The sequence below is a fragment of the Homo sapiens genome, chromosome 5 (assembly GCF_000001405.40).
Source record: "Homo sapiens chromosome 5, GRCh38.p14 Primary Assembly".
In the NCBI taxonomy this organism is placed as follows: domain Eukaryota; kingdom Metazoa; phylum Chordata; class Mammalia; order Primates; family Hominidae; genus Homo; species Homo sapiens.
The window spans coordinates 58,037,802-58,181,980 of record NC_000005.10 but is presented as its reverse complement, the minus strand read 5'-3'; the positions used below and the strand labels follow the sequence as shown (position 1 = coordinate 58,181,980).

General features: G+C 38.1%; 2 long non-coding RNA genes, 1 other non-coding gene and 1 pseudogene across 3 annotated transcripts, besides 4 other annotated features; 2 read left to right on the top strand and 2 right to left on the bottom strand.

Annotated features, from left to right (window-relative positions):
- Positions 18,965-19,465: an enhancer, noted in NCBI's record as "H3K27ac hESC enhancer chr5:57458343-57458843 (GRCh37/hg19 assembly coordinates)". NCBI's record gives its function as "activates a minimal SCP1, AML or CMV promoter by ChIP-STARR-seq in primed H9 embryonic stem cells {active_cell/tissue: H9 hESC(primed)}" and the evidence as "EXISTENCE:reporter gene assay evidence [ECO:0000049][PMID:30033119]".
- Positions 19,466-19,966: an enhancer, noted in NCBI's record as "H3K27ac hESC enhancer chr5:57457842-57458342 (GRCh37/hg19 assembly coordinates)". NCBI's record gives its function as "activates a minimal SCP1, AML or CMV promoter by ChIP-STARR-seq in primed H9 embryonic stem cells {active_cell/tissue: H9 hESC(primed)}" and the evidence as "EXISTENCE:reporter gene assay evidence [ECO:0000049][PMID:30033119]".
- Positions 20,171-20,837, bottom strand: PGAM1P1 (phosphoglycerate mutase 1 pseudogene 1; annotated as a pseudogene).
- On the top strand, positions 59,640-74,349 carry LINC02101 (long intergenic non-protein coding RNA 2101). Its single transcript, NR_104669.1, has 5 exons — positions 59,640-59,662; positions 63,472-63,510; positions 65,330-65,519; positions 66,004-66,142; positions 73,566-74,349. It is a non-coding gene; the product is annotated as a long intergenic non-protein coding RNA 2101 (long non-coding RNA).
- Positions 74,350-111,689: 37,340 nt separating this feature from the next.
- Positions 111,690-111,793, bottom strand: LOC124901202 (small nucleolar RNA U13). Its single transcript, XR_007059166.1, has one exon. It is a non-coding gene; the product is annotated as a small nucleolar RNA U13 (small nucleolar RNA).
- Positions 112,973-114,172: an enhancer, noted in NCBI's record as "BRD4-independent group 4 enhancer chr5:57363636-57364835 (GRCh37/hg19 assembly coordinates)". NCBI's record gives its function as "activates an origin of replication core promoter dependent on BRD2, P300/CBP, MED14 and CDK7 cofactors, and independent of BRD4, by STARR-seq in HCT116 cells {active_cell/tissue: HCT116}" and the evidence as "EXISTENCE:reporter gene assay evidence [ECO:0000049][PMID:35650434]".
- On the top strand, positions 113,277-115,628 carry LOC124901183 (uncharacterized). The gene is made up of 2 exons (XR_007059134.1): positions 113,277-113,712; positions 114,087-115,628. It is a non-coding gene; the product is annotated as an uncharacterized LOC124901183 (long non-coding RNA).
- Positions 132,905-133,199: a silencer, noted in NCBI's record as "tiled region #13165; K562 Repressive DNase matched - State 9:DNaseU". NCBI's record gives its function as "represses a minimal TATA promoter and a strong SV40 promoter by Sharpr-MPRA in K562 cells {active_cell/tissue: K562}" and the evidence as "EXISTENCE:reporter gene assay evidence [ECO:0000049][PMID:27701403]".

Sequence of the window (144,179 nt, the reverse complement as noted above, 5' to 3'; positions counted from 1 at the left end):
GGGAGGAAACCTCTTTGGGTTGCTTATTAGTTTTCCTTTCTCTGTTGCATGTTTAGTGACAAGTTACATCTTTTAGACTATCCGTATTTGTGGAGCCAGAAGATATTCGTCCTTTAAAAAGAGGTTTTGGTTTTGTGAACTTTTCTGGTCAACTTGTGGGAAAGCCCTTTTCCTGGATGGGTCAGCCCCTCCTTAAAGGGGAGACAGCCAGTGCTTCCTTGCCCTGAGCTGTGATTCCACCTCCCCAGATACTGGCTCCCTGAGGAAAAGCAAGGTGAAAATGAACAATTTTCTAAAGTTAAAAAGGATAGAAAGGTCTTCTACGGTTTCAAGTACAAAGCAAAATAAAATTGCGACATGAGCTCCAGAGCCAGCTTGTTCTTTCACTGGACCCAGCAAAGTGGAAGAGGAGAGCCATGCCCTGAGACAAAGGACAAGGCATCCACCAATCAGTATTTGGAATATTTAAATCTCAATGCTGGAGGCCAAATAAACCTATGGCTCATAACAGGCACATATGTAAGAACACCAACCATATTTGTATTAATTGTTTGCAATAGTGTTGGCCAAACTCAGAACCTCTTGGGAAAGTTTTTTAAAGTACCTACTGCTGAATCAGAATCTCTGGGGCCAGGGAGCTGCAGTTTTCTTTTTTCTTTTTAACTTTTAAGTTCAAGGGTACATTTGCAGGTTTGTTACATAGGTAAATTTGTGTTATGGGGGTTTGTTGTACAGATTATTTCATCACCCAGTATTAAATTTAGTACCCATTAGTTATTTTTCCTAATCCTCTCCCTCCTCCCACCCTCCCTGTCCCCAATAAGCCCCAGTGTGTGTTGTTCCCCTCTATTTGTCCATGTGTTTTCATCATTTAGCTCCCACTTATAAGTGAAAGCATGTGGTATCTGGTTTCCTGTTCCTGTGTTAGTTTGCTAAGGATAATGTCCTCCAGGTCCAACCATGTTCCTGCAAAGGGCATGATTTTTTTATGGGTGAATACTATTCCACAGTGTATATGTACCACATTTTCTTTATCCAGTCCATTATTGATGGGCATTTGGGTTGATTCCATGTCTTTGCTAATGTGAGTAGTTGCTGCAGTGAACATACATGTGCATGTGTCTTTATCATAGAACAGTTTATATTCCTGTGGGTATATACCCAGTAATAGGATTGCATTTTTCATAACCACCCAAAAGAGTTTTATGAACTCTCTTCTTCCAAAACCCCAGTTTATATGTCATATAGTGTTACACTTTTAGTTATATGAAATAAGCTACTATATTTTCTCTCTGAAGCCATTGCAGGATTGGAGAGTGAAACACTGAGAGTACATGTTCTTAATTCCCCTCAAAATATCAGTTTATAGTCTTTGAGACATTCGGGCCATGTTGTCTTGAGACATTCTTTATTTTTGTTATACTTTATGAAAAAAAACAACTATAAAAAGAAGCTATTCGCTTGTTTAAGGAGAAACTGAAGACTCTGAATTGTTCGAAAGCTAACAACGTCAGACAACTTAAATACCAAATATACTGGGCCATCAACTGTGAGTCAAATCCTTAAGATGATCCCTGTATATAAATGAAGCTAATCAGTGACTATTCGACTATCGCCTTGATTCAATCAAACTTATATATTTGAGTTAATTGATTATATATGGACACTAAAATAGAATCATTGTAACAAAAGAAAAATCAAATATGAAATGATTAATTATGGAGCCCGTTTATATAAGAACTTTCTCTTTGACATTTACATTGATTTTTTTTCTGACCTTAAGAATGGAAGGTAAACAGAGAACTTCTAGTGAATCTCCGAAACTGAGTATCTTGTCCCAAATTCAGCTCAACTTGAAAGTCTTCATCTACCAAGTCACATATGGCTTAGCAACCACTGATTTCATTTTTTATAACTCAAGAAAATTAATTTGTGGGGACCCACATCTCCAAAAGTTTTATTGACTAATCTTAGTCACCAAACTTTGTGTAAGGAAGCTTCTGGTAAAGGCAGACTGCCTTCTGCCTTTGCTTAGTATTCTTTAAAAATGAACTGCTTGTTCTACACCACTTATGTTTTTTTTTATAGTGAACATTATAAACTAAGAGAAACAGCTGAATAAAGCCATATGACACGATTAGGAACAGTTAACAGAGACTCTAGTCTCTATAAATCCACTGCTTGTTCCAAAAGATACCAATTAGTTTTTGCTGTCTTCATTGGTTGGCATCACATAGACACAGCTGAAGTTCAAAACACTAGAACAATACCAATTAGACCTTACGAAGAAGGAGGAGATGATAGGAAGGGCCAGTTCTTGGATTTTAAGTTAATATAAAACATATATTGAAAAACTGTTCTGTAAAGCTATAAACTATACCATATTTAAGGACATAATATGTAATAGTGAATATATGTTTTTGGCATATTATATCTAGACTAAGAGAACTTTATTAAATATGCACCACCTATAGTTTATTTTTTATCAGCAGAAATCAAAGTTAATACAGTGCAAACAGTTATTATAAAATATTCATACAATTATCAAAACTTGATAAACAGGAGTACACTGGAACATGGTAACTCTGAGCTTATTATGGCTTTTAGTAAAAACATTCCTGGGGCAATTTAATATTGATATTAAAGTAATTTATTAAAATTAGGATAATCATGATGAAAAAGCAAGCAACTTGAATAGTTTCCTTCCTGAGTGAAATAATGCCTATTCTATTGCTGTTACTGACCTTTGAAGGTCTAACTGAATATTGATAGGCAAATAACAGTTATATTTCAATTATATAAAAGTTCAACATAAGAAATATATTCTATGAGCATTCTCTCCTCCTCCTTTTCTAACTGAGCCCATAGGAAAGGAGCTTTCTCTTTGGAGGAGGTCATGCAAGCTTTAATCCCTTCTCTCTCTACTTCTCCTGTGGGACAAATGGCCTATCTAACTAACAAGGTGGAAGAAGAAACCTAGCATATATGCCCTAGCCCAATCGGGGATCTTTTAAAAAGTGGCTCATGCCTAAAATGCACTTATTTGTCTCCTGTACATACATTGGACAGCTGTTTTGGAAAAAGAATTTGTAAACCCATTTAAACATGGATCCATACTTTGTGTGTACTTTTCAATGAACTCAATCCCTCATAAAAGTGATAGTTTTTATTTCTATCTGTGTGACCCTATCTCTTTCTTCTGTATTAGATCAGAATTAGGGAGAGAAAATTAGAGGTGGATTATGTTACTGCCAACCCCATCTACCCTCACGTCCAAATCTAACATAATTGGAGTTCTGGAAATCCCATATCTTTCTGTTCAGCTGCTCTAGTTTAGCCTGTTCCTCATCCTTTACCACCCATTACATCCTTGCCTTAGACCCTTGTATTACCTACTTCTAATCATTGTCTAGTGTCTCTTCAGAAGGCCATGTAGTTATACTCTTGTACTCTATTTCTCTTAAACTCTTGAACCAATGAATCCATCTAGGCGTCATCTTTACTACTTATTTCAATAACAAACTTCTTCTAGCCTACTGACCAAATCTTTTCCAGCCTCCTATCCTAGGTAGGGGTATGGGTTTTCTCTTGTCAATGGATCCTAGAACTATTTTGTCAGTCCTTGGTGATAAAACCTTAGCTCTTTTTGTCCCATTAACAAGAAATTTTAATAATCACTGCTACAACTTGTAGTTCCAACTACAGCTAGCAAAGTAATAATGATATAGTATTATTATTAAGAGAGTTCATCTGGCCGGGTGCAGTAGTTCATACCTGTAATCCCAGCACCTTGGGAGGCTGAGGTGGGTGGATTACTTGAGGTCAGGAGTTCGAGATCAGCCTGGCCAACATACTGAAACCCCGTTTCTACTAAAACTACAAAAATTAGCTGGGCATGGTGGCGTCCGCCCGTAGTCCCAGCTACTCGGGAGGCTGAGGCACAAGAATCGCTTGAACCCAGGAGGCGGAGGTTGCAGTCAGCTGAGATTGCACCACTGCACTCCAGCCTGGGCAACAGAGCAAGACTATCTAAAAAAAAAAAAGAGTTAATTTGCAAGTAATATGAGAAAAATTGATTTTCAAATTAGCTGTGTTTTGCACATACGACATATGAGCGTTACTTTATGGTAACTCTTTCCATCAATATGTATAAATGTAAGAGAGTTTTCTAAGCATATATATCAGAGACCTACTCATTGCAAAACTGGTCATAATATGGGCATTTTGGGTAGTGGTACAATTCAATTCCTGATTTCTCTGTTTTGACACATCATCTTTTCTGAGACGCTTGCTCTTTGAGAGGGTACCCGCTATCTCTGTTTCCCATACTTCCCCTTGAGAAGCCTGCACTGCTTGCTGATTTGAAGGGGAGGAAAATCATCGGGAGTTTTGGAGTGAATCTTATCCCAGTTGTCTCATATGTGCAAAAAGTAGCCATGTTTCAAGACATCTTCATTATTCCCATAAGTGCGTAATAGGAAAAGAAATATCTGCAACCAGAAACTCAAAAAGAAGCAGAAATCTTTATCTGCCAGGACACAAAGAATCTTATTTTACCATCCCTTACAAGATATTTAAATGTCACTTACCCTCTTAGCATGTTAGTTTTCCTCCATCATTGAAATGGGTGACAGTTTTCTGGCCAACTTCATTAATTAGCCAGCCCATCAAGTAAGTAGTTTTTGAGTAAAAATGTTTTAAGCACAATACTACACTATATGCTGGGGAAAGAAAAGTCTATCTAAACTATTACAGACCTATTTCTTGTTTCCCAGGACCATAAAATGAAGCCCATGTAAATTAAACAACTAGGGAAGGGGACTATACATTGTAAATTCTAATATAGGCCTAATAAAGTATCACATAGACAAACTGCATGGAGCAGATATAAAAATAATAAACACACAACATTGTGAAAATCCAAAAGGATTTAATAAATGCTAATTGCTTTTGAGTGATTCATGAAAAAAAGTATTTCAGGACACTATTTAAAGTCTACATTAGCTGGCTCTGGAGGCAGCATAGAAATTTAAAACACAGGCTTTACCCTTCAATGGTTTATAGTTTAATCAATGAAGATTAGATATGAGACCCAATATTAATTATATATATGTGTGTATATATATATATATATGTGTGTGTGTGTGTGTCTGTGTGTGTGTGTGTATATATATATATATTATATATTATATACATATATATATATTTTTTTTTTCAAGATGGAGTTTTACTCTTGTTGCCCAGGCTAGAGTGTAATGGCGCCACCTTGGCTCACTGTAACCTCTGCCTCCTGGGTTCAAATGATTCTCCTGCCTCAGCCTCCTGAGTAGCTTGGATTACAGGTGCCCGCCACCATGCCTGGCTAAGTTTTTGTATTTTTAGTAGAGATGGGGTTTCACCACACTGGCCAGGCTGGGCTCGAACTCCGAACCTAAGGTGATCCACCCGCCTCAGCCTCCAAAAGTGCTGGGATTACAGGCATGAGCCACTGCGCCTGGCCAGTAATATTATCTATAATAAAGAAACTTTCTGGCCTTTCCAGACTAGATTGCTACTTCTTGATATACAAGGCACTGCACTTTTTATAAATACATTAAGCTATTAATTTTATAATTATTTGTTTATTATCTCACTCCCCTATTAGAAAGAAAGCTTGCTTAGAATGGGGACCATGACTCTCCAGTTTGCCACTGTATCTTAGTGTAGATTTTTGGATACAGTGGGTACTCAATAAATACTTTTAAATTAATTAATAATAAATAAGCACACATTTTTGCTATTATATTACTTTATTATATTATATTTATTATGTATGTAATGGGCTGAATTGTGTCACCCTCGAAATTTGCATGCTGAAGTACTCAGAATGTGGCCTTATCTGGAGAAAGGGTTTTTACAGAGGTAATCAAATTAAAATGAGGTCATTAGGGTGGACTAACCCAGTATGACTAGTACCCTCAAAAAAGAAGAAAGCAAGAGATACACACAGGGAGAATGTCATATGAACATCAAGGCAGAGATCATGGTGATGCTTCTATAAGCCAAGGAATGCCGAAGATTACTAAAAAATCACCAAAATCTAGGGGAGAAGCCTGAAACCTATTCTTCCTCACGGCCCTCAGAAGGAGCTAACCCTGCTAATACCTTGATTTCTGACTTCCAGTCTCCAGAACTGAGAGACAGTAACTTTTTGTTGTTTAAGCCACTCAGTTTGTGATTTTGTCATGGCAGCCCTAGCAAACTAATACATATTCACTTTAAGCCTCTTAATTGAATGGTTGACAGAAAAAAGCTATTTTTTAATAACAGCTCATTTAGTGAAAGAATTTATAGTTTTATAACATTATTTAACTTTTGATAAATCATGGGGTCCTTGAGGCCCAAAAGACATAGAATTTCTCCTTTACCCTATATTTAACCATGAATTCATTGAAATCCTTTCCCTGAAAATTCTGTTTATCTTTAATGTGTTTTATAGAAAGAGAGAGAAAAAAAGATCACTTTTATATATAAATCATGTGCTTTCTATGTTCTATGCATGTTAAGCCGTTTATTTAACAGATACATATTTAGAATCCGGTATATGTTAGGTATTGTACTGAGCCCTTGAGAATAAAGTAGTGACAAGACAAATAGCATCTCTGTTTTCGTGGGACATATAGTTTAGTGACAGAGTCAAATCATAAATATGCAGATAAAAATAAATATGTTATCATAATTATGCTAAATATTAAGAAGAAAATATTTAGTGTGCTATGATAGAACAGGAAGCTAATTAAGACTTGGGAGTCAGGCAAGACCTTCTTGAGGCTGTGACATTTAACTCGAGAAGGTTCAGTAGGAGTCAGCCAAGTGAAGGGTTTTATTCCAGAAAATGCAAAGTCTTTATAAGGTTTAAAGCAATAAAAGGATATGATAAAATTTTTATCTTTAAGAGATTACTCTGTGGTGGGCATGGTGGCTCACACCTGTAGTCCCAGCCCTTTGGAATGCCAAGATGGGTGAATTGCTTGAGCCCAGGAGTTTGAGACCAGCCTGGGCAACATGGCAAAATCCTGTCGCTACAAAAAATACAAAAAAATTAGCTGGTTAGATGGCACTTGCCTGTAGTCCCAGTTACTTGGAAAGCTGAGGTGGAAGAATCACTTGAGCCCCAGAGGTGGAGGTTTCAGTGAGCTGAGATCATGTCACTACACTCCAGCCTGAGTGACAGGGCGAGACCCTGACTCAAAGAGAGAGAGAGAGAGAGAGAGAGAGAGAGATTATTCTGGCTGGTGAAATAAGGAAAGATTGAAAAAGGACAAGAATGAGAGTAGAAACAGCAAGTTACAGTACTCTCAAGGTGTCCAGAGTCTTCAGGTGTCCAAAGATGATGTCCTAGACAAGGATAGTGGTAGAGATAACACAAAGAAATAGAAGGATTCCAGATATATTTTTGAGCTAGAATCAACATGATTTTTAATGTGAGGAGGGAGGAAAAAGAACATATAAAGTCTGATATCAAAATCCTGGTAGAAGAAGTAGAATGAGTGGAGGGCCCACTTACTGAGACAGGAAGCCCTGAAGGAGGGATAGACTTATTTAGGATAAAGGTTGTACTTTATCTTCTATTTTAAAATTTTAATCTTCATAGCAGCTCTGAACTTTAGAAATTATTATCACTTGGTTTACTGATGAAAAGGTAACTTTTTCAGTCTCTGTAAGTAATATATCCTGAGGTTTTGTATTCTTCCAGCTAAGCTCCATGACTTGTTAAAAACTAAATTGAAGCAACATTGAGTGGGCATTTATCTTGTGCCAGGTATTCTGTAAAACATAAGGATGAATGTTTTAGCTTCAGCCTTCTAATGAGGGAAACAAAACAGAAATTATAATTCCATGTAGAAAATACAATATTAGAGATATTTAAGGAATATTTTGGAAACCCAGAGGAAGACATTTACATTAGCTCAGAGTGTGAGTGAGAATGACACAAAACTTCCTAGCAAAGGTTACATCTGAGTTGAAGCTTAAAGGGTCTGCTTGGAAATTAGGATCGTGGATCAGGGCTGGGACTAGTGGAGGAGGAGACAAGAGGATTGAGTAACCAGTATAATTAATAAAATGCACAAAGTTTTGTAAACTGGAAATGAAGGTAAGTACTATTCCATAAGGTTTTTAAAGGAATATTAAAGAGCTTTGTTTTTATTATATAATGCATAGTAAGGGAACACAGTTGTATTCTCAATTCAGAAGTGACATTATCAGTTATCCAATATCTCATTCTGTTGGCTGCATTGAAGATGAACTTGAGGGTACTAAGTCTGGAGAGGGGAAACCAATTCAGATATGAGCAGAGTAGTCCAATAGAGAGATGATAAGAGTTCCAATTAGGTTGATGGCTGTTCATATGGAGAGAATTAAATGGACTGGAGAACTAATTAAAAAGTAAAATCAGTAAGAAATGATGATGCATAGATGTGTTAAATTTGAAGATCAAGAAAGAGTAAGGAGTCAGGGATACACCCAAGTTTCTAACTTGGGTTGGTAGGTAGCAGTTACAAGAAGAAAAGCCAGGTAGGGAGAAGAACATGAGTTTAGGTTCAGACTTTTTGAATATGAGGTTCTACATGAAATAGAACTGAAAATATATTCTCAGATCAGTGTTTTTCAAGAGTAGCCTTGAAAATAGCTGTTTGTCCATTATTAAGGTTCAATCAAGATTTGTCGTGAATAAGAAAGCAGAATTTCTTTATAATTTTTCATTTTCACATATTCAAATGGAAGCAGACAGTAATACAGTTCTGTAGTTGGTTACATTTTTGGCACTTCTGTACAAGATTGAAGGAGTTTATTGGATGTGACTCATTGGTAAATTTACAGAGTTGATCTATGACAGGAGCTGTCTTTATCTGTGAAAGAGAAGGAAGATTGTAGAGGAAAACAGTGTTGTGTCTTGGTGCCTATGTTCTTTCCTCTAGCAAGACTGTTTTTGGGTGTCCTACCACCTAATCTTGTCTGGAAACAGATACTTTTTCTCCTTTGGGAGGCAGAGGCGGGTGGATCACGAGGTCAAGAGATCAAGACCATCCTGGCCAACATGGTGAAGCCCTATCTCTACTAAAAATACAAAAAAAAAAAAAAAAAAGAAAGAAAGAAAATTAGCTGGGTGTGGTGGCATGCGCCTGTAGTCCCAGCTACTCCGGAGGCTGAGGCAGGAGAATCATTTGAACCTGGGGGCAGAGGTTGCAGTGAGCCCAGATCGTGCCACTCCACTCCAGCCTGGTGACAGAGTGAGACTACATCTCAAAAAAAAAAAAAAAAAAAAAAGATACTTTTCTCTACAGCAAATGAATTACATCCTGAGTTCACTCCTTGATATAGAAGAACTTTGTTTTCACAAGGAAATTCTAGATAAGCATACCACAATTCAAAGACAGACGGTCTATAGACCATACAAATTTATAGAATTCCATCTTTAGAGAAGAGAGAGACAGTTGGTGCAGATCTCATGACTAGCAAACACAAGAAAAAGCCAAAATAAAAAATGATATAAGTCCAAGCCCAATTCTTCCCGTGCAATTACTGTTCAACAAATCCAGAATGTTTTTAGAAAAACATAAAATACAACCTTAAATTAAATACAGAATATCTCTAGAAAAATATAGAATACAATTTCAAATGAAATGCCTTATGACTTTTATATACAAAGCATGTGTTTTTGTGGAACACGGTGCTTTGAAAGAAATCCACCCTATGTAAAATTGATTTACATATAAAATATTAAAATTGGGATGTGATTCTAGAACATAGAAATATTTTCTAAATACGGTAAGAATGTACTGTGTTTTAAATCTATACCTCATTAATTAAATAGGTTTAGGTAACATAAAACATGGCCTGGATTGCTCAAGAGGGAGGTGACTGAAACTATTTTTTTGTTCCACCAAGAACCAGTGAGGCAAATTTTCTTTCTAGTTCACGTTCACTATAAAACAGAACTTGTTAATGGGAAACTGCTTATTAAGAAGGAAGTCGGCCGGGCGCGGTGGCTCACGCCTGTAATCCCAGCACTTTAGGAAGCCGAGGCGGGCGGATCACGAGGTCAGGAGATCAAGACCATCTTGGCTAACATGGTGAAACCCCGTCTCTACTAAAAAATACAAAAAAAATTAGCCGGGCGTGGTGGAGGGCGCCATTAGTCCCAGCTACTCGGGAGGCTGAGGCAGGAGAATGGCGTGAACCCGGGAGGTGGAGCTTGCAGTAAGCCGAGATCGCGCCATTGCACTCCAGCCTGGGCGACAGAGCTGGACTCCGTCTCAAAAAATAAAAGGAAGTCCAGAGTCTATGTCTTTCCCAAGAGTGATATTCAGCCAAAAGACCTGAGTAATGGCATTGGACATCCTTACTTATGACTTTAGTGAACAAGCAACAGTATGCATATACTTCAATTTTTTGTAGAGGGATGCCAAAAAGAAACTTGCACTGCAGTGCACTGTTGTGTTGTTGTACACAAGCAATTTTATAGCGTTTCTCACTGTAGTTTCGGTACTAACTAAACTAATTGTCACATAATTTTGTTGCTGCTTTTTAAATTTGGTTGTTGCTTTTTAAATTTTGTTGTTGTTGTTATTGTTTGATTTTGTATATTTGTTTGCTTGTTATTTTTGGTAAGATTGGACGGTCTTTTCCCTGGAATAACAGAATTATCTGGAATAACACAACATACGGCCATTTCTTTTGGGGGAGGAGAATTTAGTAGTCATTTATGGCCTATCATTTTACATTTAACCTAGTTTATTTTATTTTATTTTATTTTTTGAGATGGAGTCTCGCTCTGTCGCCCAGGCTGGAGTGCAGTGGCACAATCTTGGCTCACTGCAAGCTCCGCCTTCAGGGTTCACGCCATTCTCCTGCCTCAGCCTCCCGAAACCTAGTTTATTTTTAAATGAACCAGTAGTCTTTTCCTGGTACCTTATGAATAATGACCAAGCCTCCTATTTTTGCTTCAACATTAAGACAAGATACTGAATTGTTGATTTTCCTAAGACAAACAATAGTAATTCTAGTCCACATAGGCAGCACTTTTCATCATATTCTTTCAAATGGTATTATGGTTGATGAATTTTGATATTAAAATTGTTTTATGTACCTAAACTTTATTCCTAGCATTTATTTTTCTCCCTTTATTTCTCAGTCGTCTTATAAAAAATAGTCTGTATACAAAGACCCATCCTATATCTTGGTCAGTCCAATGATACTATGGTTATATAGTATATATATATTACGAAATATACTGTTAAATGCTATAAATTTCTCTATTGTAAAATACTAATCACTTATATTTGGTGGTAATAAAAGACAGTTCACCATGGTTATGTGATGTTTATTCATTAAATCTAAGTAAATTGGAATAAAAAAATAAAAACTATAAGTCAGTTTATGGAATAGTTGGCACTGTTGGAAAACTTTCCTTTAAAACAAGAAATCATGGCACTTAGGACCAAAACCTAATCTTATAAAACCATTATTCTAATAAATAATATTTATGTATTTCACTAAGTAAGAGCCCATATAAAATTGTTATGGTTGACAATGTTGACTTGTTTGGGAAGAAAGTACCTGGAGTTATTTCTACCTGTTAATCTGAAATTTTTCTTGAAACTTGAATTTAAAAACCGAATAGTTTCTGTTCTCTTCCTTTCCTGGACAAATGTCTCTATTTTTCAGTTGTATGAAAAGGGCTAATGATACAAAGTCATATGTTTTGGGTAAAAACTAAAATTATTTTACAAGTCCAAATAATTAAATTAAAACAGAATTGAGAAAGAAAAATACGTTTAGCATAAATTTGAATAGATACTCCTCAGGGAAACAAACAGTAACCCCTTCACTCCCTCCAAATCTCAAACACTGCCCCCTACACACAAACACAGGCACATGCACACATGCATACATGCACAGGCACATGTTACACGCGTGTACATACACACAAGCACAGGCCCACACCATACCACCACAACTGCATGAGACCTTAGGGTTGAGATGGGAGAGGGAAAGTGCCAGGGAACATTTTTCAAACATTTACCTGTTGAACTTGAGCATTGAAAAGACAATTAGAAATTCACTATACTAATTAAAATATAATACAGTAAAGTACTGAGGAATTTGAACCAAAGGAAAAAGGTCTAAACAAACAGCATATTAAAATTTCATGTCTAGGAGTAGTGGTTGAGAGTACCCCAATGGTCTAATTTGCTCAAGCCATGAAAATCAGTGCTGTGATTATGTGAAAAATGAATTTGATTTAGATTCATTTGTATCTTACATTTGACTTTTTACCTAAAAAGGTAGAAAGGAGAAGATATTATCTCTGAATTAGAAAATGGGATTAAAAAAAGAAGCTGTGTTCTCAACAAAAGATCCATTTTCCTTGGAATGCCCAACTAAAATTTTATGTCACATGTTAATAAATATCTCTCAGCCAGAGACCCTAAAACTCCCTTTCCTCAGGCAAGTAACCCGAGGTTTAAACCTGAAAACAAGTACACCAATGCACCAGACTCCAAAGATGGTGGTAGCTGATCTCAGCAAGACAAATAAGTTCCTAGAAATGCTATTTTCTTTGGGTAGATCTCAAGCCAGTCAAAATGGTGATTATTAAAAAGTCAGGAAACGACAGATACTGGTGAGGCTGTGGAGAAACAGGAATGCTTTTACGCTATTGGTGAGAATGTAAATTAGTTCAACCATTGTGGAAGACAGAATGGGGATTCCTTAAGGATCTAGAACCAGAAATACCATTTGACCCAGCAATCCCATTACTGGATATATGCCCAAAGGAATATAAATCATTCTACTGTAAAGACACATGCACACATATGTTTATTGCAACACTATTTACAATAGCAAAGACATGGAACAAACCCAAATGCCCATCAATGATAGACTGGATAAAGAAAACATGGCACATATACACCATGGAATACTGTGCAGCCATAAAAAGGAATGAGATCGTGTCCTTTGCAGGGAAATGGATGAAACTGGAAGCCATCATCCTTAGCAAACAAACACAGGAACAGAAAACCAAATACTGCATGTTCTCACTCATAAGTGGGAGTTGAACAATGAGAACACATGGACACAGAGAGGGGAAAAACACACACCAGGGTCTGAGGGAGATGGGAACTGAGGGGAAGGAAATTAGAGGACAGGTCAATAGGTGCAGCAAACCACCATGGTACACGTATACCTATGGAACAAACCTTTACGTTCTGCACATGTATCCCATTTTTGTTTTTGTTTTTGTTTTAGAAGAAATAAAGAAAAAGAAAGAAATGCTATTTTCTGCACTTTTAACTGAGGAGATAGACCTAGAGTGGAATTCCAGCATCACCATTTGTCTTATAAATAAGATCAAAGTCATGTCGGAGTTTAAGCCACTTCCCAGTAGAAACTTAGGGGAATTCCAGGTTTGCCTAGGGACTTCCGAATTTAGCCCAAACAAAGCTTTTGTGACTTCGCAGCCTGATCCTTTCTACACATGCCTCATTCTGTCTTGGATTTGGTTCCCCACCTTTTAAGGTACAGTAATTTTTCCTATACATTATGAACTTAATGCACTACATAAGAGCACTCTACCAAGAGGTAAACAGAAAGAATGCTTGGAAGCCTTGAATTTTCTAGCCTATCCAAGGCGGGTCCTACTGAGCTTTGGAGCAGCAAGAAGTCAACTTTTGATGATGCATAGTAGTTTTCTGCCCTAAAGTAATTTTAAGAAGGCAAGTCTAGCTAACAACCTCTTTGTGTTAACCTGGTTTTCTGTAGTAAAGGGTAAGTTAAAAATTACCATAATTAGGCCAGGCGCGGTGGCTCATGCCTGTTAATTCCAGCACTTTGGGAGCATGAGGCGGGCGGATCACGAGGTCAGGAGATCAAGACCATCCTGGCTAACACAGTGAAACCCCGTCTCTACTAAAAATACAAAAAAATTAGCCGGGCGTGGTGGCGGGTGCCTGTGGTCCCAGCTACTCGGGAAGCTGAGGCAGGAGAATGGTGTGAACCCAAGAGGTTGAACTTGCAGTGAGCCGAGATCTTGCCACTGCACTCCAGCCTGTGAGACTGAGCGAGACTCCGTCTCAAAAAAAAAAAAAAAAAAAAAAAAAAAATTACCGTAATTAACAGTTCAACTATTTGATCACTTTTCTTTCTTCTGGGAAATATCAGGGGTTAGGAATAGGCTTATAGGAAGGTTCTCGTTTTAGGAATTCCTCTGTTGTTTCTGATAACGAAGAATGTACCAAGTAGCTTTTTCATGGGAAAGGGGTATCTTTCCCGTTTAATTCCAGCATAGAAATACACCCAGGAGAAGGCACAGGTTGTCACTATCTGTGAATTATTTCCTATTGTGGCACTAGCCAACCAGCCAAAGATTCCTTCAGTGATTTCCAAACTTTAATTACTTCAGAATCACCTGGAGAACTTTTAAAAGATGCAGATTCCTGGGCTATCCTTTCCCAAATAATCTAATTTTGTACTTGTGCTCTCAGACTCAGAAACCTGCATTTTAAACAATCATTCTTCGTGACTTTAATGAAGGCAGTAAGTGGACCACATTCTGACAGTTATCACATCAAATTACCTCCTGGACCTTCATGGTAACCCAAGGAAAATTCACTAAGGGCGTAATGAGGAAACAAAGACATTATGTGTAGAAGGGTGAGCAATGGAGAAGAAAACAAAAGCCCCATAATTTATCTTAGAATTTGTTATAATACATTTCCGCCCTTCAATTTCAATGGCTATATTAGTTTGCTGAGCTGCCATACAAAGTACCACAAACTGAGTGGCTTCAACAACAGAAATTGATTGTCTTGCGGTTCTGGAGGATGAAAGTCTGAGGTCAAGGTGTTGGCATCTTTGGTTCTTCGTGCAAGCTCTGAGGAAGAATCTGTTCCATGGATCTCTTCTAATTTCTGGTAGTCTCAGGTTTTCCTTGGCTTGTAGATGGCGTTCTCCCTGTGCTCTCACACTTTCTTCCCTCTGCATCAATCTCTCTGTATGTCCAAATTTATCCTTTATGTAAGTATACCAGCCATATTGGATTAGGACTATCCAGTGATCTCATTTTAACGTGATCATCTGCAAAGACATTATTTCCAAATAAAGTCACCTTCGCAGGTACTAGGAGTTAGGACTTCAATGTCTTTTGGGGAAACACAACTCAACACATGATAACAGTACAAAAATTATTTTACTTTATCCTGCTACAGGTGTTAAAGATATGAAAAGAATAGGATTCAAATAGAAAGAATACAAACTGAGTCATCCACCATCCAAATGTCCCATCCTGTGTTTCCAACTCCTAGGTAGTTAAAGAGCCTGGCCTTTTTATAAGATGCCCCGTGGAAAAACAAAAAATCAAGGATTTTTGGAAATCAAACCCATTTAAATTAGCAGTTACTGCTTTTTGACTCAAAAGAGAACATAATATCTATCCTAATTAATAAAGATACTTCAGTGTATTTTGCTTTGACCTGAGAAAGAGTACCAGATATTGAGAAAGAAAAGCATTAAGGAATTAATTTTATTTTTGTATATACAGATACAAAGATCGTAATTAAAGACTAAAAACTAAAGTTGAACCAGTTTCAGGGGCTTTATGATTCAGAGGCTTGCTGCCAGGCTATGTAATTTGCAAGACCCAGTGAAACATGAAAATGAGGGGACCTTTATTAGAAATCTATTAAGAATTTCAAGACCATGATAGTAGAACATTAAACCAGACATGAGGCCATAGCAAGCGTGAGGGCTTTGTGTGACCACATATGTTGTACATTTATGAAGCCAGCCACGCTTCCTGTTCTGGGGCATAGGCATATCTGGTAGGTATAGCCTAGGATGGCCTTAGCCTAGAATGGCAAAGAGGTTTCAAGGACTGGGCTAATCCTAATGGCCCACGGTGGCTGCCTGGAGCACTGTGTTTGCATGCCTGGAAAGCTGAAAGGTACATCATAATTGATGAGCAATGTCTACCATGCACATGGGATACGTTTTTCTGTCTCTAGAATTAAAATCTGACTTCAGAAGAATATTTTTAAAAATCTGCTTATTTATCAAGGCAGAATTTACATACACTATATCGCACATTTTAATGGTACAGGTAGGTGTCTTATATTTGACAAATGTACTTCTGTATAATCACTAGCCTATTCCAAATACAGAACATTGGCATTTTCCCAGAAAGCTCCCCACTGCCTCTGTGCATTCAATCTCTCTCCTCTCCTTCCCATCCACCTGCAAATGATCACTGACATGTTTTCATGACTATCGGTTAGTTTTGCCTGTTATAGAATTTCATCTAAATGCAATCACACCATCTTTACTGTGTGTATGGCTTCTTTTGCTCAGCATAATGACTGTGAGATTCATCCATGTCACAGCCTATATCAGTAGTTCATTTTACTTTATTGCTTAACAGAATTTATGGTAAGAACATACTAAAATGTGTTTATGCACTTGCCAGTTGGTGTACCTACTTTTGGACTGTTTCCAGTTTGGGGGTTCTGGTGTGAACACTGGTACACACATCTTTTTATTAACATATGTTTTCAATTCTCGTGGGTAAGTACTAAAGAGTGGAATTGCTGAGTATGCACATGTTTTAACTTTACAAGAAACAGTGGCTGTGTCATTTTACACTAGTAATGTGTGAAGGGTCTAGATGCTCCACATCCTTGCCAACACTGAGTATTGACGGTCTTTTTAATGTTGGCCATTTTAGAGGCTGCATGGTGGTATTTCATTGTATTTTGGGTTTGCATTTCCGAAGAGTTAATAAAGTTGAAGTTTTTTTCATGTTCTCATTGATCAGTCATTATAAAGAATATGTTCAAGTCTTTTATCAAATTTTTAAAGACAGGTACTTTATGTTTTGGAGGAGTTTTAGGCTCATGGCAAATTAAATATAAAGTACAAATTTCCCATATACCACTCACCTGCCCCCACCCCACAGACAGCCCCCGCTGCCAACAACATCTCACACTAGTGTGGTTTGTTTGTTACAACTGATGAACCAATCTTATTATATTATTGTCAGTCAAAATCTATAGTTTACATTAGGGTTCACTCTTGTTCTGTGGGTTTTGCCAAATGTATAACAACATGTATTTATCATTATAGTATTATATAGAATAGTCTCACTGCCATAAAATCTCTAATGCTCCACTTATTGATCTCCCATTCCCCTAAATTCCTGGAAATCATTGATCTTTTTATTGTCTCCATAGTTTTGCCTCTTCCACGATGTTATATAGTTGGAATTATATAGTATATAGCCATTACAGACTGGCTTATTTCACTTAGTAATAAGCATTTAAGTTTCCTCCATGTCTTTCATGGCTTGATAGCTCATTTCTTTTTAGTGCTGAACAACATGCCACTATCTGGATATACCACAGTGTATTTTTTTATTCACGATTGAAAAACACCTTATTTGGTTCCATCTTTTGGCAATTAAGAATAAAGTTGCTATAAACATCCATGTGGAGGTTTTTTTATGAACTGAAATTTTTAGCTCATTGGTTTTTATCCATTTTTGAATTCACGTTATTTGTCTTCTTTTTTTACTCAGTTTTGCCTAGAAAGAAATTTAACTTGAGTAGAAAGCTTTTCTTTCTGTTTAACTTTGGTGAGAGAACAGTGATTACTAAAAATAAATTTTAGTTAGTAAATTAAACTTTTAAGAAATTTTTCTAAAATATCATCAAATTATTTCTAATTACAATTAACAAATTAATTATGACAGCTAGGCATACAAGTATTAATAATAATATACTTTACTTACATACCTAGGATTGTTTCAGTACCAGGATCCTTTCAGACATCTGGTGAAATGTGACAAATCTTTCTATACTGTACAGCCTAAAGTGTAATTTCTACTTACCGGACTCACAAACTCAAACTCAATATAGAATTTTAAAAATGTAAAAGTTCGCACTCTCCACTGGGCACCATGGCTCACGGCTGTAAGCTGGCATTGGGAGGCCGAGGCAGGAGGATTGGTTGAGCCCAGGAGTTTCAGACCAGCTTGGAAAATATAGGAAGAACACATCTTTAGCAAAAAAAAAAAAACAAAATTAAAAAAAATTAAATTAGCCAGATGTGGTTGTGCATGCCTGTAATCCCAGCTACTTGGGAGGCTAAGGCAAGAGGATCCCTGGAGCCCAGGAGACTGAGGCTCCAGTGAGCTGTGTTTGTGCCACTGTACTCCTGCCTGGGTGAGAGTGAGACTCTGTCTCAAAAAAAAAAAAACATAAATAAATAAAAAGCTCATGCTCTCGTCCTAATACAATTATTGTTGCATCATGGGATCTACCAATCAAAATGGAGATTTAGCATGGGAGCAGGTTTCTGGAGGACCTCAGTTACGCCAGTTGATACCCTTTTAAATGCCGGATTGTTGGGATATTATTTATTTCTGTGTACATAATATTATAAAGTATGTGCAATATTACAAATGTATAATAAATATGTCTACATAAGAAACTATCCCTAAACCCAGAGGCTTAAAACAATAACCATCTAGTTAGCTCATAAATCTGAGAATCAGAAATTTATGCTAGGTTCAGCTGGTTCTCCTGATCTTAGCTGGGCTTACTCCTATATCTTTGGTCAGCTGCCAGTTCAGTCTGGTCTGAGGCAGCCTCAGTTGGGATGGTTCATCTCTGTTCCACTTGGTTTCTCATTCCCCAGCAGGGTATCATGGGCTTGTTCTTACGATTGTGGAGTGTGTTTTCTAGAGAGAGCACAAGGCTTGTTTAGGATTAGGCTTATTATTTGAATAACTAATTTTATATGCATTCTATTCACCAAGTTATGTCTCAAGGTCAGACCATATTCAGGGGCTGAACAAAGACACTCTGCCTCTTGATAGAAAAAAAAACACAAGTCATATTGCAAAGGGATGTGGAGATAGAGAAGGAAGTGATGTGATCATTTTTGCAAACTGTAATGGGGAGGTTGGTGAGGGGAGGATACAGAAGATATCTGGGCCAGCTAAGGTTCTGAGAGGGCATTAGGGGAACTGGAGGCAGCAACAGTGATCCAATCTCTGTGAAACTATTTCAATATTTTGACATGCAGCTATATGAGTAGGCACAGGCCAAACACAAGCCCTGGAAATAACATTACAATTTTATGTTTTAAAACACAGAAAAGGGGTGGCTGGCAAGATGGCTGAATAGGAACAGCTCTGGTCTGCAGCTCCCAGAGAGATCAACGCAGAAGGTGGGTGATTTCTGCATTTCCAACTGAGGTACCCAGCTCATCTCATTGGGACTGGTTAGACAGTGGGTGCAGCCCATGGAGGGCAAGCCAAGCAGGGTGGGGCATTGTCTCACCCAGGAAGCTTAAGGGGTTGGGGAACTCCCTCCTCTAGCCAAGGGAAGCCATGAGGGACTGCGCTGTGAGGAACGGTGCACTCCGGCCCAGATACTATGCTTTTCCCACGGTCTTCACAGCCCGCAGACCAGGAGATTCCCTTGGATGCCTACACCACCAGGGCCCTGGGTTTCAAGCACAAAACTAGGCAGCCATTTGGGCAGACATGGAACTAGATGCAGGAGTTTTTTTCATACCAAGGTGGCACCTGGAACACCAGCGAGACAGAACCATTCACTCCCCTGGAAAAGGGGCTGAAGCCAGGGAGCCAAGTGGTCTAGCTCAGCAGATCCCACCCCACGGAGCCCAGCAAGCTAAGATCCACTGGCTCGAAATTCTCTCTGCCAGCACAGCAGTCTGAAGTCGACCTGGGATGCTTCAGCTTGGTGCAGGGGGAGGGGTGTCCACCATTACTGAGGCTTGAGTAGGCGGTTTTCCCCTCACAGTGTAAACAAAGCCACCACTGGGTAGTTCAAACTGGGTGGAGCCCACCGCAGCCAGCAAAGCCACTGTAGTCAGACTGCCTCTCTAGATTCCTCCTCTCTGGGCATCTCTGAAAAAAAGGCAGCAGCCCCAGTCAGGGGCTTATAGATAAAACTCCCATCTCCCTGGGACGGAGCACCTAGGGGAAGGGGTGGCTGTGGGTGCAGCTTCAGTGGACTTAAACATTCCTGCTTGCCAGCTCTGAAGAGAGCAGAGGATCTCCCAGCACAGCACTTTAGCTTTGCTAAGGGACAGACTACCTCAAGTGGGTTCTGATCCCCATGACTTCTGACTGGGAGATACCTCCCCAAATGAAAGTTCCCCAGGGCTGCTGCCATGGGCTGCAGTCAGTACTTGTTTCCCCTCCTTGATCTGGGGAACTATTTCTTCATTCCAAAAGGGCAGAGCTCTGGCAGTAGTGTCCTTCAGACTCACAGGTGGGTAGCTGATCTTCAGTGGGATCTGCATACCTGCAGTCCTTACTGACACTGCTGTAGAAGGGATGGTCAGGCTCCTTCAGAGGTGGTAGGACAGCATAGGAGCACCTCCAGATCTTTACCTGAGCCTCAGCATGCTTGGCAGTAGTTTGTGTTTATTGGGTTGGTCAGACCACCATAGTGCAGCTCACTGAGGTGCCAAGTCCTCACTACAAGCAGCCACCTCTGGCCAATGGCATCTAGCACTGCCCAGAGGGTCCAGGTCACTTTCTTTTGCACTGAGGTGAAGAAGATATCGAACTCGTAGCCAACATCTCACAGCAGCTTCCCGCCATGCTATGCCTGCTCATGGCTTGCCGGGCTCAAGGTTGGCATGCTACCAGCCACAGAAGGTGGGTTCCAGACACTCTCATCCTGCCAGGTCAACACCAGCTTATACATGGCCTTGGCGGTGGGGTGGGGATGTGGCACTGACTAGGGCTCACAGAGATTCCAGAGCCCTGTGTTTCCTTTAAACAACACAAAACCATCTCCTCTCATATCAAAGAAGCTTCTTTCATCTTGTAGCAATGTTGGAGTTTTGCTTCCAAAATATAATTCTCCCAGTAACTAATTTAGTAACAGGATCCTTGCAGATTCCTGCTGAAATGTGACCAGTCTTCCTTTCACACTCTATAGCCTGAAGTATAATTTCTACTTACTGGCCTTTGTAGATGCAATACAGAATTTTTAAAATGTCAAAGCTTACATTCTCCTGCTACTGAAAGTATTTCTGAAGTAACTTCACCTCTGTAGCTCACCTGTTGTAGGGTTCTCTGTCAATCATAACACTACATCTTTGTACAGACTAAGGAAGGGCTGGGCTGGAATACGTCAATAATTATTTGCTAACAGGGGCCCATCAACATGTTTCCCCTTTAGTCACTGAACCATAATTATTCATGGGAATAAACCCTTGAAAGTGGAGAAATCATGACTTTTTAATCTTGAGTCTTAATTCCTCCTGGTCTTTCCTCAGCATTTCCCACTAAGTACAATGCTATGCATATGGTAGTAGCTAAACAATAATGGAAAGACTGTTCCTATACATTTTAATGACCAGTATAGAAACCCAGCTTACTTACACAATGAAACACAATTATTAGATTTACTTTTCTTCATCTGGTCCTTAAGTGAAAATCAACAGGTCAAGATAATCTTATGAGGCTAGCCGCTGGGGCTGAGAGCCAAAGACTGTTTGTGTGCTTTGAATCTTTTACCCTTTACATTCAACTGGTAGACCAATGGTGACTAGTAGCTCAGGGCCAGAGAAGCAGGATCTGAAATATATTTAAAAAAAAATTTTTTTTTGAGACAGTCTCACTCTGTCACCAGGCTGGAGTGCAGTGGCATGATCTCAGCTCACTGGAATCCCCACCTCCCAGGTTCAATCGATTCTCCTGCCTCAGCCTCCCAAGTAGCTGGGACTACAGGCGCATGCCACCATGCGCAGCTAATTTTTGTATTTTTAGTAGATACGGGGTTTCACCATGTTGGCCAGGAAGCTCTCAATCTCTTGACCTCGTAGTCTGCCCACCTCAGCCTCCCAAAATGCTGGAATTACAGGCATGAGCCACCAAATTTTTAAAATGGTTTAAAATCAATTAGGCTGCGGGCAACACACACACATACCTGCCCTCATGTAAACAGCAAAAGCAATGGAAAGTATAAAAAATATGGTCTACCACATGAGCATTGCATAAGAGTCTCACTGGACAGTGACATCTCCCATGGTAATTATAGGAATATGGGTGAAAATGTCACAGGGTTGATTGCAGTTTTTGACCTCTCAAGGCTGCAGTTCAGCCATGGTTGCAAAATGCTGCTAATAATTTTTCTCAAAGGAAAGGTACAGGGTCAGCGAGACTCTAGTGGAAAAGAATCAAAGGGGACAACTTGCACTGGTCCACTCCCATGGGTGGTCTTATCTGCCAAGATGTGGCCGGCTAGGGAGAGCCCTTGGAAGTCTGCAGCCCTGTGTTCAAGAGTCTGAGATTCTCATAAGTCAAGCAGTCTGGGTGACATTTCTAGTTTCTTAATTTTTCACCAGGTGGAAATAGCAACTAGGAAATTCTGCTCTCATTAAGAATTCTGAGGTCATTTTCTTGTTTTAGTCACAGGACTTTACAATAATAATAAAGGAACCTGGAGTAGAGGGAGTGGATGCAGGTTATCATATTATCACAAAAATTCTGGTGAAAATTAGCTTAGTTCCTATTGTTCAAATGGAAACACTCTTATTGAGTATCCATTATGTGTTCAAGATTATGCTAGTGCATTATCTTATGTAGTAGTTACTAGAGTCTGAGGAAGTTAGTACTATTGTCTCCATTTTTAAATAAGAGAAAACCAAGCTCAGATTGACTAAGTAACTTATTTTGACCACATAGCTGAGAAGTAGCAGGGTGGAGATATCACCAAGGTTTGCTTTTTCTATATCCACTCACTGTCCACCACCCTTCACTGTTTACTGCAGGACAGTCCAAGGGTAGGGGTGTATGGCTCTGAATTAATCCCACCCCACAAATGTATCTTCTTTATATTTTCCACTTCCCAAAACCCAGGCTCAAGAAATCATCAAAGCAACTGGAATTCTCACTCACTGCTGTTGGGAATGCAAAATGGTATAGCCACTTTGGAAGACAGTTTGATAGCTTCTTAAAAAACTGAACATACCATATGATCCAGCAGTTGCACTTTTTGGTATCTATCCAAATGAGTTGAAAACTTATGTCCACACAAAAACTTGCATATGGATGTTTATAGTAGCTTTATTCATAATTGCCAAAATAAGGAAGCAACCAAAATGTCCTCTAATAGGTGAATAGATAAACTGTAGTAATTCAGACAATGGAATATTATTCAGCAATAAAAAGAGATGAGTTGTCAAGCCACAAAGACATGGGAGAAGCTTAAATGAACATTGCTAAGTGAAAGAAGCCAACCTGAAAAGTCTACATACTATGTGATTCTAACCACATGACATTCTGGGAAAAACAAAACTATAGATACAGTAAAACTATAAGTAGTTGCCAGTGGTTTGGTGTATATGTGTGTGTGTTGGGGGACATAAACAGGTGGAGCTCTGGGGATCTGGAGCAATGAAACTATTCTGTATGATACTGTGATGGTGGATACATGATATTACATGTTTTCAAAACCCATAGAATGTACCCCAGCAAAGGTGAAAACAACATAAAATATGGACTTAATAATAATGCATCAATATAGGCTTATCAAATGCAACAAACATACCTCACTAATGCAAGATGTCAGTAATAGGGGAAGCTGGGAGGAGCGGACTGGTGAGTTGGGGTGGAGTATATGGGAACTCTGTACTTTCTGCTCAATTTTTCATAAATCAAAAACTGCTAAATAAAAAATTAAAAAGCATTCTCAAACTACCAATATTTCTTAAAGGCCTCCTGTATCAGAATCTGTTGTTGCTGCCAGACACTCCTGATTATGACACTGTGCCCAAGGACTTAGCATGTCATTGAGAAGATAATGTACACCGATCACACTGTTAAGTAACAACCCAAGGATTCACTTAGTTAAGGACACAAATGAATGGCAGAGAGGTAAAATGCTGTATTCTCTCAAAGAAGAAAAAATTCAGCATGGGGTAAAGGAGGTGAATTGTAATTCTCCACCTAACACTGACTTTGGAAAGATGGAGGCATTAAGGATACACCTGGTTGTAGATGATGATGAAGAGAAAAAGAAGGCTTGCTGTGAGTGATAGAAGAATACTCCGGCAGTGCGGATTCATAGAATCTGAGGCAGAGAGGATTTCAAGAGGATTGAAGCTCTAATTATAAAGTTTCCTGGAGGTCGTGGTATTTTGGGAATGAGTGTCTTCCCTTCTCTTTCTGAAGCTGCTCCTCTCATTGTAGCTTGTTTCCAGGTAATGTCAAAGCCTCCAGATTAAAAAAAAAAACCGAAATCTTAATAGTCATTGCTTACAGGAATATCAGCTAAGACAGATGTTGCATGTTGGAGTTAAGGGTGAGTGAGTTGAAGGAAGCATGTATTTGCATGCTGGTTGTGCCCCTCAAAATACTTCACTTGCATGAAAAGCCACAAAAGCTGTAGTTCAGAGAGAGAGAGAGAGACTGAGTACACACATGCGTGAGACTCCAAGGCAAACTGTTTATCTGCTCTCTCCAACAAAAAGCAATCAAAAACAGGTTCTTTTTAATACGTACTAGTCTAGACGAGGTTTTGCAATGTCACAGGTCCCTAATTGCAGTAATAACTGCCTGAGAACAATTAAGCAGACACCACCAAACATTTCTATAGGGTGAATCCATTGTCCTATTAATAAGCAGCCATGAGGTTACCTCTATCTGGAAAAACCTCTTTGGCTTGTTTTATCCTACATAAGGCTCAAGCCGGGTTTTTCCCACACATTCCGGGTGCGTGAAGCAGCTGTGTCTGCCTGAGCCAGAAATGGTCCCTCTTGTCTCTGAAAGCCCACAGAGGCAGGTTTTGCAGCTGGCGGCTGCTATGACTGTGTTCCTGTTACTAATTAAAGGCAGTAGCTGTGAATTCAGTGTGAGAGACAATAAGCACCCATCAATTCTAAACAGATGACCTGGATTTGCTTCTGGAAATCCTCTTTCCTCCAGCTTGGCTACTTGCAAATTGGCTCCTTAAATATCCTTTCTCAAGAGAAGCAATTTCTTTTTAATCTTCAGATCAAAGCCAAATCTGAGAGATGTCTTTTTTTTAAATCACTAATTTCATATCCCAAACTATCACTTCATCCATAACAACCTACTATAGCTCTCCAGCTACTGCCTGTCTTCCTTTTTTACTTCTCTTAGTTTGCCATGATGGATTTATTTTTTCAGGAGGGCTTCCTTTAAGCCACATCCTTAGGTCCTCTTGCACCTCTCTTTTTATATCCACACCATGGCACCTTAGGATGGTAAAGCTAGCTGTCAGTCAAAGCATTCCCTACTCCCAGCGTGGCTGAGTCAACTCAGCCCTGAGAGGAAGCTTGAAGGAGGCTGTTAAAATCTATTCATAGATGAAGCGATGTTCCAGCCACAGCGAGAGGTTGCCAATGACGCATGCATGCACCAGCAGTGACATAGGAATAAAATGAAGAGGAGGCTGATGAGGAGGAGGGAGAACAGAGGGGCGGCCAACATAGGATCTCAGAGCCACAGCTGATATCAGCTGCATCACTTTTTGCTATGGGCAGAATTACAAGGACTCATTTTGAACGCAGCACTAGCGCTAGCTGCACTGACACAGATTCCGTGTCCTCTGTCTGAATTATCATGTGGCATGCAGGGCCCTGTATATATGTACAAACACTGTGGGAGTCCTCAGCTTTGTGACATGTACAAGCTCTACAAGGAGCAAATGAGGGCCCCTGGAAGTGTGTGGAGAAGAAAGGAAAGGCAAGGATGTGGAAGATGGAGAGGGGAAGATGAAGGACAGTTCATTCATTCAATTTGGATATATTAAGTACCAGGTTCTGTTCTAGATCTGAAGAGACAAATAAAACAGCCTGGATCCCAAAAGAGATTATAGCATATTAAACTTTGGAGAGTTGTTGAAGGATTAAAAACAAAATCCCCCAATATGTTATAGCTGGAAAGTGCAAAAAAGATTACCATGGAAACTTTAGTTCAGTTTGCTAGTTCAGACAAACTTATCCTAATGAATATGCATGAAAATAGTTCATGGAGCTCACATAAATTTACATATTTTATCTATTGTCAGCCACTTATTGAGGACCTACTACTGCCAGGAATTATGTTAGCTACTGCTGGGCAATGGATACCAAGCATCTCTTGCTGCATTATCAGGCCCTCTAAGTGCGTTAGAAGCAGCTCCATAAGGATGTGGAGAACTACACGAGCTGAGTAGATGACTTTGCTATGCAGAAAAGTACTGTTTTCTCAAAAGTGAAAGATAATGAATGTCCTTTATTGAGACCTTATAAACCATGCCAGGAAAGTCTCAAGGATAATGGGAGGAAATGTAGCAGAAAGACCACTGACCTTAATTGGGTTGGGTTTTAGCTGTAGCTCTGTCTTGATTAAAATCCATTTAGGAACTAGTTCTTCTCATCTGGAAATTAGGTTTGATAACTTCTAATATCTCTTCCAAATTTGAAAGTTATAGTTTTCCAGTATGTTAGGGTTCTTAATTCCCAAATTAAAAAAAAAAAAAACCTTTAATTCACTAGTGCAGGTAATAGAATAGCCACGTGACACTTTAAATTTTTTTTAATTTTTCTATTTTTCCATAGGTTATTGGGGTGCAGGTGGTGTTTGGTTATATAAGTAAGCTCTTTAGCGGTGATTTGTGAGATTTTGGTACACTCATCACCTGAGCAGTATACACTGCACTATATTTGTAGTCTTTTATCCCTCGCCCTCCTCCCACACTTCCCCCCAAGTCCCCAAAGTCCATTGTATCATTTTTATGCCTTTGCACCCTCATATCTTAGCTCCTACGTATCAGTGAGAATATATATTGTTTGGTTTTCCATTCCTGAGTTACTTCACTTAGAATAATAGCCTCCAATCTCATCTAGGTCGCTGCAAATGCTATTAATTCATTCATTTTTATTGCTGAGTAGTATTCCATCATAAATATATATCTCACAGTTTCTTTATCCACTCATTGATTGATGGTGGATAATCTTTTTTGGTTCCATATGGGTATTTGGATTGGTTCCACAATTTTGCAATTACAAATTGTGCTGCTATAAACATGCGTGTGCAAGTATCCTTTTCATATGACTTCTTTTCCTCTGGGTAGATACCCAGTAGCGGGATTGCTGGATCAAATGGTAGTTCCACTTTTAGTTTTTCAAAGAATTTCTGCACCATTTTCCATAGTGGCTGTACTAGTTTACATTCCCACCAGCAGTATAGAAGTGTTCCCTGATCACCGCATCCATGCCAACATCTAGTTTTTTATTTTTTGATTATGGCCATTCTTGTAGGAGTAAGGTGGTACCACATTGTGGTTTTGATTTGCATTTCCCTGATCATTAGTGATATTGAGCATTTTTTCATATGTTTGTTGGCCATTTGTATATCTTCTTTTGAGAATTGTCTATTCATATTATTAGCCCACTTTTTGATGGGATTATTTGCCTTTTTCTTACTGACTTGTTTAAGTTCATTGTAGATTCTGAATATTAGTCCTCTGTCAGATGTATAGATTGTGAAGATTTTCTCCCACTCTGTGGGTTGTCTGTTTACTCTGCTGACAGTTCCTTTTGCCATGCAAAAGCTCTTTAGTTTAACTAAGTCCCAGCCATTTATGTGTTTTTTATTGCATTTGCTTTTGGGTTTTTGGTCATGAAATCCTTTCCTAAGCCAATGTCTAGAAGGGTTATCCTAATGTTATCTTCTAGATTTTTATAGTTTTAGGTCTTAGATTTAAGTGCTTAATCCATCTTGAGTTGATTTTTGTATAAGGTGAGAGGTGTGGATCCAGTTTTATTCTCCTACATGTGGCTAGCCAATTATCCCAGCACCATTTGTTGAAAAGGGTGTCCTTTTCCCACTTTATGTTTTTGTTTGCTTTGTCAAAGATCAGTTGGCTGTAAGTATTTGGGCTTATTTCTGGGTTTTCTATTCTGTTTCACTGGTCTATGTGCCTATCTTTATACAAGTACCATGCTGTTTTGGTGACTATGGCCTTATAGTATAGTTTGAAGTCAGGTAGTATGATGCCTCCAGATTTGTTCTTTTTGCTTAGTCTTGCTTTGGCTATGCAGGCTCTTTTTTGGTTCCATATAAATTTTAGAATTTTTTTTCTAATTCTGTGAAGAATGATGGTGGTATTTTGATGGGATTGCATTGAATTTGCAGACTGCTTTTGGCAGTATGGTCATTTTCACAATATTGATTCTACTCATCCATGAGCATGGGATGTGTTTCCATTTGTTTGTGTCTATGATTTCTTTCAGCAGTGTTTTGTAGTTTTCTTGTAGAGGTCTTTCGCCTCCTTGGGTAAGTATATTCCTTTTTTTTTTTTTTTTTGCAGCTAACGTAAAAGGGGCTGAGTTCTTGATTTGATTCATCGCTTAGTCACTGTTGACATATAAAAGAGCTACTGATTTGTGTACATTAATCTTGTATCCGGAAACTTTGCTGAATTCTCTTATCAGTTCTAGGAGCTTTCTGGAGGAGTCTTTAGGGTTTTCGAGGTAAACGTTCATATCATCAGCAAACAGTGACAGTTTCACTTCCTGTTTACCAATCTGGATGCTCTTTATTTCTTTCTCTTGTTCTATTGCTCTGGCTGGGACTTCCAGTACTACGTTGAAGAAGAGTGGTGAGAGTGGGCACCCTTGTCTTGTTCCAGTTCTCAGAGGGAATGCTTTCAACTTTTCGCCATTCAGTATTATGTTGACTCTGGGTTTGTCATAGATGGCTTTTATTACATCGAGGTATGTCCCTTGAATGCCAATTTTGCTGAGAGTTTTAATCATAAGGGGATGCTGGATTTTGTTGAATGCTTTTTCTTCATCTATTGAGATGATCAGGGTAATTTATTTATTTACTTTTATTTATTTATTTATTTGAGATGGAGTCTTGTTCTGTCGCCCAGGCTGGAGTGCAGTGGCACGATCTCGGCTCACTGCAAGCTCCGCCTCCCGGGTTCACGCCATTCTCCTGCCTCAGTCTCCCGAGTAGCTGGGACTACAGGTGCCTGCCGCCATGCCTGGCTAATTTTTTGTATTTTTAGTAGAGACGGGGTTTCACCGTGTTACCCAAGATGGTCTCGATCTCCTGACCTCGTGATCCGCCTGTATCGGCCTCCCAAAGTGCTGGGATTATAGGCGTGAGCCACCGCACCCGGCCGTAATTTTTGTTTTTAATTCTATTTATGTGGTGTATCACATTTATTGACTTGCGTATGTTAAACCATCCCTGCATCCCTGGTATAAAACCCACGTGATCATGGTGGATTATCTTTTTGATATGTTGTTGGATTCAGTTAGCTAGTATTCTGTTAAGGATTTTAGCATCTATGTTCATTAGGGATATCAGTCTGTAGTTTTCTTTTTTTTTTTTTATGTCCTTTCCTGGTTTTGGTGTTAGGATGATGCTGGCTTCATAGAATGAATTAGGGAGGATTCCCTCTTCCTCTATCTTGTGGAAATAGTGTTAAAAGGTTGGTACAAATTCTTCTTTGAATGTCTGGTAGAATTCTGCTGTGAATCCGTCTAGTCCTGGACTTTTTTTTTTTTTTTTGGTAATTTTAAAATTACCATTTCAATCTCACTGCTTGTTATTGGTCTATCCAGGTTATCTAATTCTTCCTGATTTAAGCGAGGAGGGTGGTATGCGGGCTGCCTATACTGTAACCTCCATCTCAGCCCGGACTCTCCTCTTACTCCCCACACCTCATTTCCTAATATGTCTAGGTTCCATAGAGGAAACATCTCTTTCTCTTAGCTCATATTCATGCTTGGAGAAGAAATACAGTGAGGAATAGTGGGGAAAATCCTAGAAGGACTCTACCCTTCTTACTTTCTCTGTGGTTTTGAAAAAGTCAGTTCACTTCCATGAACCTCAGTTTCTTCATCTGTATTAGGAGGGGATTTGACAAGATGAGGGCTCAGCAGACTAAAGGGTCAAAGTCAGCCTGGTGCCTGTTTTAGTATCCCTGCAAGGTAAGAATGACTTTCACATTTTAAATGGTTGAAAAAAATCAAAAAATTAATATTTCATGACATAGGAAAACTGTATAAAATTCAAATTTCAGTGTCCCTTAATAAAATGTTATGAAGACACAACCATACTTAATTATTTATATATCATCCATGGTTGTTTTTTGTTAATGACCAAAATACTTATAATCTGGACCTTTAGAGAAAAACTTTGCCAACCCCTGGACTAGATGGTCCAATTGGTTCGTTAAATAGTAAGTTTCTGATTGTATTTTAATTTTATTTTAAATAAATTGTATACATCTTAAATAAATTTTTAAATAAATTTAATATGTTTTATTAATAATATAAAATTATTCTTTTAAATAACTACCAACTAAAACACTACAAATGTTTTAATGTTTACATATCATTTCTGCAGGTGGGCATATTCAGCCTTGAGCAGTGGAAGATACCAAGTGATACAGTTTGAATGACCCAGAAAGGCACTCTCCATTTTGTATCCCCCCTTAGCCCTCCATTACTCCTCTTGATCAAGAAGTTGGCATTTGGAGTTATGGAATTGTCTCCAGGATCCCCTATCAGAACGAGATTCTCTTGCTGGGGAAAGTAAATGCCCTGCCAGTGGTGTTTCTGGAGGCATTGCGCACTGAATCTCCATCTGCTCCCACACATCTCAGCCCTGGCCCCTGAGCAGGGCCATGTGACCAGTTCTAGTCAATTAAAACTCCAACTACAAATCTCCAGTTCTTTCTCCCCTTGCCTTTGCCAGGTCTGCAGGCACTTGCTGGAGGAAAGTGTTGTAAGATGATGGAGCCCCAGGCCATCTGCATACTTTGAGTGATTCCCTCCACCCCTCATCCAGTACAGATACAGAATATTGTTGGAAACACATGCACCATGAGCAAGATATAAAACCTCCAGATTTGAATATTATTTGCTACAAATGCCTAGTCTATCTTGACAAATACAGTGTGCATAAACATTGCTTGGAGAGTTCGTTCAAATCCATTTCTCAGTTCCCACATTAGCTAAATCAGAATTTCAGGTGCAAGGGAAAAGTCATCATCACATTTAAAAAAAAAATCATTCAGTAAATTTGATACACACCAGTGATTAAAAACCACTGTGGATAGCCATTTGCATTCCTTGATGATATTGACAGCAATTACCAGGGTCTTTGAAATCTTTTCACTCATAGCACTCAGAAAATGATATTAGTTATATGACTTACTGGGCCCAATCGACCAAGCTGTGTGTGGCTAGAAGCTGAATGGGATGGGGATATAGGAAAGAATGGCTTTCATATTCTGGGCCCTGCCTGTCCCTAAAGCCGAGAGATGACCATTTCAGATCACCCTTCATGTTTGTAATGCTGTGCAGAGGCATGTGGGTTGGGAAGCTCTGATGTCAGCCTGGTGGTCTAGCTAGAGCAGGATGCAGAGGACATGGGACATGGGAAAACGCAACAAGTATCACCCAGGGAGGGCTCTGGGAGACAGCAGTCTGGAGGCCAAAGTGGTGGATTCTGCCACGTGAGAGAACTGCATCAAGTCCTAGAGAGTTGGATGAGGAGCTGGATGAGAACAAAGTAGTCGGGGCAAAGTCTAGGGTTTAATAAGAACTATTCCAAAGGTTTTGTGAAGTTTATAATCCTGCTTAATTCTGGCCCCAGCTAAGGCTCATTCTAAATGAGAATTCAATGCCAGTGAGCTGAAACGCATCTTTATCCAACCTGCAAACACCTATTCTGTGCCAGGAACCGTGTTTAGAAACAAAGCAGGATGTATATGCAGGGCCAGGAAATATTCCCAGGTGCCTCCCCTTGTTGTATGGGGTTTTCTGCAAGACTTATCTTGGCCCAAGGGCCTGCTTTTGGTCAAGGGCTACTTCCCTCTTCCCCATATCACATCACATTATCTGCTTTTCCAAGCCTTAGCTGGTCCGATTCACCTAAAGCAGTAGTACCTAGGGGACAGCCCCATGAGTCAGCTCCTCCTCTGCAGTTCACACAGATTCCAGGAGGTCTTTTTAATCTGTCCGCCAGAAACTGCTGAACACAAAGCACCTGAGTGTATGAAAAATATTATGTTTGGGTACATCCGTGCACTTCTGCGCAAGGCACAGATTTGGAATACTTTACACTAGGAGATGTTCTGGTCTAAGAAATGATATGCTACTGCATCAGTAATAAAATACATCATCTGTCTGCACTGAAGAGCTCTTATAAACCTTAATTATTATCATTAAACACAAGTGTAAGTGCTCTGGAATTTCATACCAGGGCGGGGCTCTGTGAAGTGGCACTTCAGTTTCCCCAAAGGGCTGGCTGAGAGCAGGGAGCAGGCCCACAGAGATTTGGACATAACCACGACCACTCCTTTGAGTGGAATTATTTGGAATTATTTTAGTGGCAACTGGTTGGGTGTTGAAACAATGTAAATGCTATGGTTGGAGGCATTGGTATTCTCCTGGCTACACTGTCTCAGCTAGATGACTCGCTGACCCAAGTTACCATAGTCATCTTTCCAAAACCAGTGAAGGGAATTCCCAAAATTTTCCTAACCTACTGGGCATCCTTACAGGCACAGAATAAAACTTTTTGAAACAGATTCCTCAACTTGCTGTGCAAATGCTTCACTCATACAATGAACCAAAGCTGGGGCAACTTACATTGCATATAGCACCCTTCTGCTTCAAGTTCACATTTGTGTCAAATTCAGTGCTATTATGGGGCTCCTGCAGTATACCTAAGTCTGTCCCAGGTGCTGTGGGAGTTTCAGAAAAATTATAAGGGAGTCCCATCGTGGAGGAGCTTATAATCTAAGAATAAAGCAGCTATCATCTGAAGCACTAAACTCATGTCAGACGAATTTGGGTTCAAATAATATGTATTTCTCCACTTTCTGGCTGTTTGAACTTGGGCCCCAGATTTTATCTTCTGAGTCTACATTTCATCTTCTGCAAGTTAAAGATAACGATAACTACCCTGAGAGGCATTTATGAGAATTAAGTCAGATAATCCTCATCAGACACTGAGTGCAGAAACTGACCCATCGTGAGGGCTCAGTAAATGAGAGCAATGATGATGACAATGATGATGAGACAATAGTAAGCAATAGAATGCAGTATCTAATTGGAAACAAAATTATAAAATATGTACCATACATCTGATAGGAGTTTGGAAAAGGGAGAACCTCTTGGGGTTAAAATACTAAAAAAGGTTTTATGATAAAAAGGGACCAGTGTTGAGCCTGGAAGGATACATAGAATTCCAATGGGGGAGGTTAAAAGAGTTGACATTCCAATTGGGCAAAATAACTACAGTTGGTGAAAACATTCAAAGTTGGCAGCAAGACCTGTTGTGATATTCCATTCAATGGATCTCATTTCAATGTCTTACTTCATTGTGTGATTAATGAAATCCAAGGAGCTCCACAGGAGAGGCATCCACTGAAGAGGCATCCAGGCTTAGTCTCCTAGTGACCACTCCTAATTGTTTGGATTCTATTATACTTCTAGAGGCAACACCCTCCAATATTGCCAGTAGTATGCTTTAAAATGGAAGATTATGGATGGAATTGAATTTGCTAATCCACTGACCTTAAAATAGAGGGATTATACTGGATTACTTAGGTGGGCCCAATAGCATCCCAAGTGTTCTTCAGTGTGGAAGAGGGAGACAGAATAGGGAGAACAAGAGCAATGACAACCTGAGAAGAGACTCTGGCTGACTTTGAAGGTGGAAGAAAGGGGTCATGAGCCATAGGATGGTCTCTAGAAGCTTGATAAGGCAAGGAAACTGATTCTCCCTCACAGCCTCCAGAAATGACTGACAACATCTTGATTTTAGCCCAGTGAGACCCCTGTTGGACAGCTGACCTTCGGAACTGTAAAATAATATGTCTGGGTTGTTTTAAGCCACCAAATTTTGGTAATTTGTTTTAGTGATGGAAAACTCATACAGCAGCAGAAGCTTTTTGACACAGATAGTCCAGATGTTTATTATATGTTTAAATCTCAGCTTTCATTTTTAAATTTCCAAGCGCTGTTTCTCATACAAAGAAGTTTCTTTGTTTCAAATCATACTAGTCTTGTTTAGTGTATAAAATAAGAGTCAGATGGAAATGGCATACTACTTTTAATTTGCTTTGAAGAAAGTAACTCTCATCTTAGGATTCAACATTGAGGGTGGAAAAAAGAGGGAAGGAAGAGGGAAAGAAGAAAAACAAAAGTAAAGACCAGTTGTTTGTATAAATGCCCCTCAATTTGGATCTTTATGATGTTTTACAATTAGTCCTAATTGTATCACATTACGAGGTGTACAATATCAGTTTGTTCCATTATTGGTGATGTTGGCTATGGTGGCATCCTTCAAATTTTAATATGATAAAGTTACTATCTTTAACTCTTTGTAATTGATAAGTAATTTATGAGACAGTAAAGATTTTCTTTTCTATTCATCCACTGATGATTCTTGCATGAATCAATTATTAATACGTTGATTGCAAAGTGGTGGTTTTTTAACTGTATCATTCTTTCTTCCTACGTTATTAGTTGGCATTTTATGTAATGCAGAGTTTTTCCCTCTCTCCCACTTATTTACTCACTTATTTATTTTTATTTTTGACTCATCTATTCTTCTTTTATACCGGTTACACCATATTGCTAGGATTATTTTTTGGCCAGTGGGATAGAAAATTTCTTGTAAATCTCTGCCAGTTTTACAATACCAGTTTTGGTATTGTGCATATCAAGCACTTAAAGGGAGAATGGCCTAATTTTTTTGTTGTTATAGGGAAAATATTAAAATATCAAAGTAGCCAAGCATTTTCTTCTAAACACCTTTTATTCTTTTCCCCCAAAATACAGTAACTTTCAAAAGCAATTGCACAAGCAAAATATGTGTCACAGTAGCCCCAGTCTCTGACCAGGTCTCAAATTTCTACGGTCCTTCTCCCTGTTACCTCCAGCTCTTATTCTTTAGAAAAGACGTTCTAATACAAAATCCTTTAAACCCCTGGGTGAACTTGGGCAGGAAAAAAGTACATATTCATTTTTATTGAACTCTAAGAACAAAATTCTCATTACCTCCAAATATGAAGGTAGGTACCATGTCACATGGTTACTAGCAGTACATGCAACTTTCTCACCAAGAGAAATCACATATTTTTTTCATATCTCATTACACTTATTGCAGATCTTGCAATACATTTTGCATTCACCCCTACTTCAAATGCAAACAGTTATTATACCTACCACAGATGTTGTTACTTAACACATTAATAGAGAAGGTCATATATTACTGTATTACATTAAAATAAACTCTTGATGACTACATTTCAATACAATTGGTTTCCTTGGGAATTCTATGTATATTATTTTATTCATTTAAAAACATCATTCTGAGAAGAGTTCCAAAGCTTCTTCAGACTACAGAGGGATTCATGGCACAAAAGATTATGGAACACTCACATTAAGGCCTCTCACTAGCCTCTTTTATCCGAGGCTGCTACATCAGAAATGGGAATGCTTTCTCCTTGCCTTATGTTTTAGTAATACATAGTAAAGGATTTGGTGGCTTAAATCCACATTCACAAAGACTGACTACCAAGAGAAATTAAAAACAAAAGTTTTCTATGATCAGGTTGGGGTGTCTACTATTAGTTCATTATTTATTTTACATTTTAAGTCAAAACATGCTCATATTCTGTACCCTAAGCACAATTAGTCTAATATGTGGTTCTTTTTTTGTCAAGTGGAAAAAAATTATAAACACATTGTGTCAGAAAAGTCACAGCACATAGTTTAAAAGCTAGTTTGTTTTCTCATTTAAGATTACATTCTTACATATAAAGTTTTAAGAAGCCCCTTTTACTCACTGTAAGTGATTTAGAATATGGGCTTTGGTTTTGACAGATGAAGATATGAATTCTGATCTTACTACCTGCTCATTATAGAGAGTTGGAAAATTATTTTTTAATCTCTATTAACTTTAAGCTTTCTCATTCTTAAAATAATGATGATATGTCACAATATTGTTGGGTAAATTAAAGGAGAACATACGTAAAACAACCAGCACACTACTTGACCCATATTTGATGACTATTTAGTGTATTCACGCATCTACGTGGACAAGCAACAAATCAGTCAAACATCTCTGGAAGGGGCCTAACACTGTAAAGAATAATGGCTAAGTAATATTGCGATGTTATCCTCCGAGTGTTCGCTTCTTTTTCTTAATTCCTCCTGTGGGATTCAAGCCCTACTCACGGACTGAAACGTGAACATTTTGCTTCTATTTCTGATGCGTTTCATCACTTTGAGTCATGAAGATTATTTATCCAGTCAATAGGAATAAAGTTGTCAATGCGTTTCTACTTTACTACCTCACCACTCTTGTCACTTTGATAGACTGCTGAAAACTTCTTCTGAAATGATTTACTTGGTTTTAGGCGGATGAATAGATGCTGGCAACACACTCATTTCAATTTCAAGTTCAGAGGAATTTGTGTCTCTACTTTGATCCTTTTTTGATTTCATAGATTCAGACAGCTTCTATGCCAGCCTTTTCACTGTACAGATGAAGGGAATAGGATCATGTTAAGCACAGCTTAATTAATTTTACATTTGTTGTCAGATAATATACTCAATTTAGTAAGACATAAAACCTGGTCGTGTGCTTAAAAAAAAAAGCCCCTTTTAGATCTACCTTCCATGAAATAAGTACAAAGGAGTAATTTAAAGAGGCATCCCCAAGTAGCTGATGCTCATTATTTTGATAGAAACAGTACCATCTGCCAGTAATGGGCATCAAAAGCCTTAATATTGGAGGAACCCAGAACAGGCTAGAACAGCTACAACTACCCCAATTAAAAATAATAATAAGGGTCCAGGGGCAGTGGCTCACACCTGTAATCCCAGAACTTTGGGAGACTGAGGTGGGTGGATTGCTTGAGTCTTTGCCTGGCCAACATGGCAAAGCCTCATCTCTAACTAAAAACACAAAAATTAGCTGGCCATAGTGGCGCATGCCTGTAATCCCAGCTACTTGGGAGGCTGAGGCAGGAGAATTGCTTGAACCTGGGAGGCGGAGGTTGCAGCGAGCTGAGATCACACCACTGCACTCCAGCCTGAGCAACAGAGTGAGACTCCATCTCAAAATAAATAAATAAACAAATAATAATAATAATAATGAACAGAATGTTCTGATCAATGCATGAAGAAAAAAACTACATAAAGAAGAAAATAACTAACTGAATAAACTAAATAAAGAAGAAAAGAAGAAAACAACTAAATAAAGAAGAAAAAACTAAATGTTCCTCCTACTTCACATTTTCTCCAAAGTAATTTTCCGATTGGTGTCAAGCCCTGCAGACAGTGTAGTATTAAATTTTTGCTCCAGGACAATAACAGATGCTATCATCTTCTGATAAGTCCACAGTAACAAAACCAAACAAACTGAGATTCTGGTTTTTTTATAGGTTGGAGTAGAAAGGAAATGCAGTGTTTACTGTTTAAAGTATATTTAGAATAGTGACTGACATTTCTTAATGAAAAGTGATAGTAATCCCTGTAATAAATACTGACATAGATAAATGAAAGAGGTCGTGGAATTATTTTAAGGGAGACAAATGCTTAAGACAAGGAGATGCGCAAATCGAGCCTTCAAGATCCTTTTTATTTTGAACATCTATGATTTAGTAAATAAATGCTAGAGAAAAAGTGTAGCAGTTGTTATCAGCATTTTACTTAGGCTTCCTCCTGTCATCTGATACACTTTGTAAAAGCCAGAAAAAATATTATCTTGTAGTTGTAGTAACAAGAATAAATAACTTTCTTGGGTGGTCATGTTATAGTCTTCATAAAGGTGTTGTACCACCACTGCACCATCTCTCAGCCATGTTTCCAAATTATTTCTATATGATTTATGGATGTCACGCATGCATGCAATCTGAAGCAATGTGAACTTTTTGCTATTGAAGGCTTTTCTTGGCAGGAGGGAGAAAGCCTCTGATAATGGCTTTCTAGACAGCTATTCAGCACCTGATTGAGCAGAAAAAAAAAATCAGGTTGAAGAGATGAGACCAATGACTTCAAGTGGGGAAATTGAAAGGAGTTCAGCAGGGGAGAAGGAGCTAAATCTAGGCCGCAATGAAAGTCTATAGGCTGCATTTGATTCTTAGTAGACATGACCAGTGATTTTGAAGACTATGGAAAGGTGATCCATTGCAAGTGACCCTAGTAAATCATTTCTCATTTATTTAATTCCCAATCTCTCCCAAAACTGAGTTCTGACTCTTAAAAACTAAGAAAATTCCTAATCATAGACAACAGAAAAGGAGATACATTGAAGATAAAATACAGCTTTATGGCAAGTGCTGATAACAATAAATAGAAAAAGGCAAATAGAGAATGTCATGCTTTATAGAGAAATTAGTTCCACACTAAGCTCCTTTACTGATGCTTTCTATCCTTCCTCACCATAATGACATCATGCTAATAATAGGAGTCTTCATTTTATTCCATGCTGTGGAGTCCATGCTTGGAGGCAGACCATTGGCTTCCATCCCAGCTCTTCCAGTGTGAACTTGAATAAGTTATTTAACTTCTCAAAGCTTCAGTTTTCTGACATGTGAAATGAGAAACCTAAGGTACTATCTATGTCACAAGCTAAGCCCCTTGAACATGCTTAGCAGTGTTGTGTCATTTTATAAACATGCTGTATATGTTTACTGTCGTTATAAGGGCTGTTTCAGTGGTGATTATGGCATGAAAATGAACAGTAAGAATCAATAACTGTCACTCATCTTTTAGCATCTGTTATGTTTCAGACAGTGAGCTAAGAATTTTACATGTATTATTGTTAGCCCTCCCCAGAACTAAAGGCAGGACGGAGAAAAAGCTGTGCTGAGGTTCCATGTTCTGGGGAAAGTGAATATTCAGCAATTGGTCAGTAAGATGGACACAATCAGTATCTAGTCAAACAAGGAAAATGTACCCATTTTGAGAAGGATGCAGCACCCTACAAAAGGAAAGCTACTGAGATGAGATGTGACTCTTCCCACCAGGAACCTAGAATGGAACAGGAATATCAAAAAAAGGCGCAGTTTTATTTGGAGTTTCAACAAACTACAGCACTTTTTCTCAATATAAAAGATCATGTTAAGGCATTTCAGATGAGAGGAAAACCAATTCAGCAAACTAGATTTTGTCAGCATACCTTGGATTTCTAAAGAATTGCTAGACCAAATGTTGAAACATTTGATCTATGAAAATTGATCAGTGATGATCAGTTTTCAAACATCTGGGTGGTCACAAAGGACCAAAAAGCAATGACATGGAACTCAATTTAATCTCACTTTTTCCCTGTGAAGTCATCACGGTAATATTTAAGCTCTCAGTCAAGTGCTTCCTGTATAGTTAGCATGCTTGGTTGTGGGCCTTTCAGAAGCCCGTTGGAACAGTGCTGACAATTTTTTTCTGTGGTTGTTATGACAAAAAGGGGGAAAAATAAGAAACATTGTTTGACAAGAGTTGGCCACACAGCCCATTAATTATAGATTGTACTGGGGGTAACACACGCCTTTTTTAATGCAAATGTCACTGGGTGATGCGACCATTTTCACATCTTATCAATATTTCAATTAGATAAGATTTTAATAAAATAGTAAGAACAGACAGAACTAGTAAAAAGGGAATGTTGACTGGAAAAGTTGAAATCTTCAGGTAAAGCAGAATTGGGTTGAAGTCATCTGTGGGTTGTGAGGAGTCACAATATTACAGGGGCAACGAAGATTCAGAAATTGTAAAGAAAGAACATTCTGGATGAAGAAAGTTTCCAAAAAAAAAAAAAAAAAAAAAGAGAGAAAGAGAAATAAAAAAAATAGAAGAAGCTGAAAAGAGCCAAAGATAAATTTACCAACTTTCAAATTCCATGTGACTGTAATGCCAGTAAACAAAAAATTTCCTCGCAAAACTATCTTGCTACTTAGGTCAAGCAAATTTCTGATGACTTTTCTGCATTATATGTGTAATAAAGTGATTCAAGGTTAAACTATAGCCTATGCAGCCTCTGACCACTTCTTCATCCACACCGGCCTTACCCAGGGAGCAGGGCTCATCCCATTGCTGCAGGGAATTTAGCTGGCTTAACACAATGATTGTCAATCAGGATTCTCAAGTGTGGTCCAGGTATTCATACAGACAAGTGTGAGGTGTTCCTAGTTGTGAGTTTTTGCTGGTTCTATATTTAATAAAAACATAGTTAATAAATAAACTTATTATGGTTGTAAAAGATTCAAATACTACAAAAATATGTATGTATGGAATATGCGTGTGTAATCTCCCACCCTAATCTTATTCCTTTTCCTTAACATAAGCATATGTTCACAGCTTCATGTTTTTCTTTTTGATATTTGTGATTTATGTCCCTATCCCCCAAAAACCAGTAATAAAGAAGAATTCTCGTGTTGTATTCTAATATTTTATAGTTTTATTTGTAAAAGTAGTTTTTGTTTCCTATGTAATATAAAACATTTATGTATGGCATGAAGTGAAATTTGTTTTTTATTTTTTATTTTTTTTTAAACAATAGAGCGCCCATTGCCCCAGCATGATTTATAGAATGGTTCTTTTCTCTATTGGGAAGAAATGCTTCTTTGATCATATAAGTCATAACCATACTTAGGCCTGTCATGGGAATCCATTCCATTGATCTTATTATCTATTTTTGTGTCATTATCACTCTCATAATTTCTACAAGTTTATCTATATTTTGTCCACTGTAGGGAAAGTTCTTTTCTGTGTTCCTTTGGGGGAAAAACAGTTAGCTATTCTTCCACCTATCTATCAGATAAACTCAAGAACAACCTTCTCAGGTTTCAGTTTTTTAAATCTTCATGGAATTTTTGTGAATTTTTAAGATTAATCTTGGAAAAACTAACATTTGTGTTATTGCTTATTCCCATGTAGTAATGTGGATTGTTTCCTAATGTATTCAAATCTGCTTTCTTGCTAAGTACTGTGGTTGTTGTTATATGTCCATCTACTTTTTGTAAAATCCTCTTTAAGATATTTGGAAATTGTGCAGCTATTGCAGTGAAAATACTTTTATTGAATTTTTTAATATAGGCATCAAGATCAAAGAATTATCTTACTAATAATTTACTAGTTTTCTATAATGTATGTTGTAAAACAAGAAGAGAAACAAAAACAAAGATCAAACTTCATAGAATAAAAAGCAACCATCTCCTGACTCACCTGCTGTCATTGACTACTTAGTTATCCTAGCTCTCATTACCACAAGTTTCAATAATATGCTTTTGGCTCTGGTTTTGCTTTATCAGTTTTGGATACTATCCATTATCTCCTGCTTTAAAGATGATACAATCCCATCAGCTATTTCATGTTGGTATCTAAGAAGCTCTGTTCGTCCATCAGTGAGGGCTAGCAGATTACAGACCTTGCCTCTGGTGATGGTAGGTGGCCTTGCTGATCTTGTTGGGATATTCTGAGGACCCATCTTCAGGCTATGGCAGCATCATTTCTTCCTGGGATCACTGGCTACCTATAGCACTGATCTATTTTCTGTGCTCATGGTCACCATTTCAATACAGGGAAACATTCTACTGCTTCTGCAAGGACTCACACAGATGCTAACCCTTTTCTAGTGCCCCTGAAAAACCCTCCTGCTCTTTATACTGGTTGATTTTCAATTCTGATCACCCCCCAAAGCAGCTTGCCAGTCATCTCCTGTATGCGTTTTGGGCGATGATGCCCTCTAGTCTTGTGTCTCTGTCATTCCAATTCTATTTGACTTCTATACTTCAGGAACTTCTTAAGGCTTCCAGTTTGCTAGGAAGATTCCTTTTTCAACAGTTCGTTTCCTTTTAAAAATATAGATAACTTTTCTCATTTCAAGGGCATCCGAGGAGGAGGGGGGTACACATACATGTACACCAAGATAGCCGTCTTAATCCAATCTTACAGTAACTAAGATTATTTTAATATTTATTTTCTTTAACACAGAACAACATGAGAGCCTTCAGTAACCTACTTAATAGGGTAAGATGGCAGGAGAGCTCTGGTGAGTATAACCATGACTCATCTGAACACCTTTTCTTCCATCTCCAATCATACAGCTCTAAATGCTCTTGCCTTATAGTCACCAATTGTTTAATTTAAACTTATAATTGACCATCGCTGAACGACAGGAAGCACCAGGAACATTGACCTTGGAATATGAATGTTAAGGACAAACATATAAACAATAACAATTCTACACATTTGCCTCAGTGATCTTTGCCTGATCTATAGGTTGTATTCCTTTAATAAAAAATATTTTGCATAATAATAAGATGGTTTTACAACTTCCGAAAAATAACGATTTTTAAAGGCAAAATACATTATTATATCTAATCTGGGTTTTCATTTATTGGCAATAAAGAGTAGATACATCAAAGTGGGATACTGGTAAAGAAATGTTTGCATTCACAGTTTAAAACCTTCTCTCTCACATAGCATTTTAGAAAATATAAGACATCAATATAAGCTTCTAAAATTAAAAAACATCAGAGTTTATATTGTTACAAAAGCAGTTTAGTATAATTTTGATTGCTAAAACATGTTAACGTTTAACATTTTTATATAAACTGTCACTAAACCAACATACATGGTCATTAAAAGTTTGTCTGAAATTTACCTTTTATGAAATAATTTCAAAAAAATTAAGTTATGTGCCTTTATAGGATCAATGTGGAAAGTTGCAATTTTTTTTATATAATATGAATGTTACTGAAAAGTACATTGAAGTAAAATTCAATTTTTACTTCAAATAATATTTTTTAATTCAAAAATTAAAATAATTTTTAGTTTTATACTTGAAGTAAAAGATTTTTATGAAACAATTTTTTATTCAGTATTCTGCAAAAATGATGAAAAGACTAAAAAGTGCTGAGTATTCAGAACATTGCATGTTACTATGAATGTGAGTCTTAAGTCAAAAGATGTTGCAAAATGATTGTTTAAAATAACTCTAAGGAATACCTTCCGCACCAGACAAGAGTAATGAAGCTATATTAGAGACTGTCGTTTGGAGAGAGCCCCCTTTGAAATACTTTTGCTTAGTTTTCTACCATTTACATAAATGTCACTAGTAAGTACCTTTGAAAATCAGATAAGTTCCTAAATATTTAGCTATGATTAATCTCAGTAATTATCAGTGATTCAACATCAACCTGGAGAAAATATAAAATTTTATGTTCATTAATTATTTTGACAAAAATGATATCTATTGCATTTGGAAACATAACAATAAAGGGTGGTGTCTGACCACCAGTTTTATGATTCTGAGTTTGTTAATTTAGTAAAAATAAATCTAATATGGTTATGTAGTAATGGTTGGGATAAGTGTCTCCTTTTTTGACTATTGCATCCTAGTAAAAATCAAGTAGATATAGCTGTGTTGGTGCAAATTCCATAATGATAGTACGGAAGAGGGAAATAATGTCCTGACTAACATACAAATCATTTAGAAAATAGAATTGCAGGTGAGGCAGCTTCTTTCAAAATGGGTCTATTGTGAGAGCGGTTAGAGTTTAATAGTTGGTCTTATGGAGAGCAGTTGCAAATATTTTTCCCAGCCCCACAGGACAGATGGCAATCACATGTGCTAAAAACATTTTACTAGGCCTAACCAGGGTGGTTTGTCCCAAGCACGTTAGCTATCTTTCTATTTTATGAATTTCAAGGAAACATATCAAAATTTAAATGAATGAGAGTCATGCATTTTATTATGGAGAGAATCTTAACCAATTCCTGTACATAAGACAAAAAAGTCTTAAAAGGTATATTCTTACTGTAACTATTAATAGTGAGAACAATGATGTATAATAAACCTCCCACACTGCTCTCACACACCAGTGTGTTGAGATGTCATAATTAAGAACCATCACCTTAGGATACCACAAGAGTATGCCTTAAAGATTTTTAATATGTTTGATACATTAGCTTGCTGGGTCTGTTGTAACAAAGTATCACAAACTGGGTGACTTAAAGAACAGAAATTAATTGTCTCACAGTTCTGGAGATGAGAAGTCCAAAATCAAGTTGCTGGTGGGATTGGTTACTTTCGAGGGCTCTGAGGGAAGAATCCGGTCCAGAACTCTCACTTTGACTTATAGACAGCCATCTTCTCTTTGTGTTTCTTCATTGTCCCTCTGCGTGTCTGTCTCTGTGTTCAAACATCCCCCTTTTATAAATACAGCAGTCATATTGGAGTACAGCCCATTCTAAAGACCTCATTTTAAATTGATTACCTCTGTAAAGACCATATCTGCAAATAAGGCTACATTCTGAGGTACTGAGATTTAGGATTCCAACATATCTATTTTTTCATTTTTGCCAGAGACAGGGTCTTGCTAGTCGCCCAGGATGGAGCACAGTGGCTATTCACAGATCCCATCATAGCACACTGCAGCCTTGAACTTCTGGGCTCAGCCTCCTGAGTAGCTGGAACTACAGCACGTGTCTAGCCCAACATATCTAATTTTTGAAGGGCAGGACACAATTCAACTCATCCCAATTGATTTGAAACTAAAAAATGCTTGGAATATCAAAATTAATCTCTGAGAAGATGAGTACACAGTTGCTTAAGTCCAGACTACCAGCAAAGGCCAAGTGAGTAAGGGAATGCAAACATTTCCATGATGAACAATTCTCATAGTGAGAAATTAAAACATGGAAGACCAAGAAATAAACATGGGAATTGGGAGCAAGAAAACTGGTTTGGGGACAGACGTTGAGGTAAAATGTTAGTTGATTTAGGTGATAAATGTAAGGAAATCTTTAAATTACTGATGCTCTTCTTACTTCAGACCAGGACCTGTGAATATTCCTGAGGGAATATTCAGATATTCCTCCTCCAGGTGCCCTAAGAGCTGAAAATTCTAGATGTATCCCTATTCACTTATTTCTATCTGCCATTCAGAATTACTGATAATAAAAAATAATTGGTTTTTCATTTACATATTTTTCTCATGTATTTTCATTTTACCCAGTAAAAATTAGATGAAGAGAAAATATTTTGATTAAGAATGATATGAAATACTTCCAAGAAGAATCAGGTACATTGAGAAGGTTATAATTTCTAAATATAAATATCCTTTTTAGAAATGATTCTAATACTGTTTTCGAAGATTGCAGAGCACACACACATACACATTCACACAGTTTTTGTTAAATGAGGCTATCGAGGCTGTAGCCTAGGGCTTAGCTTGATGTCCAGGACCAGCTGCATAATCTGCGGTGCCCAGTCCAAGTGAAAATGCAGGACACCTGGTTCATGAATTATTAAGAATGGAAAGACTGAGACAACAGAACATCAAACCAAGTGTGGGCCCTCCCAAGCATGGGGTCCTGTGTGGCTATGAGTCGTGAGACCATGAAGTTAACCCTTTAACGTCACATGGCCCCTGAGAGGTGTACAGCTCTTCTGTAAGCTCTTCCATCTCAGAGAATAATATTCACTCTGCTAGACTTTTCTCATTATATAATAAGAAGAATATCTTAAAATATAAGAGTTAGATTAACAAATCGTTTGAAGACTTAATAAAATTTGAAGCCTAAAGGAAAGGCAAGACGTGACCTCATTTTGCATGCATATAAAAATTTTTACTCTCTTATTATTTGCTTATTGTTGACTCTTTCCTCTTCTCCTTTGTGTCCTCATCTCCCCCTTCCGCACGTCTAACCACAATAAGGAGTGGAAGCATGACCTCATGTGCTTGTGTACTTAGGAAAGCATTGGTTATGTTTTCTGTTTTATTTTTAAAGTAGTTAAATCAAGAAAAATAATAAACTTTGTATAGCACTTTACAGAAATGGATTTGCATGCATTACTCATCTTTGCTTTAGTCACCATCAAGAATTTAGATGAAAACGATGCTTCGTGAATAACAATTGTGCCTTTAGAAAGGTTAAATGGGACCTTCTCCTGGGTTAGAGGTAGAAGGCCAAATGGTATGGGTGAGTTTTTGTTTAACTCTCTACTTCTCATTAAAGACATGGTGTTGTGTCAAATTAAGACATGATGATTTGACCTCTTGAATTCCTGAGAACATGTTCAGCTGGGGAGAAACCCCTTGGGTCTCAGTCAGCCCTTGAGTCACTGTGCATCTGTTTGCCCTGGGATCTCCCCTAAGTTGCTGCTCTTATTGGCAGCCATTCCTCTGGCTTTGGAAAAACTCTGTCCTTTCTGTGATGGTGCATCACTTTCCCAGGACTTGTGCCTATTCAGCAGACACAGGGAAGTCCCTGGAAGAACAGTTGAAGGGCCAGACTCACAAGTCTTCCTCAGCCCCCACCCAAGGGTCATGGGGAAAAAAAAAGATTGATGTGCTTATAGTCAGCAAATTTTAATGAGACCATTCAATAGGAGATATTTCTGTTTGTATAACATAAGATCAGTAGCATTCATGATATCAGAAAAGCAGGCTAATCTAATTTCTTATATTTCAGGTGGAATGATATGAAAGATAATTTCTCTCAAATGTTTACTCTGTAAGATTGCATTTCTAGAAAGATCGTGTCTTGGGGAGGAAAACAGAGGAGACTGTTCCCCTTATAAAAAGGATGTTGGATCCCTTTACTTTCTCCCTCAAACCTCTGATAATTGACAAGTGACAGACAGGCATTACTTTGAAGAGCAGGAATGTGTAACTTCTTTGACTTGTCACTTGCTGTAAGTAGCATCATTTTCTAGCAATGTTCTCTGGGCTTTATTGAATTTTGTCATTGAACAAATAAAATTAATATTATTTGTTCTACATGGATCAAATTATAGAATGTATATGAAAATAACAAACCCTAATCTCTATTATAAGATCATTGTATTTTGATGCATATATCTCAATATAATATTGTCAACAACATGTAATACGTATCTCAATGGAAAGAGAAATATTAAAATATTTTCTATTCTATGCTGACTTTGGCCCAGAACTTCCAGCACCCATTTCTCCACCAGGCTGCCTTTAACAGCTGAAGATTCTAGATGCATCACTGATCACACATTTGTAACAGCCATTCCTATTATCTTCAGAATGTGAAACAGAGTTACACCTGGCAAGACTCAAAGTCCTGGCTAAACAACTTCCAGCTCCCAAATTCACTCTAGAACACAATATTTTACCGTAAAAAAAAAAAATCTACTTTTAGACCAGGTGCAGTGTCTCAAGCCTGTAATTCCAGCCCTTTGAGAGGCTGAGGGGGCCAATGGCTTGAGCCCAGGAGTTCAAGATCAGCCCTGGCAACATGGCAAAACCTTTTCTCTACAACAAAACAAAACAAAAACAGAAATTAGCCAGGCATGGTGGCACGCACCTGTAGTCCCAGCTACTCCAGAGGTTGAGGTAGGAGAATTGCTAGAACCCAGAGGTCAAGGCTGCAGTGAGCCATGATAACACCACTGCGCTTCAGCCAGGGAAACAGAGTGAGACCTTGTCAAAAACAAATAATAATCTACTTTTAAGACTATTTTTCCTAAACTGCAAAACAATGTGGCCATGTTGCACAAATAGCAAAGGCTATTGTAAAAATAATCATTAATCCACAAGTCTAAAGTTATATAGAAAGTAGAGCTTAAACATGCTCCGGACACTGACTTAAAAGCATCTTCACAGAGATGGTTTAAATTTTACGAATTGCAAATGTAACATTGGCTTAGCTCCCAGGATTTAGATTTGTCACTCACGTCTGCAGAACACATGCTCTGAGAAATAAAAGAAGGTTGGGTAACTTGAGTTCAGTTAAATTAAACTTCCTTTGAAATTTTCAAAAGGGCAATTATCTGAAGTAACGATGTTGAAATATTTTCACCCTAGTGCTTTATGACAATTCCTACAGTATGTTTCTTTACAATGCAATTTAAAAGTCCTTTATTGTTAACACTGAGTCATGCAACTCTTTACATTTCCTCTAATTCAATCTGTCATATTTAGACATGTGGCAATGTTTAAGATATCCACTCCCTGGTAACAAGCTTATGAGCATTGTTGCAAAAAATAAAATCCACAAAAGCCTGAGAAAAGACACATACATGATGTATTCAGGCAATATAAAAAAGTAATTACCCTTTGAAAACTGGTGAGTGATTGAAAACATACTTGTGATGATACCAGATGCTAAGTAAAACACGGCTCATGCTTGGAGTTTTCTGAATCTTTGGAAGCAGATCAGGATTGTTTGAATATAAGGCAGCTGTCATCTGTCTGCCTGCCTTGGTCAGTGGCTTCTCTTAAGATCTCACAGCAAGGCATGAAGGACTTATTTTCAACCTCTCATTTCATGGATTCTTCTTTTACCAAAACAGGACCGGAAAACCAGAGGCTGATATATCTGTCGAGAATAGCTAACAGGTCACATATGTGCTTTTTAGGATGATCACTAGCTGCTAGCTGTGTCAACTTAAAATAAATGGTTAACGTGCATATGGGCATATGCAGTAAAAGTGGAAGGAACAACATGAACAGAATAGTCCTTGGTGGGTAAATTGCCTTGCTGGCTATTTTTAAAAACGGAAAAAAAAAATGGTAATCTTTGTCAGCTTTTTTACACACATGTTTTGAAGTTTAACACCATCGGAGGATGAGAGATCCTCTTTGTTGGCGGAACACCCATTGGATTTAGCTCCTTGAGAACTTCAGAATTCGAAGCCTGGTTTGCCACCAACATGGCTTGACAGTATCAGAAGCAGCCACAATATGTGGCACAGATAGCCAGTGGCTGTTTTCTCAAAATGTGACTCTGGTGAGCCTTGCTTTCTGTTGAAATATTCTCAACCCACTGATATGTGCCTTGAGTTTTTTGTAATTAAAATTATTTTTAAAAGCCTCTTTGTCTCTATTTTGGGGAATTGATGAGACATCCACCCCCAATTAATTTGACTGGAGTCATAGGTATATCATCACATGACTACAAATGAGTAATTAGACTAATTAGAAAATTTGGCTGGGTGTGGTGGCTCACACCTGTAATCCCAGCACTTTGGGAGGCTGAGTCGGGTGGATCACAAGGTCAGGAGTTCGAGACCAGTCTGACCAACATGGTGAAACCCCGTCTCTACTGAAAATACAAAAATTAGCTGGGCGTGGTGGTGTGTGCCTGTAATCCCAACTACTCAGGAGGTTGAAGCAGGAGAATCACTTGAACCCGGAGGCGGAGGTTGCAGTGAGCCGAGATTGCACCACTGTGCTCCAGGCTAGACAACAAAGTGAGACTTTGTCTCAAACAAAAAAAAAAAAAAGAAAGAAAGAAAGAAATTTTCTCCAAGATCCAGGCTAAAATAGAAATTTGGTTTAACATACAATGACTTAAACAATTGCATCACACCCTATTTAGGGAAAGACAGTAAACAGCTACCTAGTTTATTGAGTGTTTAGTCAGCATTGGGTTTACAAATATCATTGCTCTTACTTCTTCCAACATCCCTGATAGGAAATTATTATCAGACCTATTTGATAGATGAGAAATGGAGGATCTGAATGATTATGTAACTCTCCTAAGTTAATTTTTATAAGTGATAGACCCAAAATTTTGATCTGTGGCTGTCTGACATCAAAGAACAGGGGTCACCAAAAACGGGGTCTGTCTGTATGAGAATCCCCTAAACAAGAAGATTTCTGGGTTACTTCCATTCTAATTCCGTTGATCTTGGGTTAGAGAAGGGATGAGAGAGTAAGGAATTTGTGGTGGAAAAGAGAAGCTATGCCTATTCCGGCACACTATTTAGGTGAGTAATACCCTGTCAAGCCAGCAAGAGGACTACCCTTCCAATAGATGTGACCATTATGAAGATGGAAAATTATGAAACCCTGAGACGATTTAACATTCTTACTTTATAATGAATTTCTCTTCTGGTTCTAGTTCATCACACCTATGAAAACACGTCTGCCCAAGTAGCTCATCTACTGGGAAATAATATATTGACCTGCTAATCTAGACACTTCAGCCCTTTCATTAAGGTTTAATACAGTGCTCTCTGTGAGTGGTGGTTATTGTGAATCCCCAGCTTCCAGACAATGTGTGTGTGCCAACAATTCATGCTTCAAGTTTGAAGGCTGGACCGTGGACTTTAAGGCATCCAAACAAGCAAATGCCACCCTGAATGAATGTTTATCGGTAGCCTTCTCTGGGTGATGTACACACCCTGCTCTCAGAAGGCATGCAGCTGCTGGTGTTAGAATTTGGTCGGGAAAAGGATCATTCACCTAGTGCCAACAAATGAAAATGAAATAAAATTTTTACAGATTATAGATGATCAATAAACTGGGTAGTCTTCCCTCAAATATAGTAAATTACATTTTATTAAGTTTCTGCTTACTAAAATGCAATTTCATTTTAGCCTGAGATATTCCCATAGCATTCTGACAGAAGTCTTGAATGCAGAGACATAGGTTTAGAGACAAGTTCTTAGTTGTTTGTGACAGTTGGTCAATCATACAAACTGTATGTGCTTTGCTAGTTAAACTCTGAGATGATATTATTTTCTATATTGGGCAAGGATTTTCTCGCCCAAGACCTCATACATTTAAAAAAAAAAAAGGGGGGTTATGTTAATGATTTGAGAATATTTGCCCTAACACTAAGACAAAAGATTTTACCAAAGTTAAGTTTGCAGAAATTTTTGCAATATTAAATTATAGTTGAACAATAGACTAGGAAGATAATATTACAAACTGTACTTTCTAATAGCATTTATTTGGGTGATAATGTGAACTATGTTATCGCTTATCTTTGGTAAAATCACATAGGTATGTTTTGGTGTTGGCAACAATAAGATAATCTCAAAATCAGGTTAAACATTCTCAAGTGTAGAAATCTATTCAATCCTTAAAGCAAGGCAAATGTTTGAAGAGTAAAATAGAAACCATTCACATATTATTTTCAATTGATGGCTTCCACTGCAGGGAGTAGGGATGAGCAGTAGATTCACAGGAACCTATTTCCCTTCCTGAAGCACCTGCTCAGGAATTTACCTGGGACCAGAACATGTAGCAAGGCCAGGTGTTGGGCACAGTGCCCTCTTGCCTGTGATCCTTCCTTGCATTCTTCCTTTTTAGCAACACCTTTGATTTCAGAGCTGGTGGGGATGAAGGAGCAGGGTTGCAGGAGTGAGAAGCTGAGCCTTAATAACTTTCATCAGGAGCTGGACTGAATGTCAATCACCACGTCGCCTCCGATGTTCCTATTTGAATGAAGATGTTTTTGGATGGGAAGTATTTTTACTCTGTGCCTACCTTCTGCCCATTTTTAAAAAGTAAATCTATGTAGTTTATAGACTTTTGAAAACATAGTTCCAGGGCCAAGCACAGTGGCTCATGCCTGTAATCCCAGCACTTTGGGAAGCCGAGGCAGGCAGATCACTTGAGGTCAGGAGTTTGAGACCAGCCTGGCCAACATGGTGAGACCTCATCTCTACTAAAAATAAAGAATTAGCAGAGCATGGTGGCGCATGCCTGTAATCCCAGCTGCTCGGGAGGCTGAGGCAGGAGAATCACTTGAACCCCTGGAGGCGGATGTTGCAGTGAGTGGAGATCATGCCACTGAACTCTGCCCTGGGTGACAGAGCAAGACTCTGTCTCGAAAGGGAAGGGGAGGGGAGGGGAGGGGAGGGGAGAGAAGGGAAGGGAAAGGAAGGAAAGGGAAAAGTTGGAAGAGTAAAATAGAAACTAATTACATATTATTTTAAATTGATTTGCCTTTATTTAACAATAAAATACCATATCTAGACTCACATTGTATGGTTCATATCCCTCAGTACTAGAGGGTCTGCATATTATTAGACTAAGCTTTTTAAATTTAATTTTCTGATGAACTGTATTCTTTTAACATCACAAAATCCAAGAAGCAGAGTATTTTTAAAAATGGTTAGTAAACTATGGCTAAGGGAGCCAAATCCTTGCTGTGGCCTACTTTTATAATAAAGTTTTATTGGAACATAGCTACACCCATTTATGCAGTGTTGCTTCTGGTGACTTTTTTTTGCCCTCATGAAGCTTACATTGTATTTTTTATTTTTATTATTTATTTATTTTTGTTTCAATAGCTTTTGGAGTACAGTGGTTTTTTGTTGTTATCTGGATGAGTTATATAGCAGTGAATTTTGAGATTCTGGTGCACCCATCACCTGAGTAGTATACATTGTACCTAATGTGTAGTTTTTTATCCCTAGACCCCCTCCCACCTTCCCCCTCTAAGTCTCTAAAGTCCATTATATCACTCTGTGTGCCTCTACATACTCACAGCTTAGCTCCCACTTATAAGTGAGAATATACAACTGTTGGTTTTCCACTCCTGTGTTATTTCACTTAGAATAATGGCCCCCAACTGGATCCAAGTTGCTGCAAAAGACATTATTTCATTCGTTTCAGTGGCTGAGTAGTATTCCACGGTGTATATATAGGTTATCATGACTTTTATGCTACAATGGCAGAGTTGTGAGGATTTGACAGAGACTGTATGACCTACATTTGGTCATATGTATGGTCATATGGTATGACCTATTTGGCCCTTTTCAGAAAACATTTGCTGATGCCTAATATAAAGCAATGCTCCAGAAACTGAAGTATAAAAAGATTTCTTTTCCATTAAGTTTTCCACATTCTTTCTTATCCCCCTTCACCTAAGCTGAAAATAGTACAGCAGGAAATTATCGTGCGCTCTGAAACCCAGGGGGTTCAAACAAACAAACAAACAAAAACAACCAAACAGCATTTTATTTTTTTAATTTATTTTTATTTTTATCTTTTGAGACGGAGTCTCGCTCTGTTGCCCAGGCTGGAGTGCAGTGGCACGATCTCGGCTCACTGCAAGCTCCGCCTCCCGGGTTCAAGTGATTCATTCTCCTGCCTCAGCCTCCCGCGTAGCTGGGACTGCAGGTGACCGCCACCGTGCCCAGCTTTTTTGTTTTTTGTTTTTTTCTTTTTTTTGTATTTTTAGTGGAGACGGGGTTTCACCGTGTTAGGCAGGATGGTCTCAGTCTCCTGACCTTGTGATCTGCGGGTCTCGGCCCCCGCAAAGTGCTGGGATTACAGGTGTGAGCCGCCACGCCTGGCCACCAACCAAACACCATGTTAATGAAAGGAATAATGTTAAGAATGTAATGACCAGCATGGTTTCACAATTTATCTCTTTTATGATAATTTATAATACTGATGGATTTAAAAGTACTTCATACTAGCTTTAAAAAACACATTTTGAGCTCTCAGCTTTAAACATCTGGTGTCCATTATTTCTAAGAAAGTGTTAAGGAAATTCTAAAAAGAAAACATTTAGGGAATAAAGAAGAAACTGGTTAGAAATTACTCAACTGGTTTTGAAGAAATAAGGTTAGAACTCTTATTCCAATGCAGAATAAGAATTAAAATACAGTTCCAGAAAGGAGAAATTAGGATGTACATATTTACAGAGCAATAAAATATATCTAGACTCACATTGTGTGACCGACTGATCATTTCTCTTTGTACAGGAGTTCAGTGGTGGAATGAATCTTCATTTTCAGAAGAATTTAAAAAAGAGAGCAGTTGTTTTCTTTTTTACTTAATTAATTTAAACCCTTCTATTCCTAATTTAGACTTTAGGTGACACCATTGAAGTAACAAGAGAAAAGATTATTTTAATCATGGACAGAGTTTCAGCCATGCAATAAAGACACAGTGAGCATCAGCAATGAAGGAAGCCCTAAACCAGGCACTTGAGTTATAACGCTAGACTGTGAAAAGCGGAAATGCACCCATCCCATCTGAACAGGATATGGCCAGGTACCTGCCGTGACATCCAGAGGGAAAGCCTGTAAACATACTTTCCCGCTTAGGAACTAAGTCATCTACCACCCAGAAAGATTTTTCAGGGGATATGTGAGTTAATGTTTACCGACTGCTTTAATATTCTAGGATTAAAAATGGAACATCAGAAAGAAGAGGCTGTGCTGGAATTTGGAGGCCATTCAAAAATCCAGCCCAGCAAGTCTAATGGTTTGTTTTCAACATTTATTTAACCTCCTTCTGCTATCAAGAAACCTGAGAGCCCTCTGAGGAAGTTTATAGTGAAGGAAATGGAGAAAGTGTACCTTGTTTTTGAGTTGTTTTGTTAAAGCTCCTAGATAGCAAAAGTGTGTGTTTGATAACTAGGAACATTTGCCCAGCTTGTCGAGAGGTAATAGGCTTAAATCTTTGAACCAACCAAGATTGGGTATCTTGCCATGCCGCCTTAGAAAAGCAAATGTTGTTAGAGCCCTTGAAATAATCTTAAATTCTGTCCTTGAAATAGCTATAAATGAACTTGGACTCCGTTCAACATAGGCCAGTGAAGAGAACATGCCAGGGGGAAATGTTTTTGTCCACCCTGGAATGGCCAGCTGTCGCTGCCTGCCAGCAAACGGAGGGCACAGAATGGCCGGATCTGTGGGAATAAGCAAACAGTTCTGTTTTCTCCACAGAAACTCATTTCCCTGGGCTTCATATTGACAATTGTGAGCTATATTTACAAAGGGGTTTGTATGCAAAAGAAGCATCCACTAGTGTAGTGGCAAATATTTATCCCAGCAGGTCTGGGAGCTACCTCACCCAGCTTGCTTTTTATAGAACCAGGTGATAACACATTTCAAAGAGCTGATTTGAGAGGCAAGTGTTTACTAGCATAAAAATGTTCTTTAATTAGTATTTATCTCAGAGTCAGGGTGACATAAGTTGCTACTTATGCTGATACAAGAACAGATAGAGATATTCTTGTATGGAGGGAGAAAGGGGTAGTAGACATGCCTTTTGGATTTGGGGTATATGTTTATATTAGCTTGATTTGACCCTAAATTAGCTAGAATCCAGTCTGGTCTTTGGTTAACCTGTATTTAAAATATCCTTCATGGTATCTAAAGACACTGTGCCAGCTTTAGTCTTGGACACTAAGAATGTCAAGTTGTACACTGCATAGGCAATTGAATAGATCATCTCAGTTGCTTCATAGAAGTTACTTTTCATCCCAATGTTGATGAGTGGGAACTTTATACATCTCCCAGGAGCTGATTATCTCAATAACTGCCAAAAGTAAGTCATTTTTTACACAAAAAAATTCAATGGAGAAATATCCTTTATATCCTTCTGAGCTCTAATAATAAACTATTTTATTAAAAATCCTATTCCCGTATAAAATGATTTAAAATATGTGTGTTGCTTATAATAGCTTGGCACATGGTGCAGACTCAATTATCTATCTATCTATTTATTTTTTCAAGTATTTGCAAGAATGATTATTTATAGCATGGTTTTTAAAAAGGAGAGTATAGACTACATTTTCTATTTTTCTCATGGCCAATAATAATACTTAATGCTTGCATAGCATTTTTATGTGCTAATCTCTGTTCTTAACACTTACCATATAATAATTTATTTCATTCTCAGGCAACTGTATGAGATCAATATTATTAAGTATGCCTATTCTGTCTGCTGGAGGCACTGAGGCACAGTGTTCAGTCATTTGTCAAGGCTCATATAGCTAGTAGGTGGCACAGCTGAGACAGAAACCCAGAGTGTCTGAGCACAGAGTTTGTGTATTTGGCCATTGTCCTATCCTGCCAGTCAAGAGGTCTAAGGTATTCACATGCTAAGAAATACCCCATAAATTCTCTCTTCTCCTGCACTCTCTTAAACTTGCTTCTTATTTATTGGTGCTTCAGCAGCATTTTGATAGGTGTTCATTATGGTGAACCCACACCAAGATCCTGAATTCCATTTGAATCAATAATAGATTGCATAATACTTCTGTGATATTTAGAGTTGAGAAGGTAATCAATAGAGAGCACAATAGAATTAACTTATTAAAATATGTCATTAACTAGGACTTCTGCTTACTCCTTTCAGCAGGCCAGATCAAAAATTGTTCTTACAGTATTTGGGAAGATAGCTTTCAGATGATGACTTTTAACCTCATAAGGAGATCAGAGTTAATGACTCTGCTTATGGGAAATCTTGCCAGTCTCAGTAACACTGCATGTTTATTTTCAAAACTGTGTAGTTTAATCATTGCTATATTTCTGGTGACTTCTCATAAAAGCAAAAATACCTTTTATACTCATTTCTAATATAGCCTATTAAGAGGACTTTTTGTTTTTGCTTTCTAGCAATTCATGACTGTAACCTCTAACATGCCAATTTATGATTTGGAAGTACTTTAAGGATTTTTGTCTATCATGCTTGTCCTTTATTTCCTTCTCTACCAAATTTAGAACAAAGTATATGCCTAAAAATATCCATCCAGTCAGTTTTTATGATATGGAAATACAACTATTTTTTAATTAAAAAGCTCTCATGTTATTTGGTTATTTCTATCTATAGCCTATTTCAACAATAAAATGTACTTACAAAGCACCTCAGAATCAAGTCTATTTAAACACAAAATGGGATATGTGTTAGCCCTACAACACCAGCATAACACTGGTGTGATTTGTCATCTCTGTTATGCTGCTAGTAGAGTCACATGCTCCAGGAACAGCAATGAAATGCTATATAAGCTTTGGGCAAGACAAATTTTAGATTTCTTAATTACCAGTAGTTGGAAACGTGATTGGAATTTTCTGAGGTTAAAGTAGATATCTAATCTACCTTGTCTCATTCACATGCTCACAAACTCAGATTTATAAGAAATATGAATTCTTTTGTTTTCAACAACCCAACTTAATTTCTATTTTAAGCCACAATCCTACTGGACTGGCAGAATTTTTAAACCAAAGTCTTTTGAAAAATAACCTCATCTTCATTCCTTCCCTCCCATCAACCTGGGCACATCAGATAACCATTTCAGACTAGGGGTCTTCTCTGTTCCCAGGAGCTGAGGGAGAGCCAGCAGCCCCTCACCTCAACCTTTGTGCTTCTCCCCATGACCACAGAGGGAAGAATCACTTTTAATTCAGGAGCAGTAGTGCTATTCTCATTTCTTATGACCAAGCCATTTCTACCCCTCCCCATTCCATTTTGCAATCCTCTTTTTTTAAAAAAATTATTGTAACCTTCTTTGTAAAACTTTACACATTTCCATAAAGGCCTGGGCTTTTGGAATGCAAAAGTTTAGTTCCCAGCCTGAACTGCTTATGATAACAGTGAGAGAAAATTTAGAAATGGAATAAAGGAAATCCAAGAAGAACAACGTAAGATTATATTTCAAAATATTGCCCTTTTCTATAGGAATTATTGTAAGCCAGGCTATTGACATCATCCTCACTTTAAAACTGAGGAAACTGAGGCACAAAGAGATTCAGTCATATACTCAAGGTAACTCAGTTAATAAGTATAGAGTTGAAAGTCAAACCAGGCAGCCTGACTTCAGAGCCTATCCTCTTAACCACCCCACTCCATTGCCTGTCAAAAGGGCAATATTTTGAAATATAATCCTACGTTGTTCTTGGACTTCCTTTTTCTATTCTAAATTTCATGTTATATACGAGTTTACAGGTTTATAGCACTGAGAACAGTGCCTGGTAAAAAGTAAGTGCTATGCCACCATTAACTGCTATTATGATTATTAGAACAAAAGTCTTGATTTTTACTTGGTCCTTGTGGCTGAGACAAAGGAAAACCTCAACTTGGAAAGCTTGAACCATGACTTTCATTCATGTTACATTTTGTACAGTATGTGTACAAAATACTTAAAACCAGGTATGTGTATGGAATACAACTAGTTCTTAGACTCCAGGAAGAATTATGTAAGGTTCAAGAAATAAGAAAAACTTCCAGTTGAATGCTCAAAGCTTTCATGTTGACAAATATTTAATTCTTCTCATTAAGGAACAGAGAACAGTCTTCTTATTTACTCTCGTGAAGAAATGTAGCAGTGTATTGGAGGGAAAGCTTTGAGAAACAAAAATGCCCTCCATAATAACATTACACTATATTGTTTAAGAAATAATGAAAAGAAAGAAAATAATAATAAAATAACATTACAGTTATATACTGAGTACATACATGGGCAGATATAATGGCACACCAGCCTGTCTGCCACGTGTTATTATAATAGCTTCCTAACTTGTCACCAGCAGCCAAAAGAGTCTTAATAAAACACAATCAACTCATGGTAATTTCCGTTGACTTTTCATTTCACTGATAGTAAAAACCAAGGCCCTTGCTGTGTCCGTCAAGGCCCTAAGTGATACATATCTCCCTTTACAATGTCTCTGACCTGCCACTCATCAGACACTCTTCTCATAGAAACATGGCCCTGCTTCCATGGAAGGACTTGCCCCTTACCGACCTCTCTCCCTGGGCTGCTCCTTCACCACATATTTACATGGCTCACTCTCTCACTTGCCAGGTATTTACTCAATGTCATCTTCTCAATGAGGTCTTCTGTGGTCCTGTGTCCCCCTTCCATGCAAGTCTTCCATGCTTCAGTGTTTCTCTTAGCACTTAACACAATCTAACACATTTTGTGTTTTCCGGGAACCTCTTCAGGGTCAGGGATATTTCTTGGTATTTTTCACTGCTCTCTCCCCAGCACCAGGCACATAGTAGGCACTCAGTAGATAGTTGTCCAGTGAATGGATGTGTACTGGATGTTTGGGACTGTGCTGAGTCCCTTATAGGGGATATCTCATTTGACCTTACTACAATTCTAAGAAGTTGGAGTCACAGGATAAATAACATGAACTGACTTATGTTTTATTAGAATCACTCTGGCTGCGGTGACAAGTTGGGAAGCTATTGCAATAATCCAGGGCAAAAAGGCTGGTGTTTTGAAGCAGGGCAGCTGCAGTAGAGTTGGTGAGAAGGAGTCAGATGTTCAGTAAATCCCTCAGTAAATGAGGACACTGAATTAGAGAAATTAAATGCCCTGTTCAAGGTTACCTAGCTATTGAATGGCAGACTCTGTGTTTAGATGAGACAAGCTGGATCTTATCTACTAGTCTCTGTCGTTGCTTACACTACAAACTTCAGAAAACAGCAAGGCTTCGGGAGAGCTCCTGCTCATAGCTAACCATTTAGTTTGACACTTGGTTCTCAGAAAAATATGGTTAATATCTACATGGCCAGATTTTTTAACTACTGAATAAGATATATGTAGCATCTGTCACCTAGACAGAGAGGGTTCCTTAATAAAATGTAGGTACCTAGCGATCAACTACTTTGTGTAGCTATAACCTAAGTTTTAATAAATATATATTAAAATAACTTATTATATAGAAGTTTCATTTCAGCTTTCTTTTGCTGGAAGCATAACTGAGAATATTAAGGAATATATACCAGTTTCTGCCTGAGAAATATTTTAAGAGAAAGAAAAGAGGGACTGGGGAATGATAAAAAGAATCACAGGCAGATAACAGCTGCCATCCTGAGACCAGCATGAATCCCCATAAATAATTTATTTAAGTTAACGCTCATAAAATTCTAAAGAATCTGACTTTTTTAGATTTGGTTTGTAATTAATTTGATAACCTGAGCCAATCCTTTGAGTTGCCCTGGCAACCAATTTTAGTAACATAAAGAAGTGCTAGATGTTAATTGGTATTCAGAGTTAGTAGCTAGTGTCTCTGCTTCTGTCTCCATGGTAACCTAACTGTCATGTTTTCATCTCTAGCATGGTGGTGAGATTTCATATGTGTGTGCCTTAATGCACAGGTCCATAGTCTCTGGCACGGTGTTTTAATTTAGTATCTCTAAATGTGATCATTTTTGAGCTATTAGGGTTATTGCTGAAAAACTATTGTTCCAGAGAAGCCAATTTCATCTTCTCTCTTCATCTTCTACATGTTGCTAGCTTCCATTTTGGGGGATGTGTGCATTAGGGTTTGTATGGATACCTGCATGGGAATAAGTCTGCATAACTCTGTATGTATGTGTGGAATATAGATGTTTTAAATATGCAAAATAGGGCCAAATTGTATAAATAAAAAATGATTTTTCAAGAGTGTTTATCTGAGGTTAGAGGTAGTGAATATCATATTTGAGAGATAAATGTCAAACTAGAAAAAGGAGATTCAGTGTTTTCTGTGCTGCAAAAAATATTCTCACACTGCTGGATAATGCAGAGATGTTTCATATATCTAATTTCTAACAATTTCCTATTTAACAGACTGTAGTTCTCCCCTATGTTACCTTCTCTCTCTTCATTTTTCTACTTAATATTAAACTGAAGTTAGCTCTTCTAATTTTTGATATTTACTAGTCTTTTTTCCAGTCTCTGGACTTAAATAGAATTATTTCCCAACCTTAAATGGTCAGCCAATTAGCTGTAGTTAGTCCTCATTGTTATCATAAACACAGCAATATCATGATGGAGCCAAGGAAGATGATTTGCAATGTGTAGTAATTAATCCTCTTAGAGAGGCAGCATGCATATTATAAACAAAGCTAGCTCTACATGCATTCAACACTGGGTTCAAACTCTGGTCTTTCCATTTACTACCGCTTGGAGGAAGAAAAAATATCAAGACAATTTTTAGAACAAATTTAAAAACCTCTCATTCTCCAATTTTCCTTCTCTGTAAATTAGGGCCAATTATACAACGGAAATTGGTAAATTCTACAAATCAGTGATCCCCCTTAGTATATGATACTCCCACCATGGTTGACTTTAAACCTCCAATATGATGTTATTAAGCATGGAACTTTATAGAGATGCTAACAGTTGTCTCTCACAAGCCAGTGTGAACCAGCTCCAGCACACCACTATTTTATGTTTGTTTTGAAGTTTAAATAAACTATGCTAGGTAAAATACTGGGTACGTAACAGGCTCCAAAGATCTTAATTGTCTCTCTTAATAAAGTGCACTCTCCATTTCTTTCTATTAAAAATATTAACAGTCTTATTGAGAAATAATTCACACACCATACAATTTATCCATTTAATTTTCCGTTTCTATTAATACATCTGTTGATGGGCATCATATACATCTAATATTTATTTGTAGAAGACAAATTTGCAAGTGTGGTGCCTTTAAAATATGTCCCAAACTATTTGATACTCCTTCCTTCAAAATGTGGAGCCTAATTCACCTCCTTTTGATTATGGCTTATACTTAATGACTTGCTTCCCACAAATAAAATATCGTGAAAGTGATAGTACATTGCTTTCCAGACTAAGTCATAAAAAGCATAAAAAGCATCGTGGTTTTCTCCTTGCTCTCCCTTTTGAAATTCTTATTTTGGGAGAAGGTTGCTATCAAAGGGCTCAGCTACCCTGTGCCCTATACCCTATGGAGAGATTCATGGGGCTAGGATCTGAGTCCTCCAACGAACAGCCATGTCAGTGAGCCATCTTTGAAGTTGATTCTGCAGCCCAAGGCCAGCCTCCAGATAACTGAAGTTCTCACAGACATCCTGACAACAAACTCACCAGTCGTCGGCTAGAATTACCCACCTAAGCTGCTCTCTAATTCCTGATCGACAGAAACTGAGATAAAAAATGCTTATTGTTTTAAGCATTAAGTTTTTGAGTAATTTATTACACAGCAATAGATAACTAATACAGCATAATTCATAGTTTTCCAAAAGTCTAAGATTTGGGTACAATAGCATTACGTTTTAATTACAGAATACAGAGAACATGCAGACGAACACTTTAATATTCCCAAGGACTGACAAACAGCTTAGAATGCTGTCAAGAGGGGAGTTGTTATTTATATTCACTATTAATAACCAATTTACTGGGTATTAGAGGCTCATCACTGTCAAGGAATTTCTGTGTTGTGTGTGTAGGTATTTAAAGCAGTTTTCTAGATCAGTTGTGATCTGGGACATCTCTGGGAAGATGTGCTTATGTATATAACATGAAGGTCGACTTGACTGGATTCCCAGAAGCATGCGAGGTTAATTAACTGGTAGCATCAATCTTGGAAGCTCAGACACCAAACTTAAGGGCTATTACAGAGGTCATTATGATGGTCAGTGATGCAAGAAAGAGATGATATATATTTCTTTTAAGGCAGAAATTCCTTTTATGCTTTTCAATCATATTTAAGTGGATATATCCTTGATGTGCTTTGTTTTACTTAAAGCTTTAAATAGATTTTTTTCTTTTATAGTAATACCTATTTAAGAGGTAGACAAAATATTTTTTAAATAATAAAATATATATGACCTATATTTTATCTTGAGTTTCACACCTTAGAAGAGTAGATTATTTGGTCCATTTATATTTTACTTTCAAAGAGTGCAAGGCTGATAGCAAGTTCTCACATAGTAATCCATGGAAAAACTACCTGTTAAGGTATGCATATTTTAGCTTGAAATCACTGAAGTGGCACAGCAGTGGCCCTAATGACCCCAAGCCTAATATATTGGAAGAAAAATCCCAAGTGAGTCTTAATTAAGTGAACCACTAAGTAAAGCATACTAAGACAATACTAATTGCACTGATAAACATAAGCAGTGTGAACAGGAAGTACATAGATACACTTGTTAGGGTTTTATTCATATTTGAAAAAAAAAGGAAAGAAAAAGAAAAGAAAACTTTACATTTTTTTCATGAGGTCATCTTCAGTGGTTTATTTCAAAGATGCTGCACAAATTCCAAATAAAGATAAGATGAACTGAGATGGAATAAAAGTAAACACTTCCTCAGCATATTAGGTTATTTTTAAACTCTTCAGAGTGGACTTTATTTTATTTTAATCCCATTTTCCCAGAAAGAATTTCTTAACTGAACGAAACAAACCACAAGAGGACTATCTGGTTGTGCGACTACCCATATTTAAGGTTGACCTTTTTGAAGTCTAAAGTCAAGTCAGTTTTTTCTCCCATACCTTCTGCTTTGCTGTTGCTTATTTTTAAAAGTACTGTACTGCTAAAGTCAATAGCTGGTCCTCTTCTCATACACTTTTTAAAAATTGAAAATATATGAGAAAGAGTAATTTCAATTTGAGCATTTATTTTATTGAGGGCTGTGTAGAAGCCTGCTGAAAAATTACTTCTCTAATAGTAAGTAACTCTTTAATTCCTATTATTATGATTTTTAAATAAATTAGCCAGTTGGAAGAACTAGGTGATAGACATATAAGGCAAAAACTTGCTGGTGAGAACAGCATCCCGACTTCTATACTGTCAAGCTACTTAACAGTGAAAAGACCAGTCTCTACACTGGCATTGGGATGTAAGATGTGTTCATTGTTTTCCAGTAACTCTTAGTCTCGAAGGGAAGACAGACATGACTTTAAAAATTACAGTAAATGCTAATAATGCTATGAAGGACAGACATAAACAAAGCACAGTGAGAGAAAGAAAGAGGAGCTGCTAGCTTTTCCTCTAGGACTTGGCAGAGGGTTTCCTAAAAGAGGTGAAGCACTGTAAGAAAGCACACAAGAGACATGGAGGGCTTCTGGGAGAGATGGTATTTGAGCTAGGACTTGAAGGATGAACAACAATTTGCCAAAACCTGCTCTTCCTTCTTTTTCAGGTTAGTCACAACTGAATCTTTCAGAGGAGGAAAGAGCAGGTATGCAAAGTCAAGCAGTTAGGATGCATTCAATGTGTTTAAAGAGTAGATGTTCAACATGACTAGACTGTACATTTGTGTCTGTGGGTCATTTAGAAGATCTGATGGGAGAAACAACAGGACTGGTGGGATACGGGGCTTAAAAGATTTGTGGAAATTAAGCTATGAAGACGTGAGTAAGCCATATTGTGGGTTTGGATTTGATTTCATATATGATAGCTGTTTGAGATTTTCAGCAATGGGGTGATATGATCATATTTGTTTTTATAAAAGTTACCACATTTAAGTAGTAGGTGAGCAGTATGATGGATGAGACCATAGTTTCTGGAAGATCATTTAGGATATTACCACAATTGTATACACATATTGATTCTCCAGTACTGGTGGCAGAAAGCATGATCACCAAATTGGTGTATTACAGATACATACAGGGAAATATTTCCCAGTGTGAATTCCAATACTTTAGAAGAGACTTTGATTCTCTGATTGGCCCAGTTTGGATCCAGTGTCCACCCATGTAACAATTAGTTGTGGCCAGGAAGCAGGGTCATATGGTGGGAGAAAGGCTTATCAGAATTCTACTTCTGCAGCACAGCAATGGGGGCCTCAGAGGAAGGGACATTGTTGTGATCTGGGAAGACAACTCAGTAGCTTTCCACTGGGGAGTACAGATAATATATTTTGTTTGAGGCACATTATTCAGCTCTTAATGGTTGTAATTTAACCTGAGCTTGGCGTCAGATGCAATCAGAACAGACAGACACCGATTGTCTTCAAATATTTGAAGATGCAGTAGCCTTGGTGATAATGTTTAGTTCTCCACTGAAGGTGAAAGATAACATCTTTTAGAAATCTGGAAATAGATGGCTTCCAGGAAGTTTCAGTATTATGTTTCAAAAAAAGCAATCCATCTTCCTCCTTTGCTTTTCTCTGAGAGTGAAGAGGTACTCTACCTTCCTAAAAGCATTTTTAAAAATCTGTAGCTTGGAATAGCAACTGGGAAATAAATTTAAGAAACTTACTTTATAAACTACTGGTTTTTACTGCAGTTTTTTATTGTCTACACGGTCAAGAGTTTATGCTGATATCAAAAGTTTGGCTAGAGTTGTGTTTGCTTGAACCTCTGCAGGCTTAGGTTCCTAGGATCAAAATGAATTTATCTTAACTGAGTGCATTATTTCTTTTACCCTCTGATCCTGATTAAGATTTTCAGTAGTGTGTGAGTTTCCCACACATGGATTATTTAGCTTGGGGACTGTTTAATATTTTTTAAATCCTAGGTTTATTTCCCTCATTCTCTCAGACAAATTTTGGGTTGCACCCATCCAGCCCCTTCATCCACACCTGTGGGATATATTTCGGAAAAAAAAGGCTAAATAAGGACAAGTAAAAAGATAAATAAGGACAAGAAAAAGATAAATATCCATCCCACTCTACCCTTCCAAAGCTCTACCTAATCCATTCCAAAGAAAAAATGTGAAAAGTGGGTTATTTCGGAATAACCACATTAGAGAAATCTTTTTAGCTTTCAAAATTGAGTTCCTTACTATGAAAATTCATGTATAAAACCAAGAGCTCTAATAATTTTCAAGACAAGTGCAATCTTAGACATTTTAGATAACAGCATTATTTTCTGCGCATAAATAGCATGTGTGGGTAACCCTCAGTGTATGTGGGTTGAAGGAATCAAAGGAATCAAACAGTTGCATCTTATGCTATTGGTGCCTAGTATACTCGAGATCTGCACAAATGAAGCCTCAGTTTATACCCTAAGCATAAGCATGTCTTCCCCACAAAAGATTTTAAACCTTCTTTCCAGACACTAGGCACAGAACAAAGAGCAAATGAAACAGGAACTGTGGAATAACACTGTGTTCCCAAAGAAAACATAACTGCCATAGATCACAGAATGAAAGCCCCAGAGCACGCAGCAGAGAAGTCCAGCAACAGGAGTCAACATTTACAGAAAACCCTGTAGGAAGACTGTGGCACTACCAACTGATCAACATGTAGGTACTTTAAAACTACTTTTAAACAAGGAAATCGTAATCAAGTTATGAGACCTAGGAATCAGAATCCTGAGGCAGGAAGCAGGTACCTTAGTGTACATAACATATTCCAGCTAAAATGTGGAATTCAGGCTGGATCACGATGGATTAGCAGACATAAACAGTGCCTTATTAGAATCATAACCTACTGTAAATCTTCTATATTTCGTTTACTATAACATACAGAATAACATTAGAGGGATTCAATTACAGGGTCTGGGCTGTCATTCTCCACAAGTTTAATTGCCTTCTTCAAAAATTCACAGGTTAATTCTTAAAGAGTTATGAAAGTTGATTGAGTGAAGAGACCCTGACTTACTCCTTGCCTGTATTCTTGCATGTGGTATGGACAGAAAGAAACTTAGAGCTGAACAGAATGCCTAGCACCTGTTTGGTGCTCAAGTGAACAGATTCACTTAATCTCCCTGGATAACTTTGTTCTTAGGTTACAGAACTCATTTTATACTGCAGCCAGGCTGAGGAGGGCCCATCACCTGCACATAAATATTTGGACAGTGGCGACAACTTGAAGACAGCTAGCTGCAGAGTGATATTCCAGAATAAGAGTTTTGAAGCTCCAGATGGTGAGAGATTATTGTGTTTATAAGTGTAACTGGGGGATAAAAAAAAGTTTTCAAATTGTAGAGGCAATCTCTAGGTGCTGAAGGAGTATAGACTCTCCCATGAATTGAAGGTTAGTTCAGGAAAGTTCTTTATTCTAAGTCTGGAGATGCCTTCAAATCAGAGCAGCGTAGAAGAAAAGGGTAAGTCTGGAGTTCCTGGGAAAGTCTGGTGCACAGACAGAGAGAAAGGACATGGCTTTCTTGGAGAGCATGTGAGCTGATAGACTAGCTCTTAGAGTGAACACAGTAAATACCAATAAGATTGAACCAACTAGGAAAGACCCAGTGAACAAAAGGGTCCTCTGATGGGAAGAGCTAGTGGACAACTGGAGGAGAGGAGGGGCAGAAACAAAGAGGGCCTGGAGAGGGTAAGCAACTCCTTAAAGACCAATCAAATTACATTAAATGATGAATGATGAGATGAAGAGTGTGCTGTAAATAGAGGGCCAGGAACTAACATTAACTGACAGTCAACAATAAGCACATGAAAAGCATGTTATATATTCATCTCATTTGATTATCACCACAGCTGGAAAAATAGAACAGATTAAGCAACTTACAGGCATCAAGTCCCTAATAGGTGCAATGTAGCAAGAATAACCCAAAAGAAGTAGACAAATTATAGATGCTTGAGTCACATTTATAAGGGTATCAATCAGAGTTCTGCCAGAAAACAGATGACACCTTCAAATGGGGAAGTGTGTAGAGAATTTAACAAGGAGACTATTCACAGAGATGTGGGCAGACATAAAAAAACAATAGAGAATACCGCAGTACTCCAAAACTAGTAACAGAAAGGAGCATTTTTCACCCAGAACCTAAATGGCACTTAAAGAGGGTATGGATCCTGGAATATGGAGATTTTCTGATACCGAGAGGGCCGCTTTGTCAGGTGTTGTGACCTTTGGGAGCGTGAGGCAGCCAATCTGCAATGACTGCATAGGAAACAGCCTGAGATATACAGACCGTGTCCTCACTTCTCTCCCTTCTTTGATCTCTCATTAATGCCTCTCCCCACCCCTCTCATTGCCTAAACTCACCTGGAAACCGAAGGACAAAGAGCTTGCTGAAGGAATCCATGCATCCTCCCTAATGGGGCAGAGGACAGGGAGGAGAGGGCGACACAGGAAATCTGGAGGAGAAAATTGGAGCTTCCCAGCCCAGGGAGTCGATCACTTCTGACCACATAAGTCAGTGGTTCTCAAGATTTCGGGGCAGAAGAACAATCTGAGTTTTTAAAAGATGCATATGCTTGAGTCAGCTTCCCACACATTCCAGATATTCTGATTCATTAGGCCTGGGATAAGACTCATGAATCTACTTCTTCAACAGTGACAGTTACTAAGCAGGTATTCATTGGATCAGACTATGAGAAACACCTCCTTGAGTAGAGAAAGAGAGTCTCTCTTTGTAGCCAAGTTGGCCTTTGGGAGCCAACTTTCACATCATGGTGTTCTGTTTAGGGAATTCCTGGCAGGGGGAGGGGTCCTAGCATCATGTAGTATCATGATTACCCAACTTCTATCTATCTGTCTGTCTATCTATCTATCTATCTATCTATCTATCTATCTATCTATCTATACATATCATCTATCTATCTATCTATCTATCTATCTATCTATCTATCTATCTATCATCTATCATCTATGTACCTGCCTATCTATGTATCATATATCTATCAATACAGGCTTTGACGTTAGTCACAAATGAGCTTGAATTCTACTTAAAATATGTGATCTTAATCTCTCTAAGCCTCAGTTTCCTTCTCTCAAAATAGAGTGATGAGACCTACTTCATAGGGCTGCAATGAGGACTGTATGTGATTAAATGTAAAAAAAAATAAAAAATAATAACTAGCATAATCTTTGGCACAGAGTAAATCTACAATTATTGATATCTATGGCATTATCATTATTAGTCTATTATCGCTTCGCATTGCTTTGTTGCAATCTGTGTTCTATGTTAACATTAAATGTGGTATTCAGAGTCAAAGCAGGAATCAAAACTTGATGGAGAAGACTATGTGCACTTTACTCATTTTTAATAACGCAAATAATGATTTCGTCTTGGTACCTAGAAGCTTTTGATGTAAATGCAGGGGAGAAATGGCAAGATCAGCAAGAGGAAAGAGACCTAGTTTACTTTCCTTTGTCCATTATCTATTCAAAGACAATGGAAACAATAGACAGAGCAGCCTTCTAATAAGCTGGGGGATTAAAAAATCTTTTCAGAAAAAAAGCTGTAAAATTCGTTCATGAGATCATTTTTATGAGAATTGACTTGTTTAGCTTAAGGAATGTTTAGAACCAGGGCCCTGCCAGAGTTTGTGTGCAGAACACTATCGAAACGTTTCCTGTATAGTTAGTAAACAATAAGTCCTATTGTTTTGTTGGAGTTCAGGTGGCCCCAAGTTTGGGGGTGGGGTCTCTAAATCTCTTCCTAGCTCCTTCCTATTCCCGCTACGCTTAGTTTCAGAAATGCTGGAACATACCCTCGAAGCAACCACTGAAGCCCTTCCAGCAGAGGAACCGCAGAACTCAAAAATCCTAGCTGTAGGTTGGGTCCACACTACTAGGGAGACCTCCAGCCCAGAAAGCAGCTTGGCGATAAGACGGAAGAATGAAGGAGCTCCAGTTTTGAAGCAGGGTTGTTTTTTGTTTGTTTGTTTGTTTTTATTTTTATTTTTTTCCTCCCTTTAGAGTAGAGAGATTAGGGCTGAGCAGCTTGGACATTGGACCAGATGGAAAGGTGGGTTTTTTTTGTGTGTGTGTTTTTTTTTAAGACAGAGTCTCGGCCCTGTCGCCCAGGCTGGAGTGCAGTGGCACAATCTCAGCTCACTGCAACCTCTGCGTCCCAGGTTCAAGCTATTCTTCTGCCTCAGCCTCCCAACTAGCTGGGACTGCAGGCATGCGCCACCATGCCCAGCTCCTTTTTGTATTTTTAGTAGAGACGGAGTTTCACCATGTTGGCCAGGATGAGGTGGGCATTTTTATAGGATTCATTCCCCAATAGTATAAAACCTAAAGACAGTAAAAACACAAAGTTGTCAGAGATTTGCCATATTTTCAGGTATTAAAGGAAAAGAATAAAGTGTTTAGGAAAAATCTTGAAGCAGAAAAGAATAAATGGGATTTAAGATGAATTGTTTAGCCCGTCTGCCATAATTTAAAGCAGTTTTTCTTCAAGTGGGGGTGATTTTGTCCCTGAGGGGACATTTGGCCATGTCTGGAGACATTTTTAGTTGTCTCAGCTTGGGGAAGGAGGTGTACATGACATCTATTCTATATAGGCCAGGGATGCTACTAAACCTCTTCTAGTGTTGCACAGCAAAGAATCCTCAAATTCAAAATTCCTATAGGGTCAAGTATTTCCACACATTCTAACTTGCTGTTTCAAGTCTTAGCAAGCCTCAGAATTTCACCAAATTATTTGGGTATCTAGACAGACTCTGATTAACATTCATAGTTACATATACTAGGAAGAGTTTTATTATGGCCTTGTGACACCGAATGTTGAGAATTATTTAAGCCATCATTTACCTAATGCCACTTTATCTTGAGGGACTTTGATAGTTAATGGCCAAGTTCATTCTCAGAATAGTAAAACTTCCAGAACAAAAAGAAGTTTTGCTAGGCACAACTAAAGCAGTTTCTTTGTCTAAGATTTCTTAGACCCAAGTAAATGGTATCAGAGCATTAATATGTGTGGAAGGAAGGGAGGTCTGTGGTGTGATACTGTAGCAAAAACAGGAGAAATTATTTATTTTTTAAAATTAATTATATTTTAAGCACCATACAAGGTCATTTAGAGTAACTAGATAAATATTTAATCAGCTTCTGTTTTTCTTTTTTTGTCACACACATAAGCTAGGGTATTGAAAGTATCTTCTGGATTGCCAATTTGCTAAGGGTAAGAAAGACTTCCTTTATATTTTGGCCCATCTCCTTCAAAGTGTTCTGTTAATAGATTTTTCTTCTGCCTTTGGGGAAACTTTCCACTTTAGGAAATACTTTTTGATATGAACTTGGTTGAAATTTACCTTGGCCACTACTCCTTCCTTGTGGCATAGTAACAACTTTTACATTTTAATATTTGGACTTGAACATTCAAATTGGTAGGAAAAACCCTACCCAGCCTCTCCATGCCTTTGGAGGATATTAGTATATATTTCACATAATGGGCTTCATCTCTTATTGAAGCTTTTAGATCCAAGAGAGGAAGGGCATGGTAAGAAAATTAGAAGTTGTTACTGTCAGAGAGATCATTGAATTGGTAAAGATTCATGAAATTAGCCAGGTAAAATGTAAAGCCCTAGCCTCAGTTCTGTTTGTATTGCAGTTTCCCCTAAATTGCAATTTTTTAGAGACAAGAAAAACTATAATAGAGGATACAGCTTAATTATGAATGACTTCAATTGAGCTGTCTCTACTTGAATATAGTATTAAAAAAATTAAAATCTATTGAAAACTATGAACTTGAAATTATTCACAATGCTTTTGCTTTACTTGGTTAAGATTTTGTCTTAGAAAGCTATCATCGAGGTAATGTGTTCTCTATGACCCTACTTAGAAAAAAAATTCTCTCTCTCTACAAATATATACACATATATATACACACATATACATATATCATACATATATATTAAAATTTATGCATATCTTTTTATATTAAAATGCTATCCTATTTTAAAGTAAATTAGTTAACTGGCTAATTTTCAGCTATTTGGAAAGTGACAAATTGATCATGAGAAAGCTAAAATGACAAATTCAAAATGGCTAAATTCATATAGTTATTGAGCTTTCAACTGACATCTACTAGTCCTAACTTTTTAAACAGAGGGACAAGACTGACAGTGACTATGTTGACCCTTAGTGGTCTCTAGCTATGATATCTGGGTAATGAGGAATTATTTAGGGTTGTAGTTTTTTCTTCCAGTTTTCCAATCCTACCCATCGCCATTGTATTTCAAGCTTGAAAGATCAAGGCTGTTTTCATGGTAGATTTCAAGTTCTGCCTGCCTGGGATTCATCTCCTGGCCAATATAATTGAGGATGCCATTTCCAACCCTGCTCAGTGCTTTTCATTCTTTTCATTGACCTTTAAAAAATAATCATAAACTCAACATTCACTGGGAGACTCAGGCTACACCATGGTTTACTCTTTTTTTAATAAAGATGTGCAGAAAGTCTACTCTTGGCAAAAGATTTAGCACTCACTTCTGAAGGACTTTTTCTGGGGTTTTTTGTTATTATCTGAGGGGAACAGTCAGTAGTGTAGATTCAAGAATAGGCAAGAGAAATAGACTCTGGTCAAGTACATATGAGACTGGAACATCTCCAGACTAGAGTAGAAAAATCTAATAAAAATTGTTTTATTATTTGGTGTATTTTTCACATATTCCATTTACAGAAGTAGAAATTAGGCTTAAAATAATGAGGAAAAACAAACACAAAATACCATGAATAAAGAGGTTTTTTTTTTTCATTTTCCTTAGACATGTTATTTTAAACTCAGCCTTCACTAAATAAAGGTGAATTTTTAATTCTATACTATAACATGAAAAAGTTTAACTTGATTTTCTGTGGTAATAGGCCAAGAGAAGATGTTTATAGCTAAAATCAGTGCTCTTGATCACACCTTTTGCACATGATAGAAAAGCAACAATCTGGATCAGTAGACTATAATTCACTTTCCTTCCTCTCACTCATCCTTTTGTGGGGAGGCTCCAAAGAGATGAAAAAAACAAAGATCGGGCAGATGAAAAAAAGAGGTAGGAGAAGTAAAAGGAGGCCAGATGGTCCGTGGAATGAACTAACTCTACTCATCGTTTCTGAAGAGCCGGCTGTGCTAATATGTGGATATCCACTAAAGGTGCTACGAAGGGCAGAGGGAATGTGTTCCTTTAAAAACACAGTAGAGGATGTGTAATCTGATAAGAGTGGTTCTCAAATGGAATTATTTTTAATAAGTAAGAAGTTGTTATTTTCTGGGAGACACTAAAATGTCAGGTCAGTATCATTCCAGACAGACAGAAAGTGAATCCTGCTATAAAGCTGCAAATCCCACAGCATAACCTCCAGCGTTTCCTCCTCTCCCCTACTTCTCTCCTTTCACCAGTTCCCTTTCAAGTCCTTTGATATCAAACCCTGCACATAAAGCCATAAACCTGTTCACCTGTGTTTCTCTCTTCCCCTTATGCTGATATTAGCTTGTTTACCCCGGTTCTGAGTTTCATTTACATTTCCTATTGCATAAAACATGAGCCAAGTAAAAACTGATCCACCTGTGCGTTATGTAGAAAGAGGCAAATTGGAAATCAATGAGCCAGAAACATTTCAAAATAAAATAATCTTAAGGGCTAGACTTTTAACATGCTATCCAGAAGCCCTGAATGTATCATAAAATAACACAACACAGGTCAACTATACGTACAGAAATCAGAATCCTTTGCTGGACTTTATAGATGATTTGGTGCACTTGTTACTAGCCTTCTTGGGTCAAAGACACATTGGAGGACCTCAGAAAAGGCAAGGAAATTCCATTTTGAAGAAAACATAAGACTGCCTGACACAACAATGTGCATACAATTTCAGAACATTAATGGAGGCCTTAGAGCTCATTCACAGATCTATGCTAAGGGCTCCAGAACTCCCCCAGTCCCCTCGGTGTGTGTGAATGACTAAGTCAAATCCAAAGTCAGAGCAGCTTGCAGCATAAACTGGCCTCCAGGTTCCCAGTCCCACTACTCTTGATCATGATGTCAGCTCTCTACAGAGCTCTGAGATAAGGGGACACTGATAATTCCTGAAGTGATTGTACTGATTGAATAGCATCTTCAAAATTTATTCTACTTGGAATTGCAAAATGTTACCTTATTTGGAAAAACGGTCTTTGCAGACATAATCAGTTAAATTAAAATGAGGTGATACTGGATTAGGGTAGGTCCTAAGTCCAATGTCTGGTGTCCTTTGAAGATGGTCATGTGGAGACACATGGGAAGAAGGCCATTTGATGACTGTCACTGTGAACTGGCATCATGTTTAGGGATCATGGTGAGGAAGAGATTGGAATAGTGCCAGGAATGTCAAGGCTCACTGGAAACCACCAGAAGCCAGAACACAGGCACAGGACAGATTTTTCCCTGGAAACTTCAGAAGGAACGAACCTTGCTGACTGATTTTGGAATTCTAGTCTCCAGAACTGTGAGAGAATAAACTTCTGTTTTGAGCAACTCAGTTTGTAGTAATTTGTAATGACAGACCTTAGAAACTAATACAGTGATTTACTGCTCTCTGTTTATGTTTTTACTAATATTGTTTTTAAAAACCTTCACATGTTGTTCCCATCACTGATCCACTTGGTCTCTTTCCGTTTTTTTTTTTAGACTAGCTGACCTGGGTATTAATGCTGGATATAGCAACGTCCTTCTATGTCCTTCTAAATTTTCTTCATGAGTAGTGATAAGTTATGCTGAGAAAAATTCTTGAACCTACAGTTATACAACATTGTTCTTGCCGCCTTTCAAAAATGGACAATGTCTCCCATATGGAATATCTACTGATGATCTTGCAAGAAGGTGAATAAAAAATCCAATGAAGACATAAAACGAGTTTCATTTAAAAAATCTGGTAAAATGGAAGTTTGCTTTACACAAACAGTAAAGAAGCCTTGGAAGATAATGTTGACTTCCCATGCTCAAAAGTACTCTGACTCAGGAAGATAGCTCCAGCCCTTCAAAGGAAGGGCTGTCTGCAATAAATGCCCATGGAGACCTCTCAGCAATTCCATAAGATAAGTGAATTGGCTTAAATCAAATGTTTTGCAGTTCCATTTACAGAGCATTTACTGGCCATCGTGTACTACTCAAGTTACTAGAACACTAAGTTGACTCATGCTTGGAAATACTGGTTTTATGTTGCTATCAGAGTATTGTCATAAATCCACCCACAATTACAAAGAGTCCTACTCTGCTGCTGTAGCTACCTTTAACTCCTTGCCCTCAGCAAATTGTATGCCTAGGGAGATGGACTACTTCGGCCTTGAGAAATTTCCAATTAGGTCATTTTGAGAAGCAGTCTGGATGTGTGGTCTGAAATAGCATTTCCAGTTTTTGCCTATTTTTATTTTTGAGAACTGCTTGCAAATAAATGCCACTGAGTTTGTTAGGAAGAGGTTACTCTTTACTACCTTTGGGAATTGTGCCTTACCCTTAGGTTGCACAGCTTCTATTTTCTGAGTCCCTTCTGATTTTCTCATATGGTTGCTGCAAATTGCAAAATCATTGTAAGCTTCTGTTTCTTCACTAGCAAAATGAGAAATAGTAACACACCTAGGGATTGGGAGGATGAACTGAGGAAATATAGCCATTGGATTATTTTTATAAGGCCCCTACAAATTGATGGCAAAAAAAGACCTGGCCCTTTGAAAGAGCATCCCATCTCCTCAAATGTGTACTAGTGAGTTTACAAGAGGCTATAATGACAGCTGAAGTTATCCTTGTTCAAGTATAAATATGGACTTGGAAAAATAAGTCAGGAATCTATGGAACTGCATTGAAAACTCAGCTGTGCATTGCTTAGTCACATAGGAAACACGGTAAGGAAATGCAATGTGATCAGATCAGCTTAACCCCTAGAGTGCAAGCTGGATACGGGAGCAGGGCAGTAAAACCAGGAAAACTGAGGGGATGGTAGCCTTTTAGGAGAAAAATATAAGAGGAAAAACAAATCTAGGAAAGAAAAATATGAAGCAGAGAAAAGGCTGTGAAAAGAAAGAGAAAAATCAGTCTAAGAAGCCAAGATATTTGAGTAGCAGGCAGTGTTTTGAATGTGCAATGATGACAAATAATCCCAAAGATGGATGTGTGTCACACGCTGGAGAGCAGTGACAGTGAGAAGATGAGATGTCTCTAAGGCAGACCTTGGTTTAAATCTCAAGTCTGTGGCTTATTAACTTTGCAGTGTCAAGCAACTTACTTCATTCTTCTGAGACTCATCTGTAAAATATGGATAATTACTGTATTTCTGCACTGTTGTGAATATTTTAGTTAATATATGCATATTTGTCCCTAGCAAAATGCAATGAGTAACAGTTATTAGTTAGTCTAAAGAGGAAATAAAGGGAGGGACAACTAAGAGTAAAGTTGTCCACTTTCTACTTCAGCTCTCCCCTCCAAGGGAAAAGGTGATATGTTGGTGCTAAGTCTGACTGAAGGCATCTGGGTCACATGTACCTATGAGAGTCCCTGACTAGAATCTAGTTGTTTCCTGCAATAATATCATATGTATTAGAGCAGGTTGTTCAACAGAGTAATATGTGTGGTTATTTAAATTTAAACTAAAAGTTAAAATATGCTTTGTTTCAATAGCTACATTTCAAATAATCAACAGCCACATGGCTGGTAGGCAGCATACACACACACACACACACACACACACACACACACATATATTTACATATATGCTGTGCATATATATGCATATCTTTGTGTATGTATGTGTATTTCTGTCATCACAAAAAGTTCTATTGTCTGACCTTGCTTGACTACGGTGGATTATGTGGCCAAAAAAAAAGTAATTCCGTAAGTCAAGAAAGTGGGCAAAGATTGAGGAGAGAAATTAGAATAGGAAGATAGGGCTTCTGCTGAGGGAAGCCCTTCTCTTTTTAAAAAATACCTGAGGTGATGGCAGTAGAAAGGAGTGCTTAAGATTAGAAAGGTGAGTTAACCATAAACTGTGATGTCTATGGCCTGGGGCAAGGATGAAAGGATTGCAGCCACACTTGAAATTTGCTCTAGGAGTGGTATTGTGGTCCCAGAAAACCTATTACATGGTGACTAACATGGAGAGCTGCTTACCTAGAGTGGTGGTAATGTGGTGACATCGAGAACTATGTAAAAGTAAAACAGATGCACTCCCAGCAAGTAGACCTTCCCAAATGCATCATACAATGCATGGATAAATAAACATTGAAAGAACATTGGGACCCAAAGTGAAGTTTTGCTATAAGTCTTTTAAATCAAAGTCCCAAGAGAACAAGAAGGAGAATTCCTTATGCTTAATCCACCTAGTATGTAACATGCAGTGAATATATACATAAGAATAGATGGGGAGAGTGCGGATCTCCCAGCATAGAGTTCAAGCTCTGATGAGGGACAGATTGCCTCCTCAAGTGGGTCCCTGACTCCTGTGTATCCTGACTGGAAGACACCTCCCAGTAGGGGCCGACAGACATCTCATACAGGAGAGCTCTGACTGGCATCTGGCAGGTGCCCCTCTGGGATGAAGCATCAAGAAGAAGGAACAGGCAGCAATCTTTGCTGTTCTGCAGCCTCCGCCAGTGACACCCATGACAACAGGGCCTGGAGTGGACCTCCAGCAAACTCCAGCAGACCTGTAGCAGAGGGGCCTGACAGTTAGAAGGAAAACTAACAAACAGAAAGGAATAGTATCAACATCAACAAAAAGACGTCCACTCAGAGACCCCATCTGAAGGTCACCGACTTCAAAGACAAAAGGTAGTTAAATCCACGAAGATGGGGAGAAACCAGTGCAAAAAGGCTGAAAATTCCAAAAACCTGAATGCCTCTTCTCCTCCAAATGATCACAACTCCTCACCAGCAAGGGAACAAAACTGGATGGAGAATGAATTTGACAAATTGACAGAAGTAGGCTTCAGAAGGTGAGTAATAACAAACTCCTCCAAGCTAAAGGAGCATGTTCTAACCCAATGCAAGGAAGTTAAGAACTTGAAAACAGGTTAGATGAATTGCTAACTAGAATAACCAGCTTAGAGAAGAATGTAAATGACCTGATGGAGCTGTAAAACAAAGCACGAGAACTTCATGAAGCATACACAAGTATCAACAGCCAAAACGATCAAGTGGAAGAAAGGATATCAGAGATTGAAGATCAATGAAATAAAGCAAAAAGACAAGATTACAGAAAAAAGAGTGAAAAGAAATGAACAAAGCCTCCAAGAAATATGGGACTATGTGAAAAGACCAAATCTATATTTGATTGGTGTATCTGAAAGTGATGGGAGAAGGGAACCAAGTTGGATAACACTCTTCAGGATATTATCTGGGAGAACTTCCCCAACCTAGTAAGGCAGGCCAACATTCAAATTCAGGAAATACAGAGAACACCACAAAGATACTCTTCAAGAAGAGCAACCCGAAGACACATAATTGTCACATTCACCAAGGTTGAAATGAAGGAAAAAATGTTAAGGGCAGCCAGAGAGAAAGGTCGGGTTACCCACAAAGGGGAGCCCATCAGAATAACAGTGGATCACTCTGCAGAAAACCTATAAGCCAGAAGAGAGTGGGGGCCAATATTCAACATTCTTAAAGAAAAGAATTTTCAACCCAGAATTTCATATCCAGCCAAACTAAGCTTCATAAGTGAAGGAGAAATAAAATCCTTTACAGACAAGCAAAACCTGAAAGATTTTGTCACCACCAGGCCTGCCTTACAAGAGCTCCTGAAGGAAGCACTAAACATGGAAAGCAACAACTGGTACCAGCCACTGCAAAAACATGCCAAATTGAAAAGACCATCGATGTTATGAAGAAACTGCATCAACTAACGAGCAAAATAACCAGCTATCATCATAATGACAGGATCAAATTCACACATAAAAATATTAACCTTAAATGTAAATGGGCTAAATGCCCCAATTAAAAGACACAGACTGGCAAATTTAATAAGGAGTCAAGAACCATTGATGTTCTGTATTCAGGAGACCCATCTCATGTGCAAAGACACACACAGGCTCAAAATAAAGGGATGGAGGAATATTTACCAAGCAAATGGAAAGCAAAAAAATAGCAGGGGTTGCAATTCTAGTCTCTGATAAAGCAGACTTTAAGCCAATAAAGATCGAAAGAGACAAAGAAGGGCATTACATAATGGTAAAGGGATCAATGAAACAAGAAGAGTTAACTATCCTAAATATATGTGCATCTAATACAGGAGCATCCAGATTTAGAAAGGAAGTCCTTAGAGACCTACAAAGAGACTTAGACTCCCACACAATAATAATGGGAGACTTTAACACCCCAGTGTCAATATTAGACAGATCAACGAAACAGAAAATTAAGAAGGATATTCAGGACTTAAACTCAGCTCTGGACCCAGCAGCCCTAATAGACATCTACAGAACCCTCCACCCCAAATTAACAAAATATACATTCTTTTCAGCACCACATCACACCTTTTCTAAAATTGACCACATAATTGGAAGTAAAACACTCCTCAGCAATGCAAAAGGATGGAAATAATAACAAACAGTCTCTCAGACCACAGTGCAATCAAATTAGAACTCAGGATTAAGAAATTCACTACAAACAGCACAACTACATGGAAACTGAACAAACTGCTCCTGAATGACTACTGAGTATATAAGGAAATGAAGGCAGAAATAAAGATGTTCTTTGAAACCAATGAGAACAAAGACACAACATACCAGAATCTCTGGGACACATTTAAAGCAGTGTGTAGAGGGAAGTTCATAGCACTAAATGCCCACAAGAGAAAGCAAGAAAGATACAAAATCGACACCCTAACATCACAATTAAAAGAACTAGAGAAGCAAGAGCAAACACATTCAAAAGCCAGCAGAAGACAAGAAATAACTAAGATCAGAGCAGAACTGAAGGAGATAGAGACACAAAGAACCCTTCAAAAAAATCAATGAATCCAGGAGCTGGTTTTTTGAAAAGATCAACAAAATAGATAGACCACTAGCAAGACTAACAAAGAAGAAAGAGAGAAGAATCAAATAGACATAATAAAAAATGATAAAAAAGAGAATATCACCACCGATCCCTCAGAAATACAAACTACCATCAGAGAATACTATAAACACCTCATGCAAATAAACTAGAAAATCTAGAAGAAATGGATAAGTTCCTGGACACATGCACCCTCCCAAGACTAAACCAGGAAGAAGTCGAATCCCTGAATAGACCAATAACAAGTTCTGAAATTGAGGCAGTAATTAATAGCCTACCAACCAAAAAAATTCCAGGATCAGACAGATTCACAGCTGAATTCTACCAGAGGTACAAAGGGGAGCTGGTACCATTCCTTCTGAAATTATTCCAAGCAATCGAAAAACAGGGAATCCTTCCTAACTCATTTTATGAGGCCAGCATCATCCTGACACCAAAACTGAGCAGAGACATAACCAAAAAAAAGAAAAGAAAAGAAAAGGAAAGAAAATTTCAGGCCAGTAACCCTGATGAACATCGATGTGAAAATCCTCTATAAAATACTAGCAAACTGAATCCAGCAGCACATCAAAAATCTTATCTACCACAAAGAAGTTAGTTTCATCCCTGGGATGCAAGGCTGGTTCAACATATGTAAATCAATAAACGTAATCCATCACAAAAACAGAACCAATGACAAAAACCACATGATTATCTCAATAGATGAAGAAAAGGCCTTTGACAAAATTCAACATACCTTCATGCTAAAAACTCTCAATAAACTAGGTATCAATGGAATGTATCTCAAAATAATAAGAGCTATTTATGACAAACCCACAGCCAATATCATCCTGAGTAGGCAAAAACTGGAAGCATTCCCTTTGAAAACTGGCACAAGACAGGGATGCCCTCTCTCACCACTCCTATTCCACATAGTATTGGAAGTTCTGGCCAGGGCAGTCAGGCAAGAGAAAGAAATTAAGGGTATTCAAATTGGAAGAGAGGAAGTAAAATTGTTTCTGTTTGCAGATGACTTGATTGTATATTTAGAAAACCCCATCGTCTCAACCCAAAATCTCCTTAAGCTGATAAGCAACATTAGCAAATTCTCAGGATACAAAACCAATGTACAAAAATCACAAGCATTCCTATACACCAATAACAGACAAACAGCCGAATCATGAATGAACTCCCATTCACAATTGCTACAAAGAGAATAAAATACCTAGGAATACAACTTACAAGGGATATGAAGGACCTCTTCAAGGAGAACTAAAAACCGCTGCTGAAAGAAATAAGAGAGGACATAAACAAATGGAAAAACATTCCATGCTCATTGATAGGAAAAATGAATATCGTGAAAATAGCCATACTTCCCAAAGTAATTTATAGATTCAATGCTATCCCCATCAAGCTCACATTGACTTTCTTCACAGAATTGGAAAAAACTACTTTAAACTTCATATGGAACCAAAAAAGAGCCCGCATCACCAAGACAATCCTAAGCAAAAGGAACAAAGCTGGAGACATCACGCTACCTGACTTCAAAATGTACTACAAGGCTACAGTAATCAAAAGGGCATGGTACTGGTACCAAAACAGATATGCAGACCAATGGAGCAGAACAGAGCCCTCAGAAATAATACCACACATCTACAACCATCTGATCTTTGACAAACCTGAGAAAAACAAGCAATGGGGAAAGGATTCCCTATTTAATAAATGGTGTTGGGCAAACTGGCTGGCCATATGCAGAAACCTGAAACTGGATCCCTTCCTTATACCCTACACAAAAATTAACTCCAGATGTATTAAAGACGTAAACGTAAGACCTAAAACCATAAAAACCCTAGAAGAAAACCTAGGCAATGCCATTCAGGACATAGGCATGGGCAAAGACTTCATGACTAACACACCAAAAGCAATGCCAACAAAAGCCATAATTGACAAATGGGATCTAATTAAACTAAAGAGTTTCTACACAGCAAAAGAAACTCTCATCAGAGTGAACAGGCAACCTACAGAATGGGAGAAAACTTTTGCAATCTATCCATCTGACAAAGGGCTAATATCCTGAATCTACAAGGAACTTAAAGAAATTTACAAGAAAAAAACAAACAATCCCATCGAAAAGTAGGCAAAGGATATGAACATACACTTCCCAAAAGAAGACACTTATGCAGCCAACAAACATGAATAAAAAGCTCATCTCACTGGTCATTAGAGAAATGCAAATCAAAACCACAGTGAGATACCATCTCACACCAGTTAGAAAGGTGATCTTTAAAAAGTCAGGAAACTACAGATCCTGGAGAGGATATGGAGAAATAGGAATGTTTTTACACTGTTGGTGAGACCGTAAATTAGTTTAACTATTGTGGAAGACAGCGTGGTGATTCCTCAAGGATCTAGAACCAGAAATACCATTTGACCCAGCAATCCCATTACTAGGTATATACCCAAAGGATTATAAATCATTCTATTATAAAGACATATACACACATATGTTTATTGCAACACTGTTTGCAATAGTAAAGACCTGGAACCAACCCAAATGCCCATCAGTGATAGACTGGATAAAGAAAATGTGGCACATATACACCATAGAATACCATACAGCCATAAAAAAGGATGAGTTCATGTCCTTTGCAGGGACATGGATGAAGCTGGAAACCATCATTCTCAGCAAACTATCACAAGAACAGAAAACCAAACACCACATATTCTCACTCCTAAGTGGGAGTTGAACAATGAGAACACATGGACACAGGGAGGGGAAATCACACACACACTGGGGCCTGTCAGGGGGTTGGGGGCTAGGTGAGGGATAGCATTAGGACAAATACCTAATGTAGATGGTGGGTTGATGGGTGCAGCAAGCCACCATGGCACATGCATACCTTTGTAACAAACCTGCACGTTCTGTACATATACCCCAGAACTTGAAGTATGTAAAAAAATAAAAGAATAGATGGATAAATGTAAAAAACAATCTCAGAAACCTGATGATGGAGCTACGAAGGTAGCACTGCCACACCTCAAAGAGGAAGACAATGTGCAATGTCTTTGTGCAGGTAGCTCTTGAGATCTGAGGCTAACCAGGGTCATAGCTAATATCTGTGAGCACTGAGCAGGGCCTGGGCTAGGAGCTCAAATGTGTTCTACCACAGTGAATCTTTACAATATCAAAGTGTTGCTATCCCCATTTTATAGATCGCAAAACTGAATCTTAGAAAAGTCAAGACCTCTGTTGAGTTATAATGCGAGTTGAGTTATAATCCAAATTAAAGTTCCTACTGTTGTCTTTGTAGTTGACAAATGCCCACTTAAAATAACAAAGCAAAAATAAAAAAAGAAAGAGAAGACAAACATATTTTAAATGACATGACTGTATATTCCTGCTATCTTCCGCGCTTTACCCATTTATGCAACAAACTACAACTAAAAAAGTAGTATTGAAGGATGAAGAAGAAGAGGGCATGAGACCTTTACTTTTGATGTTTGTGGTTGATGCTTGAAGTTTCTCTGACAGTGCTAACCAGCTCCAAGGCTCTTGAAGTCATATAAGCTGAAAGAAGGAGTGTGCCAGATGGCATCCTGGAGTGGAAGGGTCCCTGAAGCCGTTCCTTTCTGCAGTGGTTTATTTGAGGATTTTATTCCTCCATGTGTGAGTTCTGACGCCTTGGCAGATGGTTTTTACTGAGTATTACAGATGATTCCTTTCTCTAAGCAAAATCCTAGTCCCCAATTTATATTTAACATTTTATCAAACCACCATCTTCTGGAGTATACAGAATTAAACATATGTAGTTAGCTCCACATGTTCTGCCTCATAAAATAACTTTCTACTGCTTTAATTTTCATGTGCAATTATATATGGTTATAAATAATATTTTGATAGCACTCCTGAAGTGGAAATTGAATCTTGACAAAGTATTGTCACTGGAAGAATAGGGAGAGGGATGAGAAAAAATTAAAGATTTCGTACTAAATTTCCCTTTATAGGCATTTATGTGAAGCTGATAAAGGCCTATGAAAAGTCATAGAGGTCACAGGGGTCAAGGTCATAAAACTTGTGAGAACATAGTAAGATTCTATGGTCATAATCCTAGTTAGTGTTGGACACGACAGTCTTGGTTGGTCTGACATGGAGCTCATTCTCTTACTCACTTCCTTATGCCCTGAAACATGTGAAGAAGAAAATGCCCACTGAATGGACCCATGCAAAAGAAGAGGCTTAAACAAATGGAAACCTCCTTAAAGGAAACTTAAAACAAAAAACACCAATATAACATATTTTGAGATTTAAGGGTTACAGTAATTTCAATGACTAGAAATAAGAAAAACCTAAGCAATGTAATATAAAAATGACAAGACACCTTCTTCTTCACGTTCAGTAAGATGGTTTAACTTTGCCGTAATTTTTCTCCAGGTGTATTAGTTTGCTAGGGCTGCCATAACAGAATCCCACAAACTAGGTGGCTTAAACAACATAAATTTACTTTATCACAGTTCTGGAGGCTGGAAGTCTAAGATCAAATTCTTGGCGGGTTCAGTTTTTTCTGAGGCTTCTCTTTTAAGCTTGCAGACAGGCACCTTCTCGCTGTGTCCCCACGTGGCCTTCTTCTCTGTACACACATCCCTGGTGTCGCTCTTCTTATAAGAACACAGCCATATTAAATCAGGCCCCATCCATATAACCTCATTTAACCCTAATTATCTCTTTAAAGATCTTATCTCCAAATAGAATCACGTTATGTGGTGTACCAGGTGTAAGAATTTCAACATAGGAATTTTGCAGGGACACGATTCAGTTCCTAACACTAGGGTAGACATGTTCTCAGAAACTCAGATCTGCCTCAAAAAAAACTTCCTCCAACCCCTCATCTACTTATTAATGAACAAACTCCTGCCTAGTGTATATCTAGTCAGGTTTAAGATGTAGGAGAGCTTAGACCTCAATAAAATCAGTGAGAAAAATGACTATGCATATGGCTGACTGCATTGCAGCAAGGTTTCAATCTGGAATTCCAGTATTGGTATCCAACCTGGAGTCAGTGGGGCATCAATTTGCCAACTGGGCACTATGCTTGGTTTATCATGGAATTGGTTTATAAATCCAGAAACATGTAATTATAGCACGAAACCCACTGGGCCTACATTTTCCATGTCAGGGACACATTTTTCTAAGCTCTCTACCAAACAGAGCTGCTCATGATAGACTTTCCCAGCAGAGATCTCTTGTGACCAAAGAGTTCAGGAATAAGGTTGAACTATTTGAATTGGGTCAATATTATGGGCACCATTAAGTCTAAGAGATAAAGTAAAAGAGGACACAATCTGGCTATAGCAATTAAAATTCATGTGGATGGCATGCTCAAGCATGAGATTGCTGTGACACACCATGCCTGGCTTCACTGGCCACTATGAAGGCACAGTCAAAATACTTGGGGTGATAGCAACAATGATGATGGGGTTATATTATCTGACTATAACATGGAAATCTGAGGGTCTGAGGAAATGAAACACTCTATCTTAGACTTCTTGCCTCTATCAATCATCTATCTATCTATCTATCTATCTATCTATCTATCTATCTCCCATAAGCATGAATATAAGATTAGTAGGGAATATTTAGGGAGATCGTGTTTAGAGGAGAGAAAACAAATTGCAGTACAAATTTCTCATCAACACAGCATCAGGAACACTTAAGAAAAAAATTAGAGAAAAGATGTTTTAGATGTCTAGTTTCCTGATCCTTTGGGAAAACTATGGATTTGTTGGACATGAATTAATGTTACCACCCATGGATGTGGGCCTTAGGAAATTCACGAGATGACAATTTTCCTTAGTATGGTATATTCTTGTATGGATTTTCTTATCCATACAAAGTCAGCAACTGCCCAACTCCCATACAAATATACACCTCCTCCCTCTCCAAACTTACATTGCCCCCTCTTCTCCCAGTACATGCTCCACCCAATTTTTCCTTCAAAATAACAATCAGCAAATACGTCAACTGAAATAGCTGCAGTAGCACCATTTGCATGGATCTAAAAATTATTTCTATCTATGAAACTGAAGTTACTTTTAAAAATCATAGCAAACAGACTTTAATATTTCACTACTCAGAGGAATTTCATTTATCCCATAATAATTCCCTAATTGATTATCCACTTCCCATTATTTAAAAACAGTCCCATAAATGTGAATCAGTGAGAAATCCAGTGATAGTTGTTGTACCAGGACAATGATCCATGAATAGCAATAAGAAGCTAAAGAAACCTGAGAGTCCTGTACTTGGATCTACTGTCTAAGTGAGGCGTGATAGCTCCAGAGTTTTGATCTTCATACATGTTCATATGTAAAAGGGAAGAAAAGGGAAAGAATAAAGCATGCAAGAAATGAAAACTATGGTTAAGTATTCATGGCAAGTCATTTAAGGGGGTCATGATAAAAACTTAGAGCCAAATTTCAGTGAATAATGGAAATAAAACTTGTGCAACCTGTGGTTGACTGCAGCCTGAATATCCATCATCACAAAGGGGAAAACATCTTCTCCAGTGAATTCTTACCCCTGTCTTAGCCCACTTACCATCAAAAGCAATTCCTCTCTGGGTTTCCCACCCTTGCCTAGAAAATATAATGAGAAGAGCAAGCATTTACTATTAAATTACTGTAGGATAGACACTATGCTAAGAAATTTACTTGAACAATCTCATATAATTCTTACAACGCTCTGAGGTGGATAACTGGACTGTCCACATTTCACAGACCAGAAGACTGAGGTTCAGAGAAGGGAAGTAATTTGCCTGAGTTTATATAGCTAGTGGCAAAGTCAGCACCAGAATCCAGATCTGTCATGATCCTACAATGCCTAGGAAATAGCATTTTGTTGCAAAGATTAAAAGTAAGGACATATATGCAATTCTTATTATACTCATTTACTTAATATCTCGTTGGCATGGTGCCTTTCCTTTTTTACAGACAATGTTGTTAGTTGCTTCCTAAGTCAAATTTCACAGGTTGCATTTAGAACCCTCCAGCAGAAGCCTGCTTATGTTCGTAATAATAATTGAAATAGAAACAGATGTATCCAGAATCTGTTCTGAAAATTACCCTTCATGCATTTGTCATCCTTACTGGTGTCTTTACTTTTTCAGTTTTTTATTTGGGACCTAACAAGATGAGAACAGTGTTCTTAGGGTCAGAAATATTCTCTGGGAGTTTCTCTCTCTCCTGTTGGATGATTTCCTTGTAAAACTAGGAGCTGGGTGGGGCTATGCTCTATCTCCTGGGCATCATACCACGTCTCTGGGGCAAAGAAATTGGTTGGTAAATTGCTGCTATATGTTCTCTTTTGAAAGGTTGGAAGAATAGGGGATTTTAGGAGAGCACTGGAAACTCATGAGGACAGAAACCATTTGGCGCTTCAGGCACAGTGCCTGGTACAGAGGAGACGCTGCTCAAGGATGCTCATTTACTGCCTGATAGTCCCTGCCTTGGGCTCTAAAGGATCTAAAGGGCACCACACAGTCTCTGCCCTCAAGAGCTGATGGGGACACAGATAAATAAACAGGGAATTATGTCAAGTTGTCATGGCCTAAAGACATTGTATAAGCACACTCAAGTGAGCACCTGGGTCAGTAAAGTCTTCTCAGAAAGTTCCATCTAGGTGAGGTCTAAAGAATAAATAAAAGGTATCCAGAGACTGTAGGAGAGAACCCTTGAGGACAGTGCTTTATAAAATTGGAAGCACCTAGAGAACTTTAAAAAAAGTACTGATGCTTGAGTCCCATGCTTAGAGATTCCGATGTAATGGCTTTGAATGTAGGCGAGCATTGGGATTTTAAATGTTTCCAGGTGAATTTAATGTGCAGCCAAGGGTGAGAACCTGAGCTGGTGACTCTTGATACAGGCTGGGTTTTAAACCTGGGAAACTTTCAGTCTACCCCAGAGATTCCCAAGCAGTTTGTCAGGGACACAGGTATCTCAAATGATTCTCTGCGGTTGAGAATCACTGCCTTAGGTGTTACTGGTAGCGCGTGCAAGGGTTAGAAACAGAAAATGTGACCAATTCTATGGTTGGGATGTAAGGAGCAAAAGTAGACTATAAAAGAGAGGGAGGGCCTAGATTATGAGGAAGCTGTTAGCCAAATTATTATATTTGACCTTAATTTGAGGGATGATACATAGTGAGTGAAATGTTTAAGAAAAGGAAGTGGCAATGTAACATTTGCTTCCAAGACTGGATGCAGGAAGGAAGGCCAGGAGTGCCTTTGGTTGGAAGAAATTCAGGAGCAGAACAATGAAGATTTGGGATGTTGGACAGGGGACCCAGATATTTTTGGCTCCAATCTCTTTACTTTCAGAGGGAAATTTGGAAAATCAACTTAGTTTTTCTGTTCTTATTTAAGTGCTCTAAGGTAAAGAAAAGCATCATTTGTCATCCTCCACAGGACCTCCTACAGGATGGTAGCAGGTAAGGAAGAGGCTGTCTGGAAAGCTCCTGAAGTGGAGGAGCCCACAGCCCTCCAGAAGAGCCCATGGCCTCCAAGGGAGAGTGGGCAATCAAGACAGACTGAGATGTTACAGAACTGACATGCAAGAACTGCATTAAACATTCTCCTGGTGTGCACTTAGTTGTAAAGAATATCTTTGTCCTCCTTGTATTTACTCTTGTAAACTTGGCTCCCAGGGTTTCTCTCCTTGGGATTGTTCAGGAAAAAAAGAGGACATGAGAAAGGATGCTCATGGCACTCTGTCTTTCCTTGGCCATTGCTCAAGCTGAGAAAATAGCCCTGAGCCTTTTATGACTCAGAAGTTTGAGGAAAGAGAAGGTGGCCGCTCATGGGAAAATGATGACTTGTCATCACTCAGCAAAACATGTCATAAGAATAGAGCGTGAGGAACACCTGCACACATCCTGTACACATCCTTCCTGTGGGCGCTGCCGCTCGTGAGCCTGCTGAAATCAGCATAAGCCAACTCAAGAGGCTATCTTTGCCTTCCCTTAAGTTACAGCTGAGAAATGTCACAGTGGCTTGGCATGCAAGGTGACTGATGCTGCTGAAATAAGCCTGTGGGCTCTTTCAAAGCCTCGTCCCATGAAATTAATATTAAGTAATTACATATTAAAGGATTTCAATAACTTTTATGAAAATTGAGAAACTTGCATCAGTATGAAGATGCATCTGCTGAGAAAAGAGTCCTTGTGGTCCTCAGGTGCAGGATTCATTGTGTTCTAAGGGAGGCCAATAGAGTCAGGAAGGACCTCCATTGCCAGCGCTATGGAAGCCTGGTCCAGATTTTCCAGATGGATGAGACCCACTAGCTCTTTGCATTAAGGTTTTAGCATGGCTCTTGGCTTTTCACACTTACGTAAAACTTCTATTAGGTCAAAAGACAGAGTGCCTTGCCCTTTTAATGACTCAGTTAACAATAACTGATGCCGTTTATTGATCTTCATGCCATGTGCTTTGAAAACATTACTTCACTAATCTTTCCAACAATCCTGCAAGTTACTATTATTATTTCCAGTCTTTTTTTGCTGAGACTGAGACATGGAGAGGTTGAGATTTCTTCTACAATTGTAGGCTTTCGTCTACAATTAATTAGCTTTCCTACAGCAACTCTGTATCTCTTTTCTCCTGGAAACCAAGTCCCCGGAACCCAAGGCTAGAATAGAATTTAAGTAAAAATGTACTGTTCACAGAATTAACCCCTTCCCCAGTACCCAGCTTTACCTAAAAGTAGTCATCCCTTCATTGATTCACAGGCGATGTAATGACCAACATCTTTGATTCAGACAATGGGATGCAGTGATTAACTTGGTAGTTTCCCTGCTCCCATAGAATTTGTTGTCTGGTTTGGGTAAGACAGTAAAAAAAAAAGTTAAATAAATATTTGAGACACATTTGGAGTGATAAATGCTGTGAAGGCAAACAGAAAAAGAGGAAAGGATAGAAAGTGATTTTGGTGAGGAGAAAGGATGAACTGGGTGGTGAAGAAAGGCTTCCCTGATGAATTCCATTTGAGCTAGGGAAGGACTGATGAGAAGGAACCAGCACGTGAATGACTCTGGAGAGAGCATTCTAAAGAGAGGAAACGGCGTGTGCAAAGGCATGGAGACAGGAAGGATTTAATGATTGTGCACCTGCTGCTTTCTCTCCTCTGAGTGGTTTATTCCTTGTTATGATAAAGGAGTGCCCAGATCATCAAGAGTGAGAACTGTTTCCCTGTATCTTGGGGGTCTTAGCTATAAAATATGGAGGTGTGGATGTCAACCTAAAGTTATCCTTTAACGCTACTCTCTTAGGACTCTGTGGACCTTCCTGTAAATGACGCCCTAAACAGCCACCTCCACCCCCACCCTCACCCCTACTTGCTGGCCAGTCAGGGCATGCCTGCTCATGCTTGAGTTCTCAAAGAGAATATGCAACACACTCCATGAGCCTCTCTATAAACAAAAATAACTAATTTCACTTTGAGTTGTTTAATGAGTGAAAGGAAATGACCTACTTAACTTCGTATAATTTTGCCATGACAAATGATTTTAGTCACTTCATAAAGTAGAATGCTTTGAGTTCTACTTGAGTTTTGATTACATTTAGGTAAAAGTTGGGGGAAAAACAGGTAGCTAGGTAGCTAGATAGATTGGATGGATGGAAGGATGGATGGATTGATGGATGGATGGATGGACAGACAGACACATGGATGGATAGATAGATAGATAGATAGATAGATAGATAGATAGATAGATAGACAGACATGTTGAAACAATGACTCCAGGTCTTCTCTGTGACACTTCATTTTCAGTCTGAAAAGCACTGTCATGCATATTATCTCATACGTGCATCATGACAAGCTCGAGGCCAAGGCAGGTGGATACTGTGTGTTGCTCTACCCATATTCTCCTCCTCTATCTTGAGGAAGCTAAGGCTCAGACACAGATAGTGCCCTTTCAGGTTTCACAGCTAGTAGGGGCTGAAGCTGAGATTAGAACCCAGGGCTTCACAGCTTCTTAAACTACAATGGTCAACTCTGCTTTCTAAGTTTGCTATCAATAATGCCTCTGCTGGGCAGCATGGAAAGTCACCTACATAGCACAGGTCTTCTCACACAACCAGGCCTGCTCTGTCACTATGCAGGGCCTTTGCATTTTTCCCTCCCCTCTGCAGTAAAACTTTTCCCCACCCTTGACCCAGGGCTGGCACCTTCCCCTCTCCTAGGTTTCCAGCTCAAGATTACCTTTCTAGAGAAGACTTTTGGGACTCTCCTTCTCCAAAGTGGCCTCCCATCTCCTCACCCCACCTAGTCATGTTTTGTTACATTGCCCTATTTATTTCCTGTGTGGTACTTACTGTATTTATGGAGTTGCCTCACATGAGTGTTTGCTAACTTACTTCTTGGCTGGCTCGTCCACAACATAGCAATCTCCATAAGGGAAGGAGCTCTCTACCCTCAGCATTTGTAGCAGTGCCTGGCACATAACAGGTGTGCAATAAAGACTAGCCAGGGAAACAGGGAAAGCACTATTATTTAAGGTCACTCTAAGGCTTATGAAGAGGAAAGGAGGGAATTGCATGTCCTGGCTTACCCTTGTCTTACTCTCTATGTGATCTTGAAACATTTTAACCTGTTATGAACTGAACTGTGCCACAACCCGCAACCAAAAAAAAAAAAAAAAAAAAAAATCATGTGTTGAAGTCCTAATCCCTAAAACCCTAGAATATGACTGTATTTGGAGAGAGGGCCTTTAAAGAGGTGATTAAAGTTAAATGAGGTAACTAGGGTAGATCTACTCCATTATGACTGGTGTCCTAGTAGAAAGAGGAAACTTGGACACAGATACACAGGGAAAACTTTGACACAGATACACAAGTCAAAGAGAGAGGCCTCAGAAGAAGCCAACTGTGCCAATATCTTGATGGGGCTTCCAGCCTCCAGAACTTTGAGAAAATAAATTTCTGTATTTTAAGCCACCCAGTTAATGGTATTTTATTGTGGCAGCTCTAACAAAGTGAAACAACCTCTGTAAGCCTCTTTTCTTCATCTCTAAAATAAGGATAGTAGTAGTTACCGCTACTGGATGAGGATTAAAGGAAGATTAAAGGAGATCATAGACAGTCATGTGTCACTTGACGATGGAGAAATGTTCTGAGAAATGCACCATTAGGTGATTTCATCATTATGCAAACATCGTAGAGTGTACTTACACAAACCTAGATGGCACAGCCTACTACACACGTAGGCTGTATGGTATAGCCTATTACTCCTGGGTTACAACCCTGTACAGAATGTTATGTACTGAATACTGTAGGCAATTATAGCACAATGGTAAGTATTAGTATATCTAAACATATTTAAACATAGAAAAGGTACAGTAAAAATATGGCTTAAAAAAAAAGATCAAAAGTGGTATACCTACATAGAACATTGACCATGAATGGAGCTTGCAGGACTGGAAGTTGCTCTGGCTGAGTGAGTGAGTGAGTGGTGAGTGAATGTAAAGGCCTAGGACATTACTGTATACTACTATAGACCTTATAAACACTTAGGCCACACTAAATTTATTAAAAAAATATTTTTTCTTTCTTCAATAATAAATTAATCTTAGCTAACTGTAACTTTTTACTTTCTAAACTTTTCAACTATTTAACTTTTTGACATTTTTGTAATATCACTTAGCTTAAAACACAAACACAAAAATACGTTCTTCCTTTGTATATTTATTTTATAAGCTTTTTAGATTTAAAATTTTTTTTTTTTACTTGTTAAACTTTGTGTTAAAAACTAAGACACAAACACACATTAGCCTAGGCCTACACAAGGTCAGAATCTTCAGTATCCCTGTCTTCCACCTCTACATCTTGTCCCACTGGAAGGTCCTCGGGGCAATCACACACATGGAGCTGTCATCTCCTGTGAGAACAATGCCCTCTTCTAGATACCTCCTGAAGAACCCGCCTGAGGCTGTTTTACAGTTAACTTCTATTTTTCTGTAAGTAGAAGGAGTATACGGGGAATATTGTTATAAAATAACAATAACAATATGACATAGTAAATATGTAAATCAGCAACGTAGTTGTTTATCATCATTATCTAGTATTATGTACTGCACATAATTGTATGTGCTCTACATTTATGTGACTGACAGTGCAGTAGCTTTGTTTACACCAACATCACTGCAGCCAAGTGAGTAATGTGTTGTGCTATGACATTACAACGGCTATGGCTTCCCTCGAATTTTTAAACTCCATTTTAATTTTGTGGGACCACAGTTATAGATGCAGCCCATCATTGACCAAAGTGCCATTATGTAGCACATGATTGTATATAAAGGTACATAATATATTAATGGGAATACAAAAGTTACTGAAAAATATTAGTGACAAATGTTCTTTATTTCTAAAATCTAATTACTTCGTATGTCACAGTGTCATAATCTTAACAAATTTCAAATAGAAAATGGTTCAGAATTATTCATACTTCCATATAATTTTGAAGTAACATGCTGACCATTTTATATTAAGTATTAAATACATGTTTGTTCTGTGAATAAATGAATAAATTAGTAAATATAATAGGTATACTGATCTCTAGTCTCTTGGTAATTCTCTTCAAGCTCTATAACCCACAGAAACCCCTATCTAAAGCTGAGAGGAAACTCCCAATACAATAAAAACAGCAGATCCAACTTCATCACCTTATCTGTGGTGTACATTTCACTGTGAGCCAAATCATTCCTCCCTGAGAAGAAAATAATTTCTAATTCCTTTCTGAAGCAAGAGCATAACACAAATCAATCCTCGCTTTGTCTAAAGCCTACTTCCTCCTTCAGGAGAAAACTCCAACCGTTAGATGACTCAAGACAGCCCTTTACAAACAAAACAGCGAAGACACAGGCATTTCCCAGCCTCCTGCTTCCTGGAAGAGTTTCCTGCTTCTCAAAGGTTTGCTCTGTCCAATGCCAGCACCACCCACTCTGGACACTCACACCTTGCATTTCCTGCTGTTAATATCTACCGGAGCGTCTGGTCACATGGATGAGAGGAACAACACACACTCCATACACAAATGCATATGTGTCAGAGGAAGAGAACTTGGGGCTTTGAAAGGCCCCTCCATCTATGGTAAACACACATTGTTATTATTAACTTATCTTCACCATCCTTTGAGAATATTTCCATAGGGCAGTTTCCGCCTTTGAGGCCACGAACACCTGGGAACCTACATGACCTTCTGGACACACCTCTAGATTTAAAAGCTCTGTTTGCTAGTTCGTTATCTGTGTATCACCAAAGAGAATCTATATTTTCCAAATCTCACTTTAATTAGAAGTACCTGCAAGGAAAGGTGATCAGATATAACCCATGTGCCCTTCAAATTCTTGCCAACACAGCATCTTCTTTTGTCCCCACATAAAAAGAGGAAGAATGGCTAGAAGAGAAAAAGTACTTTTTTTCTTGTCAATTGACAGCCTGTAGGTTTACACACTGTACCCTGACAAGTTGTATTTCTTTTTAATAAATGCTGAAGCTAGATTCAACGTACTGAAGACATATAGGAACCATATATATATATATATATATATATATATATATATTATTCCTTTGTATCACGTGGTAGCTTTCACAGAGCTCCTGCAAAGTCCTAAATATAAACAGTGGGCAAGTCATTATCAATTCCAAAGAACAAGCAAAAAGCTTATTTCACTTACTTATTTTGTTTGGTTTGTCAAGTTAACTTCAGATTATTAAAGATACATTTTTCTCATTTCCTTTGTATTTTATTATAACACTAATTACTATCATTACTATTATTGCCACTCTTTATAATATCTTACCTTTAAATACTATCTTTTGTCCTGAAATATCTCAAAGTTGTTTACAGCCTAGTAAAGAAATTAGACATGCATCTCACTTTAGTCCTCCCTCTAAACGTACCCACTTCCTGCAGTGGAAACCAGCAGCTGTATAACTACATGCCTAACCCAGTCTAAGATGGCTTTAAGGACACAGGGGGCTGGATAATGCATGCTCAAGTCATCCAGTTACTAGCCAGACATGGTACTAAAAGGCCCTGAGAAACAAGTAGAACCAAGGTTGTTTTTGAATTATGGGCCTTGATCAAAACCCTGGATCGGGGGAGAGATGATTTGTCTTCTCTTCTGAAACCAGGTCTAAATAAGTTAAAAGTGCAAGCCTATAAATATGTTATTTCTCCTAATGTTAAAGATAAAAAGAAAATTCTTGAAGTTTTACAGGAAAATCGGCATCGTTAAGTTAGGGAGCTAACACCATTGAGGCATTTAACCTTTGAGAGTGATTTGAAGTGCATCTGAATTCCTGATTTTTAAATATATCCTTTATTATTCACCTCCTATGATAAGAATATTGAGACATGTTTGAAACTTGCTTAATTTTTTGTGTTGTTTTTTGTTCTCCCAGAGTATTTATACGACCACCATTAACCTTGTTTGTCTTTCCACGTCAACTACAATGTCTTTTTCTGCAAGGCTACACACAAAAAACTTGTTAAACTTTGAAAAATTTTAGTGGAAAGCATGCACACGAATCATCTCCATCTCTAACATTTCTCTATTCTTCTTATTTGGGAGAAAAGTGGGCTTCTTTGTCACAGATATATTTTTGAGAGTCTGGATAAATAGCAATAATATTCCAGCTGTTCTCCACTGTCCTCACTCATATATCATAACCATCCAGCTGTGAACACTCTGAATTCCCCTTCTGTGAAAGGCCCTAGCAGCCTTGACCCAGCCCCATTCCATCAACACACATGAAAGACTCAGAGAACAAATTCCCTGGGCTCCAAGTAAAACTTACTGAACTCACTCCCTCCATATCCAAACTATTCCTCCTGCTACTATTCAGTTCTCTGCCATGCAAAGAGGTCTCTGGAAAAGAGAACCTTAACTGGAATTCAATTTCCTCATCAAGTCTGGGGCAAGTTTCTTTGGGCTGCCTTGATCATATAGGTTAATTAGAATACCATGTATTATGGACCTGAGCTTTAGAAAATGAAGCAAACATGATTTATTCTTACAGATTTTTGACAATAATTTTCAACGAAGTCTTAAATCCATTTAGTTATTCTGCTGCTAAATGTGTTAAAAATTATAAAAATATCGACACAGGAATTTGTTTATTAGGATATTTGTCTTTGAGTTAGAGGAAGAGAAAGTCTAATGAAGAACCAATTTATAGCTGAGAAAGATACTTTGCCCATACTTATTCTCATGGAACCTGGAAGATTCCAGTTAGTCTGATTTTTCTACATGCAAATTAATAATCAGCTGTTATAAAGGTGAGGTTACTACACCATACACCAAAACTCAAATTTCTTTTTATGTCATAAAATCATGGTTATAATCTTTTGTAATGCGCAAATAGTTTAAAGGATTATGTCTATACACAAGTCTATGGAAAACTTGTAAATTTCAGGGATGACAGTATCAGTGCAGTTTAATATAGCTTCAACTGACCTGATTATAGGTTGCCATAGGCTGTATTAACCAGACATTAGGGTTATCCAAATGTCTCAAGAATCCCAAATCTTTAGGGCTAGAATACCAGATACTTTCTATTTATGAGTTGGATTTGATGAGGTGGAAAGACTTGTGTTTCCATTAGTTATTCTATTTTGCCTGAAAGAAGGAAGACAATGAAACACTTAAAAATAATGGCTGCTGATTCTCAAGTTCCCCAAATCCCTTCAGATTACTGAGCCCATGGATTAGCATCGCTGGATTTTCCAGATTCAGAAGTTTGACAGATTAGAAAGAAGTCTGGGGCATCACCCCTTTGTATTTGACCTCAAGGTGCCTCCATGATTAGCTGAAGCATCCCCAAAACTTGCCTACCCCGTGAAAAATATTCCAAGATTTCAGTTCTTTCTCAGATGTTGGAGTGAATACATGGAGTTGTTGGTTTTGAGATAAGAGTGTCTTCATGAATTCACTTTATCATAGAACTGCCTGGACTCACAGCTAGAACAGTATCAAATCTGTCCGTTTGTATGAGGGGAAGAGTGTGTAGGCGAAGCCAGCTGGCCCACAGTTGGCACAGCTTCCCATGCTGTTGACTGAATGCCGCAGGCATGCTATGATTCATTTCACCTTTCACCTGGCCATGCACTTTATTAGAGAGGCCCATGAATTTGGATGTTAAGGATTTTCCCTGAGGAAAATTTTCTCAGACAAAAGCATAGCATCCATAACATCAATGTAGAAACCTAAGGTAAAAGCATTAGTAACACTAGAGAGAGATAAAAAGCATTTTGGAGCAAAATAGTGAAATTTTTATTTTCCCAGAATTTTATACATCCTTTTTTCATTTTTAAATTATAAGTAAACATGTATCATTGAAAATTAACAGAGGAAATGAGTTTCAATAAAACAAATTCGTTTTGGGGAAAATCATTTTTTTTTTCTGTTTTAAATAGGGGGCAAAATGGAGCTGCTCTTGCCCATAGTATTCTGTGCTGAAAGAGGAGGAAGATTGAAAATATCTTGGAAAATATGGGTCAAGTCCCTCCTTTGAGTGTCTCTATATGTCATTCATATACAAAACAAGGACTGCTGGGTGGCAGAGGCCTTCAGGAAAAAGCAGATCAACTCATGTAGAAAGAGAGACAATTCTTCCAAAGTCTTATGCAAGTTGAGGTCTGACCCTTGAAGCAAGTATGTTATTTTCTGCTAGAAAGCAGACGTGTAATAAATACCTGGTGTTGGCCTCAGGAAGGATAGGAAGATATGCAGCACTTATCCTGAAAAGAAAAAGGCTGTAGTCCCAGCTACTCGGGAGGCTGAGGCAGGAGAATTGCTTGAACCCGGGAGGCAGAGATTGCAGTGAGCCAAGATTGTGCCATTGCACTCCAGCCTGGGCTACAGAGCGAGACTCCTTCTCAAAAAAAAAAAAAATAAATAAAAAAAGGCAAGGTCAGATAGTCAAGTAGTCGAAAAGGTTCAAAGCCAGAATATGGAAGAAATATTACTGTGAGAAAGAATGAGCAGGTGGGCTTCCTGGCTGGCTTCTTGCATTGGAAGTAGCACTTTGCTTTAGCTGCCAGTAGAATAATGAGGCAGTGGGAATGTGTGCCTAAGAATCTACAGCTTAAAGAAGTAAGAATGGATGTTATGGAAATCCAGGAACATCTCCCAAGCTACCTTATTTGTGTTTTCAAATGACTTTAATCTCTGAAATTTGAAAAAGAGTTACAGTAAGTGGTGATAGCTCTGAGACTTTGATGGAAACATAAAGTGAACGTGTCTGTGAAGAATATTGCCCAACTGAATGCTCTTATTTTATAAAGTGAAAGGTCCAGTTCACACAGCTAATTATAACAAACAAAAGCACATTGGACTGTTCAAATTTGTCTTCTCATAACTTCCTACTTTTCACAGTTATTTTCTCTAAAGGCCATTTTTGTAGTAGAGAGAATTTGCTAGAATTTTCTGGGAACATTTGCCAATATTTCTATTGTTCTGACAGAGAAAGAAGGGAGGCAAAGACAACACATGTTCCTGTGAGCCCGTAGAGAAAGCATACTTGAGAGCCATTGCCACACCTCAGTGACACCATTCTTCTCCATGGAAAATTTCCTGATTCTTTCTCTACTCAATTTTGAGAGTCCTGCTTGTTTTAAGATATGTAGCAATGAACATCCAAGGAAAATGAAAGCTGCATAAAGAACTTAGAATCTTAAATGTTTAATTTGCTATGTGTATTTTCCTTATTCTACAGAGAAACACATTATTTAAACTTACTAAGAACTCTTTGGTTGCCTACTATACCCAAAAGGCATTAAATGTGCAAAGATCACTTGTATATCTAAGAGTCATAAAATTCTGTTTCTTATATAAACAAGTTCTACATAAAAGAAACTATCAAAATCAGTTATCATGTGAATTATATAACAGTGTCCCTTGCACCTTACTTCTATGACTCATTCTTTCATGATTAATTAGAATTTATAAAGATAGCTTTGCAAAATTTAATGCACTTGCGCCTTTTCTATGATATAGTCGACTGTAAATTAGTGGTTCTCATGGAGGCGAGAGAAACATGTATACTTGAAACAACTCTTCAGGTGATTTGAACCATCTTCAACAAAATCACAGCTGTGGATGGTATCTGGACCACATAATCTCCACTTTTCACTAAAGACTCAAACATTTATACAGGCTATTGTCTTGCTCTTCTCAATTCTTCCTTTGATGATGGTACAAAAATTATAAATGGAGGAGCAATCAAAAAAGAGTAATTTCAACTTGTTTTATTTTTTTATTTGTGAGAAATTGTAAAATGGGGATCTTGTTAGAGTTGGCTTCTGAAGGTTAAGAATAAATTGTTTTTAGAGAAGATTATCTTTGTTCTAAAATGAGCCAGACATTCATTGAGAAGCCTATTAAATAACAGCTTTAGTCAAAAGAGTAAAATAAAGCAAATACCCACCTGCTCTTTGAGAACATAATAAAGTGACCATAAGATTATATATGGATGCTGCAGAATATTAACCAGTTAGTGTATAATGCAAATTGGAGGGCACTTTATTAGCTAAAATTTTTCCCCAAATATGTAAAATATTGGGTTCACTATTGTAATAGCTCTTTCTGGGTGGAGAAGTTCTAGTTATATATTGTAGAAGTTTTAATTACACATTGTTCTAATTACATATTATAGATTCTAATACAGGAAACAGATTTACCCCTGTTAATTATGCAGGGACAACTGGAAAGGAAAAGGTCACCTATACTGAGCAAATGACTGGAAGTGTGAGGTTTCTAGGCTCAAAATTATGAGTGAACTAAGATTTATTTTTGGCCAAAATGAAAAAGCCAACCTCTACCACCTGGTCTTTGGATGGGAACTTTGAGCCTGATAAGACATCAGCAAGTGCTGAAATTCCAAACTTGCAATAAAAAGTGTTCAATAGCATACTTTGGTTTAGGTGGGTATTGAATTTTTAAATGTGCCTGTAGTAAGCTGGTACCAGGAGATGCAACATTTAGGAAACACCATTGCCTGACTGCATATGGGGACCCGGAAATCTCTGGGATCACAAAGCATTAAAAGTGTGTTGGCGATGCAATCTAGAAGCCATCCTTAATCTCACCCCCACACCTTATCCAGGTCTAATCAACACACCTACAGAACATGTCCCCATGGCTTCACACTTTCCAAGTCCCCTCTGAATCTCACCTGAACCATTCTCATAGCTTCTAACTGCTCACCCTGTTTCGAATCTTGCCAGCTACAATCTATTCTCCATACAAACACATCTTTTGAAGTTACTAATCACACCATGCCACTCCCCCTACTTGCCAGGCTCCAGTGATTTCCCTTCACAGGAATATTAAAATCTACATCTCCACCAGACTCTCCGGGACCATCCCTGCTTTTCCCTCACTTTCACTTCCGCTCCTGTGCTCCAGCCAAATGGATTGCTTTCCGCTCCTTCAGACCTCACCTCAAATGCCCTGCCCTCGGAAAGTCCCGCCCTGACTACCCCTCACTGTTCATCAAATCACTGAAATTTAGCTCTCAGATAACACTTAACATTTTCCTCCTTATTTTTTTGCTGTTTGTCTATTGGTCATCCTGTTGATTTGTTGGGTTATTGACTGCTTCTTCCAACTAAAATGCAAGCTCTATGAAATCAGGGCATCCTTTTTATCCCTAATGCCTGGAACAAGGTCTGGTATTTAGTGAGTGGACAAATATTAGTGGAATTTACAAGTGAGAATTCCTCAGGGATTGACAGACATTGCTTCAAAAGAGAAGTGGCATAACATACCCCCAATTTTGAGAAAGTTGGGAAATCATAATCATTATAGTTGAAACCTCAAAATAAATATCCCCTTATTTTGTACTCCAATCTGATGAAGTGGGACATACTAGTTCATCATGTTGTACCAAAATTATTTTTAATTATTTAAAGTTATAACTTATTTTATTTTTACTTGATAGGTAGGTAGACCTGATCATATCAAAGTTCTTTCAGTTTAGCATTCAAAGTTCTATTGTTGCAAAGAAAAGGAAAGCTTTTACACTGTTGGTGGGAGTGTAAATTAGCTCAACCATTGTGGAAGACATTGTGTCATATAATTACATTTTTAGCACAGTGTTAACTAACTGGTATAAGATTGATTTTATTTACTTGCCCAATTGCATTTAAATCGGTTAAAATTCATCCAACTAATTCAATAGTATAACTGTGGCCAAGTCTGAATATAAAACATTTGAAGCAATCATTACAATGTATTTCAGAAAGAAAATCTAAACAGCAAGGATTCAGCTAATCCAGCAACATACTTCAATGAAACAAAACTCTTCAGTCTAACCATAGATTTATTCAACTGTGCTCTTTGTTTTTATTGTATTATGTATATTCCTAGGAATATTATTCTCTGGGGGCAGTTTCGATTTCAACCATGGAAAAGATTTTCTCTGGAAAAGATTAATTCCTAATTCCTCTAGGCTGGACAATACGTTCCTAGTAGATTTCAGTGATAGATGGATGCACTTTCAGCCTCTGTAGAGAAACAATTCTAGCTGGTTAAAGGCCCCAAGCCTTCTGGAAATTTAAACATACCCACGTGCATTTCTTCTTTTTCCCTAGAGCAGACCATCAGATTGATGTAACTCTGGGTGGTGATGAGTGAGAAAACACAAGGCCAGCCCAAGGAAGCAGTCGCTTCCTTTATCTTTCCTGATAACAGTTGCTTCTCCTCTTCATCACTGAGTGTGTCTCAATGCATACACAAACTGCAGCCACTTCCCTAGGTATGTGCCTCTGTCTCTTTAATTTGATGTGGAGCTTCATGAGGTCAAATATTGTTTCTTAATCATGTGTATCCCTAGCTCCTAGCCATACACATGGTACATTGCAAATGCCTGAACAAATATTTCTTGCAGTGAAAAAGCAGAATCAGTAGTGATCTCACAAGGCTGCTGGATGTCTGCTCTTCCTTGCAGCCGAAGGATCCTCTAGCGAAGACTCTCATTTCTTTTCCTCTTTTTTCTGTTCTTGGACTCCGTGGAGGAGTTTGAGAGTTCTAACACCCACTTTAGGATTACTAATATTAAAAAGCCATATGGGGAGTATTGGAGGTGGTGGAAGCCCACTTGTTAAAAAGGGCCTCATCTTAAATAAATAATTAAAGAGAAATAATTATTTAGAAAAAAAAATAATGACTCAACCAAGACGACAGGTTTGTCTCTTGAATGAGTAGGCATTTGGTTGAGATAAACAAACATTGCCACTGGCAATAGATCCTGCTTCCTGTTGCTAGGCAGAGATCATGCTGGCTTTACTTAGATGGTGGTGTAAGTTTCCCAGCTGCTTCAAGTGCTTATTCAAGAGAAACTGAAAAATAAAAAATAAAAATGGAACAGGGGACAATGGGGAACTGGGCTCCCCCTAACCTGCTGAATAGGTCTGGTGTGGTTGTTCTCTGACAATTTTGGGAAAACTCTCCTGAAGAAACTGAGTTAGCTATCACCGGAAACAAAATGAGATCAGATAAGACAGAGAATGAGGGCCATTGTTTCTCCAAGAGAGAAAAGCACTTCATTACATTATGATTAGACTATTAAGACAAGATTCACCTGGTAGGACTAGTAGGTGAACAAAAGTGGTAAAGAATGGCCAGGGCCATGGGAAGGGCAACCTCATGGCAAAATTGGGCAACTCTTCCGAGAATAATGAAAGAAAATATTTGAAGCCACTTGAGAGACCCTAAGCTTGGATGGAAAACAGCATGGATTTGGAATCGGACACACCTATCTTTAGGACCCCAGTTCTATCCGGCTGAGAAATTCTTTAACTATTCAGAGAAAGAATAACTCATTTTTTAACTGCTAAGGGCAAGTTCCTTAATCTCTTTGAGCCTTAGTTTTCTCATCTCTAAAATGAGCATAATCACTTGAAAGTTATCAACTCTCTTCCCAGAAAAAAGCATATATCCAAAAAAACTTTTTTTTTTTTTTTTTTTTGAGACGGAGTCTTGCTCTGTGGCCCAGGCTGGAGTGCAGTGGCGAGATCTCGGCTCACTGCAAGCTCCGCCTCCCGGGTTCACGCCATTCTCCTGCCTCAGCCTCCGGAGTAACTGGGACTACAGGCGCCTGCCACCACGCCCGGCTAATTTTTTTGTATTTTTAGTAGAGACGGAGTTTTACCGGGTTATCCAGGATGGTCTAGATCTCCTGACCTCGTGATCCGCCCGCCTCGGCTTCCCAAAGTGCTGGGATTACAGGCGTGAACCACCGCGCCCGGCCGCATGCACTTTTAAGGAGTTCACAGATGTTCTGCAGCCCAATCCGCCTCTTGAGAATAAAAACATTACCTTACATTTTTTTTTATGCTGAGTTAAATTTTCTACTTCACAGAACTTTTCTAAAAATAGATGATTCATTATAAAATATATAATGAATATAGAAAAGACTATAAATACTTTTATTTATCAGTAAGAATTCTCTTTTAACAAGGATCACTGTGATTCACCAGCATACTTATTATTATTATAATGCTTAACTATAGCTTAACACTTCGCAAAATGTGGCCCCAATTTTTTTTTGTCAAAATTATGTTGGTTGCATGCTTAAGAATCAAGAATTCTGCCTCCAGAAATTCTGATCCAGAAGGTTTGAAGTGTGTCCAGGAATCTACATTTTTAACATAATAAAACCACTTTAGTTCCTAAATAAAGCTTAAGAATAGACAAAATTTGGATTCTAGCCCATCTGCTTTTACTATTAGAGGTAGTATCTATCTGTTTGGCTTTCTGCATTTTACATTCGACTTATTTAAAGTAAAAGGATCAACCTGTACTTTGTGTTCCACCATTTTGACTAACTATTTTGAAAGATTCCATTCAATGTCAGAGTAATGTACATCATAGTTATATGTGGAACAGGGAAATCAGCTAAGTCCAATGTTCTCAAGGGAGCTAGCAGTCAAAATATGTCCTGATGTTCATACACCAGGGGTCAGTTATTAGCTAAGGGCTCTCAGCAGTGCCCAGGGCACAGCAAGAAGTGAAAGCAAACAAAGGTAAAAGCAATGAAGACCATAGACAAAATCTATGGTTTACAAAAGCCATACAAAGGATTGTAAAAGACTGGCAGTACAGGACCATTTGGTATGGAGCAAATAGCCACAAATAGCTTAATTATTCCCAAGACCATTATGTTTTAGGCAGAGGAAAATAGTCGACGTCCATGATGATTATTTTATTTATTTAAAAATTTGGAAATATGCATCAAATAGTTTGTTTAAGAAGGAAATGAAGTGCATAATATATTTTAGAAAACTTCCTATCCAAAATTCAGAAGATTTTTTAATTCAACTCTCAAGAAAAATGTTACCTTCTGAAATTATTTGTCTTTGAAATATGAAAGTATATGTTGTCCCTTATCATAAAGATCTCACAAAAGATACAAAGCTATTAAACAGTCTGGTCACAAACCCTAGCCAGACTCAGACTGCAGCAGAAAAGATATTAAAAACTACTGAGTGCTATGAGAGTTTTCTGACAGCTGAGGGCAAACCTAGAAGGGATTAATTTTCATCCTGTATAAAAAACTAGATTTCATTTTCAAAGAAATTTTCAAATTTCCCTTTAAAAGATAATATAATAATAGCACATCATGAAGACATTTCATAGTAATTGATAAATAGAAAAACTTTCTTCCCAAATGTTAGAGGATTGCCTAAAGCATCAAATAGAAGTAAACAGAACTTCAAGGGGAAAGCGTCCCATGAGGGGGATTAAAAACCCCTCCCTTTAAGGTTCTGATTAGCTATAATTGCTCAGTAACCACCTGCAGTTAATGACAAACTCTGGCTAAGCATAGGGCAGGTTCAAGGAGAGTAGCCTCAGAGTCATTTCAGACACTTGGTGGATTCTTTCCAAGAGTAACAACATAAACCCCAGGGATAAACACTTGATAATTTTTCTAAAGAAAGTGACACCAAAGATGCCAGTAGGGTTATATATAATTAGTGTGCCATTAAAGAGATTTGAGTAAGACCTACCCAGGAGATTTTCTTTTTGCTCACTAGATGCTGCTTGTCTGAACAGGTTTCGGCCTATTTTTGCCTCTTTTTCTTTCACAAAAGCCAAGGACAATAGAGAGATAATGGGACACATTTAGGAAAATGAAAACAGGAATTTAATATGCATCCCCTCACACTCCAGGTAATCCTTGAGTATTGGTGCTGTTCCCAAATGCAATGGGAAGAATGATGATGAGTAGTAATTCCTGCTGCTGCTGGATGATTAAAAGTTTAAATACGGCACATAAAAAATAAATATAAGGTACCAGAAAAAGATTATTCTGTACTTGGATTGAATTACTTCCTTTTGGCATATGAACTGTGTTTTCTTGTGAAATTCATTTCGGTTTAAGCAGTGAGCTGCGGCTGCCAGCTAGCCCTCCACTAGTGGGATGTGCTGAAAAGAACACAAAGGCATTAATAAGTTTGTTTTTCAGGTCATGGAGCCTAGTGCCTGCTGTGATGCCTCTATGTTTGTGTTCTTCCACAAGCCATTTAAATATATTATTTAAACACCTAACCTATGAGACTAGAGATCTGAGAAGATTTGGGGAGAAACAAATTGAAAGCCTCAGCAAACTAAATAAAACCCAAAAGGGAAATATAGCCAGTATGGGGTAAGAGGAAGGCAAAGTCAATAAATATAAAAGGGAAACAAAGAATTTTGCCAGTAACCACCCCTAACAAGTTCAGAAGTTGGTTGAAAGATTTTCACTGCTAAGTATAATTCCACAAAGGGCGTACAATGATCTTGGAATTATCTCTGTTCCAGGTAGAGATGCCAAGGTCTCTGCTTTTTTGCAGGCATCCAGGGGCGGAACTTACACGCAATAAAACCACTGTTTGCACCTTCCAGTGCCCAAAATCCTTATCATTTTCTTCTTTGACCGTGAAGACAATATGAGCAGGCCCCAGACATGAGACATGGTGCATGCCTGCAAATGAAATGTCTGGGGCTAGGGAATACAGTCCACTTTCCAAGTCTGTGACGCCTTCCTACTTTTGCATCAGAGCCTTCTGGGTTTCAGGAGAGGCTCCTTTTAGAATCCAGACTCTGACCATGTCACAGAGAAGTTGACTGGTGAATACTCATCTTGTTTTATGCAAATGATCTTACTTCTGACCTAACATGTTAGTCTGAAAACTTGCCCACTCTAATGAACTCAGAAAGGATGAGGAACAGGAAAGCTGCCCTTGATTCATGACTCTAGCTCCAGCTGTACTTATGATAATGGATCCGGGCTGGGCGCCCTTGGGAAAATGTGTATTTGGGGGAGGATGATGCCTGGACAGTATATTGAGATTTCCTGTGCTGCCATGAGCAATTTGTGACTTAATGACTGTATTTATAGGTACATTACAGGTCCTTTATCATTTCAGAAATCAATGAAGTAATTTCCATAGGAAGTTGGAGTGATTTGTGGCTGTATCAGCTGCCTCTATTTATTTTATCATAAAGAGAAAAAGAATTCATCCATTAGGGAGAACTGAAAATGGAATAATTTGTCGGAAGGAAATCTGGCTTCAAGAAGATTGAATGAAAAGTCGTATAAAGAAAGACACTACTTAAAAGAAAAAGATATAGTGTTTCTAGTGGTAAAACCTCTTACAAATTATTAGGACATCTTTTATTTTTCTACCGTGACTACCACTTAATGCTAAGGGCTACCATTTATCAAGGACTTGCTACATGGCCAGACCCTTACAAAAGTTTTTGCATGCTTTACCTCCTTCAATCCTGTTACCCATTCCATACCTTACAGATGAGGAGAATGAGGCTCCGAGAGATGTAATAATTGCAATTATTACAAGGAGATGTAGTAACTTGCCCAAGTCATAGAGCCAGCCAAAGGGGCAGAGCTGGCTTTGAACTCTGTTTTATCTCACCACAAATCGGTTCCTCTAAGTCACTGTTACTATATTTCTATGACTGGACTAAAGTTATTTGATCATTTGTGTAAACAGCTGTGTTTTGACCTTACAAATTCATTTTACTGTATGTGTGTCTATATAGTCATATGCAATTTATTTATTCATCCCTTCAACAAATACTTATCGGACACTTACCTTATACCAAAACCATGCCAAGCACAGGAGACTTAAAAATGAAAAATAAGGTCTTTCTCCTCAATGAGTTTATATCAGGAAGATAGAATAGGATTATATTACAGTACGTACAATAATGCAAGAATGTAAAGGGCATAAAAGCAGAGCAGAGGCATGGTCCGAACACAGCACTGGAAGACTTCACCATTTGTGTCAAATTACCAACTATTTTTCCAAAGTTACTGATTTCAATTCAAATTTAAGATAACAAGCAAAGGAGTTGATATTGTTTACTTGGTTTTGGGAAAACTCCCATTTGGATATCTGCAGAGCACACAGGAAAGGGTGTATTTCTAGACAAGGGAAATATCCTTCTTCCAAATATAGATCCTCTAGGAAACTGTGTTCTGAATTTAGAAACCAACTTCAAACTTTGGTGCTTGCAAAGTGGGTAGGCTGAGGTAAAGCAAAACTTGGAATGGCTACATATATTTCATTTTCATCTTTCCATTTCCTTGGCAATCCTAGAATTAGGTACAAAAAGATTTGCAAACAATAATTTTATATTGTTTGCACACAATAGACTACATGTTACCTTGGTTAGCAAAACATGAGTTTCTTTTCAAAATTAAAGCTTTCAATATAATGAGAAATGGCTTTAAAAAGCTGTAATATTCATTCTATGAAAGCCGCATTTAACAGTCTGTGTACTAACTAAATCCTAGTTTTTGTTCCTGAATGAAAAAGAAAAATGCCTTGTAAATACAAATGTGAGAAAAATGATAAGGGCTAAATTCACATTATAGACAGCATGTTGGAAGGAGTGACATGATTGCTAGACTTTTTCAAAATGCATACCGGTGTGGGTCGTATATTTTACACCCGGCATTCATATATCTCAATCAATCATCAGGGCAATCTTAGGAAATAAGCCAGTTAAGTTTTTCTTCCCTTTCCTCCTTTCCGTTCCCGTCCTCCAGTTGAGGAAGTAGAGCCTTTAAAATTGTCATGAACTCCATGGAGATCATCTAGCTAATAAAAAGGATAAGGGCAGGACTCAGCTCCACCTGAATCGGAGCGCAGTATGCTACACTATGTGGCATGCAAATTATAACTAGAAATATGCAGCAAGCTCCTTGGTGTTAAAATAAAAATGATTTCTAATTATGCTTATGCTGTAATGTATGAGGAAAGCTATTTATATTTTATTTATTTAATAAATATTTATTGAAGGAAAATTACTGTGTTAGGAGAAACAACAGGAACCAAAAGATAAACAATGCTATAACTCTCTTCAACTGGGAAGATCTATGTATATCTACCTATGCATATAGGAAGAGACATCTTCTCTAAACACAATCTGAAAGTAGTCTATAATACGAATAATGAAATAAACACAGCTCCCTTTTTTTGTATGTTTGGGGCAGCTGAAAAAAAACGATGAACATATACAGGGATGAAAGATTTATGTACAATCCTGTTTATACTTAAGTTTACAACCCTATTCATTTGTTTGAAATGAGCTTTATGTCACAACTGCCTTTAGACTCACTGTGTCTGGGGTAAAGGTCAGTGTTGTAGTTCCTGAATCACGACTGGGTTCAGGCAATATTGATACATCCTGACACTTGCTGTCAACACCTAGCTAATAATTATGCTACTGGATTTGGGGACTTCATAATGAAACTTTTCAGAACTTATACTGGCGAATTTGACATTTTATTCTTTGTTTTCAGACATGAGCTGAGGTATCCAAATTCATAGAGGTTGCTGCATGATAGAATACTATTCTTATATGTCAGAGACAAGAAAGTGACCTTTTGCACTTCTTCAGGCTGTGGATGGAGACTGTCCTTACATGTATATCTGCAAAGCCTCTCTCTATGTGTCTGTATCTCTCTCCCTACACGCTTCACTTTCATCCTCAGCTCTCATTAGAGAATTTGTCCTTTCCTATTCCCCAGAAGCACACAAGTTTTGAAAATCAATTTCAATGCCTTTTAAATAAAGTTGTTTCCTCCCCCAAATACATTTTGCCCTTGAATTCATATTCCTTTATGGAATTCAGGCATATCCATCAACTCATCAGTCAGAATCCTGAATATGACTTGAAATAGATTCCCTTAGGTAAAAAATAATTTTGTGAAAGTGCTTTCATTACTTTCAGTTTAACACTTCTGAGTTCTCACTTTGACTTTTTAAAAACTCATGCATTTCTAATTTTTTAAAGTCACAGACAGGTAAAAGTCTCAGAATCGGTGAGCCATTGTCATTAATCATTTTTAAAAGCACCAGAATAATTGTGCAGAATTAAAAAACATAAAAAGGTTATTTTTGTCATCTCTGACTTTATTCTCATCCTAACCATGCTGTGAATATTACTTTATGATAGCATGTATTTCATCCAGGTAGAAAACTTGTATTCATATGCTTGCTGAAACACTAAGTCTCTTGTCCAGTCTAAAAGTGATGTCATTTCCTCCATACCACTTGCGAAGCTTTACTTTTAAGGAGTCATTGTGTTATTATGAATTATATTGTTTCATAAACAGTTCCATTGTCCTGGGTATGTACCCCTGTATGTTAGTAAAGACCGAGAAGGAGAAGGGCAAGGCCTGAGGTCATGTACTCTCATTTTGCATGGACCTGTGACTCTGGAGAGAAATTGTTACCAGCCCATGGTTACAAATATTAAGCAACAGACTCTCCACTTAGCACTGGGTAAAATATGCATTTTTAATACCAGAAATACATAAATGTGGTCCTGTATTCTTTCCAGAGGGGATGAAGGTAGAATGGAGTTGTTTCGTTTTAATACAGAAAAGCTCAATGGAAGTTTTATAATCTTTTAAGCGCACAATAGGGAATTACATCAAGATTATTGGAAACGTCTTGGCAAATGCCTTTGAACTGCTAGAACATAGCTCATGTTTTCAAATGTATATGTGTATAAATACATGCTTTTTAAAATTAAAATATATTTGAGTCAATGACCAGACTGAGATTCCCAATATGCAAATTTATAATTAAAGAGATTTTGTTTTCTGTTCTTTGGGGATTGGGATATCAGTCATTGCAATGAGCAATTGTGTCCTTATAGCTTTGGGTTTTTACTATTTGCTTATGAAAAACTCCACAAGAATTATTGGCTCAACATTATGACTTCCTTGGCAGCCCCTGCTTCACGCAGTTGTGTTGCTTTTCTGTAAGGTTGTAGCATTTTCCACTTGCAGTATTCTTCTTACTTTCACTTTGTTGGTTATCACAGCCCACAACTGCTGCTAAATGCCATTTTCCTTCCAATGAAGGGCCAGTTATAGTGGATAATACATGTGCTCCCTGAGGCTTTAATTAAGTTAGCGTCTGTGTCAACCTAAGCATGTGACAGTTCATGAAAGGAACTCTGGATATTAAACAGCATGGAGCTATTTGAAGAGTGAAATATATCGTGTGTGAAGAACAAAAGAATCTGCAGGAGGTTTCAAAGCAGTGAAGCTGGAGTCTTACAGCATTCTGCGTTAGCTGCTGCATTCTTTTGAGGAAGCTCTTGTTCTTCTTCCACTAGGTGATTGACACCTGGGACGGGGTGTCCTCTGTCGTTATTACTAACATGACTATATAACATAAGGAAAACTATACTGAATCCTGCTGAGGGCATTTTCAGGCCAGGCCTAATTCTCACAGATGATAAGCTGCATTAGCCCAAAGTGGCCGACCTGCTTGGAAAGAAACTATTTTATCTATTTAGATTGCTCTGGAAATAACAATGGGGCCATCATATTTCAAAGATGAGCAATGTTATTTATCCCATATTCATTGTAAAATGTTTTCTTACGTAAAAGTGGGAATTCATTGACCAGATTTTCAACTCCCTCAAAAAAGATAAAAGGCCAATAGAAAAACACCTCGATAATCTAGCTCCACAACAAATGCTCCGAGAATCCTACTTGTCTGGCTAAAATTTCTCTGAAGATCTCTCATTTCTGCTCTCAGAAGCACAACATGCAACCTGGTTATTGCTATATTTACCCTTGTTTTCTCATAGGATGCTCTCACAGGCAGAGTGGGAGCTAAATTGGGCTCTGATAGGGTTTCCTCATCCTGAACCCATTTTCTGAGCACGCTGCATTCATAAATAGCCTGCCAGGCTTTGGGCTTCTGAGGTCACCGTGCTTCACACAATTGTTCTCTGCAGGACTACGTGAAAGACAGTGCCTGGGCTGAGGCCTGCAGTTCCTGGAAGCTGGGTTTCTCAGCATTGAAGGGCTATCTCTCCTCAAAGAAAAGCACAGCCCTGCTGTGGAGGGCGACCTTGGTCATTGTTCTTGGGGCCTGTGACTTCAGAAGTGGAGGTTGCTCCTGAAATGATAGGACCAACCTCTAACCTGATACCATCTGGCTCTCAGGACACCTATATAAATAGCAAATTGATAGCTGTAATAGAATAAATGCTTTGTAAACTCTCCTGTACTTAAAAGGAATGCAAATGAAGGTATGATCTGAATACTTTTCCCTCCTGCTTCCTTGACACCCTTCAGGCTTAATCCTATCAGACGTCAGAAAGAGTAAGCTGATAAATGTAGTGACTTGCCATTAATCAATTAGAGGAAGATGTTTTGTAGATACATGCAGAAGGTGAAAAAAATCTAATAATTAGCAGTTTGACCAAGAGGTTTAAGAAGGTAGTATGAGGGAAACAATAAAGAAGAGCATTAGGAATTTGCTGCTAATTTATTGATATAAATATATTATGTTGCCATGTAGCTATAGGTAGATATAATATACAGCTGCAATTAGGAGATCACGGTTCAGTTATCACTATCACATTAGTTTTTTTCCCATTGGCTTTTCTCTTATTTTTAATGACTTACTGCAGTTTATATAAAGTCCATGAAAATTTCCTAAACTAAACATCCTGATAGTTTTCATTTATTTTCAAGGTTGCTGTAAAGTTGAAAAGCAAAAACAAAACAAATGAGTTCATTACTTTTCTCCAAAGCTCAGTAATTTATGGCAACCTGCAAGCTTTAGGGAACGTCACCTTTTGAGATAGAGCGGAGAGGTAGTAAAAACTGAAGATTCAATAAACAACTTACTTTTAAAATGTGTTCAAATATATTTTGGAGCCATCTTTATAGGGAAGTGCATGAAGACTTTTCAGGCTGTGAAGTACTTGAATGATTATCATTAAATATCTTAGACATATGATGTGATTTAAGGTACTATAATGAACTAGTCTATACCTAATATTCTGAACAAGGAATAAACCATCTCTGTGGTTATTGTTCTCCTTGTACCTCTCTCTGACAGCCTTTCCCTCCCGTCTTTGCGAAGGCAGCCACTCTACATTACCTGTAAATGTATTTGAAGTCAAACCACTAAATAAGCACACAATATCCTAAACAGTACAAAATGTTGACTACTTATTTTCACACAGTTTCTGATGAAGGCAGGGATACTACTATATCTCAGTTTGAGATATAATTGAATATACTTTCTTACCTACCAAACATAAGAAATGCTTGAGAATATAAGTCAAAGCAATGTCTTTCATATTGTTATGAATAGATACTCCTAAGAATATGATAAGGAAATTAACAGTGTCAAGTATCAATACTGTTATTTAAATAAGAGTCAGTCTTTCCTTTTCTTTCCCTTTCTTCAGGTCAGTTGGGTAATAAGCTGAAGTCGTAACAAGGTTTGAGGGTGGCACATATCACATCCGTGTGTGAACACTCAATCATCATGCTCGTAAACTACAAAAGGATCTGATTCAATCTTTTTGTGTGAAAATAATTTTACCGACTTGGAACTTAAAAAATAAATTTCCATCACACAGGATTACATTTGGCCTGTCATGTTTGCATTGGCCTCACCTATATTTACACAAAGTAATATTCTTTCTCTTATAGTTACCATTCTGTGTTCTTCCCCTTGGGCCACATTCCTGGCTTTAGAACACACACACACACACACACACACACGTAGAGTAAATAGCCTCAGAGGTAATAATCTGAAGACCTCAAAACCACCTGTCAATCCATTTAAATCAATTCCAACTGATTATTTGACTAAATTTACTTATGCTTGGATTAAACTGACAGGCACATCATTGAAATGAACCCACAAAAGAGCTTCTTGATCCAATAAAACAGAAGTTATGAAAATGAAAAACAAAATTGCCAAAGTCATAGTTTGTCTTCAAGCCAACCTTATCTGGGGCTTGGTGTTTCTTTCCAAAGCTCAACTAAAGGGCTTTCTACTTTATATCATCTATAAGGACTGTACTACTGAGAGGTGACAGCGTGCTGGCAGCCCTTGCTCGCTCTTGGTGCCTCCTCCGCCTGGCACCCACTCTGGCCACGCTGGAGGAGCCCTTTAGCCCGCCGTTGCACTATGAGATCCCCTCTCTGGGCTGGCCAAGGTCAGAGCCAGCTCCCTCGGCTTCCAGGCAGGTGTGGAGGGAGAGGCGCAGGCGGGAATGGAGGCTGCGCATGGTGCTCGCGGGCCAACACAAGTTCCGGGTGGGTGTGGGCTCTGTGGGCCCCGCACTGGGGGCAGCCGGGCTGGCCGCGGCAGCCAGGCCAGCAGCTGCAGAGGGTGCACCAGGTCCCCCAGCAGTGCTGGCCCGCCGGCACTGTGCTCGAATTCTCGCTGGGCCTCAGCTGCCTCCCCGCAGGGCAGAGCTTGGGACCTGCAGCCTGCCATGCCTGAGCCTCCCCACCGCTGGGGGCTGCTGCCCAGCGGAGCCTCCCCGACAAGCGCTGCCCCCTGCTCTGTGGCACCCGGTCCCACTGACGCCCAAAGGCTGAGGAGTGGGGGCACATGGCGGGGGACTGGCTGGCAGCTCCGTCTGTGCCCCGGTGTGGGATCCACTAGGTGAAGCCAGCTGGGCTCCTGAGTCTAGTGGGGACTTGGAGAATCTTTATGTCTACCTAAGGGATTGTAAATACACCAATCAGTACTCTGTGTCTAGCTCAAGGTTTGTAAATACACCAATCAGCACCCTGTGTCTAGCTCAAGGTTTATAAATGCACCAATCAGTGCTCTGTGTCTAGCTAATCTAGTGGGGACCTGGAGAACTTTTGTGTCTAGCTCAGGGATTGTAAATGCACCAATCAGCACCCTGTCAAAACAGACCAATCAGCTCTCTGTAAAACAGACCAATCAGCTCTAAGTAAAATGGACCAATCAGCAGGATGTGGGTGGGGCCAGATAAAGGAATAAAAGCAGGCTGCCCGAGCCAGTAGTAGCAACCTGTTGGGGTTCCCTTCCACAATGTAGAGCCTTTGTTGTTTTGCTCTTTGTAATAAATCTCGCTGTTGCTGAGTTTTTGAGTCTGCCCTGCCTTTATGAGTTGTAACACTCACCGTGAAGGTCTGTAGCTTCACCCCTGAGGCCAGTGAAACCACGAACCCACCAGGAGGAATGAACAACTCCAGACGCGCCTGCCTTAAGAGCTGTACCACTCACCTTGAAGGTCTGCAGTTTCTCTTCTGAAGCCAGCGAGGCTACGAACCCACCAGAAGTAAGAAACTCTGAACGTGTATGAACATCAGAAGGAACAAACTCTGGACACATCACCTTGAAGAACTGTAACACTCACCGCGAGGGTCCACGTCCTCATTTTTGAGGTCAGTGAGACCAAGAACCCACCAATTCCGGGCACACTGCCGTTTGTATGTTGGTAAGATCTCTTAGTTATAACTATGTCCTGAAATTTTGGAATGTATTTTTCTACTAAGGTAAGCCAGGAAAGTTGGAGGAACATTTGAATGAGGTGGAGCCGTGTCACCTGGCATATGTAAAAGTAATTTTAATTTAGAAAGAGTGCAATTAATTTCTCTAATTGTGTATCCAGGCATCTGATTCTGGGTATGGTACAGTGACTCATGAAATATTTTCATAACGTTCTTAAATAATAAAATTGACAACCTTCAATTCTAAAATGGTCTAAATAGGTGAATTTTTTTTTTCTTTACTTCGAAAGAGGCTACCATGTGGCTGTGACAGTGTAGAAACTGTTTGCTTAACTTCGGGCTTTCTCTCTTTGCCTTCCAGAATCCCAGTGTGCTCATCCCATCTGTGACTCCTGGTCACCGACACATAAAGTGTAGCACACTGCCAAGCAGCACCTAACTTTCAGATTTCATGGTGAACTTGTCCGTGTGGGAAAAGGAGTCCTCGCAACTACTGAGGATGCTATTGCTTACTTTGGAGGCAAGAAATTATTCTAAACCTAATTAATCCACCGCATCATAAAAACTTACACCGTTGCTGTCTGAATTTGTCTAGAAGAGACTGCTGCACAAGTATTTTCTAAGAATCGCTTGAGAACCTGCTAAGATACTTCCAGGCCCAGATAATTTAGGTTGTAATGCAAGATTAAGAAACTGATGTACAGGAGAAAAACCCAGGCAATCAGCCATAATTTGGCTACACTTTTTAAGAAAATGTTATCTAGATATATTTCTCATTAGAGCTTACCATGCTTTAATGTATCTCAATAAAGTCTCCATGAATACCTAAAATGTTACAATTCACAGCCTTAAACTAAATTTTCTGTTTTGTTTTAAAGTTATTATAGTTAAAATTAGGAGATTTAGCCTGGTATCATGACCTATGTCTGTGGTCTCAGCTACTCGGGAAGCTGAGACAGGAGGATCACTTGAACCAAAGTGATCAAGGCTGCAGTGAGCTATGTTTGGGTGACTGCACTTCAGCCTGTAAAACAGAGCAAGATCCTGTCTCAATAAAATAAACTAAGATAAAAGAAGAGAAATACGAGTAAAAAATATAATTTTTCCTACTTTTCAATAAGCATAAGTGTTTTTTGGTTTTGTTTTGTTGCAAATTCACTATATAATAACCAATCCAGCAAGATTGGTAAGTAGGACCATACTAGGTGTTAACAGTACTCTGACCTGCTTAATGAGGACGCTAACACCAATCTGGAAGGTTGGAGAAAATAAAAAAGCAATTGTAGTCTGAGGGTGACCTAGTATATTTCCCAAATCTGTTACCTGGGAATGAGGCAGGGGAAAGAAAGACACAAAACAATGGTTTGTTTATTCTTGCAGGGTTTCAGATCCATTCTTAGAGGGTTTCAGATCCATTTCTGAAGATCTCTAGAAAGATACAGAGAAATGTTTCCTGTTAACAACCTCTCACTACCCTTTCAGGTTAGAAGCATTTCCTTTGAGCTGGTACAAGGCCCTGCTGCAATGCAAAGCCTTCTTCCTCTACTGTTCTCCAGGGAAATGGTTAAGAGCTACCCATTAGCCTGTGTGCAGACATCACTCAGGTACTTCCCAACTAAGATTAATGAAAAGCTCAACTTTTTCTTTCCCAAGCTAATAAATACCTCTTGATATTTGCTGACTTCTCAAGATGGTCGTCTTCCATTGACAACACTAACATATCCCAAAGTAGGATTTTATGGAGCAAGTCGATTAAAGACTACGTCTTTAAAAAATAATTTTTAATTATTTTGTTATTTGTTGCAGGCCATTGAATTAGCCTTAAACAAACCATGGAGATGGTCCCTTTCTCGGTCCCAATGCAGGCCCCTTTCCTTAAATAAAGCTGGCTCTGCCCCTGTCATTGTGGAGTCTCAAAGATGATCATTTTTCGATTCTTCATGTTTTTGCAGCCATATTATATATCAGAGATAATCAAATCAACCATGCTATAACAAAAACCAGATGTTAAACCCACTAAAAGCCCTGGATGATTTTTTCCCCTATTTTTAGTGTTACATAGTCAAAGCCTCCTTTTTTACATTTCTCTTTTCTTCAGGCCTTTATTTTCAAAACTCACTAAAGCATTATACTATTTTGTTTTCTATTATAATATTTTTTGTCACTTAAAAATGTGGATTAATTTTGCCCATCACTTGAACTACTAGTGGCCAGATTTTATAATTCCTTTTACTTTTAACTTGAGCCAACTTGTTACTCTACTCAGTATATAGGTGCCATCTTAAAAACCACCCTGGGTTTTGGAAATAAGATAACTTCTTCAGGTTTAAACCAGGACAGGTGATACATGACAAATGAAATGAACCTTCTGCAGAAGTTATCTCATGGTATTTATACATATCATGTAGTTATTTTCTTAAAATCTAGGTTCTCAGGCCCCAAATCAGAGATTCTGATTTAGTATTTCTGGTGGGGATCCCATGAGTCTACATTTTTAAATTAGCATCTCAAATGGTTGTGATACTGATATTACAAGCAACACAATTTGAGCAACAGTAAACCAAGGAACAGGATGTCCCATTAGACAAAGCAGGAAGAGCAGCTCCAGAAATCTAATCAAGACTTGACAGAAGGGGACAGAAACCGTAGCCTAAACAATGGTGTTAAGAGAAATAAGAAGAGTGTGAGAGGAAAAAGGCAGAAATTTTGCATGGAGTATACAGAAGGGTAAATGAAATCACAGGAATCTGTGACCTCACACCGTTCGGAGAGAGAATGTCTTAACACCTAACATGGACAATCATGATTTCATGATGGTTATCTCCCTACAGTGGAGATGTATGCCTCCAGCTCTCTGTAGCTTAAAGGCAGTATCCATTAAATAATCTAGTTTACTGAACAAACTTGATGATTTTTCAACCTGTTTAACTATTTTCAAGGGAGAAAAGGCCAACACAATGTTTTGGTCTATTTAACAGTTTAAAAATAATACATTGGAAATTTTATACGTTAGTGTTTTGTGAATATAGTAAGAACAAATCAGTTTCTCTGAATCTAGTCAACATTGAATAGAACGAAAGTCAAGTTTTCAGACCTTTAAAAGCAGACTCTTAAACTCAACACCAGGATGATCCTGTCTACCTACTACCCTCCTATAAAGAGCTGATGAGTGAGCTGGAGTGAGAAAAGAATGTCTACCATCTGGTTTTAATGACAGCTCCACCACTTACTAGACTTTGCATGAGTGATTCAACCTCTCTCAATGCCAGGACCCCTTTTGTAAATGGGGGTAATAATACTTAGCACAAAGGGTTGTGTAAATAAACAAGCTAATGCATGCAAAATTCATTTTGCCCAGTAGGTTTTCATTTCCATTAAAAATCTTCCCTAATACTCTCCTTTCCTAGCAACCGGTGGAGTCTGCTCTTTATTATTTTTATGGAATTTAACATTGTTGGTTGTTTTTAGAAATTTTGAATACCATATATGTACCTGTGTGTGTGTGCATGTGTGTGTAATTAACAAAAAAGTTAAAAGTGATGATCTCTAAAAGGTATATAAAATTTTCCTGTGTTTTTAAACCCATATAAACAATATTTAATATTTTCAAAACTACGATTAAATGTCATTAATCTAATTCAATGATTCTTAAATTTGGCTGCACATTAGGATGATTAGGGGCTTTTAAAAATGCCACTGCCCAGATGTGTCCCAGAGTAATTAACCAGAATCTCTGAAGGCAAGACTCAATCCTTAATACTTTTTTAAAGCTCCCCAGGTGAATCCACTTTGCAGCCAAAGTTAAAATTTCTGGTCTAATTCCAATGTACTTAAATTCAGTCCTTAATGAGGAAAGAATTGACACCTTATAAAAGTTTGTAACATCTTGAGATTTAAATAACATTTTTTCCCAAATGACTTAAAAATAGTTTACTAAATCTTTCTATAAATTAAATGGCTGAACTCCCCCAAATCAGTATTTAATATACTTTCAAAATCTTAGTTTTAATTTATTTCATTTAGCTTATTTAAGAAAAAAAGCGGAACCTCTGCAAAATATGGATTTAGGATGTCACATTTCTAATAGAAATTGCAGAAGCTCAAATGGCCAACTCTTTGAAAGAGCTCTTGAGGACCTGCTAAGGTATTAATGATAGTTGATCACATCAAATTCAAGAGTAAAAAGTTCATTTAGACATCAGAAAACCTTCTGGTGGGAAGATACTTGAAAAGACATCAATAGCAGGTCACTGGCTGAAAAGCAGAGGAAGGTGGCATGGCATCAGGAGACCATGGCAAAAATTAAACAATATACAGTTGATTAGCAACAGAAATAGTCCACAATGGGCTACAGGAGACCTCCCAGAAACAGAGTGGAAAATCGAAGTGGGAACTTTATGGGCAGAAAGTGTGTAAACATCCAGGAATGCAGACAGTTGAGTTAAAGAGGTTGGACTTAGGTAACTAGAGCTGAACTCCAGTATTGGTAAGGGGGATTATTTGACCTCAGTTCTCAAGGTACTTTAGAATTTAGATTATTAAAAGTCAGGGGTCTAGTTTCTGATGTTTGAAGAGAAAGTCATGATAATGAAGTGGTTACACGAGTTTCAGGTTGAAACAGATGTGAAGTCAGCACTCTGGGCTTCTTAAATTCTGCCCAACAGTAAACAAAATTGATCCTATTCCTAGGGCAAAGCACATCTTTTTGTGAAAGCAGAGCAGACCCACCCCTGGGAGTTAGTTGTAAGAATATAGAGAAGGCCATTTCAAAATCTAGGGAGAATGTATGTGGCTTGCAAGGGTGCTGGAGAGGATGGCTCATCTGTGACAGCCCAGCTGGGACCTTGGGAATCACCCTGGAGGTGGTCTTCTCTCTCAGCCTATCTGATCGGCCACACCCCATATCAAGTCAATCACCAACTTTTGTCGATTGTAACTCAATAGTATCACTTACACACATCCAATTAACTTATTCCTGCTGTATTCATCCTAATTGAGGCTGACATAATCTCCCGTGTTGATTTACTACATTGACCTCCTAACTGGTTTGCCTTCTCACATCCATTGTAAGCAAAGAAATATGTCTGACCATGATCTATGTTTTTCTGGCTCTAGTCTTTTCATGCTATTTAGAAATCTAGCTTACTATTAATGTTTTCCCTGGACAGTTCTGGGAGTTTCAGGGATGTTTTACAACAGCTCAGGAATAAGTCTAGTTGGCTTCTGGTTCTGCTGCACGCAGAAGGGACCATGCCTTTCTTCTGCTCTAGCTGTCTCCTCCCAATACCACCAAGTCTTTGGGACATTACAGGGTCCTGCTGTGTATGGCTATATCTACTGGAATCCAAAGACCACCACCAGGTCACTGCTTACTCCAGTTTCCTTAACTATCTGCAGATACCCTGGAGGCCTCAAGGCATGGTTATCTATACTGAGGGGGATGTTACAACTTGTGCAAGGGTCAGAGAAAAATGCATTTAATAATGTATAATAGTGTTTTTATTCTTTTGCAGTGTTTGCAGACAAAACTTGAAGGTCCAATTCTAAGTTTCTGTCTTACCATTTATGGCCACCACTCAAAATCCCCATCCAGCACCCCAGAGAAAAAAGAAAAGAAAGCACTCAACAAAGTATACTGGCTGACCTGCTCTTTTTCTGAATATCTAGGTCAAAGTAACCACCAAGGCATGGCTGCTAGACAAAATGGAACCCACAAGCCAGTCAAGGGTGGGTGGAGAGACACCTGGACAGTGGTCATTCTCTGAGACTTTTCAGTGCCCCACTTGTTTTAATTTGTGGTGTGTGTGTGTGTGTGTGTGTGTGTGTGTGTGTGTGTGGCAGGGTGATAATTGGAGAAGAAAGTTCTGATTTTACAGTGCTGGCAAGAGAATTTGGAATAGGCACCTGGAGTCTTACTTCTTTATAAATTATTTTTTTCTTTTTTTTTTTTTTGAGATGGATTCTCACTCTGTTGCCCAGACTGGAGTGCAGTGGTGCAATCTTGGCTCACTGCAACCTCCGCCTCCCGAGGTCAAGCGATTCTTCTACCTCAGCCCCCTGGGTAGCTGGGATTACAGGCACATGCCACCATGCCTGGCTAATTTTTGTATTTTTAGTAGAGTCCGGGTTTCACCATGCTGGCCAGGCTGATCTGGAACTGCTGACCTTGTGATCTGTCCTTCTCTGCTTCCCAAAGTGCTGGGATTACAGGCGTGAGCCACCGTGCCCAACGTTATAAATTCTTTTCTTACTAGGGGTAGACAAAAGTAAAATAACCTGATCTGGTGGGGGGTGCATAGGTGGGACCTAAGAAGTGGATTCTAGGCAGCTGGGAAGTGACCTCTTACGGCTTCCCAAATCTTGCTCAGTAAGTCTGTACTTCAAAAAATAAAAAATAAAAAACACCTCAAGTATATTTCAAGCAATAAAGAAATTAAAGATACTTTTTGTTTGTTTTTAAAACTTGTGAGTAACCTGGGAGTTAAGTAGGAAGGCATCAATTACTTAGCAGACCTCAAGCCCTTAGAGACCTCAAGTTGAAAATTTAAAAACTCTGTCTTTTAACCCAGATTATCTTGGTTACTTCCGTTGGGCATATTTTAGCGTACTTCCTTTTGGTTATACTCTGTTGTTTAGTGGAGTTTCATTTGAACATTCAACCTGGTCACAGCTAAGGAATATTAAGGAAGAATGATGTATCCACACCTAGGACAGGTTGGTAAAGGAAGATCAATGACCTCACCCCTTCAAAGCTACATCCCTTAGGAGAAGACAGATCATTAGAGAAAAAAAGCAGGACAACAAGGGCCAGTTTCAGCCTCTACAGGAAGCCACTCCTTCTAGAGCATCTATTTATTTCATTAGAGAAGTTTGCAATTGAGCCTACAGATTTGAAGTTCTTTGGGAAAGAGCAGCAGAAGGGCTGGGTTCCCTGAAGGGTCTCCGAAGTACCTTATACATTCCCAGGGCTTTTCCTGGAATTAGCTGGCTGTTATTTGAGCTCAGCAAGCAGTTCCTTCAGTTGAAATCAAAGGCTGACTCAATCCAGCTCCTCGGATAGAGTAAGAGACAAAAAATGAAAAGAGATGACCCAAGAGACTACAACTACTTCCTGCCTAAGCTGTTGATTGATTGTGAGTCTTGGGAAGAGCTTGTGATTTTGTAATCGTTAGCAAAATGTTTGATAAGTAGTTTCCAGCAACTTCAGGAATAGGCTGATGTTTAGGCCCTGAGAAAAATGTCTCCTGCAACCTCAGAGATTGCAGGGAAGTTCAGTGACAGGAAACATTTTTATCTGTCTCCTAACAACCAACATCACCTAATGAAATCTGAGTTGCCTTCAATTTCTGTCTGGTGCATCCACATCCATTTGGTTCCCTGTCTCAACCTCATTCACATGCTGCCATCTACTTGCTTTCTCAGTGGGTTGAATTCTGCCTCATTACTTTACTTTGAGCACACTACCAATGAGGTTATAAAGTTTGGAGGAAAAAAAGTACATGAGCAACCCAAGTGAGTCTGCCCATACTAACTCCCCTAAAACAGAATCAATAAATCTTTTCAAAGGCCATATCATATATTTGCTTTCTTTTGAAAATATTTTTCTGTGTTTAAAGTATTTTCACACCCTCATTTTAACTATTGCCGAACTACACTCCAGAGCCATTTTTCCTCTCCTGAATCTTGACTTTTCTCTTTTTACTGCAATGTCCACATTATCACACAAATAGACTTATTACTTCCACCTTAAAAGAATATTGTGACTCCACTTCTTTTTAGTCTTTGGGCCCCTTTTTCTGTGTTCATTTACAATAATCTTTTCACTCTCTGTTGATCCAATACAATTTTCCTTTCACCTTGATTACACCAAGGTTATGAATGACCTCTGTGCTGTTAAATCCAGTGGCAATTTCTCAGCCCTCATCTTACCTGACCTATCAACAGCATTTGATACTAAGGATCACTCAGTTCTTAAACCACGTTTTTTTTTGTTTTTGTTTTTGTTTTTGTTTTTGTTTTTTTTCCTGTGGCTTTCAGGCCATAATTCATTCAAGTTTTCTTCTTCCTAATTGGTCACTCCTTTATCATTATTGCAGCTTCTTTCTCATGTCCCAGAACCCTAAATATTGGAGTGAGTCAGGACTCAGGCCTGTGTCCCTCTATATTTAAACTCACCTCCTGGGTTCATCTAGTCTCATGACTTTTAATACCGTTTATATATGTTGATGCCTAAGTCTCTCTCTTTCCAGCACCTATCTCTCCCCGATTCTTCATTTGTATATCCAGCTGCTTACTGGATATCATGAGATGTCTAATGGGCATTTCATGCTTATGTCCAAAAGCAAATTTCTGTTTTTAAGTAACCCCAATTATTTCTCCAACATCATGCCCCATGAGGAAATCCCATCTTTCCAGACACTCAGACCAAAATCCATCCAAAAATTATTTGGCTCTACTTTTCAAAATATTCCCAGAATCTGGTCTGTCTCAACACCTGTACTGCTACTACACTGCCCAAGCTGTATTTGTCTCCTCCTAACACTATTGCAATGGCCTCCTAACTTTTTAAACTTCATCCATGTTCCTTTTCTGTACAATACTGTACAATATCTTTTAAAATTAAAATATAATTCACATACCATACAATTTACCATTTTAAAATATAAAATCAGCAGTTTTTAGCATATTCACAAACTTGTGCAAAAATTGCCACTAATCCCATTTTTTTGACTCCAAAAAGAAACCCCATCCCGGTCACTTTCCACACTCCCACCACCAGCCCCTGGAAAAATACTAACTGCCACTAATCTGAATATTTTAGATGAAAGGAATCATACTACTCTGCCTTTTATGTCTTTTTTTTTTTTTTTTTTTTTTTTGAGACGGAGTTTTGTTCTTGTTGCCCAGGCTGGAGTGCAATGGCGTGATCTCAGCTCACTGCAACCTCCGTGCCCCAGGTTCAAGTGATTCTCCTGCCTCAGCCTCCCGAGTAGCTGGGATCACAGGCACGCACCAATACGTCTGGCTAATTTTTGTATTTTTGGTAGAGACAGGGTTTCACCATGTTGGCCAGGCTGGTCTCGAACTCCTGACCTCAGGTGATCCACTCACCTTGGCCTCCCAGTTATGTCTTTTTTTTACACTTACCATATTTTCAACGTTCATTCATGTTGTAGCATAAATAAGTACTTTATTCCTTCTTCTGGTTGAATACTATTCTATTGCCTAGGCATACCACATTTTGTTTATCTAAGCAGCAGTTAATGGGCATTTAGGTTGTTTTCATCTCTTGGCTATTACAAATAGTGCAGCTATAATTCACATACACATTTTTGCATAAAAATATGTTTTCAATTCTTTGGGGTATATACCTAGGAGAGGAATTTCTGGATCATATGGTAACTTTATGTTTACCTTTTTAAGGAACTATCAAACTGTTTTCTAAAGTGGCTGCACTATTTTACATTCCCACTGGCAATGTGTGAGCTTACTATAAATTCTTAACACAGTGACCAGAGCTGTGGTATCCAAAACGGTGGCCGCTAGCAACATATGGCTGTTAAACACTTGAAATGGGTATCATCCAAATAGAGATGTCTGTAAGTATAAAATAGACACTTGGTTTCCAAGACTGAGTGTGAAAAAAGAATATAAAATATCTCAGTAATTACAGTTTATATTAATTACACACTGAAAATAATATATTTTGATAGGTTAAGCAAAATATGTTAAATAAATTTTAACTGAATTTGGCTAATTCAGCACATATTAAAAGGATTATACATCATGACCAAGTAGAATTTATTCCTGGAATGCTAGGATGATTCAAAATATAAAAATCAGTATAATATACCATATTAACAGAATGAAGACAAAACAAACACACAGTCATATCAATTGATGCAGAAAAATCATTTGACAAAATTCAACATTCTTTTATAATAAAAAAAAACTCAACAAACTGGAAATAAAAGGAAATTGCCTCAACATAGTAAAAGCCATATATGAAAAACATACAGTGAACATTATATGCAATGGCAAAAGACTGAAAACTATTCCTCTAAAATCAGGAACAAGACAAGGGTGCCCACTTTCACACTTCTATTCAATATAGTACTAGAAGTTCTAGCCAGAACAATTAGGCCAAAAAAAAAAAAAAAAAGGAATCTGAGTTGTAAAGAAAGAAGTAAAATTATCTCTGTCTGCAGATACATTACCTTATAGGTAGAAAATCGTAAAGAGTTCATAAAAATAAACTTAGAACTAAAAAGTCATTTTAGCAGTGTAGAAAGATATGAAGTCAACATACAAAATGTCTTTCATTTTCACACTCTAATAATGAATAATCTGAAAAGGAAATGACAAAAACAAGTCAATTTACTATAGCACCAAAAAGAATAAAATGCTTAGGAAACAAGTTAACCAAGGACATGAAAGGCTTGTACAATGAACACTATAAAACATTACCGAAAAATATTAGAACAGAAACACATCTTAACTTTATGGATTGGAAGACTTAATATTGTTAAAATTTCAGTGCTACCCAAAGTGATCTACAAATTCAGTGCAATCCCTATCCAAATCTCAATGATTTTTTGCAGAAATGGGAAAACCCATCATAAAATTCACATAGAATCTCAGGGGACCACGAGTAGCCACAGTCTTGCGGAAAAAAATAATAAAAGAATAAAACTGTAGAACTTACACTTCCTCATTTCAAAACTTACCACAAAGCTACAGTAATCAAAACAGTGTGGTACTGGCATAAAGACAGACGTGAACTAACGGAATAGAAGAGAACCCACAAATAAACCCTTGAATTATGGTCAAATAATTTTTGACAAGGATGCCAAGGCCATTCAATGGGGAAAGGACAGTCTTTTCAACAAATGGTGCTAAGAAAATTGGATATTCAGAATAAAATTGGGTACCTTACATAACATCACATACAAAAATAAACTCAAAATGGACCACAGACGTAAGGGTAAGACCAAAAACGATAAACTTTTAGAAGAAAATATTGGGCAAAAGCCTCATGACATTGGAATTGGCAATGATTTCTTCGATATGATTCCAAATTCACTCCATAATGTGAATTTCATCCTACAAACTAAATGCATGACTCCACACATTCATGTACTACTCCAGGGATATCAGAAAACCTTCCCAACATCATTCACATAACAAGCACATTTGTAACTAAAAATTTTCATTAACCTTTTCAACAAAGATTTTTATATTCCTGTTTTTATATTCCTGTTTTTATATTTCTAGTTTTACTATGAGCTAGAACACAAAATTCAACCCAAGGAGTGCAAATCAAATTGAAAAGGGAAAAATTGTAATTCAGGAAAGGGGAATCAAGACTTGAAGAATTGACTGAATTATTAATATTTTCTCTTATTGTTCATTGACCCTAGTCAAGTTGACAATACTTACTGTGTTTATGGAGTTTTATTGTTCCTAGGGTTTCGGGAACTGAAAATGCATGTTATCTTAGAAATGATCTCACAAATACTGGCTGGATTCCCAGGCAGTGCACCAAAGCTCATTTAACTCATAATGTAAGTAATCATGAATGAGAGAAACTAATGCTGGAGAATAAATGTGTCTTTTAAATACAATACATATTTAAACATCTCTACAATCTAAAAATCCTTAAATGTAAATATAAAATACTGATAATCAAAAATTTTAAAAAATAAAATTGATGACAATGGTTGAGTATGGCTGTAGATAAGTGTGAGGGAGATTCTGTTTGGAACTTTGACCACTTCCAAGAACCCTAGGGGCTGAAGGATGCCATTTCTTTCCTGTGCCAGATTTTGCCTCAAACTCAGAGGTTTTATTTCTTTGACGAAAGTGTCTCAACTATCAACATGAGTCTCTTGTCCATCCAAACACCATATTAGGTAGGTAATTTTGTATTTTTTAACATCAAAAGGGAATTCATGCACTCTGTTTAAAAATGTTTGCATTTAGAAGATAATGGAATTTATTCAATCTCTAAAGCAAAATTTTTCACGCTCTCTTTAATTCCTTTCAATCTCAGGGTTTCTTCACATCTACACCCATGGTTTTTTCTTTGATTTTCACGGTCACTTTTTCATGTTATCAGAATCTATTGGCCTCAGCTTGAGGTCATATTGTACCTACATTAAGTCAGGAATCATATTACCCTTTCTTGTGTCCTGCAGAACCTTCCAGTAGATAACTGAGTTCTTAGACTCCTTGTTCTTCACTCCATCAAGATCAGGGCTAAGCTAAAGCCTAATGAACTGGGCAAACTGTTGAGGTCCCCTCATCATGGTTGGCTAACAATCTAGGATGGACTGTTAAGAGCACAACAGAGTCTTCTTTTTGTTTGGAGACAAGTGGCCCTGGGCATCATTCTAACTTCTCCTTACTGAGAGGTCTTAACAAATGGATGTCACCTCTCAGAGCCTCAGTGGTCTCATCTAAGAAAAGATCGTAATATGCCATGTAATGTATGTAAAATATCATGAAAATTTACAGGCATATGGATTTTGGATGATTATGATGGGTCAACGTAGGCTTATCAGTTGTAACAAGTGTACCCTCTGGTAGGGCATATTGACAATGGAAGAAGGCTATGCACATGTTGGGGGGGTGGGTAATGGGAAATATCTATACCTTCCTTTCAATTTTGCTGTGAACTTAAAACTACTCTTAAAAATGCCTTAAAGTAAAAAGTTACAGGCACATAGAAGGTATTCAATAAATGCCAGTTTTGCTCTCTCACCCTTTTTTAAATCTCTACCATAGACACCCAGAAAACGGAGGACTCCAATACTCAAATGAAAAACACTGCTGCAGGAAAGAGATTCTAAGAGCCCTGTTTCCCAAGGAGGATCAATGTGCTCTCTTCCCTGTGCCAGCAGCAGGAGAAGAAAAGGTGAAAGGTAAGAGTTAGTTCTGCTGTATGGGATTGTGCAGACTGTGCCCCAACACTAGGGTGGCTCCCAAGGGAGATGAATGGGAACTAAAATTTGGTCTCAGCTCTGCTTGCCTCACCCAGTGTTGCTGGCGGTCTGGAGGAAAAGAAGCCTTTTTTTTTTTTTCAAAATGATTTGCCCAGAAGAACACCTTTTGGCAATTTCTCTGTTTGAAGAAGGCATCCTTTTCAAGAAGAAAAACAGCAACATAAACAAGTGCTAAAGAGACTTCATGAGAATGTGCCTCTATTATCAGTGATTCTTAGAGCTGTCTCCAACCCACAAGGAAAATAATTTTCACTTCAGAGGGTAAGAAAGGATGGGATCAGTCCTGAATCATCTATGGTATGGAATAAATAATTCCTATAATAGGAATTTTTAATTTAATTTAATTTACTTAGGGATTAGTCCATTCTCACACTGCTATAAAGAACTACCCAAGGCTGGGTAACTTATAAAGGAAAGAGGTTTAATTAACTCACAGTTCCGCATGGCTGGGGAGGCCTCAGGAAACTTACAATAATGGTGTAAGGGGAAGCAGAAGCATCCTTTTTCACATGGTGGCAGGAGAGAGAAACGCCAAGCTAAGGGGGAAAAGCCCCTTGTAAAACCATCAGACCTCGTGAGAACCCACCCACAATCATGAGAATAGCAGCATGGGGGTAACTGACCCCATGATTCAATTACCTCCCACTGAGTCTCTCCCATGACACATGGGGACTATGGGAACTACAATTCAAGATGAGGTTTGGGTGGGGACACAGCCAAATCAGGGACTAAATTATCAAATATAGTAATTATGTATTTGTTTATCAAAGTTATATTTTAAAGCCCGACTTTTCATAAATTAGATCCAAATATATAGAGGAAGCTCCCTACAACACTTATTAAACATAATTTAGAAAACTCAACCACTAAGCTTTTGATTTCAGTTATTGTATTTTTCTGTTCTAGAATTTGCATTTGGTTCTTCTTTATATCTTGTAATTCATTGTTGAGACTCTATTTCTTTGCAATGTTTCAAGCATGTTCATAATTGCCCATTGAAACATTTTTTACATGGCTACTCTAAAATTTTTGTTGCGTAATTATTACATCTCTGTCATTTCAGTGTTGCATCTCTGCACTGTCTGTTTTCTGTGTGAAATCTTCCTGGTTCTTGCTATAAGTACATTTTCTATTGAAACCTGTGCATTTTCATATTACATTATAAGACTCCTGATTTTATTTAGGCTTTCTAGGTATGCCTTGTGTAGTTTTTGTTTGTTTGTTTGTTTTTTCTTAAGACGGAGGTTCGCTCTTGTTGCCCAGGCTGCAGTGCAATGGCATGATCTCGGCTCACCGCAGCCTCCGCCTCCTGGGTTCAAGTGATTCTCCTGCCTCAGCTTCCCAAGTAGCTGGAATTACAGGCATGTGCCACCAAGCCCAGCTAATTTTTGTATTTTTAGTAGAGACGGGGTTTCTCCATGTTGGTCAGGCTGGTCTCGAACTCCTGGCCTCAAGTGATCCGCCTGCCTCGGCCTCCCAAAGTGCAGGGCTTACAGGTGTGAGCCACCATGCCTGGCCTGTAGTTTTGTTTTTAACACATCTCCTGTAGGGTAAAGTGGGAATACTTCCTCAATAAAATACTGGCAAAACGAATCCAGCAGCACATCAAAAAGCTTATCCACCATGATCAAGTGGGCTTCATCCCTGGGATGCAAGGCTGGTTCAATATACGCAAATCAATAAATGTAATCCAGCATATAAACAGAACCAAAGACAAAAACCACATGATTATCTCCATAGATGCAGAAAAGGCCTTTGACAAAATTCAACAACCCTTCATGCTAAAAACTCTCAATACATTAGGTACTGATGGGATGTATCTCAAAATAATAAGAACTATCTATGACAAACCCACAACCAATATCATACTGAATGGGCAAAAACTGGAAGCATTCCCTTTGAAATCTGGCAGAAGACAGGGATGCCCTCTCTCACCACTCCTATTCAACATAGTATTGGAAGTTCTGGCCAGGGCAATTAGGCAGGAGAAGGAAATCAAGGGTATTCAATTAGGAAAAGAGGAAGTCAAATTGTCCCTGTTTGCAGACGACATAATTGTATATCTAGAAAACCCCATTGTCTCAGCCCAAAATCTCCTTAAGCTGATAAGCAACTTCAGCAAAGTCTCAGGATACAAAATCAATGTGCAAAAATCACAAGCATTCTTATACACCAATAACAGACAAACAGAGAGCCAAATCATGAGTGAACTCCCATTCACAATTGCTTCAAAGAGAATAAAATACCTAGGAATCCAACTTACAAGGGATGTGAAGGACCTCTTCAAGGAGAACTACAAACCACTGCTCAATGAAATTAAACAGGATACAAACAAATGGAAGCACATTCCATGTTCATGGGTAGGAAGAATCAATATTGTGAAAATGGCCATACTGCCCAAGGTAATTTATATATTCAATGCCATCCTCATCAAGCTACCAATGACTTTCTTCACAGAATTGGAAAAAACTACTTTAAAGTTCATATGGAACCAAAAAAGAGCCCGCATCACCAAGTCAATCCTAAGCCAAAAGAACAAAGCTGGAGGCATCACGCTACCTGACTTCAAACTATACTACAAGGCTACAGTAACCAAAACAGCATGGTACTGGTACCAAAACAGAGATATAGATCAATGGAACAGAACAGAGCCCTCAGAAATAACGCCTCATATCTACAACTATCTGATCTTTGACAAACCTGAGAAAAACAAGCAATGGGGAAAGGATTCCCTATTTAATAAATGGTGCTGGGAAAACTGGCTAGCCATATGTAGAAAGCTGAAATTGGATCACTTCCTTACACCTTATACAAAAATCAATTCAAGATGGATTAAAGACTTAAACGTTAGACCTAAAACCATAAAAACCCTAGAAGAAAACCTAGGCAATACCATTCAGGACATAGGCAAGGGCAAGGACTTCATGTCTAAAACACCAAAAGCAATGGCAACAAAAGCCAAAATTGGCAAATGGGGTCTAATTAAACTCAAGAGCTTATGCACAGCAAAAGAAACTACCATCAGAGTGAACAGGCAACCCACGAAATGGCAGAAAATTTTCGCAACCTACTCATCTGACAAAGGGCTAATATCCAGAATCTACAATGAACTCAAACAAATTTACAAGAGAAAAACAAACAACCCCATCAAAAAGTGGGCGAAGGACATGAACAGACACTTAAGGGCTAATATCCAGAATCTACAATGAACTCAAACAAATTTACAAGAAAAAAACAACCCCATCAAAAAGTGGGCGAAGGACATGAACAGACACTTCTCAAAAGAAGACATTTATGCAGCCAAAAAACACAGGAAAAATGCTCACCGTCACTGGCCATCAGAGAAATGCAAATCAAAACCACAATGAGATATCATCTCACACCAGTTAGAATGGCAATCATTAAAAAGTCAGGAAACAACAGGTGCTGGAGAGGATGTGGGGAAATAGGACCACTTTTACACTGTTGGTGGGACTGTAAACTAGTTCAACCATTGTGGAAGTCAGTGTGGCGATTCCTCAGGGATCTAGAACTAGAAATACCATTTGACCCAGCCATCCCATTACTGGGTATATACCCAAAGGACTATAAATCATGCTGCTATAAAGACACATGCACACGTATGTTTATTGTGGCACTATTCACAATAGCAAAGACTTGGAACCAACCCAAATGTCCAACAATGATAGACTGGATTAAGAAAATGTGGCACATATCCGCCATGGAATACTATGCAGCCATAAAAAATGATGAGTTCATGTCCTTTGTAGGGACATGGATGCAATTGGAAATCATCATTCTCAGTAAACTATGGCAAGAACAAAAAACCAAACACCACATATTCTCACTCATAGGTGGGAATTGAACAATGGGAACACATGGACACAGGAAGGGGAACATCACACTCTGGGGACTGTTGTGGGGTGGGGGGAGGGGGGAGGGATAGCATTGGGAGATATACCTAATGCTAGATGACCAGTTAGTGGGTGCAGCGCACCAGCATGTAACATGTATACATATGTAACTAACCTGCACATTGTGCACATGTACCCTAAAACTTAAAGTATAATAATAAAAAAAAAAAGAAAAGAAAACATTCTCACTTGGCTTTCATTAACACCCAAGGTGGAGAGAACTTCTTGTTACTGCCAATTAGACATAGAAGTTTCTGCCCCCCACATGGTCTCTATTGACACAGTGGGCAAGAAAGGTCCTATTACTAACCAGCATCCCTACTTGGCATTCCCTGATGGGATCCTGGTGGATGCAAGAGCACCTTGTTACAGCTTCATTAGGTTGGAAATCTAGGCTCACTACTCAGCCTCTGCAGGCTTGGATCAGAATGCACTCACAGTTTTTTTCTGTGGTGTTTGGCTGAATTGGAGAGGTTATTGTCTAAAAATGTTCACTTTTCCTAGGCTACTTCTTCCTGAGTCTTTTGCCTAGAGAAATCATAATTTCTTTTCTGTTTTTTATTTATTTGTAGTGGTCTGCCCTCATTATTGTCTCCAGGTTGCTGGCTTCTTCAGCTCCAAGTCTGGGATACATGAGGCAAAGAGAACACCCAAGACCTCATTACTGTGTTGTTTCTCAAGTTCCAAGGTCTCTAGCCAGTCTGCCTTCTCATGTCCAGCTTTCAAAGTCTTCATATGATTATTATATGTATTATAGCTACACTTTTCAGTTGTACTTAGAAAGATAAGAAAACACACATCTATCCCGTGTTCCTAGAAAAGAAAGTCCCTCAATTCACACCACATTATTTGTTGGTGATCCTGCAAAGAACATTGTGCAGGTTAATAAATTTAATGTTAAACTTAAAACTTGACTTTGCCATAACCTTTTGGGTATTTACAAGACATCGTTAGGTTTAGAAAAACTTTCAGTAGGCTTTTTGTAACTGTCAATATTGTGACAATATTTACCCTGAGAATATGGTATTATAGAGGATGTTTCTGACTTATACTGAATACTTATAGAGCCATTTTTATACTCAGTCAATTTTGGCGTTGACCCGTTGTACCTTGCAATTTTTATCATTCTGTGCTTTTTCTTTCTTTTTCTCATCCCGATTCCATCTAGTCATCTGGAATATATAAAAAATGTCCACAAAAGAATGATAGGACTTTCTTCCAGGCCAGCCTCTTTTTAGACAGTAGTCAGTGAAAACAGAACCAGATTGTTCAGTGTGGGAGGTGTGTGTGTGTGTTCGTGTAGAGGGCAGTCAGTTTTTTGGCACTCCACTCAAATGCGTAGCTACCTCAGTGGTCATTGCTTATATTAATACAATGTACTCAAAGTTACCTAGACCTTAAAGCTGAAATGTAGCTTTCAAACACTCTTTCTCTTGTCAAAACTCTTGGAACTTGATGAGTTTAAAAAAAAAAAAGCAGGTATTTCAAAGATTGTAACAAAATACTGCAGGTTGAAGCACATATTGTACGAATTTGTTAGTAATTATGATGAAAAAAGCATGGGTGATATGATTGGGCCATTGGGTTTTAAATGAGCCATCTATGTTGGTGATATGAATGGTGAATCTCAGAGTTTCTAGGACAAGATGTTTTATGTGTTTCCTCTACCAAACTGCAAGATCTTGGAACGTAGGGGCCATGTTGCATTCTTCAGGGATTGGCCTATAGCAAATTGTCAATACACCTCTTGAATGATTTAAAAAGTTATTATCCTATAATCATTGATCTCTTCAGAAATTAAACCAGAAGAAAGGTCACTTCTACTGGTACAGACAGACATTTCTTTAAGAGAATTAAAGAGCATACTCAGAAAACAACTCCAGAGGACTTCCTCAGAAAGTCATTTTCTATTACTTCAACTTCCACAAAAGGAATCAGTCATAGAAATGAATTACAGGCCAGAATTAATTTTCCATGAAAATGAAAGGGATGCATTTGGTAAACTTAGGTGAACATCAAGCCAGAATCCTTATTTAACTACTTTTATCATTTGTTTTGCTTTTGAAACTGGATATTTTCCAGACCCACAGCTGCCCATCTACAGAAATGCATTCACATTTTCACATGGTTATGGATCCATCGATTCTAGCCAGTATAGGCTGGTATGCTGTTTATGCTCAGGAAATGCCAAGTGCACTTTTGATCTTTACCAGAAAACCAAATGCCATTAGGGAGTTGGGCTGTGGCTATAAAAACTGACCCCTGCCAAAGGGGGGAGGGTAGGGAAGGACAGATTATTCAGAACTTCTCGCTGAACTTAACTGCTCACACCTCTCCACCTTCACCCCACTTCAGTTCCTTCTTCTCCCCCGAGCCTGTGTTGTTGGAGATAATGACAATGGTGTCAGTGTCTGTCAGAATGTACTTAATCGATAAAGAAGAAGCATCCATTGCCTCCTTCCCCAGGCTGTTAATCCCCTGGAAATTGTATACAAAGTGATAACTATATATGCATATGTCAGTTTTCTAGGGGGAGGCTCTTGTGGGCTCCATCACAGTTTTTAAAAGATTAGCAATCTAGATAAATGTATTGCACAATTAGCCTGCTAATGCAGAGATAAAGGTGGTGATTGCAAGGGATAGCAGTATGTTATCAACAAACTAAGTTGATCTGTTTCCTTTTGGCAGATATTGGAAGTCTTACATGATTGGAGGCCTAATAATTTGTAGGTCTCCTTCTCCCATCATCTTGCTACCAGGTGAATATTACAATAAAAAGAAATCTGAGACAGAATTCTGCTATACATACAAGCGTCTGTTAACAAGCAGAGACTGAAAGTACAAAATAAGAATATGCCATCTGCCAAAAGAAAACAGCAGAAAGAGAAATTATTGAGAATCTAATTGGGCTGGGAGTGCTTGCAGGACCGTGCAACAGTCCTCAATATATGCACAGTGAATATGCACACACACACCCTTAGCCACATACCATTTTAAAAGGGCGAAACCACTTCAATAGGACAATTTTCCCCCCTGCAATTTAGCCAATAAAATTTTGTTTTCCAAATATCATTGAATAATGTGACTCTGAATCCCATGTAGTGCATATACATTGATAAGTTTAAAAAGTTAGAAGCAGATTGAATATGACAGAGATAAAGAAGGGAGTGATTATAAGTGACAGACATACAAAGTAGAAAAAAATGTTAAGTACAATAACTAGATTGAATTTACAAAACAGTTTAGGAAGAAAAATGCCTATATTTTAATTGTTCAGTAGTGGGCAAAGTATATATCAAAACAAAGCTAAACAGGAGGCATGAGCACAACAGAGACAGGTATGTTTTACAGCTGATGCTGAAAACAGTTTTATTATAGTGGATGGCTTTACAATAGGACAACGAACTATAGGTGACCAGAATATGCCACCTTAAAGTATGTCACTTTGGCATAAGGATTATTTGAGCTGGAGATAAATGGGAATCTGCAGATGCAAAAAGAAGCCTTCCCAGGGCTTCCATTATCTGACCAAAAGCAGAAACTTCTGAAAAATGAAGACTTCCATGAATCTTCTCTCTTGGCAAAGTTTTATGGCCATGAAGAAATGGAAAGTCAGCACAGAAATGAACCTGCACAAACAAATCTTATTTCATTAGTTTTCCTATCTATGTTTCCTTCACAGTTTGCTGTCCTTGAAAATCTAAAACATTTTCCTTTCTCTTGTCCCTTCTTTACAGATTTATTGGTCTTTTATGAAGACACTAAGAAGCCCAAGTTCTAACCACCCCTTTGAGTCACACTCTTCATTTTGATTTCTCCTGAGTGATGTATACTGTATGTTTTAATAAATAAACAGCTCATCTCTTGTTAGTCTGGTTTTTGTTAGTCTAGTTTTACAGGTCCCCAGCAGTAACACCAGGGGGTAGAAGGAAAAATAATTTTTTTGAACTTCAGGAGGAGAAAACTTTCTCCTCTACCCTCTTAGGGTTTCTGGCAAGGCCTAAGGAATCAAACTGGCATAAGATGGATTACTGAGAAAAAGGCATACACATTTATTTTATGTGACATGGGAGCCCTCATAAAGAAGTGAAGACCCAAAGAAGTTAAAGTTGAACACATATATACTGAATTGGAAAAAGTGTAGTAAATTATGAAAACGTGACAAGACAAAGGGGCTTGGGTTATGGCAGTTAATAGTAGAAAAGTAACTAGAAAGATAAAAGTTAGTATAACAAGCTTTGTTTGGACAGATTTTTCTCAGTTTCAAGTCCCCATCTCTAGTGATAAAAGTGTTACTTTCTTCCTGGTATAGGGAACACATCTCCTATATGGTGATTCCACCTCTTTTTTTTTTGGGAAGAAAAAGAAAAGGTCAGAATGCCCTTCTTGTGTCTGTTGTTTTCCAAGTGACTTTAACTCAAAATAATTCTTATGCCAAAGCGTTTTGTTTTTTTTTGAGCAGGGAATATTCTGCCATACTTCACCCTCTATAGAGCTAATAAAGTATGGCTAGTATTACAATAGAATGAATGCAGGGGAAAAGTGTTCAAAGTCGAGCCACCTGGGGCATAAGGATATATGGTTTTAAAATGCTGGAAGTATAATACAGTAAGGGATTCTTCACAGAGGTGCTTCTTATTTCCAGCAAGTGGAGGCTCACAGTCCAAAATATAGTGTCCCTATTAGCAATGGGCCTTCAAGAGAGCTGGAAAATAGTAGGCCAGGCCTATGGTAAGAACACCAAGTTATTCTCTAGGGTGTTATCTCAACAGTGCAGTGTGCAGCAGTATGATCCGAAACTCCTCTAGGCATGATGCCCATACATTCTCCATGGGTCCAGACTGATTCAACTTTGTGTGTTACCCAGATTCTAGGCCAAACCTGAATTCCAAGGAAGGGGGAACTATGTGAGGGTCAAAGTCTGAGAGACTGGGTTGAAGACCCTCATCAGAATTAAATTTCTTCCTGGACCTGTTGAACATCCTTAGCCTCTAAACCACCAGGGCTGTCTACATTTCTGACTTCTTGTACATTTATGATTGATCCACGTGTTTACAACAAAGTAACTGTTAGTGTCATGCAGCAAGAGAGCACACAAACCATGGAGTTAATAGTACAGCCTCTATTTTTTTATGCTTATCTGGATTTGAGCAAGCACAGTGGATCCGAAAACTTAATAAGCTCTTCGTGTTCTCAAGTTATTTAGCTTCTCTGTGAGCAATGGGAGAGTTACCAAATGTTCCCCTTTTTAATCTGTAGCCTTTGAAATATATAACTAGATTTTGACCTCAAATTTTTCATAAAATATTCTTAGCATTAAAAAAGAATTAAATAGTTGGCATAAAGAGGGAAAAATTAACATTTGTAGGGTCTTTCTTTCATCTTATGGATTCAGTGGTAGAAAACTAGACAAGCATATAGTCAGTCCCATGTGACCATATGTTTATGTATAGTTTAGGTAATTGTGTGTAAAAAATTAGGTGGATTAAAGGAGCACAACACTAAATGTGTAATCAATTAGAAGAAAATTATTGTTCCAAGAACATATACTTCCATAGAAAATATTACAAAGGTTTTTATTTTATAAATAAGTTAACAATGTTGTAACATTAGAGATCCTGGAACAAACTCAAACTTCAAAATTTATAAGAAATGCATCTTTTATATTCAACTGGAGAAGAATGTTTTAATTATAAGATAATATAATACAGCCATGATCAATTTATTATCACTCACTAGCTCTTTTTTTTCCAACATTCCACATTTTTAAATTTATAAATATTTTAAGAGCAGAGTAATACATCTGTTTCTTATTTATTTACATTTTATTTGTTGTGATGTTTATTATGAGCTATTAGAATTTCCAGAAGCTCTCAAACTTTTATGGAGGACATTACGGTTTCCTTTTTCCTTTTGAATAAGGGTGGGGTGCTTTACCAAGGGAAAAAAACAATTCAAATCTCCAAAGTTTCTAGTTTAATTTGAAATTCAAACTCAAAAACTTCAAGCAGGTTTTGAAAGTTGGTATAATGCATCCTTCCAGCATTATACTTAAGAACCTCAAGATGTCTTATTTTCCAGTCCATAGTTAGATTTTGGTGGGCTTCTTTTTAATGTGAAGATGTATGTTTCACTGAACCCTATGATTTTATTATACAATGGCAATCTTTCTTAAATTAAGTTTGAAAACTCAAATAGAAACTTAGAGCCAAGTTTTCAAAAAGAAATTCTTGAACCAGTCCAAAGATGAATTAACTTTCTTTGCAAGAGTCTAACGGTAACTTATTTTCAGTACTTTAATCAATATAGAATGGATTCAGCAACTCTAATGTGAAAAAAAAGAAATGTATTGCTTGTTTCCAATTCAAGCAATGCATTCTGGCTCCTGGGATTATAAGCACAGGCAAATACATAATCAAATGCTTTACTCATTTCATAAGCTGATTCCTTTTTCCACTAGTCTTTATCCCCCCTTAGCCACCAAATGATTTAGGTGAATTATAGAACATTGCCTAATATTTCTTAATAATATGTTAAATAAATCTACTGCTTGCACATCAGCTGCCCATGAAAAGTCTGAAGAATTAACAGGAAAATGAATATTAATCTTTTGAAAGTAAGTAGAAGTGCCCTCAAAAGTAGAATATGCTGCATCACATTCAGATCTCTGCTCAAATCTCCTCTCTTTTGTTAAGTCTTCTATAATTATTTCATTAAAAGTAATATAACAATTCATGAACATGCCTTGTCTCCTTTCAAAGGGATACATCTCTTATGTAGAGTCCACCTAGAGTCTGAAAAGCTTTGAGGCTGAGGGGACGGCAGAGCTCTAACAACAAAGTTATAGCAAAGTCAACTGGTGAGAAAGGTGACTTGAGTAACGGCGCTAATGACTCAACTGGTGCAAGGCTGGAAGAGAGGTGAGTGGAGATTGGGAAGATACAGTGACTTAAGAGCTAATACTTAAGAATGCTTGTTCTGTGCCTGGCATTGTTCTAGAACTTTATATGTATTAATTGATATAATCTTCAAAACAATCTTATGACGTTACTGTTTTTACGCTCTTCTTTCATATAAATAAGCCAAAGGAACGCAAGGTTGCAGGTCCAAGCTCATGAACCAGTCCACAGTGTAGCTTGGGTAAAAATCTTGGCAATCTGGTTCAAGAGTCTGCACACCTACCTACCATACCATGCTACATTTCATGGCTTCAAAAGAAATATTTAAGGATGAAGGAGTTAGCTTTTCTAAATATAATGAATTTGATTTTTCAAATGCCTAGGAAAAAAACAGAAGGCAGAGAAATTTTCCTGTGACCCCCTGTCTTTAGTGTGTTCTTTCAACACAAATTATTATCATCCTCTTACAAATGGACAAACTGAGGGATAGAAAGTTTATACAGCCAGTCAAAACCTAAGTAAAAATTGAAGTCTCAGTGTTGGATATCATTTAAGTAGTCCAAAAAACTTAAGAAACACAGTCAGGTTTTGGAAACAATACATTATTTCCACATAGTAGCAGCAAGATGATAAAGAAAGCTTTACAACAAAAGTGCCATAAAATAAAAAACTCCCCAACAGATGCCTGTGAGAATAGTGACTGCAATTCCCAATCAACATAACTACTTAAGAAATGAAGTCATTGAAACAACTATGTTTGTGTATTGTAGGAAATAAGGGAGTTGACTTTTTGTTTTTAATTGGGCTGCTATTTTAGTGTAATGAAGAATGATCTGAATTCAGGGGAAATGCCATGAGAACTTCCATGAAGGTCCAGATGTAGTATCCATCTTGAGGATGGAAGGTAATTCCTCTTCCAGGGGTGGAGTTGCTTCTGTCTGTTCTCTTATCTGTCTGCCTCCTTCTATCTCTGTGAAGGGAGCCAGAAGGAACTAAACCGTGCCCTGAGTCACCACTGTTTGCCTTATCTAAAGTAAGCTTGTTTAGTTGCATTTCTAGAAATATTCTGATCATATTTTGTGTTGTTTTTGGCTCCATGAAAACAGAGAATATATATTTGCTTTAAAAAAATGTCCCAGCATAGGCCTCTAGGTACAACTGCAGGGCCCAAAGGGAGCATATGGTTGTCAAATGCTAACAATTTGGCACCTTGGAATGAAAACAATCCCCACCCACATTTTCTGTTTGTGGTTGCAGCCCGCACCACCACTCCCACTTCCCCAAGGGAACACCTTCAAAGGTGATAACTTGCTTTCTCATGCCTCACACTTACTTTCCTGGGGTGAAGAATACTGTGAGAGGTCTCTCTCACACTCTCTTCCTCATCTCATGATCAAATGGCAATGAGACCTCAGAAAGTGGTCAGGATCAAATGAGTTCACCAGTTTAAAGCATCTAACGTAGGAACTGGCACAGATAAAATGCCAATCCAAGAAGTTACCTCCATAGTGCACTTTTTCTTCACCAGCACCTAACCTGGGGTTAATGTGAGGAAACGTCAGTTCACCAAAATAGCCAAGATTCCTGCTGTGGTTTTAACACAGACAACTCATTTATTTATTTTTCATTTAGTTTAATAGAAATTACTAGTTAAACCATCAAATTAGTTACTGAGGTCCCAGGAAAAAGTGTTACACTGATGTGATGTAACTTATAAATCAGGCTTCTGGATCCTGTTAATTCTCCCCTCCATGGTGACACAAAAATAATTGAGTAAAAATTTTATATTTGTTTCTTAGTATGGTAAGTAAACGTAGGCACAGAAAGGAATTATGCATATGTGCATGGTCTTCATGTGTACTATTAAAGCACAAAAAATCTTTTTCAGCTTCCAATATTCACTGCAATGTTTCTTCTCCAGCCATGCTTTCAATTCTTTGGGGTGTTTGACGAGGATGAATGTGTTTGCATGGGTATGTGAGGAAAGAGAGCGGTAGGAGAGCCAGGATACAGAGTCTTTGTGCATGGTAAACTTGGGCAGACAGGCAGAAAAGAAGAGAGCTAGTCACTGCAGGTGAAAGAAGCCCTTGGAGGATCCTCTTGAAAAATATCTTCCCACTACATATAATCAAGTAGAGACTTGTGGTTTTTTTTCTAAGCTTCTCTATTAAAATGCAAAACACAATTCTGGTTTTTTACTTTAACACAGACATCTCTAAATGAAATCTTTTCCAGCCCCCTCATTTTGCTTGTGAGGAAACCAAGGCCTTGAGAGACAGAATGACTTGCCCGTGCCATACAGCTGGTTAGTAGGAGGAGGCTGAACTAGAACATGGTTCCCCTAATAGCCAGTCTGGTGCTTTGTCCCAACTTCCGCGTGGCATGGTTAATCTGACTGAGTTACAGGAATAACTTGAGAATGTGGCTTCAGAATATAAAGTCAGGCATGCTGAAATGGTAGCAAGTATTTCACAAATGGTGGCATGCAGTACAATTGTGGAGCTGCTCTTTTCAAGGCCACTAAGGACCTCCATGTTACTAAATCCAATGGACAATTCTCTGTCTTTATCTTAATAGGACTTTGAGCCACTATTGAACTAGCTGGTCACTGGCTCCTTCATCTTAATTCCAGCACACCACACTCTCTGGTTTAACCTGGCTCCCTGCTCCTTCTCAGTCTCTTTTGCTAACTTCTTTGCTGCTTCCTGAGCTCTAAATGCTAGACTTTTCAAAGCTTTGTCTTCCAATGTTCTCTCATATCTGTCGACGCTTACGCTGTAGGTGAACTCATTCAGTCCCATCAGCATCTGTATATTGATAACTTTCAAATCTATGCCTCTCCCTTAAATTCAAGATCCATATGTAACTGTTTATTTAACATCTCCACTTAGATATCTATTTGGCACATCAGAGTTAAATGTTCAAAACTGAACTCTTCTTCTTCAGTGACCTACATAGGAAATGGCACGAGATTTACTCAGTAGCTCATATAAAAAAACCTTGATGGCCTAGTACTGCTAATGGCCTCTACCAACCCCCACCAACACCCCAAATATCCTGACACTGTCAATGTCTCACAACTCCTCCACTATTATCAAAATAAACTAAGTCACCATCATTTCCCCCTTGGAATAGAACAATTTCATTGTTTTTGTCTTCCTATTTCTCTTGCCCACCACATTTTATTCTTCACACAGCAAATGATTCTTCAAAACTCAACTCAGATAATTTCACTTCTCTGCTCAAAACTAAGCACTTTCACAGTTTTCTATTATTCCTAGGGAAAACAAAAACACAATTCTTTCTATAGCCCACAAGGCCCAAATTATTCAGACCTTGGCTACCTCTCTGACCTCATGACTGCCAACATACTCCTTACCCATGGAGATGCAGCAATATTAACTGGTTTATTACCCCTCAGATATGCCAGACATATTCATGACTCAACTTGATATGAAACTGCATTGTTAAAAATAGAATGACGGTTCAAATAGGTTGATAAAAATTCAAAATCAAGATAAAGGTTCACCCTCAGAATTAAGTGTTAAAGTTAACAGATCTTAAGAAAGATATACACAGTCTTAAAAAACATAATGAAACAAGTAAAAAATTTCACATCATTATAACTGATGATTAATTGGACGTGAGGGATAAAGGAAAGAAGGAATCAATGGTGATACTCAGGTTTTCCACGTGGTCATCTGGGAGGGTGATCGTGTTCAATTTACCTACTTGGGACCAACTAGGCTTTATAGGAGCTAATAGTATCCCCAGTTTAAGGAGTAATAAATTACTGCACAGAAGCATAAATTCTTCAAAAATGAGTAATCTACTTACAAATAGTTCAGCAATTTTCAGTAGTAAGACCTCAAGGTGTCTTCATTTAAGTTAGGATATATCAATAGGATTCTTTAAAAACTCAAAAATTGCTTTTAATTTTGTTAAACCTAATTAAGCTAGATTGAATTGTTAACAACAATTAGAATAGCAAAGGTAGGGAGATTTTGCCTCAGTTTTATCCATTAAACAGATGCAGTTGGGGTTATACTGTTGATTTCTGGCAATTGAAAGAAGATTCTGACCAGATTATCTACTCTTTATCATTGATTGAGGTTGGATGGGGCGGTGGGGGGGATTTGTCGGTACTTGAATGTGCCACTTTCCTATTCTGTGCCATGAGTAGGATTGAGCAATACCTGAAAAGCAAATATGTGTTAAAGTCCAGAGCATTTAGTGACTTTTAAAATGTATTTATAGCCTATTGTGCTTTCACTTTAATAGACAGTGACAATTTGCTCTCACAATTAGGAAATATGAACAACAGACAAAAATGTCACTCCTATAGTTGGAAGGGCTTGCATCCAAAACACTTAGTTGGTTAATTGGAAAGAGAGACACTAGACTATTGTCTTAATTCTCATCTTGGCTTGAGGAAGTGATGAGAGAAGACAAATTTGGATTGGAAAGTATTTCTGTGCCCTCTTAAATGTTCCCTAAAACTTCTTTCACTATTGTAATTCTTTTCATTTTGTCCCCACATCAGCATCAAACTGACTGCCTCTTTCCAGGAAATCTGTCAATTTGGTATTATCAGTCTTAAATTTTAGCCATGCAAATAGAAATAAAGTGGTTTCTCATTATATTTACTTCTTTAATAAACTGTTTTTAACTTTATAGAAAAAATACAAAAGTAGTACAGAGTATTCCCTTATACCCCATATCAATTTTCTCTTATTATTAACATCGTGCACTGATAAGGTACATTCTTTACAATTAATGCAATAATAATGATACATTACTGTTATACAGTTCATACTTTATTAAAATATTTTTGGCTTTTACCTAATGTCCTTTTCTTGTTCCAAGGTTCTCATTAAGGATTCTGTACTACATTTAGTCATCATGACAGTTCTTATTTTTGATGACCTTGAAAGTTTTGAGGAGTACTGGTCAGGTATTTTGTAGAATTTCTCTCAATTGGGAGAGGAAGACGACAGAGTTATCCATTGCATCAAGGAAACATATTATCAGCATGGCTTATCACTCTTGACATAAACTTCGATCACTTGGCCGAGGTAGTGTTTTTCAGTATCCTGTATAAAGTTACTCTTTTTATGCCTCTTCCCATACTGAATTATACTTTTTGGAAGGAAGTTACTGTGTGTAGCCCATATTTATATTTAAGGAATGGGGAGTTATGCTGTACCTTGAGTGGGGAGTATCTACATAAATTATTTGGAATTATTCTATATAGATTTGTTTTTTCTTTCTATTTCTTTACTTATTCATTTATATGAGTATGAACTCATGGATGTTCATTTTATACTCTGGGTTATTCTCCAATGCTTCTGTAGTTCTTTTCTTCTCAGATCAGATTATTCCAGTTTTGGATGTTAGGAGCTATTTCAGTTGTGTTCCTATGTCCCTTTGGCATGCCCCCGTCATATTGTGTGTGTGTGTGTGTGTGTGTTTGTACACACGTGAGCATGCAGTGAACACTTCCTTCTTGGCACAATAAGATGTTCCTACTTGCACAGAGAAATATAATCCTGCTTCAGTCCTAGAATTAGCCCTTTCTCCAAAAAGCCCTAGTTTCTTTTATTGGAGAAGTTATTAGAAACCAAGACCTGGCACTGGGTGTGCTAGCTGCTACTGGGTGTTGTTGCTTCCAGGCTCTTTCAAGTGACAGAGCAAGGAATCCTTGTGTATAGAAACATATAAATATTCAGCATGAATGTATCTGTATCTCTATTAAGCTAAATTAAATATAGATATTAATTGGTATCTATAAGTTAAAGTTCAAAGAGTTGTCTCTAATTCCAGCCCGTTAACACATGGACTGTTCTAGACTCATCCCCTTGTTTATTTGTAACTTCCTAATCCTACAGTGAGAAATCTGACTTCCATCATGAGCCATCCATTTACTTAGTTATGCAGTTCTAATATACATATATAGCAGTTTCAGAATTTTTAATTCATACTCCCATGAAAAAAACTTTATTAAATAGGTATAGATTTTTGCCTCTAGTCTTATAGATTTCTCCCATTTCAAACTTTTTAGGTCAACACATTTTTCCCCCGCCTTTCACTAAGGTTGTTTGACACATTTACAATATACATAAGTACTTTTTAAAAATATTCTGCATTCCATCTTAGGTTCCCTTAACCACCTAATTTTTTTAGTTTCCCAATACATTAAGATTCACTCTTTGTATTATGAAGTTCTATGCGTGTTGACATATACATAGTGTCATAAATCTGCCAGTATGGTATCATACAGAATAGTTTTACTGCCCCCAACTTAGTGGCTTAATATAACATAGATTTATTATATTATAGTTCTGCAGGTCAGAAGTCTAAGTCGGGCCTCATTGGGTAAAGATGAGGAAGTCAGCAGGGCTGTTTTCCTTCTGGAGTCTCTAAGGGAGAATCCGTTTTCTTACCTTTCCCCACTTCTAGAGACTGCCCATAGTCCTAAGCTCAGGGACCCCTTCTTCCATCTTCAAGGCCAGAAATGTCATGCACAGTCTTCCTCAGGCTGCATGTCTCTGGTGCTCCCTCTCTTACCCGACTTCCACTTTTAAGGAACTGTTTATTATACTGGTCCCACCCAGATAATACAGTATAATATCCTTTG